Genomic DNA, 143,390 nt, shown 5'->3' with positions numbered 1-143,390 from the left:
CCTTAATTCCATCAGATGAGATCATATACCTTGCAAATCTTTGTTGTTGCTCAGTCATTTTGGTCTTGTCCGATCCTTGGTGGCCCCATTTGGGATTTTCTCACTGGAGTGATTTGCCATTTCCTTCTCCAGCTCATTTTACAGGTGAGGAAACTAAGGCAAACAGGGTGAAGTGACTTGCCCAGGGTCACACAGATAGTATCTGAAGCTGGATTTGAGCTCCTAAACTCCAGACTCAGTGCTCTGTGCACTATGGCACCACCTAGCTGCCCCAGTTGGGTATAGTGAAAACAGAGCTGGCCTCCAAGTCAAAATCAGCGTTCAAGTCTTGTCTCTGAGACATACTGGCTGTGTCACCCTGGACAAGTCATCTAAACTCTCAGGGCTCTAAGCAATGGTACTGACCTGTGCTGGGAGAGGGAGTCTCTTTACCCTGTTGTTTCTTATACCATTGACACAATAGGTCTGGTCCTTATCCCTGTTCTTCTCTTTCTTAGATCTGTCTATGATGTTGTCCATCTCCCTCCACCAGGGGAAGTCACAGCTGAGCCACATATTCCCATGTTGTGTGATTCCTGTCTATTTCTGTCTATGAACACTCCCCCAGAGGATAGAGCGCTGGACTTGGTGCCAGGTAACCCTGAGTTCAAATCCTGCCTTGTACACTTATTAGCTATGTGACCCTGGGCAAGTCACTGCCTTAGTTTCCTCATCTACAAAATGGGGATAAGTACAGCTCCTACTTCCCAGGATCAAATGAGTTAATATTTGTGATGCACTTTGGAAACCCTAGAGCACTATATAAATACTAGCAATTACACAATGTGCTAGAGGTCTTCCTCTGGGTTTTTAAAAATATTTTGCGGACACCAGTGCACCACCACAGAATTGGAGCTCTCCATCCATCTGTTGCCCCTCTCTCTTGCTACATAACTTGCCCATCTTCTTTTCTGACTGCACGCTTCCTTGATGATTCCCTTGTCGCTTCTTGTATGCAAGTCATTATTGGTACTATGGTGTTATCTTCTTGCTGCCCCCTCTATGCATCTCTCTATTTCCCTGTGGGTCACCCACAATGATTACTCCTCTGAAGTCGTGGTGGTCCATGATTCACAACTCTGCAGCATCACTAGAAGGATGCTATTTGAGAGATGGTTTGCACTTTTGAAAGACCTAAGGACTCTGATCGATGAAATGACCACCATTCAAAAGAACTGACGATGATATGTGTTCCCCACTGACTGACAAAAAGTGGGGGGACTCTGGCTGCAGACTGAGCTATATTTTGGACATGGTCAATATGTGGATTTTTTCTCCTGAATATACTTATTTCTTTCAAAAGATTTGTTTTAAAATTGGGGGTGGAATTTAGGAGGCAGAGAGGGACTACTGAATGTAGTGATGCCGAAGGAAAAGAAAGTCATTGTAGCATTTTTCTTAACGAACAGAAAATAAGAGAAGAAGGTTAGGGAGACACTGACAAACAGGATAACTTTGGTAATAACATATGGGATTTATTATATAATCTTGAAAAGAAATGCCAGTTGTATATAATGGAGGTGCTAGGTATTGTGGGTCTCTTTTTTCTGTTCTTTGTACATGGAAATAATGCTTATGTTTGTCAAGTCAAGAATAACCAAAAAAAGTAATAAAATAATTTTTAAAAAGATAAGTTCTTGTGTCAAAGAACTTGGGGTCATTGACAGTGATGTGAAAATTCCCCAAGGCAATATAGCCCAATCTCTTCCTATTCAATTCTAGGTTCAGCTCATCAGCCACCATCTGTGCCTTTTCAAGCTATATGTACCATATGTAACAGACTAAACCAATGTACTGACAGGCCAACAACAGGAAATAATCTGGGTAATGAGTATTCTTCATCCATTTGGTTTTTCCTGTATAGATTGTTGGAGCTCATTGAGGAGGCCCTTTAGTATTCTGGGGCACGGTACAATCGGAATAAGGTCACTTGTAAACCAGCAGGGATTTTTAATTTTCTTTGCATCCTGGATTCTCTGGCAGTCAGTCTGGTGAAGTCTATGGACTCCTTCTCAGAATCACATTTTTAAAATATGTAAAAGAAAATGCATGAGATTACAAAGCATAGTGGATAGAGTTTGGACACTTACTAGATGGGCAGAGAGGTGACTCAGTGGAGTCAGCACAGGGTCTGGAGTTGTGAAGACCTGAGTTCAAATCTAGCCCCAGATCTTACTAGCTGTGTGACCTTGGGAAAGTCACTTTACCTCTTTGTTACTCAGTTTCCTCGTCTATAAAACGAGGGTAGTAAATAGCACCTACCTCCCAAAATTGTTGTGAGGATCAAATGAGATAATATTTGTAAGTGCTTAGCACTACGTCTGTACATAGTTGGCACTTAATAAATGTTAGTTATTATTATAGCTGTATGACCCTGATAAAGTCATTTCACCCCTTTGTTCTTCAGTTTCCTCATTTGTAAAATGGGGATAATAATAGCTTCTTCCTCATAGGGTTATTATGAGTATGTAAGGTGCTTTGCCAACCTTAAAACGCTTTATAAATGCTAGCTATAATTTTTATTATTATGAAGGAAACCAATGATATTGAAACAGGCAGTTCACGGATCCCAGATTAAGAACTCCCGATCTAGAGGAATCATCCGTCAACTGTGAGATGCAACTTGCTGCAGAAAACTGTCTCTAAGAGTCTGCCTGTTCCCTTCTTATGTTTTCATCAAGGTTACCCTTGATATATGCGTAGACCCTTCTCCAAAAGATTTTTAAAAGTAAAAACATTGAGGTGGCAGGTGTTGCTGTCTCTTCAGTTACCTTCTTTTAAAAAATACACATAATAATACCATCCATGGTCTATTCTTTGGATGTGCCCATCTCTGGTGCTTCCTGAGAAATCAATCCCTTTAAACCTTTAAAAGTATGTCACCTCCAGCTCAGATTTCTTTTGTTCATTCATGTTCAGCAGCTCTTCCCCGCTTTATGGGAAGTACCATTTCTACTTCTTTCTATAAGTCACTGGGAATCGAGGTGTTAGAATCCAAACGGAGTGGTTGTACTGTCCCTGTGGATGAGATTGCCTTAGAAATGTTGGCAGGGGCAGCTAGGTGGCTCGGTGAGTAGAGCACTGGCCCTGGAGACAGGAGGACCTAGCTGTGTGACTTTGGGCAAGCCACTTAACCCCAATTGCCCTGCCTTCTCTCCTCCAAAAAAATCCAAACAAACAAACAAACAAAAAAGAAATGTTGGCAAACCCATTGTCATTTTGCCTCGTCCATTGTTCCCCTTCCAGTTCCACCAAAAAGTGTTTTTGGGATGACCATATGATGTGGCTGGGTCCCATGCCAGACTTTCTGAAGACGTTTTCCCCCTCCAGTGTTTTCATTATTTTGTGAAACAGTTTTATTAATTTTTAATTACTTAATTATTAATTAAGGAGGCAGTATGGTACAATGCGGAAAAAAACCCAAACAAAACAATACACCAGCTTTGGGGTGAGAAGATGTGGGTTTGAATTCCTCCTGGATCATGTGACCTTTAGCAAATCCCTTAAACCTCCCCAGGCCATTGTAAAATGAAGGGGTTGGACACCGTGGCCCCTGAAGTCCTCTCTGTCTTCTGCTCTGTGTTTCTCCACCATAAAGAATGAATAAATGGGTGGATGGATGCATGGATGGATGGATGAAGCATTTATTAAGCTCTTACTACATGCAAAGCACTGGCATCATAAATAGAAAAGTAAAGACAATCCCTGCTCTCAAGGAGCTCACGTTGTAATGGGAGAGACAACACATATGGAAAATTTCAGCTGGGAAATCAGAAGGAAAAGTCCCATGGTTGTTAGGTGCTGTGGCAAAGAAGATGTTCATGACTCATTTTTATAGGGTGGGGGAGGGGGAGGGAATTTTTTAAAAAGGGGAAAAAAGAAAGTTACATGATGACTTTATTATATATTTAAAAGGAACAGCAAGTTGTACACAATAGATTTGCAGTTTCGTGTGCAATCATTTCTAAAATTCTACCTTGTTATGGAAATGCTTGTTTTATTTCATAAATTAAAAATAAAATAAAAAGTTTTCTAAATAAATAAATTAAACCCTTTGTCACCCTTGGGTGTTTGGTGGCTGGGATGGTTTCTGGGGCTCTTTTGTCTCCTTTGTTGTGGCAGCTCTTTCAAACCAGCTAAACTCCAAGAAATCTTGATGCTCAGAGTCAATGTTTTGACATTTATCCATTACCCATTTTTCAGTCAACAGCTTATTTAAATAGGTCAGGTTGGACTCCTGTAATTGCATCTAGTCCCATCTTCTTGTCTTTATCCTTTCTTTTAATGTAGCATGGATTTCGACCTTTGGTCTAACAAGTCAGAGGTTTGACCGCAAAGAAGCAGCTGGTTCCATCAGTAACCAATAATTTTGTCTTTTAAAATATGGTCCATTTCATCTTTTTTGATGTTATTTAGGGCTCATCATGACCAGCACCTTTCGCGACCCTGTGTTCATGAAATGCTTATTTTATTTTTGATGTATTAAGTTTAGAATGAAGAAATGTTTAAAACCAAAAAGAAGTAAGTACTCATAACACCAGGATCTGGCTAAATTTACAAGCTGTGGCCTCTATTATTTCTTGATCTCAGCTCATTTTTCCCAATATAATTTTTCCCATCCTTCCTAGTGCCCACAGTCCTATCGAAGTTCCTGAACATCAAGGTATATGTGGATTTGGTTTGGAGAATCTCATCACTAATTCTGGAATCCGAGGGCCTGGATTCAAATCTTGCCTCTTATGCCTATTCGTTACCGGTGTGACTTTGAAGAAATCATCGAATCTTCTCAGGCCTTACTTTCCTCATTTATAGAATGAGGGGGATGAACTAGGCGGCCTCCGAGACCTTTCCGTCCTAGAGAGATGATTTTATGATTAAATCTTTGGGAAAATGTCTCTACTTATTCATTCTTTGCAGCAGGGGTTGGCATATAGGCTATAATTATTTTCACAGTGGGCACCTTGCCTTGACTCCTCACAATCACTGAAAATACGACCAAGAGTCCCACAAAATCATGTTTCTTGCTGCCTTTGGGTGCCCAATGAAACCAGTACCACTAATTTCTTTCTTCCCCTCTCCAAGGAGAACCTATGATCTGTCTTTCCATATAGCTCAGTGTCTTTATGTCTTCTAGTTTCATGGACAGGGGGAATGTCCATATAGCAGTAGGCTGAACTCTTTCAGCCCTATAGCGACATATTGATCAATGGACAAAGAGACTGAATTTAGAATATTAAAGGGCTATTGTGGTATGTTGGAGAGAATCTTGGACTTGGAGCCAGGAGAAATCTGGGTTTGAATCTTGGCCACAGTGCTTGTGAGCCTGTGTGAGCATGGGGCAGTGGAAATAGAGGGGTACCGGGTTCAAGGTCAAAGGACCCGAGTTCAAATCCCAAATCTGCAACTTACTCTCTGGGTGACTTTGGCCAAGGTACTTTCCCCCCTGAGGCCCAGATATTTTCCTCTGTAACATGGTGGCAGGGGGGGTGGGGCACGGTGCAGAATAAATGACTTCTGAGATCTTTTCCTGCTCTAAAGCTATGTTCCTGTGACCTTAGACAAATCACTGAAACTCTCCAAACTTTGTTTTCCTCTTCTGTAAAATAGGAGCCTACATTCTTGTGCTATTGAACATGCTTGTGAGGAGAATGCTTTAAAAAGTTTTATTTGGACCTAATCTGTTATTTTATTCATACAGCGAACTTTCAGTCAGAAAACTCCTTGGACCAGGGCAAGGGACGCTTACCCACTCTGCAATATAGAGTTTTAGGGAGCTGCTGGGACACAGGGAAGTTAAGTGACTTGCCCAGGGTCACACAACATTTGTCAGAGGCAGGACTTGAATCTAGGTCTTTCTGATTCCAGAGTCAGCTCTCTATCCACTAGGCCACATTGCCTCTTGAAAATCTTTAACATCTTTATGAGGGTGAGATGCTGCTGCTACTACTACTACTGACAAATTGACATTTACATGCTGTCTAAAATCAGTGTGATTCCTAATCGTAAGGGATCTTTCTTACTGTCAGAAATGGAAGGGCCCTTAGAACATGGAATGACAGAGCTGGGAGGGCCCTTAGGACACAGGATGTCAAAGCTGAGAGGGCCCTTAGAACACAGGATGTCAGGGCTGGGAGGGCCCTTAGGACACAGGATGTCAAAGCTGAGAGGGCCCTTAGAACACTGAATGTCAGAGCTGGGAGGGCCCTCAGAACACAGGATGTGAGAGCTGGGAGGGCCCTTAGGACACAGGATGTCAGGGCTGGGAGGGCCCTTAGGACACAGGATGTCAGGGCTGGGAGGGCCCTTAGAACATAGAACATAGAGTGTCAAAGCTCAAAGAGACCTTTGAAAATAGCATCTCAGAGCAGGAAGTGGCATCAGAACACAATATTTTAAGAACTATTATGGTTCTTGTCTCCATGGTCAATACTGAGTAGTATGCAGCAAACAGCATGCCCAGGGTGTGTAATTAGACAGAAAGTCAGGCCACTAGGGCAAGGTGGTTGACAGAAGACGGGTTGCCGCTCAGGCCTGGTAAGACGTGGACAGTGTCTGACATTTCTCTGACAGCTGTACATTGGAGGGAGCCTGTCTCCCTCCCCACCCCCAAATAAAATGCTTTTTCAGGATCTTATAAGAGAATAAATTTGTTAAGGGACTGTATTGATTGATGCCAGACACAGGGCTGGCATGGTCTCCTGCTGTACCAGCTGTAAGTTAGAAGTCGATAGGGCCTGCCTTCGAGTCCCAGCTCTACTGTTTCCCCAGTGGTTGACTTTGGGCCAGCCACTTTCCCTTGTGTGGGCCTCAGTTTCCCCATCTGTTAAATGAAGGTGTGGGAGTAGGTACTTCCTAAGGGCCCTTGCAGCTCTCAGAGGCCTAGAATTCAATTCTGTTCTCTCAGCTGTGTAATTGATGCAGTAGAGAAACCAGAGCAAGATATCAGCTTTGTTTGAGCTTCTCACTCTTAGCAAGACAGACACAAGGTGTTTAAGAACAGTGATAGAAAGGAGATGGAGGAGGGAAGGGAGGGGAGACTGAGCAGGGGAGAGAAGAGAGGAGAGAGAAGAGAGTCAGGAAGAGAGGGGGAGATGGGGAAATACGAATATTGGGGGGAGGAAAGATGGGGAGATGGGAGATGAAGGAGAGACAGGAAGAAAAGAGAGAGGGAGAAGAGATTCTGGAAGAGAAGAGAGATGGTGGAGATAGAGGATGGGGAGGGGAGAGAGGAGAGATAAAGAGAGGAGAGGAGAGATGTGAGGAGGAGAGAGGAAGAAAAAAGAGAGGGAGAAGAGATTCTGGAAGAGAAGGGAGGGAGATGGTGGAGATAGAGGATGGGGAGGGGAGAGAGGAGAGATAAAGAGAGGAGAGATGGAAAAGAGAAGAGACGTGAGGAGGAGAGATAGGAAGAAAAGAGAGGGAGAAGAGATTCTGGGAGAGAAAGGAGATGATAGAGACAGGATGGGGAAGGGAGAGAGGAGAGGTGGGAGATAGAGAGGAGAAGAGAGAAGGGAGGGAAGGGAGATGTGGATAGGAGAGAGAGAAGAAAGGTAGGTGAGGAAAAGAGGGAGAGAGAAAAGGGGGAAGAGAGAGGAGAGAGAAGGAAACAGAAGGGAAAGAGAAGAAAGGAGGCAGAGAGAGAAGCAAGAGAAAATAAAAGGAAGGAGGTGAGAGAGAAGAAAGAGAGGGAGTCAACAGACCTCGCTGGGAACTCTGATTGCTCTCTCTCTCTCTCTGGTTCTCTCTTTTTTTCGTCCTCAGATCAAACTGAAGGAGATCTTTGAAAGCTGCTCCGAGGTTGCTCTGATCCTGGAGCTGGGGACGGGACAAGAGCTGTGTGACAGGTAATTAGTGCATAAGCCAGACCTTCCCCGGGACGTTGGGAGTCCTTAACCTATGGAGGCCAGCCTCCCAGCTGCTGCCATCTACCACCAGGACACAGGGGACTCTGCCTCGGGGGACACGCTCCCATCTTTCTTCACCCTGGAGGCAGGTCCCCATCAATCCAGAAAGTCAGGCCGCTGGCTCCCCCTCCTCCCCACCCCCCACTGGAATATCAAGCCGCGTTTGATGCCTTCCCCCGTCCCTGTCAGAGTGGGTCCTGACCTTTCTCTGTCAGCTCCCTCCCCACCCCCCACACTCCCCCCATTTCCACAACAGCTCAACACAGTGGAACCATCGCCAGCCAGAGAATCTGGGTTTGAATCTCTGCTCTGCCTTCATTCTCCATGTGACCTTGGACAGGATGCTACTCTTCCCGTCAGCATCCTTGACTTCACCTGTAAAACCAGATGGCCTCAAAAGGCCCTTCCCTATCTTCTGAACCCTCCAAAAACCCATCTGCTGGTGGGTTGTCCTCGACCCTGGCCCCCAGCTAATGTGACTCCCGCCAGTTACCTCCTAAATCCCTTCTTGGAGAAACCTCAGGTCAAGTGAGCATCATAAATGAGGTGGGAGATGTCAGGTTTAAAACTCTGACCCTGCCACTGATTTGCTACATGATCTTGGACAATTTTCACCACCCTGGGTCTCAGTTTCATCCTCTGTAAAATGGGGAGAATAATCCTTGCGTGTGAGAAAGCACTTTAAAAAAAATCAAAGTTTGGTCTAAGTGGCATAATGGATAGACTGCTGGACATTGGGTCTGGAAAACCTGGATTCGAATCTTATCTCTGGTAGTCTTAAATCCTGGCAAGGCTATGCATGGACGTGACGTGGGGCTGTGGTCTCCATCTTCTCTGTCTCTGTCTTGCTTTCTCCCTCTCTGTCTCTCTGTGATGCCCTCAGCTCCCATTGGTTCCATTACCATCTCTAATCGGTTTACCCACAAATCTGCAAATCCAGCCCTCAGCTCACTCTTGTACTTGGGTCCCACATCACCCACGGCCTGCCATATATCTCTACCTAGACATTCCCCAGGCCTCACACACCCAACATGTCCAGAACAAAAATTCACCACCTTCATTAACGCTCCTATGAAAGCCAACTGTGTCCTCCCCAAACACCCCTGTTTCTTACTTCCCTGTCTCTGTACCTTGTACGTAGTAGGCACCTAATCAATCTTTGTCGAACTGAATCTTCAGCTCTCTCTTCTTCCCACTTTTTCCCTCTTTCCTCCCATATTGAATCAGTTACCAGCTTTTATTGATTCTTCCTCTATAATATCATACATGCACATACACACGCATGCACACATACACGCATGCACATACACACGCATGCACACATACACGCATGCACAATGCACACATATACATACACACATGCATAGACACACACACACACACACAGCTGTGATCTCCTTGGAGTCTCACAAGTCTTCCTGACTCCAAGCGCAGTCCTCTATCCACCGCCCCAAGCTGCATTAGGCTTCCCTCTTACCACCTGATCTAACGAGTCAGAGCTTGCTCTCCACGTAGACTCCACCGAGGTTGGGCTTGGGCGATGGCCTCTCTGTTGCCTCCTCCTGGCCACATGCCCTTCACTAATCCCCTTGCAGGCTCGTGAAGAAGTGTCTACAGGGAGCATGGCAGCCCTTCATCAGTCAAGCAGATACTAAAAGTCAGTAGGTCCACAGCTGACAGCAGCCCCTTCCGTTGGGGGATGGAACCAACTTTCTATCACAGAGGGAGAAGGGTGGGGTGGGGCTGAAAGGGGAAGAGGGAGCCTGGCCCACTTGGGGGCTTGTTAGGACCTCAGAAAGTGTTTTGGGAGTGAACCCAGACCAAAGTAATCACCCCTAGAAAGAATGAATTCCCACAGGCAGCAAAGAAGAAGACCCTTTCCATCCCCAGAGGAGTTGTTTGCTACTGTTATAGCAAAAATAATGGACATTTCTATAGTATTTTCTAGCTTGCAAAGCCCCATCAACACCCCCACCCCATGAAGCAGGGAGTACAATAGTATTATCCCCATTTTGGTTGTTGTGAAACTGAGGCTTAATAAGGGAAAGGGGCTTGTCCAAGGTAGCACAACTTTCTCTGTGGGGTAGCCTTTAAATCCACTTTGGCGCTCATGATAGGGAGGTGGCTGGCTGGGTGACCACTTAGCTAAAAGATTTAGACCCAAAAGGGGCCTTCGAACATAGTATGTAAGAACTGTGAGGTCCCTTAGGGCTGGGAGGGTCCTTAGAACACAGCTTCAGAGCTGAGAGGCACCTTAGAATACAGAATGTCAGAGCTAGGAGGGAACTTACAACACAGAGTATTGAAGATGGGAGGGACTTTAGAACACAGATTGGCAGGGCTTGGAGGAGGCTTAGAACACAGTGTCAGAGCTGGAGGAACTTAGAACATAGGATGTCAGATCTGGGAGGTCTTTTTAGAACACAGGAATGTTATGACTTGGAGGGGCCTTAGAACAAAATTTTGGAGCTGAAAATTTCAGTCTTGTGGGAGGGGTCCCATCTAGTGCATTCCTTCACTTTACAAGTGGGGAAACTGAGGCCCAGAAAGAAGTCATTTGCCCAAGAACAAACAGCTAGCAAATAACAAGACAGGATTTGAACCCAAGTCCTCTGACTCTGAGTCCAAAACTCTTTCTCTTTCCTAGGAAAGGTAGGGGAGTGCATTCATGATTCCAGTAAGGATTGGACTAGATGTTCTTTCCAGCCCTAAGACCCTAGGATTCTTGGGGGATTTCTGATCCTCCATTTCAGGAAGCTGGGGATCATCCTCTGACTGCACTTTCTCCAGACCTGTAGTCAGTGTCTGGAAGACATGGAATCCCAGAAGGTAGAATTCAAAAGTATCCTCAGTTGCTGTCCAATCCAGCCAAGACCTGAAGGATTAGTCTCTCCAACACTCCCAACAAGTGATTGATCCCTAGCCTTCTCTTGAGCACTTCCAATGAGGGGAGATGGGCCCTGGCTCTCTGAGGCTGCCCATTTCACTTCTAGCAAGCTCTGACAGATAGGAAGCTTTTCCTGACCTCCAACATAAATTCAGCTCCAATTCTGCCCTTTCGGAGCCAAATAAGCTCTAAGAGTTTGTCCTCCAGGGGGTAACCCTTCATATGCTTGGGCCTCTTCTCCCTGAGTCCAGGCTAAACACCCCCAGTTCCTTAGACTGGTCAAGGTGATTCACCATCCTGGTCAATGTTTTCTAGACATTTCGCAGCTTCCCAACGTCCTTCCTAAAACACAGCTCCCAGAACTGAGCACCATACTTTTATGGGGGTCAGACTAGGGCAGAATGCAATGGGACCAACCCCCCCCGGAAGCTGTGCCTCTCAACCCCCAGCCCTCAAGGTCCCTCAGGAGGAATGGTCCCTCTGCTCCTTCTTAATATCACCAAGGAAAACATTCTACCCAACCAAAGGCAGGGTATGTGAGAACAAGGAAAAGACAGCAGAAAAATCAAGATATATGGAGCCCCAACCTTGGAGTTAGGATCCTGGGAGTGGAATCCTGTCTCTAACATTTATGAGCTATGTGACCCTGGTCAAGTCACTTCCCTTTTCTGAACCTCAGTTTCCTCGTATGTAAATGGAACCAATTAATACTGTTTTGAGAACCTAAAAGCACCTAGAGTGGAAAGGGACCTCAGGCTCCATCTAGTTGAGATTCCTCATTTCACAGCAAAAGGATAACAAGGCTCAGTTTCCCAACCGATGACTTACCAAGGTCACACAAGTGAGTGAGTAGCAGAGTCAGTATTTGACCTCATATCTCTGTATCCCAATCCATAATTCCTTCCACGGTACCATACTGCCTCTAAGGAAGGAAGCTGTGGTAGTACAAGTGGGTGGTGATGAGAGCCTGTACTAAGCTGGTAATGGATAGATGGAGAGTCAGACAGACAAAAAGACAGATGAAGCATTTATTAAGTGCTTACTGTTTGCCAGGCACATAGTACAAATATAGGCAAGGAAGACAGTTCCTGCCCTCAGGGAGCTTACATTCTAGTGGGAGAAAATAACAAATAAAAGAGACCTGGAAATGATGGGGAAGGGGTTAGGGGTGTGGGTGGGGATGGAGATGGGGATTGGTATGGGGATGGGGATGGGGGTGAGGGTGGAGGGGATGGTGGGAAATTGCCTATCAGAACCCCAGATAGTTTTCCAGGGAAAAGTCCAAGTTTCAGGGGGAAGGAGGTAGGGATGAAGGCCAGAGTGGAAGTGACATGATATGAAGTTGGTAGCTGAGAAGTAGAATAAAGAGGAGGAAAAAGATGTTAGAGGTGTTGGGGGGAGGGGGTAGAACACAATCATTTACTAGCTCTGAAAGTTGAAGGCCAAGACTCGGTCAAGGATAACCTCCGGGCTGTACTTGTGAAGCTCATCAGAACAGCTGGGGTTGACTCTTCTGATTCACTCAGTGGCTCATTAACCAGACATCAGTGAAAGTCTGGGGCCTCCATCCCTCAGTCCAAGGGGGAGAACACGGGCAACTCAGGTAATAAATATGGTCTGTATCCTAGCCTTGAGGGTGAACTTCGGCCCTTTCTACCAACCCGGGGTGGAAACAACCATGAGAGAGACAGATTATCCAGCCAAAGTGGGGGCCAAGTGTGGTACTGAGTGAGGTCAGAATTCACAGTCTCTGAAAACCCATTCCTCGGACCCCTCCCTGGACCTCAGCCTGTCAAAAGGTCAACAAGTCTTTGTTCAGTAATGATCAGAATGAAACAAGCCTATGATGAACTGCGTCTGGGTTATTGTCTGAGGACCAGCCAGCCTGGGCAAGCTTGGGAAGTCTTCTCTGCAGGCCGGCTGCCAGAGAAGGGGTCCTTTATTGTGATATGTTGATGACCATGGAATCTCCTTGATGGGGTGCTCCCTCCAGTGATGCAGATAGCAGCCTATCCATGTCCTCTCATCCTCCAGGTTGACTCTTCCCCCTGTCTTCCTGTACACTTTCCATACAGGGCCTACTTTACCTTCTGGGGGCAGGGGGTCTCCCTCTAGTTCTTTTGACATTGTGTGGATCCCACTAGAGCACATGCACTGTCTCACCAACTATTCCTCAGTCCCCCCATTTGACTCTCTCACCTTCTTGTCTGGTCACATATCTCTCTGATACCAGCCATTATCTTGCTTCTCTTGTGCAATTCTTAATTTTTAAGGGCAATGGATCTGAGATGTCATGAGTATAGGAAATTCCTTGTGTAGAACTTTCTCCAAATAGGAATTCCTGGTGTGTGCCCAGGGTCACACAGCCAATATGTGTCATGGGTGGGTCTCCTACTAGTCCCTACTTTCTTCCTCTTGTTCATTCTTAGAAATGTGTTTCAGCCTATTCAGGGAGTTTTTATTTTTGTTTGGGTTGAAGATGGCCTTTGGGGGGTGGGGGTGGGGTGGAAGTAAACATTGAAGACCACTTATTAAGTTAGAAAGGGGTCACAATCTCTATCAGTAGAAGGAACCACCCACACCAACATAATTACAGATTTTTAAAGTAGCTTCCCTTTCTGTAATGATTTTGACAATGTTTTAAAATTTGCAAAACAGTTTCCTCCCCAAAGCCCAGTGGGGTAGGCCATGTAAGGGTTACCATCTGAATTTTACAGAACAGAAAACCAACATTTGGAGAGATCATGTGATTTGCCCTGGGATGTACATTAAAAGTGAGACAGCTAGGTGGCTCAGTGGACAGAGTTCTGGGCCCAGAATCTAGAAGACTCATGTTCATGAGTTCCAGTATCTTTGCCAAGAAAACCCCAAATGGCATCACAGGAGTTGGACAGGACTGAGCAACAAGAACATTTGTCTTATATTAACACAGGGACCTTTGCAAATGGAAAGTCAGAGGTGGGAGGGCCCTTAGAATATGAAGTTTATATGGGTGAATGTGAGTTCCTTGATGGTAGGGAATAGGTTTAGTTTTCTCTTGTATCTCCAGGACCGGCATATGGTTCGCAGCCTAATAAATGGCTATCGATTTATTTGCTTCTTACCTGATTTGATCCTCCTTACAACCATTATCCTGATCAGGAAATTGGTGCTCAGAGATAGTGTGACTTGCCCAAGGTCACACAGCTAGTAATTATCTGAGGCAGGCTTTAAACCAGGTCTTCCTAATTCCAAGTCCAGAGCTCCACCCCTGCTGAAGATGCTTTCAGCCCCCAAAGGTGATTCCAACACCTCTCCCCCTATAAGTACCGTGTAGTACTGGGGAAAAGCTATATTTAGGGCCAGGGGGTAAGTAGGAGCTTGGGGACTGTGCATATGGCTGGAGCAGGGGAGGGGCTGATGCCACTGTCCGACATGCCTGAGGAAGGATGGTGCAAAGTCAGCACTGAAAGACTAGAGCAGGGGTCCTTCACTTTGCATCCTGAACCCCTCTGGAAGTCAATCCGCTGAAGCCTATGAGCCCCTTCTCAGAAAATGTTTTCAAATGAACAAATAAAATACATGGGATTACAAAGGAAACCAAATATATCAAATCATTATCAGGTTAAGAATCCTCGGTCTAGAGAAATCCAGGAAGTCAGAGATCGCCGTGTTAATAATCGCTAACATTTCTAGAGTGCTTTAAGGTTTGCAAAACAAGGCACTCGGAATATATTATCTCATCTACTCCTCACAACGGCCCGGTAAAGTAGTTGCTATTATTATCCCAATTTTACGGATGAGGAAACTGAGGCCAAGAGGTTAAGTGAGAGTCGGATGTTAGAAGCCATCCACCTAGTCCTGCTCCCCCTGTTTCACAGATGAGGAGCCAAGGCCCAGAGATGGAAAATGACCGGCCTAAAGTCACACACCGCTGGTAATTCAGACTCCTGGGAGTCTGGATGCTGCCTCTCCACTCAAAGGCTTCCCATCTCCCCATCTTCCCCATTGTATCCTTGGCACTCCCTCTTCCCCCCCCCTCCCATTCAAATTGAAATTCAGCGCCAGTGCTGAGAACCTGCGGAGAAGCCCACAATGCATTGTTTAGACAGATGCCTTTAAAATCCCCCGAACAGTTCAGGGAAGAGAAGGGAGGGGAGGCCTTCAGGGGAGGAGGGAGGAGGGAGGAGGAGGAGGAGGCTCGGCAAAGGAAAATAGCAGGGGATTGTTGCCCGGGAAAGGTCACCCTTTCTCTGCGTAAAGTTCAGCCGGAGAGGGTTTCCATAGCAACGGCCAGCTTAAAGAGGACCGACAATTCCCCACCAAAGGCTCTTGCAAAGGGCCTCCCTCCATCCCTCCTTCCTTCCATCTCTCCCTCTCTTTCTCCCTCCCGACGTCCTAATGTCCTCAGCCTGGGTGTACCCGAGCGGGAGCTGTATACCTACAGGGGATGAAGAAAGGGAACGGTTTCTGGAGCACATGGAAGGGACCCCAGAGGCCCGTGGATCCAACCTCCTCTTTTTTCAGCAAATGGAGACCCTGAGATGTGAATCGACTCATCCAAGGTTCCACACAGGGAGCAAGAGACAAAGGCAGGATTTGAACCCAAGTCCTCTGACTGCTGACGCTATGCCCTTTCTACTTGTCACCTCTTCCCTCTCAGTAGCTTTCACCCACACCCATTAAGAGGAGAGAGGGTAAAGGACAGAGATGAAGAGTGCTGAAGAAGAACATTGTCCTCATTAGAACCTGAGGAGGTCAGAGCTGGGAGGGACCTTGGGACATTATGCATAGAATGTTAGAACCTGGGGGATGTCAGACAGCAGATTTCACACAGAATATGAGAATTTGGGGGAACCTTAACACATGCAAAGATAGGGTTGGGAGGCCCCTTAGAACACAGGATGTTGGGGCTGGAAAGGCCCTTACAACACAGAATATCAGACCTGGGAGAGCTCTTAGGATATATGATGTCAGGGCTGGGAGGGCCCTTAGAATACATAATGTCAGGGCCGGGGAGGCTTTTAGAACCCAGAATGTCAGGGCTTGGAGGGCCCTTACAACATGAAAAGTCAGGGCTAGGACCTCAGAACAAGAACTTAGCATGTTAGAACCAGTAAGGGCTCTTAGAATAAGAGTGCCAGAACTGGGAGGACCCTTGGAACACAGAATGTCAAAAACTATGAGAGACCTTAGGATAAGACCCTAGAATGGTAGAACCAAGAGGTTCCTTAGGACCTATAGAATGGTGCATTGTATTACCCACCATGGACTGCAAGATCCCTGAAGGTACAAATCCTTGTACCCTCTGAACACAGGGCTTTGTACAGAGAAGGAATTTGACAGATATTTCTTCCCTATTCCTCTGGAGGATGCGTCACCCAGGTTCATCACTCGAGAATCATTAACTCGTCAGTTTCCCTCATCTCATGCTTCCTGTCAGTTGCCGAGTATGATAACGCTCCCCTCCTCTATCCCTGCCTCTCTTCTCACATGCCCACACCCTGAGCTCAGACCCCCATCAGGTCCTGAACCACCGCCCTGTTGCTTCCTAATTGGTTTTCCTGCCTGGGTCTCCCTTCTCCAAGCCCTTGTCCACACGGCTGCAAAACTGATACTTCTAAAATATGGACCTCACTAATCTATTTAAGCTGCTCCAGTGGCCCCCCCCCTCCGCCGTTATTTCTGTTGGTGTCTGATTGACTCTTCTTGACCCCATTTGGGGTTTTCTTGGCAAAGATCCTGGAGCAGTTTGCCATGTCCTTCTCCAGTTCATTTTACAGATGAGAAAACTGAGGCAAACAGGGTTAAGTGACTTGCCCAGGGTCACACAGCTAGGAAGTGTCTGAGCCTAGAGTGGGCACCTAAGTTGCTCAGTGGACAGAGCTCTGGGCCTGGAGTCAGGAAAATGAGTCTTCTCAAGTTCAAATCCAGTCTCAGACACTTACTAACTCTGTGATCCTGGGCAAGTCAACTTAACCCTGGTAGCCTCCGTTTCCTCATCTGTAAAATGAACTGGAGAAGGAAACGGCACACCGCTCCAGGATCTTTGCTAAGAAAACCCCATGAACAGTTGGGGCATGACTGAACAGCAAGAACTTCCTGACTCCAGGCCCAGCGTTCTCTCTACTGTGCCACCTCGATGCCTCTTGTATTTCTAGGACCATTGAAAATCTTGTGTTTGTCATTTAAAGCCTTCTACAATCTGATTCTGCCATACTTTTTCAGACTGATTTCACATTTCTCCCCTTCACTAATTCTAGTCTAAAAAACTGTTCTACTTGTGGGGTCTCATCCATGAATCTCCATGTCCCATCTCCATACTTTTGCACAGGCTGTGCACCCCGCCTCCGATGCAATCCTGCCTCATCTCTATCTCTAGCATCCCTCAAATCCTAATCCTAACCTCATCTCCCTAGAGGTTCCTAGCCTCCATCCCTCCACTTCCCCCTTCTGAAGTGGCCTTGAATTTATTTTGCAGAAATCTTTTATCTCCTTGAGGGAACAGCTGGTTTCATCTTTGTCTTTGTATCTTCAGTACTTGGCATGTGGTAGGTGCTTAATAAGTGTACGCTGATTGATTAATTTGCCAAATTTAATAGTCCTGAAGAGGCAGGGGAACAGCACAACAGACCGTCTGCCGGGGCTTCCATTTATTGTCTGTTCTACTCAAATGACAACTAATACTAGTTGGAGATGGAGCCCTCTTACTTCTGGGTTTTAGGGTTTGCTAATTGAAATATTAACTGTCCCCTCTTCCCTGATCATCTTTACCACCTCTAGTGCTCCCCCCTCTCCTTCTCTGCTCCTTAGAGCATGTTAAAAGGCAGATTAACAGGTGTTAAAGACCCTTGGAGCCTAATGAGCTCCCTGATGGAATGAGAAGAATTGAAAAAGCCTTGAAAAAGGAAGAGCTTTGGAGAAAAAGTGGGCAGTTATCCCAGGCATTTACTGTTCAGAGCAAATACTTGAGGATTTGTTTTCCCAGAGTTCTTTAGGACCATTGGACTTTGGTGTCCTATAACTTTTCTGGGTATTCCTATTAACAGAGAAGGGGTGTGTGCTTTGTGGTCAAAAAATCTGAGAGCAGGACTGACAATGTGGGTGCATGAGGATATTCCTGGCTGGGAGGCATCCTCCCTCAGGCCCTCCAGCCCATAGTGGTCTCTGGTTCCAGGTCCACAGTAGCTCAGGTGGACTTGTTGCTGGATCTCTCTGCCCAGTGATTCCCAGCTCTGACATTCTGGGTTCTAAGGGCTCTCCCCCCAGCCCAGACATCCTGTGTTCTAAGGACCTTCCCAGGCCTGACATTCTATGTTCTAAGGGCCTTCCCAGCCCTGACATCTTGTATTCTAAAGGCCCTCCCATCTCTGACATCCTGTGTTCTAAGGACCTTCCCAGCTCTGACATTCCCTGTTCTGAGGCTCCTCCCAATTCTGACATTCTGTGTTCCCGAGTTCTTCTATAGGGATTCTTGGGAATCCATAAACTTGTTTGTTTTTTTTTTTAATTTTGATAACTCCTTTTCAACATAATTCATTTCCTTTATAATCCCAAGTATTTTATCTTACGCATTTAAAAACATGAGGGAGGTCTGTAGACTTCCCTAGACTGACTGCTGAGAGGGTCCAGGACACAAAAAATGGTTAAGACCCTCTATTCCCTCCCTAGCATTCTCTAATTCTGTGCAGCAGACAGCCTCAGCCTCTCTGAAATGGCTTAGCAAGGGGAAGGGGAAGGAGTCATGCATTCATCACCCTGGCCCCTTTCCCCTCCAAATTCCTCAGTCTTTTGTCACAGTAGGATGTTCTGTGGGATACAGAGTTCATGAAAGATAAACCTCCCTGGATTTTGGATCAGTGTCTGAAAATAAAGCAGAATTTTTTCTTTGCTTTGGGGCTCTGGTCTGTTTTTCAGTATTTACATGAAAATAGATTCATTTACTATGACCTGAAGCCTGAAAACCTCCCTAGGGGTGACCTGTCTCCTGATTCTCCTTTATGGGTCCATCAGCTAGTGGGGTATAGGCACAAGATAGATGGGTTACTGCTTCTGAAACTGCCTCTACACACACACATACACACACACCCCAAGGGTTCTTGTGGAGGATACCTGGGCAGGGAGGGTACCTGAGAGGCAGCTGGTGGGAGAGGAGCTAATGGCAACACTCAAAGGCTCTGTCCTGGGCTCACTTCTCTTCTCCCTCTAGACTCCCTCCTTTGGTGACTCATCAACTTCCACGGATTCAAAGATCATCTTCACGAAGGCGAATCCCAAATGTGTATATCCAGCCCTAAGCTCTCTCTTGAGTGGTAGTCACAGATCACCAATTACTATTATAATCTTTGTTACAAGGATCACCCATAAGCATCTCCAACTCAATCAACATGCCCCTAATGGAACTCATTATCTTTCCCCCGAATGAAGATTCCCTTCTTCTGAACTTCCCCTCTACAGCGGAGTCGGGTTCCACCATTCAGTCACACAGGCTCTTGTCGCTTTCACTCATCCCACATCTCCAATCTATTTCTAATTCATGTCATTTCTTCCTTTGCAACATCTCCCCTGTATCTCTCCTTGATATTGACATAGCTACCACCCTAGCCCAGGTCCTCATTACTTCCCACCTGAACTATTACAATAGCCTTCTAATTGGTCTCCTTGCCTTGAGCTCCTCCTCCCTCCAATCTGTCCTCCATTCACTTGCCAACGTGATTTTTCAAAAGCACAAGTTTACCCATTTTTCTCCCCTATTCAAGAAACCCCCGTGGCTCCCTATTATCTCCAGGATCAAAGTTAGCTGCCTGCTACGAGCCTCCTCCCACAGTGCTCCTTCCGTCTTCCATCACCATGTCTTTGTGTTGGCTGTGCCCCACGTCTGGCATGCTCTCCTACCTCCACTTTGCCTCAGTTTCCTTGGTTTCCTTCAAGCATCAGCTCAGGTCCTACCTTCTATCAAAGGCCCTTCTCCATCCGCCAGATGTTACTGCCTTCCTCTCTAAGATTCTCTTCCATCTCCTATCTCTACATATATCTTGTATTTGCCTAGTTACTGATATGTTATCTCCCCCATTAGAATGTGAGCTTCTCGGAGACTCAATTTCCTTGTCTGTAAAATTTGGGATGGTCATGGTAGCTAGCAACAGCTACTACACAGGGCTGATGTGAGGAAAACACTTTGAGCCTTAGTGTTGTAGAAATGTGAACTATTAGGGCAGCTAGGTGGTGAAGTGACTAGAACACTGGCCCTGGAGTCAGGAAGACCTGAGTTCAAATCCAGCCTCAGATACTTGACACTTACTAGCTGTGTGACCTTGGGCAAGTCACTTAACCCTAATTGCCTTTTCTTCCCCCCTCCAAAAAAAAAAAAAAGACATGGGAACTATTACAAAGCTCTTCTCCAGGAGGTGAATTTACTGTTACAAAGTGGGATAGCCAGAATCTTATAAAGAGATGAATAATCATAAGGTTTCATCATTGGGAAGCACTTTCACTTCCATTCTCTCATCTGGTCCACAGGATGACCCTGGGAGATAGAGAGTATTATAAGGATTATTTTTTCAGGAGGAGAAATTAAGGCTGAAAAAAGATTGGCTTGCCCAAGGTCCCACCCCCTAGCAAATCAAGTGGCAAAACTGAGTCAAACCTCTGTTTTAATCAGCAGCGCCTGTTCTAGGAATCTGATCTTGTAGGGAACTGGCTGGGATGGGGGAATCCCTGGCCCTTGTTCTGTTCCAAGTAAAATGTTTGTTGTGTTTAGTTTCCAGGAGATTTGGGGCTGTCCAAGATGTGGGATGAAGAGAACATGTGAAGACCTAACTGTGATACTCATAGATCTTGTGGTCCTCTAGACAATAGAAGGACCCCTAGAACATAGAATATAGAATACCAGAACTGGAAGGACCGTTAGAACATAACTTATTAGAGTTGGGAGGCCCTTAGAACATGGAATGTCAGAGTTAGGAAGGTCTTTAGAACAAAGAACAAAGTTCATCATAAGCTAAAAAAGGACCTTAGAACGGAGTCTGTCAGTACTGGGCAATGGAGTGGTGGGGGTGGGAAGGGAGGACTTTAGAACACAGGATGTTAGAGCTGGGAGGACCCTTAGAACACAGAATGTTAGAGCTGGAGAGACTTTAGAACACAGAATGTCAGAACTGGGAGGTGAGGGTCCTTAGGATCATCTGATCCAACCCATTTTAAAAATGAGGAAAGTAAAACTCATCGAGGGGACATGATTTGCCCAAGATTACATAGAACGTTAATAGTTAAACAGGGACTAGAACCCTCCTGACTCCCAGCCCAGGGCTCTTTCTATTATATCATGCTTCTGAACTGGGTCCTTTCCTTCTCAATCCAATTGAATTCAGCACACACTTAGTAAGCATCTACTGTATACACGTAATATAGCACTGAGTTAGATGGGCATTGAGAAAGATACAAAATTTAGATCAGACACTATTCCTTGCTTCAGGAATCTAGCAGCCGCCTGGAGGGAGGAGGAGGGGACCCAAATAAAGATAACTATTGTATACAATGATACATGCCAAGTTCATTAAGAAGCAGCAAAGTGCCAGGTAAGGTCATTCCATGCAGGTAGGATCATGGAAGGTGTCTGTGGGGGAGATGACATTTGAGTGGGTGGGGTGGGATGGGGGTGGTAAATGATAGAAAAGGAATCCAGTCAGTAAGGGGGAAAGAAGGTAAGCTTGAAGGTAGGAATGGTGTCTTTGTCTTTGTACCACAATACTTACCAGGATGCCTTGAACACCAGGGGCATAATAAATATTTGCTAAATTGAATTTGTTCATCAAAGGACAGGCATTTGAGGCATTGAGATCTAGGTGAGCAAAGGTACAAAGGTGGGGAAGAACAGAGAGCATGTACTTGGGGGCAGGAGGAGCAGGAGGGGCAGGAGAGAGACGCTCTTCCAGTTTGATGGGAGCTTCTGATGAATGGAGAAAAATGTTCTGAGACAAGGCCTGGAGAAATATGGTGGTGCCAGGGGGTTGTAGGCCTTGAAAGCCAAGCCAGCATCCTCATCCCCAGAATACTCTCATCCTTTCAGAGTAAAGTATTAATCAGCCAGTGAGTCAATAAATATTTATTAGCACCTACTATGTGCCAGGCTTTGTACTGTCCTCTGGAAATACCACAAGGAAAATAGAAAAGAAGACTATCCTTGCTTGCAAGAAGCTTCCAATCTAATGAGGGGGAAAGTTAGTTTTTATAGAGCACTTTAAGGTTTGCAAAGGACTTGTAAATAACAATTGCTTCTGTTTTGGCAGGAAACACTGAGGATCTTCCCCTCCCAAATTGTTTTTTTTTTTTTGAGTAGATAAAAAGGACCATTCTCTGACTCATTTCTTACCTAGCCTTAATCACTGAAAGGGCATTGCCCTCAGTTAAACTGAGACCTGGGAAAGACCTTCCCTTAAAAAGGCCAATCCTGGGCCACTGCATCCAGGGTCATCTCTAGTCGCCCTGACCTATATCTCACCACTGGACCCTGATGGCTCCAGAGGAGAAAGGGAGGCTGGTGACCTTGCACAGCCCTCCCTCACTTAAATCCAATTCACTTGCATGTCATGGAATCATCTTCCTGATGTCATGATCTTCTTTGAGAAGGAAGGACAAACAACAACCACCTCTGTGAATACTGGAACTGGCCAGCTGGGCAGCACAGCTATTCTTTCTTCCTTCCTTCCTTCCTTCCTTCCTTCCTTCCTTCCTTCCTTCCTTCCTTCCTTCCTCCCTCCTGTAACCAGAATGGCCTTTGTTTTCTTTGAATGACTCAGCTTACCTCATTGAGCCTCTGGACACTGTGGCTTGCTCTTCCGGGGCAGGAAGCCCAAAGAGCATTCCAGGAAGCAGACAACTTCCTGTGTGATGAGTCATGGGGCTGGCTGAGGGGAGGTGTTAACGGCTATCCTAGAGGGAGGGGCCAAGTCAAGAACCAATCGGCCCTGGTCGTTCAGGCAGTGCTTGATGATGTCAAAAAACTCTATAAGAGGGGAGAGGACAGCTTGAAGATCCTCTTTTCCTTTTCCGGTTGGAGCCAGAGACAGTTACAGCGACAGTTACAGCGACAGTTACAGCGACAGTTACAGTTACAGCCACAGACACAGCTGAAGCAGGAGCTGCCAGTAGCAGAGCTAACCTACGGGAGAAAGCTGAACAAAGACTTCAGGCCATTACAGCGACAGTTACAGCGACAGTTGGAGCCAGAGGCAGTTACAGAGGCAGTTACGACAGTTACGTCAGTTACAGCCACAGCCACAGACACAGCTGAAGCAGGAGCTGCCAGTAGCAGAGCTGACCTACGGGAGGAAGCTGAACAAAGACTTCAGGCCAGTGGGTAATCTTATTACCATAGAGGGGGAAACATGATTTTGCTTTACGCAATCATGCTTCTCTGTAGCCTCCTGGTTACTCTTTCAAGGCGTACTTATTGGGCCTGGAAGCTTTTGATCAATATATCAAAATGGGGTTGCTGGTTCATGGGTTGGTTACTGTGGAGCCTAAATAAATGTTTTGATTCTTCTGCCTTCTACTTTGAGAGTTTCTTATATCCGGCGATTCCGAACGTTTCAGACATGTTTATGATCCTATTTGAGATTATAAACTCTGCCCTCCTAATACACCTCCCTCCCTCCTTCTCTATCTCTCTCTCCCCCCCTCCATCCCTCCCTTCCTCTCTGTCTCTGTCTCTGTCTCTGCCTCTCTCTCTCTCTCTCTCTCTCTGTCTCTCTCTTTCTTCTTCCCCCTTTCTTTCCCTTCCCTCTATCCACATAGGGTATCATACCTATACCTGTGGGTGCTCTGCCTAAAGGAATGTAAATTTTGATCATTGAAACTTCAAGAGGTATCATAAGATTTACAGGCTAGATTTCTTTCTTAAGGACCTCCCCTTAAATCACTCTACCTCTCACTGATTGGTCAACAATAGGTCCCAGGCCAAGCCCCACTTAGTGGTCACTGTTTGGACCCTGATTGACTCAGAGTGAATGTAAGCAGCAATTGTTTCTGTTTGGGCCTGAAACCCTGAGGGTCTTCCCCTCCTAGATTGATTTTATTTTTTGATTAGGTAAAAAAGGCCGTTCTCTGCCTCATTTCTTACCTAGCCTTAATCACTGAAAGGGTATTGCCTTATTCATTAAAAAGGCCAATCCAGAGCCTCTGCATCCGGGGCCATCTCCAGCCATCCTGATCTATAGTAGCTGGCCACTGGACCAAGAGAGCTCCTGAGGAGAATGCGAGGCGGTGACCTTGCACTTGAATGTCATGGCATCACCTCCCTGATGTCAAGGTCCACATCTGGTGCTCTCAACAACCCTCTGAGGCAGGTGCTAAGTTCACAGACATGGATACACGCTCCGTGCAGGGATCATAGGGTCACAGAACTACATATGGAAGGGACCTCAGAGCCATCTAGTCAGACCTCATTTCACAGATGAAGAAACTGAGATTCCCGGAGACATTAAGTAATAGGTCATTCAAGTACTAAGCAAAAGAGGTGGAATTTGAACCCGGCTCTCTTGAATGTTCTTTCCATATACTGGGAACCAGAGATCTAGGTTTGAGGCCTCACTCTGCCCCTGACTCCATGTGTTGGTAGGCAAAATGGGCTCCTTAGCACTTAGTTCAACAAGTGCCCTTGAAGAGTTTGGCTTTTGTTTGCTGTGAGTAATTCAGTGTATTTCATTGAGTCTTACTAAGTGCTAAGGCCCAGGGCCCAAACCCCTGTTAGGTGTAAAACCTATGTGGGTGTGGATTGGCAACTAAGGTGGGACCCAAGGTGAGGCTAACTCCAGGGAGGGCCTAGTTTACATGTCCGGGAGAGCAGAGGCTCTTAGAGCACGTGGGTGTAAGTCCGCCTCTTTGTGCCGATTCTAGGTCATGTGGGTGAGTCGCATGTGTGACTCACCCCTGACGCTGAAAAAGATATAAAAACCAGGGGTTGGCTGTCTGTTCTTTGGAGCTCATTCCCGCAGCAGTGGTGGCGAGTGTGACTCTGGGCCAGCCCTCGTTCTGAGCTCCCGGGCTGAACCTAGATGTTGGTAACTATGAATCTGTATTGGGTCTGTCTGTTGATGTTTGTATTTTGTTTGTAATTTGCTCTGAAGTTCAGGGTGCTGGCTTTTTTTCCCTGAACTAGGTGAATGATATTTGTGTGCTGAATTAAAGTAAGCTTGCAAACCCCTTCACCTTGCTTTCCTTAGTTAAGCAGATCAAAAGAACCTGTGCTGTTGGCAGCTTTCTGGGTGCCGGCTGTGGGTGGATCTTACACCCCCACAGAAGCTGCTAGCCGGATTGTGGAAACACTCCACTGAGGCCACTCAACTCAATTCAGTCGTGAACCAGTATGGTTCAATGGATAGAATTCCAGACTCAGAGTTAGGGAGACCTGGGTTCAAAACCCCCTTCAGATGCTTACTTGCTGTGTAGCTGTGGGCAAGTCATTTAACCAGTCTTAGCCTGAATCTCGTCATCTGAAAAACGAAGGGGTGGGACTAAGGCACCTTCCAGCCCCGAAAGCATGATCCCATTATCCTATGATGAAGTACCTCTATTAGGGACCTCCTGTGCGCTAAGTGCAGAGGGAGGTGCAAAGTTTAGACAAGATGTGGCCCTCCTGTCCTCATGGAGCCTTCGGTCTAGGAAGTCTAGTAGAGGGAAAAGACAAACACACACACGTACATGCATGCATACATCCACACATGATTATACTCATTCTCGGTCTTATGTCCCTGGATTTGTCGCTGGGGGTTCTCTTGGATTGACCTGATGCTGAGCCTCTACATATTTCTCTGGACTGTTCCTTGGATAGCAGACACATAGTTCATCATTGGGCACAAGCCTTTCCAGCTTGGTGGGACCCACAAGAGCTCACACTCTGATGGCGAGGGCTCTGAGAGGCTACGGTCAGCAGCACACCTTGAGGAGGCAGTGAGGAAGAGTGAATTGTATAACCAAGGTTCCTAGATTATTAATAGTATGCCAAGCAAAAGTTTGAGGCCCAATGGTTGTCGGGGTGATAGGGGAGCAGCATTCTCTCCATGCCCTATTTGCTTTCTCAGCCCCTAGGAAACTGTCCTTGGACCTCAGGCAGATTTCAGGTCCCTCTTTCTTACTTGGTTTTTCAACCACATTTATATTTCCTCAGCCCTGGAGCTTTTCCATGGTGGCCTCTATGGATCAGGAGTGGGATAACGATAACATACATTCCGTGAGTAATAATAATTCAGTACCGTGGCATAGTCATGTGTCTCCTTATCCTTACTGTCAGGGGCACGGGAAAGGGGACTAGGTGAGCGTCTGATTGGCATCATGGAATGTTAGAATGTTTGTGGTATAGGGAAAGGTGTGTGAGGGCTCCAAGTTGATTTAAAGTCAGAAGACCAGGGTTCAGATTTTGGTTCTTCCGCTTGGAAACCCTGTGACCTTGAATTTCAGTTCTCTGATCCTTGATTTCCTCACCTATAAGATGTGTTGGACTGAATGACCTTTAAGATCTCATCTGCCTCCAAACTTTATTGATCTTGTGGCCTTCAACATGGCATGTCTGATCCAAGGAGTTTAGAATATGGTAAGAACTGGGAGGGAGCTTGGAATGCAGGCTGTCCAAGCTGGGTTTGAATTTGGAGACCTGGAGGGGATTGTTACACGTAGAATATTAGAGCTGGAAGGGGTCCTATAGAATCAGAGAATTTCAGAGTTGGATGGGATTCAGCAGCCGTCTGGTCCAACTTATACCAGAAAATGTCCAAGCTGAGGGGAACTATAGAACATGGAATGTCAGAGCTAGAAGAGACCTTAGGACATAGAATATAGACTTTAAGAACTAGGGGAAGCCTGAGAACATAGAATGCCAGAGATGAAAGGGATCTTAACACACAGAATGTCAGAGCTGGGAGAGCCCTTAGAACAGGTAATATCACAGCTGGGAAGACCTTTAGAACATGGAATGTCAGAGGTGGAAGGGATCTTAAAACACAGAATATCAGAGCTAGGAAGAACCTTAGAACATAAAAGAGCTGCAAGAGACCATAGGTCATAGAACATAGCCTCTAAGAGAGAGCTAGGAGGAGCCTGAGAACATGAAATACCAGCACTAGGAGAGAACTTAGGACATAGAACATGGATTGTAAAAGCTGGGAGGGCCCTTAGAACACAGAATGTCAGAGTTGGGAGGAACCTTAGAACACAATGTTAGAGCTAGAAGGAACCTTAGAACTCAGGGTGTCAGAGCTGGGAGGGATCTTAAAGCACAGAATAATCAGAGCTAGAAAGAACTTTAGAACATGGAAGAACTGGAAGAGGCCTTAGAATGTAGAACATAGAATGTGGAATGTCAGAGCTCAGAGAGAACTGAAAACATGGACCGTAAGAGCTGGGGGAGGACCTTAGAACATAGAATGTCAGATTTGGGAGGAACCTTAGGATATAGAATGTCAAAGCTAGGAGAAACCTTAAATTACAGAATGTGAAACTTGGAAAGGCCATTAAAGATCATTTGTCCAAATATTTCATTGTACAAACAGGGAAAGAGAGGATTAACAATGCGACTGAGGTTATACAGCATGTGTCAGACCTACAGCTTGGACTTCAGGGTTCTAGGTTCATTGTCCCACACTGTCCGCAGAATTCTTAGGCTATAGATTAAAATCTATAAGGGACATTAGATGCCATCTAGTCCATTTTACAGATGGGGAAACGGAGGCCCATGAAAGTTAAAGGACTTGCCCTAAGCCACACATAGGTCATAAGAATTGCCTCCACCTCTCCAGGCAACCCCCTTTAGCTCGGGGTAAGCTAAATACTGTGACGCCTTGTACTTATGTGGTCTGTTCTACTCCTCTTTTGACAAACACCACCTCATTTCATCCTGATAGCTCTCTTCTAAGGCAGATAATATGGTGCTGCCCCTCAGTTTGCAGATAAGGAAACAGACTCAGAGAGGGAAATCCACCTTCCTGAAGTCCCCCAGAGGGCTAGTGGCAGAATCAGGCCTAGAACTCAGGTCTCTAGCTGCCTAAGCCGGGCCTAGCTCCAGCCCAGCTCACTCGGAGGCCCCACATGCAATTGGCTCTTCTTGGAGTTTTTATTTGCCATCTTAAAAAATAAATGAAGATGTTTTAGCGCCAGCCCGCAGAGGGCACAGCAATTTCTGCCTCCGTGACAGGTGATGGGAGACCTGCGTCCTCATTAGTTTGCAGCAAGGGCTATCCGTCTCCAAGCTCTGACTTCGCTTTCTGAACCCCGAGAGTTAAAGTCTCCCTTTATCAAATAGATCTCGCCAAAGTCGCTTTGTGGTAGAAGTCTGTCGGTGCCTTCCCCATTTAGAGCCCGCTTCCGCAGCATCTCATTTAAGCGGGCCCTTCAGCCAATCAGCTGCCCATCTCTTCTTCCCCTCAAGTCAATTACTCGCCAGTGCTGAATTAATGGGACCCGCTGGCCTTTTCGGAACGCCGTTGTCAGGAGCAGATTTATTCTGACTGACTGAGTTTCCTGGCACAAATAGTAACTGCCAACAGATAAAAGCCCTGCTAGTGTTGCGGGTGAAACAAAGCCCAGGCAGGCATGGCTTTGTCACATGCTGTGATTTGATTACAAGGGTTAGAAAGAAATTACCTTACAGGCCTCCAAAAGCTGCTGTGAGCTGGAGGCAGCTGAAGGCTGAGAGGGGGATGTGTCAATTGTCTGCAACATCAGAACCCCAGAATCTCAGACGCTTAGAACCTTTTGTACACTCTGGAACATGGAACCTTGGAATCGGAGAACCTCCCAGTTCACACCGCAGAATCTCCAGAAAATGGTAGAATCCAGAACACCAAATCCTACAAGTCCTGAATTTTATTTTCCTCATTTTGTTTTTACCGCTACCGTTTTTTTTAAAATGTCATACTCACTTCTGAATAAATCCCACATCCTTCTCCTACCCAGTGAGCCATCCCTTGTAACAAAAAAATTAAAAGTAGGTAACTACACCCACCGTAACTGAGAGAATATGCAATATTCCACACCCATAGCTCCCCACTTCTGCAAAGAAGGGAGGGAGACACATTCTCTCAACTCTTCTTCTGGAACAAGCGTGACCATTATAATTACAGAGCATCCTCTATAGGGTTTTTCCATCTTTCCTTTTATATCCTTGTAGTTGTGTTTATTGGTTTTCTGGTTCTGCATTTCCCCCCCTCCTGTTAAACAATTCACATAAATCTTCCCATTTTTCTCTGAAGACTTCACATTCACTCTTTCTTATTATGTGAGTAGCATTCTATTAGAGAATTATGTAATGTTGTAATTATAGAATCTTAGGATTAGGGACATGAAGTATTCAAAATATGGATATGACAACATTGAATCTTAGAGTTATTAAATCTTAGAATCAGGAACAGAATCTAAAAACCAAGATTCTTAGAATTATCATATCTTGACTAAAATCTGAAACACGAATCTTTTAAAAAATGTCATTGATATATTTTGTTTTTATAGCACCTTCATTTCCGTATATATCCCTCCTTTCTTGCCTACCCAATGAGCCATTTCTTGTAACAGAAAGAAAGAAAGAAAGAAAGAAAGAAAGAAAGGAAAGAGAGAGAGAGGGAGGGAGGGAGGAAGGAAGGGAGGAGGGAAGGAAGGAAGGAAAGAAGGAAGGAAGAAGGAAAGGAAGAAAGAGAAAGAAAAGGGAAGGAAGAAAGAAAAAGAAAGAAAAAAGGAAAGGAGGGAAGGAAGGAAGAAAGAGAAAGAAAAAAGAAGGAAAGCAAAGAAGAAAGAAAGAAAGAGAGAGAGAGAAGGGGGGAGGAAAAAGGGCAGTTGATCAAAACTACATGTTTGATGCGGTTACATAGTTGGTTTTGTTAAACTGCTTTCCCCATCTCCCCTCCTTATTTTTAAATCTTTGTTACAGACTAACAGAGTCTGAGTGTACGTGCAATGAGAAGTATCGATTCTTAGAATTAAAGAAGGCTTCTTAGAATTCTATGATCCCCTTAGGATCATAGGATCTTGGGATGCGAAACATAAAATTTTGGAATCATAGTCTTGGAATTTTGAAATGCATAATTTTTAATTAATTTTTTCACCTGTCAAACTTTCCATTTTTTCTTCTCCTATCTCCCTCTGCATGAAAAAACAAAAACAAAAAACAAACCCCTTTGTAACAAATATGCATAATCAAGCAAAACAAATCCCTACATTGGTCATGTCCAAAAATGTGTGTCCTGCATCTTAAGTCTATCACCTCCCTGACTTGGGAAGTGCCTAACCAGCTTCATCATCGTTTTCTGGAATCACGGTTGCTCACTGCATCAATGAGAGGTCTTTAAATCTCTCAAAATTGTAATTGTTTTTGTATAAATTATTATCTTGATTCTCCCCTTTCTTCTCTCTGTACCAGTTCATATGAATATTCCCATAGGAAGCACAGAATCTTAAAACCTGGACCAGAATATTAGAATCCCAGGATCTGAAACCTACAGTCAGACTCTTCCGAGCTAGAAGAGAGAGGGGAGTCTCTCAAATACAGACCAGTATTACTCTCAGTATTATTCTCAAATACAGATCAGTATGAAGAACTCCTCTCCACCATTCTTGATAGACAGGAGAAGAAAAATAAAATTCTTGCCATGGGACATCCAAAACATGGTGGTCCCTTAGTGCTAGCTTAACTGATTACCGCAGCCAGTTGGCACGTAACTGGAGTCAGCAAGATTGTGTCTGAGGGCACAGAGTTTTGAGATCCTTTAGAAATATACAAAGGCAACTAGCTGCACAGGTGTTATGTCCCCTTTAATTACAGGCAGACCTCACTTGACACAATGGACAAGTCCCCAAAAAGCTAAAAAATAAATTGAATTTTTTCCCCCTGAAATTAAATCCTACTTTAAATGCATGAAAGGAGCACTCTGTTTACAGGGGATCCTCTGGGAAATCTTTTTTGTAATGTGCACAATTGCTCCCTGTTGTATTTTTTATATATATATAAAGCTGGATTTTTGTATATTGATGCCACATTATTGATGCCAAGGATCAAGGACCCCTGATTTCAAAAGGAAGAACTCCCTCCCCTTCCACTTAGATCACAGAGCTGTTCTTAAGAGATAGTGTGACTAATATAAATAAACAGATGGACAAACAGATAGGTAGATAGATGGATAAAATAAATAAATAAATGAACAAATAAATAAATAAATAGATGAATGGATAAATAAATGAATATATAAATAAACAAATGTGATAAATAAATAAATGGAAGCCCTTACCCTGCTGCACTCCAGAATTGAGCATTTCCACACTATTCTAGGCTGGTCCTAGGATCATAGATCTAGCCCTAGAAAGGACCTCAGAGGCGACCTACTGCAATCCCCTTGTTTTACAGATGAGAAAATTGAGGCACAGCGAGGTTTGGTGATTTGCCCACAGTTACATATGGCAGAGATGGGATTTGAAGATCAGTCCTGTGACTCCAATGGTAGATAAGTAGGTAACAAGCATTTATTAAGTGTTTATTATGTACCAGGAACTGAGATGGGGGAAAGTGAGAAGACTTGCCCATGGTTACATAGGTAGTAAGAGGTTACAAATTTAAGTAAACAAAAGAACAACAATCCCTTCCCTCAAGAAGCTTACATTCTAATGAGGAAAAACACACAAAAGGGGAGCTGAAAAGCATCAAGGTGACCTCTGGGGATACAATGTTGAAGACTGGAAAGTCAGAAGCACAGCTGGGAAGGGGATCCAGATTGGCCAGCCTGGACCCTTCTCCAAAATGGAGGCCCCAAGGGGAACTCACCAGTGGAGGAGGGGCTGGCCCAGTGGTGGGATATTCCAGGATGAGGAAGAGCCAGGTGCTGAGCAAAGTTCCAGGGTAAGACTGCAGCAGAAGCGTGGTATTGATGTCCAGAATGTTAGAAGCATATCTGGGACCCAGCCTTGCTTCTGCCTCTATAAAGCAGACAATATGTCTATCACTCACAGGGTAGGTGGGCCCAAGTGGCTGGAGAGGAGAAGACACTTGGCTGTAAGTGGTTGATGCCACAAGAGGAGAAAGGACACTGAAGATGATCCATCTAAACAAAGCAGTTTTGCCCAAAGACAATCTTGCTTACACTGAGGCACAATAAGGAAGGATAAGGTCGAAAAATAGCCAGAATCTAAAATAAGATTCTCAATTCTGAGCACACTACTTGGGACAATAGTAGGTGTTTAATAAATGCTTGTTGGCTTGCCTTGCCTATAATTCTAAGATTTAACGTTTCTGATTTTTTTATTCTATAATTCTAAGACTCCCATTCTGTTCCAATTTCTAAAGTTCCTAATATCTTTGAATCTAAGATTTCGTGCTTCTAAAATTATAGAGACCTGAGTTCAATAATACCTCAGACATCCACTCTCTGTGTGATTCTGTCAGCCTTAGTTTCCTCATTTGTAAAATAAAGATAATGATAGCCCCTACTTCCCAGGGCTGTTGTGAGGATCAGACAATGTAATATAAGTACAGTGCTTTGCCAAGCTTAAAGCGCTGTATAATTGCTAGCTGTTATTTGACACTAAGATTTTAGGATTCTAAGATTCAGTGTTCCAGATTCTGCAATTCTAAAATTCTCTCATTTCAAGGTTGCCTAAAGGTCCCTTCCAGTTCAAAATCTTGATCCTATGATTGTGTCTGAGGTTCTAAGAAGACATGATTCTGATTCAACAAGTCTTAAGATTTGATATTTTATGGATCAGTGAAATAGATTAAGTACAAATTACATTATAGTAAATGACCACAGTAATCTAGCATATGATAAACCCAAAGATCCAAGCTTTTGGAACAAAGACTCATTATTTGACAAAAACTGCTGGGAAAACTGGAAAACAACAGTATGGCAGAAACTAGATATAGAGCAACATCTCATGTCATATACCAATATAAGGTCAAGATGGGCACATCATTTATACATAAAGGGTGATACCACAAGCAAATTAAGAAAGCATGGAATAGTTCATCTGTCAGATTTATGGATAAGGGAAGAATTTAGGACCAAAGAAGACATAGATAGCATTACAAAATATGAAATAGATAATTTTGATTATATAACATTAAAAAGGTTTTGCACCAACAAAACCAATGCAACCAAAGTTATAAGGAAAGCAGAAAATTGGAGGGAAATTTTTGCAACAAGTATCTCTGATAAAAGCCTCATTTCTCAAATATATAGAGAACCGAGTCAAATTTATAAAAATACAAGTCATTCCCCAACTGATAAAAGAATAGAAACAAGAGTTCTCAGACAAAGAAATCAAAGCTATCTATAGTCATATGAAAGAATGCTTTAAGTCATTATTCATTAGAGAAATGCAAATTAAAACAACTCTGAGGTATCACCTCACACCTATCAGATTGGCTAATATGACAAAAAAGGAAAATGTTGGATGTTTGAGGGAATGTGGGAAAACTGCCACACTAATGTACTATTAGTGGAGTTGTGAACTGATCCAACCATTCTGGAGAGCAATTTGGAACTATGCCCAAAGGGCTATAAAACTATTCATAACCTTTGATCCGGCAATACCACTGCTAGGTCTATATCCCAAAGACATCCCCCACCACAGAAGGGAAAAGGACCTATTTGTGCAAAAATATTTATAGTAGCTCTTTTTGTGATAGCTAAGAACTGGAAATCAAAAGGATGCCCATCAATTGGGGGATGGCTAAACAAACTACGGTGTATGATTGTAATGGAATATTATTGTGCTATAAGAAATGACCAAGCAGGCTGATTTCAGAAAAACCTGCAAAGATATAAAATCTGATGCATAGTGAAGTGAATAGAAGCAGGAGAATGTTGTATACAGTAACAGCAATACTGTTCAGTGAAGAACTGTGAATGACTTAGCTTTTCTCAGCAATGTAGTGATCCAAGACAATCCCAAAGGACTAACAATGAAGCATACTGCCCATCTCCAGAGAAAGAACTGACATTGATCGAATATAGACTGAAGCGTGCTATTTTTTACTTTCTTTCACTCTTTCATTTTTTTCTTCTATTTGAGTCTTCTTGTACAAAAATAATAATATGGAAATGTTTTACTTAATTGCACATGTATAACATGTATCTGATTGCTTACCATTCTCAGGGTTGGAGGGAGGAACAGAATTTGGGACTTAAAATTTAAAAAATGGGAAAAAACCCAAACTATATGAATTTTTAAAAGCAGAGACAGAAAGGGGTAAATAGAGTCGGGGAGAGAAGTTGGGAATTCACTGTTGAGTACTTACGCCATTTGTGCCTGGCCCCAGAGGATGCGTAATATTTAAACTTCATATTTCTTTTGTAGAGAAATAGCAATAAAATTTAAGTGAAAGATGTGTTATTTCAAAGAGATGTAGCTCTTAAAGCCAACTTCCATGACTAAAATTCTAGGAAGCGCCGACTTCAGTCTTTCAAGGGGCATTTGATTTCAGCGTGTAATGTTGTGGGAGGCTGAAGAACTTTTTCCAACTATACTTCTCCCTGTTGTTCCACCACCATGCCTCACACTATGCTTTATCCAAGAAATGCTTTCAAAAGATGGTACTTTTGAAACTAGTAATAAAGATGGCTTGTTTCAAAAAAACGAAGATTTGGTATTCTAAAATCTGTGATTCTAAGATTCTGTCACTGATTTGTGTGATTTCTCTGACTGATTTCTTTGGGCCATGAGTCTATGTGCATGAGCCTGCCCCCATCCATGTGGCTGCATCAACACAGGGTTTGGTTCTTGAAGGCGGGTGCAGATTCTGACAGGCTAGAGATCAGGCACCATTGCTTGACTCTAGACTGTGTCTATGTGGTTTTGTGAGCAGCTGGAAGGATATTACCTTTGTGCTGGGGGTCCCCCAAACCTCAGCCATCTTACAGGGGTACCAGCTGCTCTGAGAACAGGTGCGGAACTGTGACCTGGGCCCCTAGGTTTTCACTTCTTAATCTTCTGGAATGTCAGTAAGGTCCCAATTAAAGGCTCCTGACCTTTGCCTGTCCCTAAGTCTGATTAGCTAGGCAGGTCTGAGAAATGTGAGTCCCTGAAATTCCTAATTACTTTCCCCCTTTCTATTGCCACTGATTCGGTGACAACACATCCAAGGCTGGCCTCTGTTTGATCTCTCCCCTGCCCCTTTCCTTCACAGAGGGGCAGCATGTTACCATAGGACACTGATTTACGTCATAGGACCCAGGTTTGAATTCTGTCTCTGCCATCTTATTAATAGCTGACATTTATAGAGTGCTTTTAAGCTGATGATACAAAGTGAATGACATACTTTTTCTCATTTCATCCTCATAACGAACTGATGAGGGGAGGTACTCCTGTTATCTGCATTCTACAGATGAGGAAACTGAGTCACAGAAAGGTTAAATGACTTATCTAGGATCACAAAGCTAGTAAGTATATGGGATGGGGTTCAAACTCAGATCTTCCTGACTCTATGTCTAGGATTCTAACCACTATACCTTCTTGGGACTTGGTGTTCTCATCTGTAAAATGAGAGGGATAGACAATCTATCTGAGCCTCCAAGGTTCTTTCTAGCCTCAAATCTAGGGTCCTATGAGATCCCAACTTCCGCATACTCCAGACCAATGGTGATGACCACAAATAGATTTGGGGCCCACTAATCTGCATTTTGACTTAGTTTTAAAATGTATTGTTATCTATGTTTAATTGTATTTTCTTTATTTTGTTAGATAATTCCTAACTGCATTTTAATGCACTCTGGAGTATTGTGGGCCAATTGTGGCCCTATGTTTGCCACCTCTGCCCCAGACCACATCAGTGAGTGTAAGACAAAGTCCCTCTCCAGGCCCCCTCTGATGCTTCATCATGTCACAGAGGTGATTCTGGGCTCTCGAAGGCTCTACCAGCAGAGCCTTCCACCAGATATGGTAAGCTCTACTAAACCAGAAAGTCTTCAGGCATGAGCCCATGGTGTCTGGAATCTGAGGACCAATTGGAAGAGGTCAGAGTAATGACCTATTTAGCCCAGCAGCTCTCAGAGGACACCTGCTACATTATAGAGATGTTCCTATCTATATGTCAGTCAGTCAGTCAGTCAACAAGCATCTATTAAGTACCTACTATGAGCCGGTACTATGTTAAGTGCTGGGGGTAGAACTAAGGTACGTTCAACCCTCCTCATTTTGCAGATAAGGAAACAGGCCCAAAGAAGTCACTTTAATCCAGTGACATTGGTCTTGTTCCTTGAACAAGAGAGTCTATCTCGCCACTCCAGTCACTAGCTGTGTCCCATGTCTGGAATATTCTCCTTCATTATCTCCGCCTGGCTTCCTTCAAGTCCCAGACAATATCTCACCTTCTACAAGAAGCCCTTCACAGCACCCCTTAATTCTAGTGCCTTTCTTCTATTAATTATTCCTCTTTCTCCTGTATTTAACTTGTTTGTAGTCATTTGTTTGCTTGTCTCCCCCATTAGAGTGAGTTCCTGGAGAACAGGGATGGCCTTTTGCCTTTCTTTTGCATTCCTAGTATTTAGTACAGTGTTCTTGCAATTCAATTCAGTAAACATTTTATTAAGCACCTACTAAGTGTCAGGCAGTGTGCTAAGCGCCAGGGGTTACAAAAAGAGGCAAAATACAGTCCCTGCCCTCAGGGAGCTCACAGTCCAATAGTAAGTGCTCAATAAATGCTTGTGAATTTGACTTAATGACTTGCCCAAGATCACACAGGTAGTAATTAACAGGGAAGGGTGCTGTCTGTAATGTGCCTTTCACAACGAGTTTTTTTAATCTTTGGCCTTTCCCATCACCAGTGTGGAGGAACTGAAGATGGAGGCCATGCCGCTTTTCTCCGATGCCTCTAGAGGCTGCCACTGGAATTCAACTGCCTTCTGGCTCAAGAGACAGATGAAAAATGGCCACTCAATCGACAAGTGTTTCTTAAGCACCTACTATGTCTCAGGCTCTAGAGATATACCAAGACCAAAAAAAAAAAAAAGAAACGATAGGGAAATTACAAAATCTACACCAATAAATAATGCAGTAATATGGGACGGGGGGGATAAAACTAAACTGAACAATAAATCTTTGTGAAAAAAATCTTGGAGTCTAAGTGAGCTGCTAACTCAGTAAGAGTAAACAGTACAAGGCAAAAAAAAAAAATACCCAGCATGATGCTAGGCTACATTACAGAATAATAGAATCCCAATTTATCTTGTAAAGAAACCCATCCTCTGCTTAAAGATCGCCAACGAGGGAAACCTACCACCTTTGGAAGAGGCAGCTCAGTAGCAAAGTGGATAAGAGTGCTGGGCCTCGATTCAGGAAGACTCATCTTCCTGAGTTCCAACCTCAGTAATTTATTAGCTATGTGACCCTAGGCAAGTCACTTAATCTCTTTCTGCCCAAGTTTCCTCAACTATAAAATGGAATCACAATAGTACTAGAATTGTTCAGATCAAATGAGATTATATTTGTAATCATCTGACTCTTTATAACTCCATTTGGGGTTTTGTTGGCAAAGATATTAGAGTGATTTGGCATTTCTTTCTCCAGCCCCTTTTACAGATGAGGAAACTGAGGCAAAAAGAGTTAAGTGACTTGCCCAGGGTCTGAGATGGGATTTGAACTCATATGTTCCTGGCCCCAGGCCCAGCTCTCTGTCCACAGCACCGCCTAGCTGCCCTATATTTGTCACTCAGTATATAAATACTAGCTGTGGTAGCTCTTAAGCAACCCAATTCCATTTTGGATGGCTCTAGCTAGTAGGAAGTTTTCATGAGGACATAGCAGTCACTAGGTTCAGACTGAAGGAGAAGCCCATCCCTCAGTCCCCTGCCCTGGTCAGAACCCATCAGGGATGCTGGATTCAGCTGTAAGTGTGACCTTTTGGGAAGGGTATAGAAGCTGCCGAGGGCTCAAAGGAGAACCACCACTTTGGTGACAGGATTAGAGACCACATCCCAAGAACATCAATGGAGGAATGGGGCTATCTAGCCCAGAGACAAGAAGACTGAGAGGAGTGGGAGGAGACTGGAGGAGATAATCCGCATCTTCAATTATTCAAAGGCCTGGCCAGAGAGATCTGCCTTCTATTTGGCCCCAGAGAGCAGGACAAGGAACACTGAATAGAAGTTGCAGAAAGGGAGATTGAACCTTTTGAAACAACGAGACCTTCCTAACATTTATTACTACCCAGAAATGCAACGGGCTACCCCGGGAGGTAATGAGTTCCCCGTCAAAAGGAGTCTTCAAAGTAAGGTTGGATGACCTCTGCTCATCAGGGGTGTTAAAGATGATTCCTTTACAGGTTTGCAGTGGATGTGACAATCCCTGAGATCCTCCTTACTAGCCCTGAGATTCTGGAATACAAAAGAGAACGTGATAGGGATAGAAGAGAGATATAAACAAAGTTCTCTAAACAATTCTCCAGCTAGATTGCTTTCTGCTGTGGGTGAAGGGTGGCAGGGATATCAGGGGATTCTCCATAGAGGAGGGGCCCCCCCAAAAGTAAGGAGAGAGTGTGTTCTTGGCATGGGAGATAGCCTGCATGAATACACAAAGGTAGAAGAGAGAAGAGAAGACTGGGGAGCTGCCAATAGCCCTTTGGGGTTCAGAAGAAGTGTGGAACAGGGCAGAAAGAGCAGTAGGCTATGACCCGGGCTGGGGAGGGCCTTGAATGCCAGGCAGAAACGTTGTGAGAATCAGCACCCCCAGCATTTCACCTCAAAGTACAATATGAAGAAGTGTTTGGGTTATTAGCCACCCTGGCCAAACACTTCTTTTTACTTCGCTGTTTTAGTCTTTAAAAAAAACCCCAGCCAACCAGCATTTCTTTAGCCCCCCACAGGCTCCTGTTCTGATGGCTTTCACAGGTCTTAAGTGTTAACCTGCCAAGGGCCCTGGACCAACTGTTGCCGATTATTAATGTGCCCTCCATCGTCTGCATTTGCAGGCATTTTTCAGCCCATGCAGTGAACAGGACGTGGACAGCGGGGTTCAGAGCTGAAAATCTGAATTCATTTCCCCATGGTGGGATGAGGTCTCTCTCACTTGATGCCAAGGACTCGGTAAGCAATTCAGTGCCTCTGCGTGGGAATTAACGGAGCTGAAGGAAGTCGCTACAGGAGATGGGCTTGGATAGCAGAGGGCCCCTCTCAGCAACATGATGAAGCCGGCCCACTGGGTGGTCCAGGCAGGAGGGGGACTTGGAAATACACTGCCTGGAGGAATCCCCAGGGCATCAGATGGAGCTACGGCTGCAGAGCGGAAAAATTATGTAAAATGCACCGATCGGCCAACTTGGAAATGCTTCAGAAAAGCAATGAGGGAAGAAACTTTGATTACTGTGGCGCTAGAAGTGAAAAGCCCCACACGATCATCGGCAACTTGGCCACAGCTGTGAGTTTTTAAGAATAACTTGAAGTGTGATCACTATGACCTGTTAGCTGATTTTCCCTAGCACCCTAAGCAGCATGGACTGGTGGACTTAGACCCTGAGGTGACCTTAGACATTATCCATTCCAGCCCCCTCATTTTACAGGAGAGAAAACTGAGGGAAGTGGATTGCCTGGGATTTCTCACCTAATAAGCGTCTGAGGCAGGATTCAAACCCAAGCCCTTCCTCATTTCAAGTCCAATGCTCTATCATTCTCTTCGGCTGCCACTTTGTAGCTGGGTAGCCCTAGGAAAATCCAGTACCCACATCTGTAAAATGACCATAAGGGTATTTCACATTGATGGAATATGTATCCAGCTAACATTTATACAGCTCACAAAGCATTTTCCATGCATTATCTGGTTTGATCCTCAGGACAACCCTGTTAGTTAGGTAAGGGGTATTGTTATTCTTTTTTTTTTTTTGAGGGGAGAAAGCAAGGCAATTGAGGTTAAGTGACTTGCCCAAGGTCACACAGCTACTAAGTGTGTCAAGCTTCTGAGACCAGATTTGAACTCAGGTCCTCCTGACTCCAGGGCCGGTGCTCTGCTCTCTGTGCCACCTAGCTGCCCCAAACTTTTAGAATTCATTTTTTTTTGGAGGGGGGTAAGGGATGAATGTGGAGCAACAGGGTGTCTTTTAAAAAGTGCTGGGGCTAAAACTTTGGAATATGGCAGATTGAAAGGACTTCAGAGATGATTTCTGTCTAAGCCCCTCATTCCTAAAGTCCAGCTCTGACCTTGGTATCCCACCACCCCTGCTCAAGAAACTTCAATGATTCCCTATTATTTTTAGGAGAAAACACAAACTCCTCTCATTGGCCTTGAAAACCCTTCACAAAAGGAGGCCAGGTGTGGTGAGAAGAGCATGGGATTTAATCAGAGAATCAGCTCTGCCACTTTCTAACCAGGATCACTTGGGTCAAGTAACATAACCTACCTTGGTCTCAGGTTCCTGATCTGTAAAATGAGGGGGACAGAAAAGATGAACTCTAAAGTCCCTTCTGGCTCTAAATCTACACTCCTATGGTGATCTGACTCCACCTTATCTTTCCAGGTTAATTATGCATCCTTGTTCCCCCTCTGCTCCCCTTATGTTCCAGCCAAATTGTCCCCAGTATGTGACATTCCATCACTTACCATGCGTAGAATGCACCTTGTCATGTCTGACTCTTTGTGACCCCATTTGGAGTTTTCTTGGAAAAGATACTAGAGTGGTTTGCCTTTTCTTTCTCCAGCTCATTTTACAGGTAAGGAAACTGAGGCAAACAAGGTTAAGTGATTTCCCCAGGGTCGCACAGCTAGTGAGTATCTGAGTCTGGATTTGAACTCAGGTGTTCCTGACTCCAGGCCCAGCTCTCTAGCCCCTGCACCACCTAGCTGCCCTTCTGTGTTGGTAAGCAAAAATGGACTCCTTAGCACTTAGTTCAACAAGTGCCCTTGAATGGTTTGGCTTTTGTTCCCTTTGAGTAATTCATTGAGCCTTACTAGATACTAAGCCCCAGGCCCAAACCCCTATTAGGTGTAAAACCTATGTGGGTGTGGATTGGCAACTAAGGTGGGGCCCAAGGTAGGGCTAACTCCAGGAAGGGCCTAGTTTACATGTCTGGGAGAGCAGAGGCTTTTAGACCACGTGGGTTTAAGTCTGCCCCCGCTTTGTGCGATTCTAGGTCAGGTAGGTGAGTCGCATGTGTGACTCACCCCTGACGCTGAAAAAGATATAAAAACCAGGGGTTGGCTGTCTGTTCTTTGGAGCTCATTCCTGCAGCAGTGGTGGAGAGTGTGACTCTGGGCCAGCCCTTGTTCTGAGCTCCCGGGCTGAACCTAGATGTTGGTAACTGTGAATCTGTATTGGGTCTGTCTGTTGATGTTTGTAATTTTTTTGTATTTTGTTCTGAAGTTCAGGGTGCTGGCTTTTTCCCCTGAACTAAGTGAATGCTGTCTGTATGCTGGGTTAAAGTAAACTTGTCAACCCCTTCACCTTGCTTTCCTTAGTTAAGCAGATCAAAAGAACCTGTGCTGTTGGCAGCTTTCTGGGTGCTAGCTGTGGGTGGATCTTACCCCCCCACAGAAACTGCTAGCCGGATTGTGGAAACACCATCTTATCTCTTCCTCTTAGAATCCTTAGCACCTTTCAATGCTCAGCCCAAGAGCTACATTCTACATGAGGCTTTTCTTGTTTCCCCCAGTTGTTAGTATCTTCACCAACCCCCAGTGGAATTCTTTGTGTATAGTTTGTGAATCTTTTTGTGTTTATATGTTGTTTTCCTCAGCAGAATGTTGGCTGCTTGAGGCCTTTGTATCTCTAGAGCCTAGCGTATAGTTCTTGGCATATAGTAGGTGCTTAATAACTGCTTATTGAATTGAATTCTACAGAAGGACAGACTGAGGCTCAGAAAGGAGAAGAAACTTGCCTTTGGTCCCATAGTAATTATCAGGGTCAGATTTGAACCCAGGTCTTTTGAGTCCAGGTTCAATGCCCTTGCCCCTGGAGCAGAAGACCTTAGTTTAAGCCCTTATTATCTGTGCAGCTTCGGGCAGACCACCTTTCCAGCCTCAGCTTCAGCCTCCTTTTCCTCCAATGGAAAAGTTCATGTTTGCCCTACCAAACCTTGAAAGCACTATAGAATGATAGTTGTGTCATCTCCCTCAGACCCAGTCTGTAAGGAAAGCTCTTTGCGTTTCTGTTTAAAGTTGTACAGGATATAAAGGGTGCTGTGTGACTCTGCCCAGCTCATATTACACCTCTGACTAACCTCATTTATCTCATTTGTAAAATGGCGGCATGACCGCCTCATCCAGTTATTTTGAGGAACTCAATGTATAAACCATAAAAAGTACCAGAAAAAATGGGCACTGTTAGTGGTTTGTGCTTGAAAGACATCACCAAGAACCAGTGTGACTCGAAAAGGAGGCAGCCCTGAGTAAAGTGAGACCTGTCCCGCGTTTGGTGCATTGTAGGCTGGGTGCTTGCGTGGGAGCCAATGGTCCTTTCCACTCTTTGTGGGGAAGTAAACTTTGCTGCTCCCAAGGAAATTCTAGGTGGGGGCACTAACCAAAAGAGTGATGTGTCAGAAGCCCCTAACATTGAAACCAGTCTGTGTAGCTTTCAGTTCCGGGCCATGGGTCACATTTGCCAACTAAAGTCTGAATTTCCTTGTGCAAAACTAATTGCCAGCTGCAGGTGGCCTGAATTTGCTTATATTAAAGAGCCCTGTTTTTTTTTTGCTAAGGGCATGCACTTCTGCTCCCCTCTAAATCGCCTTCAAAACCCTTTCATGACCCTTCAAATTGGCTGGTGTCTCACCCGCTGTCTCTCCTGAAACCCTCTAATGGCTTCGAGTAACCCCACAGCCCATTAATAAAACACGGGCGCTTGTGCTTGCCTTACCCCCCTCACCCAATGGAGGCAACGGAAGTGCAGCCTGCCGATGATGGATGAGGATGGCTCTGGACGAGATGCCTGGTTTTCCCCCAGCCGTGATCAATGATTCATGGCCAAATGGAGTAATTGCCTCTCAAGCTAGTCTTTCCTTGGATGCATCTGACAGTGGGAAAGGGGAAGGGGCGGGGGAGGAAGGAAGGAGAGAGAAGGGGAATCAGTCCCAGAAGGAGATTTGGGATCCTCTGCCCAGTATTACATTGATGGACAGAGAAGTCTCTCCCCACCCCCATCAGTGATCCCCATCGGTGATCCATCATTTTATCCCACCCAGGACACCATCTTTGCACGAAAAAGAACTAGATGCATAGAATGGGTGTGGAATCGATTTGTTGGCCAGAAGGTGGTGAAAGAGAAAATGGTTAGTTGTAATGGACCCACATGTTCACACAAAATTCCCAGTAGGATTTACTGATGGAGAAGCTGGAGTATGGCCAGAACCTCATATTTCCCTCCTTGATTAGAGGAGAGGGGGCACAGGTTCTGATATGTGCAAACACATCTATCAGATGTCCTTTCCTGCTCCCCAGCCCAAATCTTAATAATAAGGATATCTCAAATTTCTTTACAATTTATGAAGGATTTTCCCCCACAACAGTTCTATGAGGTTGGCAGTGTCAATATGATTATCCCCATTTTACAGAAATAAGAAAAATAAGAAAGATATAAGAATACTAAGGCTTAGGAAAAACAGCAGTGACTTATCCAAGATCACACTGTCAATTAAGTGACAAAGCCAAGACTTGCCCCACTGGTCACTAGCACTGTCTCGCTCTTCAAAATACTTGTATGTAATGTTGTACTGCCTCATGAGAATAGAGATCACAGAATAGATAGGTCATAGATTTAGAGGAAGAAGGTCCTTAAGAGACCAAACCCCTCATTTGACTGAGAAAGTCACCGAAAAGTGAAACGAATTATCCAGGGTCACACAGCTCCTAAGTGTCTAAGCAGACTTTGAACCCAGGCCTTTCAGACTCCAGGCCTGGCCTCTCTCCTCTCTATTATGCTGACTCTTCGTGTAAGCAGATTGAGGGCAGGAAATTGTTTCATTTCGGTCCGTGGCCCCCAGCTCCTAACACAGTGCCTTTTGAATTGAAGTGAACTGAACTGAATTAAGTGAACCTTAGAACAGAGAAAATATCAGGTCAGAATAGGCAAGGACCTGGGATCCTTCAAGATCTATCCAGCTTAAAATGCTCTGTCCACCAATCCTCCTTTGATTCCTCAAGTGGAATCATTTACTCTTCTCATCCGATCTCAGCATACGCCACCCTCTTCTTGGGCCCTTCAGGTCAATTCCACAAACACTTATTAAACAGTGACAGTGTGCAGAACATTGGGCTAGGAACAAGAAGGGATGTCTGTGTGTGTGTTGGAGGGAGATACGCAGTTTAGGCATGTCATGATCATTGTCCTCATGGAGTTTATAGTCTCATGGGGAGGATACATACATAGACAACTATAAAAGACAAGAAGACACATCTGTTGTTTAGTGGTTTTTTAGTCAGGGCTGATTCTTCATGACCCCTTTTGAGTTTTTCTTGGTAAAGATACTGGAGTGGTTTGCCATTTCCTTCTCCAGTCCATTTTGTAAATGAGGAAACTGAGGCAAACAGAGTAAAGTGACTTGCCCAGGGTCACACAGCACTCAGACACACAAGAAGAGTCTTCTTGACTCCGGGCCCAGAGCTCTATCCACTGCACCACCCACCTGCCCAGGTTATTTAAAGAATATATATTAAAGATATAAAAAAGGTACAAAGCATGTTCATTACCAGATTCTCATTTGTATTTGTTATATCTGTGTCCGTGTCATCTCCCCTATTGTGCTGTAAGCCCCTTGAGAGCAGGAGTCATGTCTTATCCATCTTTTTGTATCCTTCCCCACCCCCAGCCTCCAGTACAATACATTCAATTCAACTTTTTAAAAATTAGCAGCAAGAACACTGGCTCTGGAGTCAGGTGACCTCGGTTTGAAGCTTTCCTCTTGATAATTTACTCCTTATATGACTTTGGACAAGATGAGGAAACAGAGACCGGGAGAGGTTGAGCCACTCGTCCAGGGTCACACAGCTAATAAATGTTTGAGGCAGGATTTGAACTGAGGTCTTCCTGACTCTGAGTCTAGTCCCCTAGACATCTCACTGCCTAAGTAGAAACAAGATAAATCCAAGGAAATTTGGCAGAGAGGGCACTAGCAAGCAGCTGGGGAGGAGTGGTAATCAGGAAGGGCTTCATGGAGGAGGTGGCACATAAGGAAGCGAGGAATTCTAAAAGGTGGGAATGAGGAAGGAGAGCATGGCAGGTAGCCTGGGCAAAGGTGCAAAGAGAGAAGATGACATCTTAACCAGAGAGCAAGGAGGAGCAGGAGGGCAGTCAGGCTGGACTGAAGAGCGCATGAAGAGGGTGATGTATCACAAGGCTTAGGAGCTACGTTGGAGCCAGTTTAGAAAGTCTGTTAAATCCCCAACAAAGGCATTTGTGTTTGATCCTTAAGATTATGGGAAAACACTATTTTTTATGAAGCAGTGAAGGGATATGGGCCAGTATGTGCTTTGGGAATATCACTTTGATATCTTTGTGCAGGATGGATTAGAAAAGGGAGATACTTGGGACAGAGAGCAGCCAGCACTTGTCCAGGTAGAGGTGATGAATGTCTGAACTGGGGGGGGGGGGGGGGGTTTGTAGCGTGAGGGGGAAGAAAGTGTGTAAGAAATGGAATCAGTGAGCTGACTGATTACGGGAGTTAAGTGAGAATTAAGAGTTAAAGATGGTTCCCTGCTTATTATAACTGGGGTGATTTGTGGTGCCCTCAATAGAAATACAGAAGTTCTGAAGAGGAGTGGGCTTTGGGAAAACGGAAATGAATTCTGTTTTGGAAATGTTATGTTTGAGATGCCTATGGGACATGGGTGCAAAATGCCCACTAGTGTGATGGGGAGGTGGGACTGATGGGAATAGGATCTGAACCCTTAAAAGGAAAATACCACATCTTTGAAAGCAACCCAGTCCCTGAATTTTTCCAGTAGCCCAGATCACTGGTGCTTCTACCCAAGGCATCTGACCCACTCCAGCCCACCTTGATTACTTAATTAGCTTATTTGACACTCCTTAATCCCATCTAGACCACTTTCCTCTGTTGCCTCCGGACCACCCCAGGCTACTTGCCACTCCTACCTCCCATCCAGATCTTCCCACAGTCTTTCTGTATAAAAGTATCAATCTTATCCTCATCAAATGCACAGATTCTTTGAATCCCACCTGCTTCTGTTGGTGACACAGTAAATCTTGTCTCCGACTCAAAGAAGGCTTGAGTGGTCCCATTCTTTCAAGGCAGACCCCCGCCCTGTACCCTTGCTTTTTGGGGTTCGTAGAACTCAAGGACTGGATGTATAGATGAAAGACATCTGCATAAAGGTGATAGTCTAACTTACGGGAACCAATGAGATCCCCAAGAGACAACGTAAGAGAGAAGGCATGGGATAGGACCTTCAGATACACCTACAGGTGGGGGTGGGGGAGGATAGGCACCATGAGCCAGCAAAGGAGAATGAGGACAGGTAGGAAGAAAAAAGCAAGAGAACAGTGTCAAGAAAGCCCAGAAAAGAGAGTGTCCAGAAGGATGAGACAGTCACCAGCATGGGATGTAGCGACAAGGTCAAGAAGGATGAGGACTGAGAAAAGGTCATCGGGTTTGGCAACTGAGAGATCGGCAGTGACTTTGGAGAAAGCAGTTTGGGCAACTAGATGATATAATGGAGTCAGGAAGTCCTAAGTTCAAGTCCAGGCTTAGACATTTTATTGACCGTGGGACCTTGGGCAAGTCACTTAACCTCTGTCTGCCTCTGTTTTCTTATCTGCATAATGGTGATAATGATAGCCCCAATCCCCCAGGATTGTTGTGAGAAGCAAGTAAGATAACATTTGAAAGGCACTTTGTAAGTGCCTTATAAATGATAGCTATTGTTGTTAATAATAATAATAATAATAATAATAATGTTGTAATGGTTAGATTACAACTTCACTTGTGAAGTGAAAAGAGGAGGTATAGTCAATGAGTGTAAAGTTTCTTCTAGGTTGGTTGGGTGGTCTGTGATAGGGAATGATAGCTTGAGGGGATTGTAGGGTCCAGTGAGTTTTGTTTGGTTTTTTAAGAAACCAGGGAGACCTGTACTTATTTGTAGACAACAGGGAAGGAGTCAATAGATATGGAGAGGTGGAAGATTAGAGAAAGGAGAGGATGTTTTCGGGGGCAATCTACTGGAAAAGATATGAAAGAATTGGCCTTGTGGAGAAGGGCCATTTCTTCATCAGAGATTGGAGTAAAGAAGGACAGAATGGGGGTGATACCAAGAGGTTTTGTAAGTAGAGGAAAAGAGGACCCTTGGAGTGAGTGATGATTCTCAGGAGAGTATGAGGTGAGTTCTGCTGAGAGAGTGCGGAGGAAGGGGAGGGTTAAGGTGCTTAAGAAAAGAAGAGAATTTGGGAGACTGCCATAAGGAATACTTTAGAGAATGAAGGAGGAGTAAAATGAAGGAGGATTGCCTTGCTTCAGTGAGTGCCCAGTGGAGATTAGATGACAAAATTTGTAGTGAATCCAATCATCATAGTGGCATGCATAACTTTCTCTACTTCCTCTAATGGTGAATCACTGATCAGTGGCACAGGAATAGGAATGGAAGAGGGTGGAAGCATGCCAGGGTGGGGCAGGAGATGGACAAAACAAAGGGGTGGAGGATTAGAGAGCCGGGAACCAAACAATATCAAGCTTGGTTAACTCTAGGATTGCCACAGGGAAGGGAGGAAAGTGTCCCCAGAGCAGGGTTGGTGATGGCCTGAACCAGTAGTGAGGTATGGAGGGACTGGAAGTCAAGCCAAGGATGAAGAATAGCTTTAGGAGGAAGGAAGTCTGGGGAGAGATGGGATGCTAAGAATTTCAGAATTCTTGATCGCAGAAGGGGAACTTTTGTGGGTGACATTCAAGGACATGACTATCCTAGTGTGTGGCTAAGGTGGGAAAGGAGGAATAGATCATGGGGGTTGAGGAGATGGGGGAATTAGAAAGCCAGGGTGTTTGAGTGCATGTCAGTGTGAAAAATATATGGGCAATGATTGGTGTGAGGAGGAAGACTATAGCCAAATATTGAACTCCTTGAGAGAAAAGGAGAATGACCTAAGGGTCACCAGGATCTGGACTGATATATCTGAATAGAGTAAACCTCAAAAACAAAGTGGTGGCTGGGTGATGGCCACAAATGGAGAATCTGGAAAACCTAGGTTTAAATCCTTCCTCTGATACTTACTAACTGTGGGATTGTGGTCAAGGTACTATTCTCTGGGTTTCAACTTTCTCTTCTGTAAAATGGGGATAACAATACCCATGGAATCCACATCACAGGGCTACCAGGAGGCTCAGATGAGATAATATACATCAGGTGCCTTGCAAACTTAAAGGTGCTATTATAAATATCAGTTGTTACCATAAGAAGAGAAGAACAAGATTAAGCTGGACTGGTCAATTGGCTCCAAATTGTGGAAAGCTTTGAGTCTCAGCATCAGAAACTAAATTTTGATTTCAGTTGGCAATGAGGAGTACAGAAGGTTTTTAAGTGTAGAGGGCTAGCCCTGGAGTCAAGGAGACCTGAGTTCAAATCCTACTTTTGATATATACTATCTATCTGACCCTGGGCAAGTCATTTATTGCCTCAGTGCCCAGACACAAGGCTTACTTCTGAAACTCCTAGCTGTGTGACCATGGGAAATCATCTAACCTCTCTGAGCCTCAGTTTCTCCATCTATAAAATATAGATTATAATACCTGTACAGCCTACCTCAGAGTTATTGTGAAGTTCAAATGAGCTTCCTGTAAGGTACACATGTAAGACATTTGAAAATTTGAAACTGCTCTATAAATGAGTTATTATTATGATGTGATGCCCTGGAGAAAAAGTTTGCATATTGCGTCTAAACCATTGAGATCATCTAGTACAAAGTCCTCATTTAACAGACAGGGAACATGAGATACACCCTCAAATCAATTCTTTGAGACAAATTGAATGGGAGGCCCATAGGAGACCTCATGGAAGGTAGATCAGAGACCTCAAGGCTTTGTCTCCTGGGGTGCAGAGACCTTGAGATATTGAGAAGACACTGCTGGGGAGAGGGGGTAGTGTTGGAGCAGGCAATCTGGTAGCTTCCCAGTTGAACTATTCTTGCCAATAAGTGCTATCCCTAGTTGTTGCTGAAGGGGTGGGCATAAGTGCTATTATTAACATCCTCTAAATTTTAGTTCCCCAAGACAAAGCCTTGGTCATCCTACCTTCATTATGGCTTGGCCCAGAGAGCACAAGCAGTAAGTGGAAGAATCAGGATGTAAATTCAGGTCTTCTGATTCCTAATCCCCTGCACTTTTCATTATGCCACATTGCCTGCTGGGTACAAGGTGGTGATGATGACAGGGACAAGTGGCTGCATAACCAGTCAAATATCCATAGACAGAAATGGCAAGGGGAAGGGGGAAGCGTGGTACAGAATAAATTGAGTTCATATTCTGTAACACAGTAAGGATTTGATGCTATTCATAATCATGGGGACCTTGAACTTGGATCTCTTAACCTGCATCTTTGCTCATCTCTGGTCATGGGTCAAAAGTCTGATCGCCCCTGATCCCCAGAAGACATTGACCACAGAGCAGGCTCTAGGGCGCCCCTGGGTCACAGGCAAAGCTGCTAACTTGGCTTGCATGGAAGGCACAAAAAAGAAACTCCAGGAGTTCAGTACCTGCCGGAAATTGAAAGTAAGGCCAAGGGACCATGCTGTTCTCAGTGCTAACATTTTTCCATTTTAATCTCCCTGAAAGTGTTGGCCTCCTGTGTGCACCCCTCGATGCAGTTACTATTAGGCTGTTATGCTATCTGAAATCAAAAGAAAGACAGGCTCGTGAATAGTTCAGGTTTCTCGGGGACTAGATTGGGCTGCGGATTGGTAATTGGATGCTGGGGATGGAGACTTTAACCTCTAGGGGGCTGGTTAATGCCTAGGTTACCCGGAGCCCAGAGTTACTGTACTTTTCCTTATTTGGGGTTTGTATTGCACTATAAGTTCCCTAAAAGATGTCCAGTTGTACTAGGACAGGGAATTTCCTAATCCAAGATTTCCCTCTACCAATGAGATCCCAGATCCAGTCCTATCCCTGTTCCTATCCTCCAACCACTGTTTATACTGTATTATTATATTGTATTATATAGTATATATACTTTGTTACATTACATGTATACGTACACACACATATGTGTATATTGTATACACATGTACGATATACATTGTTATATGCATGTTATATATGTTTATGTGTACATATGTTGTATGTATATTATATATGTTACATACACACATATTATATGTATACTATATATTATATAGAATGTGCATATATTACATATTACATATGTAGTGCATCTGTATAGCATACATACATACATGTATAATATATACAGTTATATGTATGTATAATAATATATTACATTATATTGCTATATTGTATATCATGTTAATATTCTTCATATTGATCCAGTGAGAAGTACCAATGTGTTTTTAGGCCCCTGGTCCTCAAGGAACCATCCAGTAAGTTATACATAGGACCATGAATCATAGAATTACCAAATCGGAATTAGAAAGGCCTTCCAAGGCATCTAGTCCAAGCTGGGTGAATCCCCTCTACAGGGAACCCTCATTGCTATGTGATAGGATTTAGAGCTGTAAGGGGCCGTGGGCATCATAGAGCACGGAGGAGGAAACTGAATCTCAGGGAAGGGAGAGGACTTGGCCAAGGTCATCTAGGTGGTAAGTACCAGAATAGAAAGGGGTGGGGATCAAGGTCCAACGACCTCACGTTCTTTTCTGCACCATGTAACTAAGTGGTTCCCCGGCCTCGGACTGAAGATGTCAACTCCCTACCATCCAATGCAGCCCAATTCTACTTTGGGGCAGTTCTCTTTGCTGGAAAGTCTTTCTCTCGATGGAGCTTAAAGTTGGCTTTCTGCACCTCCCTGCACCCATCAGCCCATTTTCTCACCAGACTCACCCAGCAAGAATGGATGCCTCCCCTGAGATGAAAATGTCTGTATCTTTAAGATAATTTAGACCGGGCTTGGCAGCCAGCCACAGCACTTTGGCACCAGGCTAACTTTCAGGGGCACTTGGGCAAGTGATAACTCCATAAATCCCTTGGCATCACTTGTCTCAGAGAAAGCTGGCACGGTAGTAATGTTTTCCTCCATCGTCCTCCCCCACCCTCCCATGAGAGTCAGTGGAGATCGTGTGATTCTGGGCAAATCTCTTAAGCTTCTGAACCTCGGCTTTATCACCTGTGAAATGAGAAAAATAATGCTTGCTTTCCCTACGTACATAGAATCTCAGAATTGGATGGACCCTCTAAGGACATAGAATTATAGATTTAAATATAGAAGGGACTTAGAGATCATAAAGTCTATCCCTCCCCCCCCTTTTTTTTTACAGATGAGGAAAGGTAGACGAGATAACTTGCCTCCAAGTCACACATGTGGTAGGTGGTGGAGCAAGTCATCTAATCTAATGCCTACTCAGATAGGATTCCCCTCTGTAGAACCCAAACAAGGAAAAGTTCTATAAAAATCAGAACAATTCAAGAAGAGGCCTTAACATGTGTTTTGCCATTGTGCCATCCAACTTTCATCGGAAATCTTCCATATGCGTGGTCTCTCCTCTTACTAAAATGTGAACTCCTAGCCAGCAGGGCCTGTATTCCTTTTCTAGTTGGAATTCCAGCGCTTTGCATATAGGAAGTGCTTAATAAAGTCTTCATTTTTTGGTTGTTTTTGTTTTTAAGTAGGCGGCAACAAAAATGGTGGTTGTTTCCACTTTGCCAGGGGAACCAGACAGCTCTCAGAAGGAGTGGAAGTGAGGGTTCCAAAGATCAGATGCAGCATCACTAGAAAAGACCCTGAGTCCTGCCTTCTGGAGGGTTCCGGGAGCCCTTCCCACTCAGCCCACCTTCTAGGAGGCAGAAGCCAGAGGGTTTAGTTAAGTCCAAGAGTTCAGGAGCCCACAGGTGATTTTGACCACGCCAGCAGCAGGCATAAATATTCCAAAGGGATCCAGGCTTGTGGTAATAGGTTTATAGGTCTAAAATAGAAGCCACTGCCTCCTCCACCAAACCTGCCTCTCTTCCAGTCTTCTCTCTATTGCTGCTAGAGGCACCACCATCCTCTCGGTCACCCAGACTCCCAACTTCTGAGGTATTCTTGACCCCTCTCACCTCCTGTCCTCCCCCAATCTAATCAGCTGCCAAATTTTGATAATTCTAACTCCTTGACATTTTTCTAATCGGGGGCACTACAAACATCTCATAGTGGGAACCAATTGTTAAATTTTCAAGGTGAGCATTTATACCTCAGAAATTGGCAGATGCTACAAATCAGGGTTTAATGAATCATTTTTTGATTGTCTCTAGACTTAAGAAAGTGATGGCGAGAATATGAATAATGCAAATTAAACTTAACAATGTGTCATATATCTATTTTCCTCCCTGAAAACTGGCTGTTAAATATTTACATGAATATACCTTCTACATACCATCTATCTCTTTTATTACACTCGTACCACAACCACCATAGTTTGGGCCCTCATCACCTCTGTCCTGATCTATTGGAATGGCCTCCTAATGGGTCTCTCTGCCCTAGTCTCTCCATCTATCCTCCACACAAGATGCCAAAATCATCTTCTTAAAGTCCAGGTCTGGCTGTATAACGCCCTTACACTGGAAAGATCAATAGCTCCCCATTGCCTCCAGGAAGAAAATTCTTAGCTCAGCATTTTATGCTCCTGAGAGTTTGGCACTTAGCCTACCTTTCCAAGTTTATTTCACCTCACTCTCTTTTCTGCACTCAATATTCTAATATCAAGTATTATTGAGTAATATTGAGGGATATGCTAGTCCCTTAACTCATGTTGAAACAGAAAGACCCCAGGATCCTTTTCTGTACTCAACTGGCATTAAAGGTCAAGGATATAAGGAATAAGGACCAACCCACAGGCCCTGGGAAGTCCAACTACTTACCAAGCTCTTTTACAACATATCCTTTGCCTGTTTCACACAAGGTTGAAATTTGGTTAAAATTGTATCTTGAAAACTGCATACCCTGTTCTGATCTTTTATAGAATATTGACTGCATCCACCACTTGTAATCTAATCGGCTGTCATCAAAATGCCTCTTGGTTTTGTTCTATAAATGTCAGATGCACAGTGCTAGGAGTGAGGGCAGGAGGCTGGTACAGAGCCACTTGGGTATTGTCACGGTCAATGGGTTCCTTCTTCAGTGCCTTGTATGAACAATCAAGTGATTCTGCCAGACTTTCTTCCTTCTGGCCAATTGCAGAATAAAAATTGTTTTCATGTTTGCTTATTTATAAATCTCTTCTACCTAGGGGTGTTGTGAGGCTCAAATGAAATAATGGATGTAAAGTACTTTGCCAACTTTAAAGCACTGTATAAATACTTATCATCACCATCACTACCATCTTCACCATCATTGTTATTAGCCTCCAGTAACCAGGCCTCCAGTCTGGGGATGACTTCACTGCCTGAGCCTTCTTCTGCCCTCCTTCGAGCTCAAGCAAAGTTTATAGAGCAATACAGGGCATGCTGGTAAATGTTTAACAACCTGGCTCTCCAAAAAGTAGAACACATACACTTTTAAGTTTAATCTGCATTATTAATGCTTTCTTAAATCTAGTCAATCAGCCCCAGTCCATAGGGATTGCCAATTTCTAAGGTATAAATGCTAGCAATGAAAATTTAACAATCAGCTTAGATTAGAACTGGTTCCAGCACACCCCTGCTTGCATTCCCTGGAAGAATGGGAACTTCTTGAAGGGAGGGACCACTTTCATCGATTTTTTTCCTGTGTATCCCTAGCACCCAGAATAGTGCCTGTATTTAATAAAAAGCTTATGAAATTGAATCAAATTGAGTTCATGTGTCATCAGCTTCTGAACCACTCCTTGAAAAAGCAATGTCCCTGCTGTGTCATTATACTGACCATTTTTGACCCTTGGAGGAGAGATGAGGAATGCCTCTTTTGTTGGGGGAGGAAAGGAATGAGTGGGCGGTGCCCCATCGACCTGACAAGATCGACTTACTGGTTGGTTTTGCATAACTAATTTTCTTTGTTAGAAAGGAAGAAGGCTCATTGTGTAAGGAGAGATAGAAATATTTCAAAATGACTGTGATACAAAAAAAAAAAAAAGCCCCCAATAATACGTTAAACCACCAGAACAACAAAATAACAAGTAATGTTTCCTTTAGTGTTGGGATGAATGGAACCTCAGACACTGGGCAGAAAAGTCAGTAGTCAGTAGGGGAGCATCCCAAAGATGTACATGAAAATTTGAATGCATACTGCCACGGGGCTTTGGCTAGCACCATTAGTTGAGGACTCTTCTTACTCATTGTCTCTGGTTATCCACCATATTAGGAAATTAACAAACACAAACACCAACATTTCCAGAGTCAAGAGTTTCTGTTGTAGATGGTATACAATCCACTCAGAGCCTAAGTGACTTGCTTAGAGTCAATATATTTCAGAGGCAGGACCTGAACCCAGATCCACCTGTCCATGAGGCTTAGCTATCTACCATACCACTTTTATTTTTTTTCCTAAGATTTTTTAAAAAGGGTTCATAAGTTCATAGAGTGACTGAGATTTGTGGGATTTCAAGAAGTTATTCCCTCACAGGGGCAACTAGGTGGCATAGCGGATAAAGCCCTGAACCTGGAGTTAGGAGGACCTGAGTTTAAATCTGACCTCAGATACTTACTAGCTGCATAACCCTCAACATGCCACTTAACCCTGATTGGACGAAGAAAAAGGAGGAGGAAGAGCAGAAGACATCCCTCTACTTCCAGCAATCACAACCCCAGGATTCTGTGATAATTATTGTAGACTTCTAGGCTGGTATGGAATATTGGAACTGGAAGGTTTCTTAGAGATCAAGTCCAAGGGTTTTTACTCTTTTAATCTGAGTCCCATGAATATTTAAATATCTGTACTTCAATAAAATGTTTCCTTTGTGATCTGATTGATTTTATTTATACATTTGAAAACATTAGGGAGTCCATAGACTTCACCAGATTGCCAAAGGGGTCCATGACACAAAGAAGGTTAAGAATCCCAGATATACACTATTGATTAGAGAAATACAAATTAAAACAACTCTGAGGTATATCCTCACACTTATCAGATTGACTAATAGAAAAGGAAAAAAACAAATGCTAGAGGGGATGTGGAAAAATTGGGACTTTACATGCACTGTTGGTGAAGTTGTGAACTGATTCAACAATTCTGAAGAACAATTTGAAACTGTGCTCAAAGAGCTATAAAACTGCATATCCTTTGACCTAGCAGTGCCATTACTAGGTCTATATCCCAAAGAGATAAAAAATAAAAAGAGAAAGGACCTTGTAACAATAACATTGCTTGAAGCTGCTGTTGGGGGTATAAGACCAACAACACCAGCACACAGGAGGGCTGCTAGCACAGGTTATTTGATCTGCTTTTCTGAAGGAAAGGGGTTTACGATCTCACTTTAACTAAACATACATATATCATTCACTTAGCTAGGGGAAGAAGTCAGCACCCTGAACTTCAGAGAAAACACAAAGAGAAATTACAAGCAGAAATTATATAAACAAGGCAAATAACACAAATCAGCAGACAGGGATTCTAACTGTCTGTCCATTGCAAAACATACATAGTTACCTGAGAGAAAAGCACCAACAACTGGGTTTTCAAAGCCGGGGTGGGGGGGCTCCTTAACAGCTACTCAGAGTCTCGTCTGGCCAAATCACACAAACAGTCTTCCAATGAGTGAGCCCCAAAGCAAAATGCTAACCTCTGAGCACTTTTTCAGGGTCAGTCCACAGAGGGCGTCACAACCATGTCACTGAAACTCATGTGACTTAGGCTTTCTTGTGACTTAAGCAGGTCATCAAAGACTCTTGATTCAAAGAAAGGCAAGACTCAATCAAAGGCACTTGATTGCCTTAGTGCTGAGAAGCACTCCAAAACAAAAAAAACAGCAAAAAGTTCCACTTTGCTTGCCATTACAGACCTATATGTACAAAGATATTAATAGCAGCTCTTTCTGTGGTGGCAAAGAATTGGAAAACAAGGGAATGCTCATCAACTGGGGAATGCCTAAACAAGTTGTGGTATAGGATTGTGATGAAATACTATTGTGCTGGAAGAAATGACAAGCAGGATGGTTTCAGAAAAACCTGGAAAGACTTACATGAATTGATGCAAAATGAAGTGGGCAGAACCAGGAAAACAGTATACATAGTAACGGCAATACTGTATGGATGATCCTTTTTTATTTTGTATTTCTATAATAATTTTTACGGTTTTCAAAGCACTTTCACAGGCATCATCCATAGAGCTTGTAGACTTTCCAAATATTCCAACTGGAGGAGATGTTGGGTCTTACGTAGGTGAACCTCCTTTTTCTGTAGAGGAAGAAACTAAAGCCCAGAGAAGGGAAGGGACTTACCTAGAACCACAGTGGCAGAGCTAAACCTTGAACTTGAATCTCTAATTCCTTTTTTTTTCTTTTTGGCCAAACTTTGGAGCCATGAGATCTGGGTTTGAATCCTGGCTCTGTTAGTAGCTGAGTGAACCCGGCTAAAGGAAACAACTTCCCTTTTTCAACATGAACATTTGGTCAACGGCCTTTTCGTGGCCTTAGAGGTCCAGGCTCTGGTCTTGGATCTGTCCCTTACCCAAATAATGCTAGCCCTGAACCAGGAAGCCCACCCTAGAAGGTCTGAATACCTTCTCAAGGCACTGGTTAATTGCAATAAAGCAAGTAGTAACTAACAGGAGAAAGGGAGAGAGAGAGAAGAGCTAAGGTAGCTCCCATATCATTTAAGATCTAGTGATCAAGTGCTTTGCACATAGTAAATGCTTAATAATGACTCTTAAAGAATGAATGACTCTAATGGTGGAACATTATTTTGTTTCCTCTTCAGGATCTTAGGGAGTGCAGGGGCAGTTCCAGGTACAGGACCAAACATTCAATTTCACATCAGACACCCTGGATTCAAATCCCACCTTTGTCATTCACTAAAGAGTGACCTTGAACAAGTTTCTTCACCTCTCTGGGTCTCAATCTTCCCATCTATAAAATGAGAGAGTCTGGACTTGATCTCTAGCCCCTTTAGCTCTGAATCCTGTGATAGTCCATAGCACATGGGAGCTCTGGAACTACTTCCCAGACCACCATTTTTACTGTGAGATTGTTAGATTCCCAGAGTATGGTTACTACTTCCCTTCAGTGATGCAATGGTATTCCTGAGTAGTTGTGAATTTTCTTTCTCATTCTGTAGCTCACAAGCCCCCGTTAGTATGTTTCTTGATATGATTATCAATTAATATAAATTAAGTCACCCAGAAAGTAGTATTTCCCAAGGTGGTATAGTAAGGACAGCTGGTATAAAACATTTCTCCCCAAAGATCTGTGGCACACTCCCACAAATACATACACAGTCCAGGGGAAAGTGGGCTCAAGCTCAGGACACGTATGGTAAAGGGGCAAATCATTGGCTCTTAGAAATCCTTTTGTTGGAGTCTTCAAGAGACATCCTCTTAGGGATGACTGACTTGTTTTCTGCTGAGCTCTTTGTAGACCCCTGAATGTATATCGAATCTTTCTGTGGCTGTGGCTACAGAAGCCACCAGCCACTGCCATCCCAGTGATGCTCCTGGATGCCCAGTGAGAAGTCCAATCCTCTGACCTTCCAACTCTTTGTCAGTTCATAGCTCAATCAAAATTCCTGATTCCATCTAACTACATGGTTTGATGCAGTACCCAACCAGTGTGGCCTAGTCCCTTAGCCAATCAGAACAGCTTCCTATGTCCAGGACTCATTCACTTCTAGTGAGCAATGAGGTGTGTTCTTACTTGAAAAATGTGGGAGGGGGACGGACAATTTCCCCTTCCCCTACTCTTAAAAAGTCTCTGATCTACAAATGAATCATAACAATAATTCCCATTTACACAACATTTCAAGTTCTACAAAGTACTTTCCTTATAACAACTTTGGGATTTAGTCGAGAGTTGCTATCTCCATTTTAAACCAAGAAAGCCAAGGCTTACAGAGATAACCCTTGAATTCAGGGGTGGAACAGAGTCAGGGACTCCTTCAACTCCTGTTGATCACATCAATAAAACAAACTTATGAGGTCAAATATGTTAAGTTATTTTATGTATATATACATATATATATATGTATATATACATACACATATATAAATATATTTTGCAAATCAAGTTAACCAAAATCATATATTACATCAATGTTTGAACACAGGAATATTAAAAGGATCCGTTATTTAACAGACATAAGGAAGGAATTTTCCTCCACCAAAGATCACAACTATTCTCTGACAATAATAAATTCTAGGGATTTGCCTGGGTCACAGAGAGGTTGACTGCATTGCTGAAGATCACATAGGTACTCAGTGATGAAGGCAGGCCTTGAACCCAGACCTTCCCTGCCCCCTGTACCACCCACTTGTTGGCCATCTCTCTAACCAGTGTACCACCTTACCTTCTATGCTTAAATGTGTAAGCAATGCCAGATAAATAACAAGAGTTTTAAGTCCTTAGCAAAGTGCTAAAAAACCCTTCTGTAGCTCTCAATCTTAAGCAGCCTCTCTCTATGACTTCCTGAGGCTGAGCCAGTCACTCAAAGACCACCCAGAAGCACTTTACAGATTGAAAAGTCCTAGAGAACCAATGCAGAGTTTAGCTAAAGACCCATTGGATATAACTGCAGTTCTTTATTTTTACTGTCTTTTGCCTCTTTTTGTATCCCTGGTACTTAGCACAGGGCCAGACACATAGTAAGTGCTTAATGAATGTTGACTGATTAGTGTGAAATGATGCTGGCTTTAGAACTGAAAGACCTGTGTGGTCCATGGCAAAGTCCTCAGACCCTCAGTGTCCTCAGCTGTAAAATACCACCTACTTGTCTGGACTTTAGGAGCAGAAGAACTCTGTAAACCTTAAAAGCCTAAGAGCAACCGTTATATCCACAAGCACCAATTAAACAACGTGTTATAATAATAGTCCCTATTTTTGTAGCATTTTGAAGTATGCAAAGCCTTTCACCCAAGTGATCTCACTAGATCCTCACAACAATCCTGTAAGGTAGGTGGCTACTGTAATCCCCATTTTTACAGATGGGGAAATTGAGGATTGGGGAGATCTGCCTTGCATAGAGTCCCAATAGCTTATGAGGCAGGACTTGAACTCGTGTATTTCCTACCCCTGTATCTCCAGCGCCTAGAGAAATACCTAACACACAGAGGTACCTAGGTGGTGCAGGGGATAGAGTGCCAGCCCTGGAGTCAGGAGGACCGGAGTTCAAATGCGATTTCAGACGTTTACTAGCTGTGTGACCCTGGGCAAGTCACCCTGTTTGCCTCTGTTCCTCGTCAGTTCCTAAAATGAGCCAGAGAAGGAAATGGCAAATGGATCTAATATCTCTGCCCACCACTTAGATACGACTGAAACGAGTCAACAACACCACCCTTTCTGACTCCAGGTCCAGTGCTCTGTCTACTGTGCCACCTAGCTGCCTCTGTGTATCAGGCATTTTGCTAGGTGCCGGACATACAGGAACAAAGAAGGAGACAATCGATCCCTGCTGGCAAGAAGCTTACATTCTAATGGGGAAAACCACAATTACACACAAAAATATACACAGCAAAAATAAAGTGAATCGATATTAGTAACTACAAAGTTGTTAAGTACGACTTAGTCAGGAAGAAGGAGGATGCTAGCCATTTGGGGCATCAGCAAAGGCTTCACGCAGAAGATGGTGCTTAAGCTGTTTGCTCTGCAAAGAGATTCTGCAACATGGCTACCCTAGGGAAGGGCTGGGAATTGGGAGGAAGCCAATCACACCCCCAAATTAAATGGTGATCAAATTAAAGAGAGGGAGAGGTCAGGAAGCAAAGGGTTCATATTTCTCCATCTTTTGAGCTAGACAAGACTTCACAGATCATCTAGTCCTGTCCTCTTCATTTTTCCTAGAAGGAAACTCACACCATAAGAGGTTATGTGACTTGCCCAAGGTCCAACAGAAAGTAAATGGAGAAAGATGGGATTCCAACACAGGTTCTCTCACTCCAGATCTGATGCTTTTTCCCCCACTCCCCACTTGAATGTCGTTATTAATCCTCTATTCTCATTGACTCTCCAAATTGAATAGTGCATCTCTTTCACATAATTTCCTGCGTTTTCTTTCTTTAGACACCACTTTTTTTTCCTTCTGGGATACGGCTCTCTTCCATTCTTCCTTAAAGAAATCTTTCCAGACTGACACATTATTTTCCGTAAGAGCCTGATCAGTTTTGAGAAGGGGTGAAGGATTCCCTAACTGATCTTATACCTGATATTCTTGTGAATACATCCCAGTATCATATTAGTTCTTTAAATAACAGCATATCATAGTTGCACCCTTTCCAGCTTGTATCTTTAGTTCACCTTCAGGTCCTTTATGGATTTTCTTTTTGCCCAACCACTCAGACCCAGCCTATCGTAGCATGAGGACATCAGAGCGTGTCAGAGCTGGGAGGAACCTTAGAACATATATCGCCGTAACTGAAGACCTTAGAACATAGAATGCCGGAGCTAGGAAGGACTTCATTTATTTAGAACACAGAACATCAGATTTGAAAAGGGACTTCAACTCAGAAGCCCTGTATTAAGCCCCTACTACTACTACTACTACTACTACTATCTGGTTGTTGTCCTTTGTTCTCTAAGAGGACCAAAATGACATCGCTACGTTAGAGTGAAGTTTTAAGGTATCCAACTGAGGCTGATCAGACCAATACCAGCTCGGAACGCTCTACCACAGGTCAGGCACAAATACTCCGTATGAAATTTGGGGTGAATTCTCTAAATTTGCACATCTTGTCCTTCTTTTGAGCTGCCTCAATTCTGCTTTGCTCATAGAGCGCAGCACCTTCTCTGATAAAGGCACGCCATGCTGAGCGGTCCTGTGCCAGTGTCTCCCACTATTAACAGCATTTAGATAGCACCTTTGTTGTTGTCATTTCCCTTGTGTCAGACTTTGTGACCCCATTTGGGGTTTTCTTGGCAGAGATACTGGAGTGGTTTGCCGTTTCCTGCTCCAGCTCATTTTACAAATTAGGAAACTGAGGCAAACATGGTTAAGTGACTCGCCCAGGGTCACACAGCTAGTAAGTGTCTGAGGCCAGATTTGAACTCAGGAAGATGAATCTTCCTGACTCCAGACCTAGCACTCTATGTACTATAGCAACACCTAGCTGCCCTTATATGCCTTTATACTATGTACCAAACACTTTACAAATATTACTTTATTTGATCCTTACAACAACAGTGAAAAAGTAAGCACTCTTATTATCCCCATTTTGTAGTTTGAGGAAACTGAGGTTAAGGGATTTGCCCAAGGTCATATAGCTACTAAGTGTCTGAGGCTGGATTTGAACTCAGGTCTTCCTGATTCTGGGGCAGCTAGGAAGATGAGTCTTCTTGAGTTCAAATCAGGCCTCAGACCCTTACTAGTTTTGTGACCTGGGGCAAGTCACTAAAACTTGTTTGCTTCAGTTTCCTCCTCTGTAAAATGAGCTGGAGAGGAAAATGCAAACTACTCCAGTATCTGCTCAGAAAAACCTTAAATGGGATTATGACACGACTGAAAAATGATTTAACAACCACAAAACTTCCTGACTCCAGGTACTGAGCGCTATCTACTACCTAGCTGCCTCTATTATGTGCAAGACGCTAAGCCTTTGCCTGGAAATGCAAGGACAAAAATGAAATTCTTTGCCTTTAAGGAGCTTACCTTGTAGGGGGAAAAGTCTACAAGGTCAGGAAGACAAGTGTGTGTGTGCATACACACATATCATACGTACATATTGCCTATATATGTGTATATATGTATATATATAGATAGATAGATAGATAATATACTATGTATAGATAATACATATGTGTATGCTTATGGAAAGAAAGAAAGAAAGAAAGAAAGAAAGAAAGAAAGAAAGAAAGAAAGAAAGAAAGAAAGAAAGGAAGAAAGAAAGGAAGGAAGAAAGAAAGAAAGAAAGGAAGGAAGGAAGGAAGGAAGGAAGGAAGAAAGAAAGGAAGGAAGAAAAGATTCTAGCCAGTAAGCCCCAAGTTAACTGGGTAGCTTTTGGCCTTCAAAATTTACCTTCGTTTGGAGAGGAGAAGGAGAGGGAGAGAGAGGGAGGATGAGTTGAGTTACCCAACTGGCTGGGTCCCCATTTAGGCAGCTCTGACTATTCACTTGTTATGTTTGTCCTTCGTTTTCAAAGAGGACCATAACATCGGGCCAGGTTCTCCCATTGCATCCTGGGCCATCTCCAGTCATCCTGATGAATATCTGGCCACTGGACCCAGATGGCTCTGGAGGAGAAAGTGAGGCTGGTGACTTTGCACTGCCCTCCCTCAATCAAATCAAAGTCAACTGCAAGTCATGTCATTTCCCTGATGTCATGGTCGTTTTCAAAAATGAAGGACAAACACAGCAATATGCTTATGTGTGTGTTTATATGTGTGTGTGTGTGTGTGTGTATGATAATTCATGCCATCTTGCATTGGTAGAGAGGAGTTTCTTCACCTGGAATTCCCTATACCAGTGAAATCACAGATCTGCTCCTAAACCACAATTTTCTGAGAAGGGAGAAGACATTAACCATTGGGAACAGAATAATAATAACTAACATGCATACAGGGCTTTAAGGTTTGCAAAGCATATTACAAATATTATCTCATCTTATTCTCACAACTTTGGGAGATATATGCAATTATTTTCCTCATTTTACAGTTGAGGAAACTGAGGCACACCTAGGTTAAGGGACTTCCCCGAGATCACCCAGCCAGTTAAGTGCCTGAGGTTGGATTTGAACTCAAAGACTTCTTGATGCTAGAGCTTCACCTCAAAGAGCTCAAAAGCACTCAGAGGAGCCTGGGAGTGCATTGTAGCTATGGGACATTGGGACAGCTCGTACAAAATCACTGGGCTGGAGAGTGGAAAGCCAGGCTGATATGTATTTAAAACATAAAAACCCTAGAACATTGAAAGTCAGAAAAAGAATCAGCCTTCCAACAGACTGGCAGAGCCAGAAACAGCTTTAGAGATCAATTAGCCCAGGGTTTCTTAATCTTGTCTGTGAACTTGTTTTGTTGTTTGTTTGTTTGTTTTAATACAATTGATAATGCTATTCCATCATACTTGGTTTCCTTTGTGATCCTATATATTTTATTTTGTGCATTTAAAAATGTGATCTGAGAAGGGGCCCATAGATTTCACCAGACTTCCAAAGAGGAAAAAAAGGTTAAAAATGCCTCATCTGGGAAGAAATGTGATTTGCCTCAGGTCACCCAGCTAGTAACCAGAGCTGGGACTCAAACCCAGGTCTTCCGGCTCCCCCCTCCCCCCCAAGCAGGGCCCCTTCCTCACTCATCGGCTGCCTCCCTAGCAGTTGGCTTTTTTCTTCCTCTAACCGCCCCACAGCTGCACCTTCCTCCCATTGAACTTCATCCTATTTATTACGGGGCACCTCTTTAACTTGTCAAGGTCATTTCGAATTCTAATCCTATCCTCCAGGGTCCATCTTTATGTCAAGACCATTTGCTTCAGATGCCCCGAAAATAAGGCAGAGAGAGCAGTTGAAAGCTTCCTTTTCTCTCCCCACCTCCCATCCAGGAAATAGTCACTGTACTTAAGAGAGAAAAAGGACACAGGGGTTCCGAAAGGGCACCCCCTGACCAAAGGCAGCCTTTGGTACCTCGACAAACAACCTAACGTTTCATCTCCGCCAAAGGGGCCCCTAACACGGTCTTCATGAGCGTTTTGCCATGGTTTTAAATGTAAGTTGTCCTGAAAGGCATATTTAAGGAAGGAAGAAGTGAGGTCTCTGTCTCCAGTCTAATTCTTTGAAAATGCAGTGCTTTTGGTCGGGCCAGAGACTGTTTGAATCTGACCTCAGTCATTTCATCTCATCCACAGAAATATGTTTTAAATCATTGACTCCCTGTGGATCATAGCTGTTGGCCTTCCTCTCCATGGGGACCCTGCTGATTGTAGCCTTGTCTGCACTTTTCAGAAGCTGTCGAGTTCCAGTTGCTTCAAGACCCTCCAATTGCCCGGCAGAATAATAACACCATCCTTCATTATAACAAAGAACACTGAGCCATCGCAGCCGCTGGTGATCCCAGCCTTCAGACTGGTTTGCAAAATCCCAATATGCGGTATGATTTTAATGGGGGAAAAGATTTTTAAATACGTCAGCAGTTCACCTTCAAAAGACTTCTGCCACCGAAGAGCTGGGGACCTGTTTTTAAATAACACTGCAGTCTAAATCCTTCCCACGAGTTAGCATCTGACAATCTGCATAAGGCTTTCAAATGAATATCTGGGCGCTGGGAAACAGACTTGCTGTCATGACACTGGAAAGTCGGTGGAGGCATATGTAATGGAATGATAAGAGTGGAAAGGACCTTCTGAGGTCTAGTCCATACTCCCCTGTCTCAGGCAGAAGTATTCCTTCAAGCATGGGAGACAGATGGGAATCAATCCTACTTGGAAAAGGAGGGACACAAATGCAGTGTAGGAACATTTCAGCTCCACAAATGAGACAGACCTGTCAGTCATTCTCATTACATGCCACTGCTGTGGTATGTTGTGGGTGGGATGAAATGCCTTCTAAACGTGCTCTATAATATATATGGCAGACAGACAGGAGAGAAAGATGGCTGATTTCCATCTTGACTTTGAACAGCTCCTAAAACCATCTTCTTCTGACAGGGTAGGGGGTTTGGGGTTGTTGTCATTTTTTTCTTTTTACATAAAGACTAAGAAATTACTTGACTGGCACTTAGAGTGAGTGACTCTATGTGAGCTTAGGACAACCCTGTTCTTTGAAGGGTACCATGCAGAGAAAAAGATTTGTTTATTTTCATTTATTTCACCTCTCCCACCCCTGAACATAGATAACATGCTGTTCACTTGGACCCAATTGTCTGACTTTAAATTGTTCATAAAACTGAGAAACTAAGAAAGGGGACATTTAAAGACAAATTTTCAGCCCCATAACCAAAGGGAGATGAGGAAAGGATTGAAACATTACATTTTTTTAAATGAGCCTTAATAATAGTATTAGAACATGTACATTACTGCATCAATGCACTAAAAGTATTTTTATATATTATCTCGCTTAATCTCTTACAAGGACCTAGTGAAGTCTGTGCTATTATTAACCCTAATTATAGATGGTAGAACAGAGGCTGAAAAAGGTTAAGTTACTGACTCTCCAAGGGTCACACAGCTAGTAAGTGTCTGAACCAGGATTTGAACTCATGTCTTCCTAACTCCAAGTCCAGTACTCAACAGACTAGATCACCAAGCTTCCTTGTGAACTAAAGAGTCAAGAGAGAATTACAATGTTCCTTTATTTTATTTGAGTGTACTATTGGCCTGGAAGTCCAGAGGGAGCTGGGTTCAAATGCTAACTTTCATTCTTAATAGACAATAGGAAAATTATTTAACTCCTCTGAGTTTCTTTTTCCTTCTCCACAAAATAGAGGCCATAATCCTTGCCCTCTCTACCTCTTAGGAATGTTGTAAAGAAAGGGTTTTGTGAACCTACAGTAATTTGAGGACCAAGAGCCCCCAGTGATTACACATATTCAATACCAGACCAGAAGGTCAATATTAGTCAGAAACACGAATGTGTTACTAGATGTTTGTTGAGGTAGGAGTCCATACAAACAGACACACAAATGCAGAGAATTTAATAATGAATAGCTTCTGGGGTAGTGGAAGGAACACTGGACTGGATTCAGAATCAGATGAGAGAGGCACTGTGGTGTAATGGATACAGCAAAGTACTTGATTCCTAAAGAAATGGATTTCAGTCAGTCAATCAAGATGCATTATTTATTAGGCACCTACTATGTACCAGGTATGACCATGAGCAAGCCATGTAACTTCTTGTACCTCAATTTCCTCATCTGTAAAACGAATGGGTTGGATTCAATGACCACTAAGCTTCTTCCCCAGCTCTAAACCTGTGATTCTATGGCCCAAGTCTGGCTCTTCCTTCTCCTTACTGGCTATGTGATCTAAGCCTAGTCTCTTCTCTCTGAACTGGTTTCCTTACCAGTCAAATGGAAGGGTTAGACTAGACATGGCATTCTTAATCTTTTTGTGTGTGTGTCCTGGATCCCCTTGGCAACCGGTCTGTTGAAACCTGTGGACCCTTTTTTAGAGTAATATTTTTAAGTGCATAAAAGAAAATGCATAGGATTACAAAGGAAACCAATATATCAATATATATATTTTTAATTTCACAGACTCCTTAAAATTTCTTCATAGACATATTGAACCCCTTCTTACTAAGAGCTCTTAGGTTAGAAGATTTCCAAGCTTTCTTCCTGCTCTTTTTTCCTGTTCTGGTCTTATACTCAATTTATAAAAAACACACCCATACATCCAGGTATATACATATGTACATATATACACATATGTGTATACACACACATATAGCCGTGTAATTTCAATCAGTGAGGATGAACTCCTGATGTAAAAACCCCTGCTCCTGATAAAGATCTCAGGCAATGATCTGTAATTCATATAATTATTCTCCCTGCCTCCAAATTCTCCCTTTTCCAATCCATCCTCCCCACAGCTGCCAAAATAGTGTTCCTACAGCACAGTCCTGAGCAGTCAATCGACCCTCTGCTCATGAAACTCAGGTGGATCCCTATTGCCTCAAGGATCAAATTCTAATTTTAAAGCCCTTTACCATCTGGTTGCAGTTGACTGTTCCAGGCTTATCCACATGCCTCCTCTTCATTCTCTCCCCTTCATATACTCTGTGGTCCAGCCAAATTGACCTTGCTATCCCTCCTCTTCCTTCATCTCCCACTTCTGTGCCTTTCCAGAAGCTATCCCTAATGCCTGTTCCCTTTACATTTGCCTCTTGAAATTCCTAGCCTCCTTCCAAGATCAAATGCTACCTCCTACAGAAGATCTTTGATGATTGCCATCCCCCCTACCCCCCACCCAGGGCTCTCCTGCACGAAATTACCTTATATCTACTTAAGCCAGGTAGACAGATACAGTATAAGTTTCTTGAGAGTAGAGATTCTTTTGTTTATATTTCTGCCAAACAGCTTGGTGCCTGGCACATAGTTGGGGCTTAATAAAGGTTTGGTGATTTTTCATGATAATTTTAGAGAGTTGCCTGGGACACTGAGAAGTTAAATGATTCATTCAAGTTCATATAGTCAGTATTGTCAGAGATGGGATTTGAACCCAGACTGTTCTGATTCTGAGTGCCAGTCCCCCATCCCTCTCTCTCCTAAAGTATCTACACCTTGCTATTTAGCATGAATTATGACTAAAATTTATATAAAATATTTTGATGGGAATCATGATTTTTAACAACTCCAGCCACTGAAGAATATAATGGAAACTAAAAATATGCTTTAGATTTTAATTCCTTTAATGAGGTTACTGACTAGCAAAGGAAAGAGTGCTGGGTTTGGAGTCAAAGGACTTGGGTTTGAATCCTGGCTCTGTCATGCACAGTCTGTGTGACCTTGGGTAAGTTAATTAACCTCTCTGAGTCTTATCTATAAAAATATATGGTTTAATCAAGCTATCAATAGTCACATGAAAAATGCTCTAAATCACTAATAATTAGAGAAATGCAAATCGAAACAACTCTGAGGTACCACCTCACACCCATTAGATTGCCCATTAGATTGGCAAAGATGACAAAAAAGGACAATGACAAATGCTAGAGGAGATATGAGAAAATGACTAATGACTAAAATATACTAATACACTATTGGTGGAGTTGTGAACTAGTCCAACCATTCTAGAAAGCAATTTGCAACTATGTCCAAAAAGCTATTAAACTGTGTATGTCCCTTTGGCCCAGCAATACAGCTACTAGGTCTATATCTCAGAGATTAAAGAAGAAATGGGCCCATACGTACAAAAATATTTATGGCAGCTCTTTTTGTGGTAAGATTGCAAATGGAGGGGATGCCTATCAATTGGGGAATGGATGAACAAGTTATGATATAAGACTGCAATGGAATATTACTGTGTTATAAGAAATGACAAAGGGGATGGTTTCAGAGAAAACTGACAAGACATATGAATTGATGCAAAGTGAAGTGAGTAGAACCCGAAGAATATTGTACATAATAACAGCCCTTTTGTAAAGATAATCAACTATGAAACACTTAGTAAAAACAAGGCAAACAAACAAACAAAAAAACTATCCACCTCCAGAAAGACAACTGATGGACTAAGAGGGAAGATTGAAGCATATTTTCTTTTTTTCTTTTTCTTTTCTCTTCCAGGGTCCCCGCCCCCTTCACCCTGCCCCCTCCCCTTACCCCCCAGCTAACTCAGGAATTTGCTTTGCATGACAAAACATATTTTAATGGGTTTTATTTTTCTTGCCTTCTCAGTAGGTGAAGGGAGAGGGAAATAATTTAGACCTTAAAATAAAGTAAAATTGAATTAAAAGATAAAAATTAACAAATATGAGGATTTAGAAATAATTAAATGAAGTAAATTAGCAAATGGATAACATGCAGGGGTTTGGACTAGAGTTCTAAGATTTCTTTTAATTCTAAACTTATGATCCAATATTCTGTCGGAAAGACAGGCCTCTAGAGAAAAAATGTAAATGCAAAAGTTGCCATTGCAAGAGAACCAAATATATTATCAGATCATAGATTTATAGTTAGAAGGGACCTTAGGGGTCATTGAATCCAGCCCCCTCAATTTATAGATGAGGAAATTGAGGCACAGATTTAAAGTGACTTTCCCAGTGTCACACAGCAAGCAACAGAAGCAGGTCTTGAATTCAGGTCTTTCTGACTCTAGCTCCAGTGTTTTATCCATTTTGACACTTAGCTGAGCTGCTATGGGTGGAAAATTTTTCACTATGAATTTTCTCACAATTATGTATCTCAAGCAACCCATATGTTTTACCTGAATACTGGCCCCATACAGGAGGAAAGGGCACACCTCTTTGCATCTATTTGCTGTCCCCCTCCCAGCTTGTAAAGCTCCTAATCTTTCTTCCAATTAGAAATCAGATGACCTAATTTTGTTATTTCTCATTAAATGTTTTCTTTTAATGCGTAAAAATCTGTCTCCCCCTGTATTTGGGAACTAGTACCAAGCCAAGGAGACCTAGTCCTGATTTGTTATGCAATTGGCATTGCTTATGAAATTGGCAATTATGCAATGTTAGCGCATTGCTTAATAAATTGATATGCTTGGAAGCCTGAACCTTATTTTCCTGAGTTATTCAGATTTTGCCCATCATACTCTCTGGTTAATTATGCTGGTCCTCAAATGACAAACATCAATCACCAAGGCTGATCTCAAGGCAATTCCAGATTGATAGGACCTGCTCTTAGCCTGTTCCACTCTATAGTCCACTGCATAGCCTTGAAGAACCCAGCATTGCCCTATACCTCAATGAGCTGAAGAACTTGAGAGGAATATATCTTAGAAAAGGATTTGCAGTGGAATTAGGATTTTGCTGGACTCTAATTGATGGCCCTATAGATAAAAATCTATCTAGGATCATTGAATCTCAGAGGCATTAGAGAACTTCTGAAGTCTCCTGTCCACTCTCTACAATATATACAACAAATAGTCATCCAACCTTTGAATGATGCTTGAACACCTGCAGTAAAGGGGAACCTACTACATTGTAAGGCATACCATTCCATTTTGGGATAGATCTAATTATTAGAAAATTTTCCTCTACATAAACTAAAATTCATCTCTCAACAACTTCTACTCATTTTCCTATATCTGCTTTTACTGGTTAGACAGAACCCAATGGATCCTCTCTTCTCTTCAAATATGTAAATACAACTATAATGTTCCTCTTCTGTTCTTTTAAAAATATTTTTTTCCATTGCCTAAATTTCCCCTTGTACTCTTCCCCTTTGTCTCCCAGAAAGTCAGCCTATATAACAAATAATTTATTTTAATTAATTTAATTTATTTTAAAAAGAAAAAAAATTAAATGAAGAAGAGGAAAAAAATCAGCAAAACCCACCAAGACATTGAAAAAAATCTGAAAATATATGCAGTGCTCTATACCCATGAACCTTCCATCTTGGAAAAGGACTGAAGAGAAGTATTTTCTTATATCTTTTCTTTGAGGCCAAGTTTCTTCTTTGTAATTCTGGAACATTTTCAATTGAATTTTTTATTTGTTTTCTCCTCCATTTAAATTGTAGTCATTGTGTATATTGTTTTCTTGACTCTGCTTATTTCACTCTGCATCAGTTCATTTAAGTCTTTCCATGCTTTTCTATATTCATGTTATTTCTTATAGCACAGTAATAATCTATTACATTCATGTACCATAATTTGTTTAGCTATTCCCCAGTCAATGGGCATCTACCTTGTTTCCAGTCCTTTACTACCATAAAACATATGTTGGCACATAGGGAGCCTCTTTATTTTTATTTTTTTTAATCAATGATCACCTTAAAGTTTGTTCCTAGCACTGAAATCTCTCGGTCAAAGGATATGGACGTTTTAGCCTCTTTCTTTGCATTATTCCAAACGGCTTTCCCAAATGGTTACACAGAGTTCACAGCTACACCAACAATGCATTATTAGTGTGACTATCTTTCTACAACACCTCCACCATTCACTACTTCCATCTTCTGTTGCCTCTGTCCATTTTTAGGGGCTGAGGTCGAGCCTCACAATTGATTTGATTGGCATTTCTCTTATTAGTGATTGGAAGTATTCTTTCATATGGTCCTAAGTCTACTCTCATCCAGTCTAAACACCCCAAGTTCCTCTAACCAGTCTTCATATAGCATGAACTTGAGGCCCTTAATAATGATACCTGCCCCTCTCTGGAAGCTTTTTAACCTATCAATATCCTTTCCATAAAATGGAGATGAAGTTAACATAAGAAACAAGTTAATCACAAAAAAGGCGGCACAGGGTGGGGACATATACTAAATTAGCTTAGGGGTTTTTTCCCCCTATAATCCGGAAAAAAAAACAACAAACCTGTTTGTGATCTCTGAGTCCCCACACACCATTAATTTATATTACCTTTGTATGTATGTTTATTTATCTTGCACATATCATTTCCTCCTATTATAACAGAAAGTCTTGGAAGGTAGAGACTCTTTTGTCTTCATATCACCAGACTTCCTTGATTCACACAAGCGTATACAGTAATGGTATACAGTAATTCTGTGGATATTTTCAGGACGTTATTGGCTATGAGTTGAGCCCAAGGCATCTTGGGACTTAAAAAAGCCAAAATCCATATTTGAACTTGCTGTGTCTTATGTCAAACAGAAACACGGTTAGGAATGATCCCAAGAGGCTGGGTAGTGAACATTGCTAGGTAGAGAAATCACTTCAACATTTCAGGGGAACTCAACTATGAAAAGGTGAGTGTATAGAAGTTTTGAGGAAACATCTCTGAGAGGACTAGTCTTAGGGAAAGTGAAAAGTTATTGTTGGGAACAATGCAAGAAACTCTGATATAGGACCTTGAAGAAAACTAACAAAACACAGTTGTAGATCACCTACATCTGGGAGAAGAACAAGGAACTCAGGGACGAGAGCAAAACAAATCCTTCCAGCGATTCTTTTTGAAATGCAGATAACAGTAGGCATTCTGCCCTGAAATGCCTAATAGTTAAAATGAAAGGCTTAAAAAAAAAATCAAAGACAAAACAGGATGGAAACACTGTGGGGCCTAATCCTTTCCTCTTTGTGAAGGCAAAACTCTAGCTGATTCCAACTGGAGTTTGGCTGGTCTAAAGGACAGGGGGCTAGGTCCCCGTGGAGTGAAAGAGGATACCAAGCAGCCCACAACAATGGACAGATTCAAAGGGGGGAAACAAGCAAAAAAAAAAAAATAGCATTGCTAGCTAGCTTGTCTTGTCAAAAACATTATTCTATAAACTTGTGATCTTGGTAGAGAACATCAATCCCCTGAAACGTACTGGGTGTGTACGGCCATGATTTCAATGGCGTGTTTTTGAAATGTGCTCTCATCACTATTTATGAATGCAACCTAGTGTTAACATTTTCAATGTTATGGATATTTATACGGCTAGACTTTTAGAAAAATAAAATCAAAATAGAGATCATTATGTTGCCTGACTATTTTTCTTGATATTCAGCTGACAAACAATGTCACTTTTTGGCTGCAGCTAGACTAATGAGTGTTTGTCATACACCTTGCTTATTTTAACAAGTCCAAAGCATCTTAACAAACAAAGGTTTTATTGGAGGTACATCCTAACAGCTCCAAACAGTTTGTTACAGCTCAGAATGGCAGCTTCATCAAGCAACCATTTCCAAAAGAGGAATGCCTATTTTAATGCTTGTGGTGAAACAAACATTGTCGCATTGCTATTTTTTTCCTGAGGTTTAACAGACATATTTCCCCCACAGTTTCTGCAGGTTAGCAAACAATCATAGAGGCTCCAGAAATCTTTCTTGTTGATCAGAAACTTTCTTTGCAAGGTGTCACCGGCTGCTCTTTCATTCATTTCCCTCTGTATTGTTCTGGTGAGCCATAGCTGGACACACTGTACCTTGACCCCAACATAGCGATATCATTTTGGTCCTCTTCAAAGAACAAAGGACAATGACCAACCAACCAAAAATGTACGCTCTTTGGAAGTAACAATTATTTCCATTCGTTGTATCTGTGTCCGTGGTACCTAACACATTGTCTGGCCCGAAGCTTGTTGATTGACTCCATTTATTCATACGCTTAGGCCTAAAAGAAGCCTTAGATCTAGTACAACAGGCTTGTTTTTCAGATAAGGAAATGGAAGTCAGCTAAGAAATGCCTTTCCCCCTAAAATGCACGCCAAAAGCGGGTGAAACTAAAACACAAAATCTAAAAAATAAATCCTATTGTCACTTTTTGGGTTTGTTTTTTTTTCATCACAGTCATTTCCAGATATTGTCCCACTTCCCCATGGAAATCTCTCTTGCATAAAAGAAAAAGTTAAGCAAAACTAACTGACACAGAGACAGAGTCTGACCATATGGGTAACATCTTGCATTGGTATTCCCCCACCTCAGTCCTGGAAGGAGAGAGGAGGGTACATTTCATTATCTGTTCTCCAGAACAGAAATTGGTCATGTTGAAGAATCGACCCAGTACTTGCTTAAAGGCACATCTTTATTTCTTTCAGTTAAAAGGGGAAGAGACATTCGAACACAGACACAAAGTAGCAGTGATGTGAATGAGAAGCTCTTCCCCAACCAAGTTAGAGCGTGGTGGAAGTTTTTATAATCTTTGGAGAAGACAAAAATCAATGGAGGATAGTCCAAAGTTAAGAGATTAATGAAGGTATACAAGATGGAGAGATTTTTAAGGGGAAAAAAAATTGTATTGATATCTTTTGTTTTCACATCACCTGCATTTTCATACATATCCCTTCCCCCATCCCTTCCTCCATCCTTCCCCACAGAGCTATCCTCAGAAACAAAGAACATGAGAGGGGAGGAAAAAAAAAGCAGTTCGGCAAAACTAACCAATACATCAAACTGGACTGACAGTAAACACAATATTCTGCACCCATATTCCCCTGCCTCTGCAAAGAAGGACGAGAGGTGCCTTTTCTTATTTCTTCTCTGGGACCAAGGTTGATCCAATTATGCAGTGTTTAGTTGTTTCTGTTGATTTTCCCCCCTTTGCATTGTTGTAGAAAGTGTGTATGTTGTTTTCCTGGTTCTGCTTACTATATTTTTATATTTTCACATGAGTCTTCCCATGCTTCTCTGTAAGTCTATGGGGTGTGAGGTAGAATCTCAGGGTTGTTTAGATTTTTATTCCAGTTATTATTAGTTATTGGAACAATCTTTCATATGATTGTTAATAGTTCTTTTAAGAATTGGGCACTGGGATACCAAGTGAAACTCTACCCTTAAGGAATTTATGCTATAAAGGGAAAGAAAATGGACATATTTAATTTTCTTTGTATATAACTGTATGTGTTAACTTTTTATATATATCTATATATATATATATATATATAAATGTGTATGTGTATATATCTATATATATCTATATATCTATATCTATATCTATCTATCTATCTATCTATCTATCTATCTATATATATATATATATATATATATATTCAAGGCAACTTGGATAGCATGTTGGGCCTGAAGTCAGGAAGGCCTGAGTTCAAATTCTGCCTTAGGCACTTACTAACAAGACATTTAAATCTTTGTCTGCCTCAGTTTCCTCATCTGTAAAAATAATAGCACCTACCTCCCAGGGTTGTTGTGAGAAATAAATGAAATAATAGTTATAAGAGGCTTAGCACAGTGCCTTGCACATAATAAAGAGTTCTATAAATGTTAGCTACCATTATTATGGTTATTATTATTATTAGAACATGACCTGGCACATCACACAGTAGGTGATTAATAAATGCTTATTCCCTCACAACTAAAATGGAAACTCCTTTCAAGTAAGGATTGTTTCTTTGTAAAATATTCGTTGATTGATTGATACATAGGAATATGCAAAGCTGATACAAGGTAACCTTGGAGGGTACATCATTAACAGCTGAGGGGATCAGAAAAGCCTCAGAAGATGGCGCTAGAGGTGAGGGTTCTGGCCATGAGGATCGATGAAGGGACACAAAACTCAGAAATTAACGAAAGGATACAGTTGAAGCAGTGAGGTTCAGTAGATCAGTTGTGGAAGGAATGTTTGGATTATTCTGAGAAAAGCGTAAACTATTTCAAAATAATCAAATCACAACGAATTAAACAGGCCTTTCTCTATTGCTCTTCCTGAAGAAGTCAGTAACATCTAATCTACCCATCGCCGACTACAATAATGTCAAGCCCTCTAAAAACACAACAAAATAAGAAAGCCTAAAACTCTCATTTGACTGTAATTAAAATTACTCAGACTTGACACTACAATTCATTTCTGTTTCTCCAAAAACCTGGTGACACAGTGGAACATGTTTTTTCAAAAACACTTACTGTCATTGAAGTTTTCCCTACATAGTACCTCTTTAGAGGAAAAACTCAAAGCCAAATTAGTAAGTGACTCCCTCTCATCTAAAATGCTGTTAATGAAAGAGCTATAGTAAAAAGGAATTTAGATAATTAACTATCATTGGGGGCTGAAATGAGGGCATGTAAACCAAAAATTTTTTTGCTCTTTTCTAGCGATTCCACTTAGGAATTGCTCTATGTATGTCAAGGTGCCGTCTGTGGTTGGTACATGATAAGCTAGAAAAGGAACAAAGATGTATCTTGTTCTAGGCACATGGAAAAGTAAGTGACCCAGGGAGACAGCGGGTTAGTGAAGTGTGCGGGAGAATGTCTGAAAATGAGGTCTGAAATAGAAAGGGTTTTTACATTATTTATTTTTTCCCTTCCTTTTATTTTACTTTGTTGCACCATGAACCAAACTGAAGGCTTATTTTGTTTTGCAAAAGGTCCTTAAAGAAACTGTTAGATGGAGAACTGAAACTGTCTCTTCCAAAATGATTGAAATTGGAACATCAAAATATTCTCCAAATGGAACCTGGACCAGTATTTCATTGCACTGGAGTCCCTAATTAGGCCACAAGAGGATGCAACCTGAAACCTTGACCTCACCTTGGCCTTGTTAGCAACATGTTCTAACCCACTGATTTAACAGGTTCAGACAGCCAGTAATGTACTAGGTGCTGTACAAATGTAAAATTAAGATACAACCCTGCCTGGTGGTTTTAGCATCTATGTTCACCAGACAAAATTCAAAAGCACGGGAAAAGGTGATAACTCAACTATCCGCGTTCAGGGAAAAATGGGGATGGCATAATAGAAGAATGTCAAAAATAGTCCTCAGTGATAACACTAAGTCTCCCCCAAACAGAAAAGGGTTAAGTAGCAGGCAAGCCTTTTCCCCTTTCTGGGCCTTAGTTTCTTCATCTGCAAAAGAGAATCACAGAATTTGAGAGTGGAAAGGGTCCTCAGCGACCACCTTGTTCAAGCTATTCAGAAAAGCAGTCCCCACTGCAACATACCCCACAAGTGGTCGGTCATCCATCCTCTGCTTGCAGACCTCCAAGGAGGGAGAACCCATCACCTCTTAAAGCGGCCCATTCCACTTTTGGACAGCTCCAACTGGCAGAAAGTTTTTTTTCCTGATCTCAAGCCTAAATTGACCTCTTTACTGCTTTCACAGACTGCGCTGGATTCTGACCTCTGGGGCCAAACAGAACAAACCTAATCCCTTCTCCACATGACAGCCTTTCAAATATTTGAAGACAGATATGGAGTCCTCTCTTCTCGGTGCTAAACATCCCCAGTTCTTTAAACAAATCCTCATTGGATAGGAAGTCAAGGCCTTTCCCCACATCCTTCTTGTCCTTCTGGACTCTCCAGTTTATCTATCCTTTTTTAAACTGTGGTGCCCAGAACTGAACACAATACTTCACTTGAAGTCTGACTGAGGGTAGAGTACCGTGGGTACTATACAGAACATAATAAAAAGATTGGATTGGATAATTTCTCGGGCACCACCTCCAAATGGTATGTTGCTAAAGCTGAATGTTAATCTAGCTGCAACAATCATTTAGGAATAGTGGAAAGGACTTGGAATCAAAAGACCTGGGTTCAAATTCACACTTTACTTACTGTGTGATCTTGGGTCAGAACAGAGGAACGGAGATCTCCTTCCCCAGCCTAGTTCTTTAGCCTTTAGTGAATTATGCATTCAGCAGGAGCTGAGCAGCTGAATTAGCAAAGTGAGTCTTGGACACAGCAGCCTATGATCACAGGATTTTAAAGGAGAAGGCATCTTAGAGGCCATCTAATTTAACTCCCTCATTCATCGATGAGGAAATTGAGGTGCCTGAGGTTAAATAATTTAGACTGCAAGTTAGAATACCAGGATTCTAAGCTTGGCTGTTACCTTTTTGACTTCCCTTCTCAAAATGTCTACTTTTTCATCTGTAAAATGAGGGGGTTGGACTAGATGTTCTCTCAAGTCCAGGTTCAACATTAAATGCTTCAGATTTGAATTTGAAGATCTTTGATCGAGTTTTGCAGTTATAATGGAAGGAGCTCTGGATTTGGAGTTAGGAGACTTTGGTTTGAATCCCCATTCTGACGACTGGCTGGGTCCCTCCATCTCTGACAATTTCCGATCTGCAAAATTAGGGCAATAGACTGATGGGCTTTTCAAAGTCCCTTCTCAATCCTACGATGATCTTTCAGAGGAGGAGATGAGTAAAGTCATTATAGAACATCTGCTGGGCTTTTGTTATTGACAATTTTTTTTTCAGTGCAACATGATCACTTTTATATTCTAAAGAATGCCTAGATAGGTCCCAAATCTCAATACCTCTTCCCTTGACTACCCAGGATATTTAACTTGAGGACTGGTGGAGAGGAGAGTATGGAGGAGGACTTGTTGAGAGGACTGAACTGGCAGAGACTGAGATGATAAATGTTTCTCTTATAAATCCAGCAAGGAATTCAAGTTGCAAAAGGCCCTGGAGTTCCTTCAGGTGCAAGTAGGTGAGTTACTCAGTCTCATTTAGACTCTAACTCAGGTGTGCTGGAGGGCCAGAGAGATTCCCACTGCCCATCCTCCCTTTTCTCTGGCCTGGGGAGTCAGAGCACTTGGGGTCAGTTCTCAGCTCTCTCCCTGATTTGTGGTCAGACAACCTGGGTTTGAATCCTGGCTCTGCACATCTGTAAAATCTCAAGGTTGGACTAGATGGCCTCGGGGGTCCCTTCATCGAAATCAACTAGGGGTGGTAGGGGTGGTGGGGGTGGGGAAGGGTGTATGGGGCGGAGGGGGAGGGGAGAGAATGAAGGACTCCAGGGATATGGGAAAAAAGGAGAGCAGGGCGGGCAGCTAGCCCAGGTTAACATTTTCTAACAGAGAAAGGGAAGAGACAGACAGAGACAAGAGACAATGACAGAGGCAGAGCCAGACGGGAAGGAAAGATGGGGGGAGGGAGGTGAGAAGGGGGGCTCCCCCAAAACTAAGCAGGAGGGCAGAGTTGATCACGTGCCTCCCCCGCTCCCCACAGTTGCTCTCGAGCTAAGAAGGGGGGAGGGGAGAGGTCTCATGCAGCTACTCCGACATAACCCAGGTTCCCGCCCCCTCCCCACTATGGGAAGGAAGGAAGAGGAGATGGGGGGAGGGGGAAGGAAAGGTGAAAGTGGGGAGAAGAGAAAGGGAAAGGGAGGCAGAAGAGGGGAGGTTGGGAGGAGGAGCAGGTAGGAAGAGGTGAGAAAGGATAGAGAAGGGGAGAGAAAAACGGGAGAGGGAGGAAGGAAAGTGGCGAAAAGAAGAAAGGGAGAAAGAGACTGGCAGGCAAAAGCAGGGAGGGAGGGAGGGAAAGCAGGGATGGGGGAGGGGTGATGGCGGCCTCCAGCTCGTTTCGGGTCTGGCGGGAAACCTAGAGGGCGGGGCGGGCGGGATCAGTTCGACCCCGTTCCCCCGCGCTCAGTGGCAGAAAACGGCGGGTGAGCTCGTGCGCGTGCCCGGGTGAGCGGGAGCGCGCAGATTCCTGAGCCCCTCAACCTTTCTCAGGGTGGGTGTCATGGCGTCTAATTGTGAACCCCGGTGACTCCCCTAACTCCCGGCACCGTCTGTGACGCTCCCATAAGGACAGAGAGACGCCTTTTCCTCACAATTGCTAGGGAAGTGGCAGGATCGGGGAGTTCGAGGTGGGGGGTTCGACCAGAGTTTGCGGGAGAGGGCGAGGGGTGAGGGGTGGGGGATGGGGAGGAGCGCGACCGCGAACTTCGCTCTCCCTCAGCCCCGCCCCCTCCCCTCTCTGGCCCTGCCCCTCCCAGGCCTAGCTCCTTGTCTGCCCCGCCCCTACGCTTTTCCGCGCACATGCGCCCTGGGGCTCTCGCGTTTGTGGGAGGCTCGGGAATGGGAAGAATCCCACGCTGCAGCTCGGCCTGTCCCCTCAGCCCGGTGCCCGGGGGGGCGGCCCACCGCGGTAAGAGGCTCGAGGAATCAGGGCTGGCCCACTTGGACCCCCCGCACTGGGCTGAAGGAGAGGCCAAGGGCGGCCCCTTCCCCTCTGGGCATCTCGTGCAATCCCTTTCTACAGATGGGGAAACTGAGGCCCAGCGGGACGGGGTGGGGGGTCTATCGGCGGGAACATCCAGAGGATCCGGCCCGCTCATTTTGCAGATGAGAAAACCGAGGCCCAGAGAGGGGACGAAGACCGGAAGTTGCTTTGTGTTAAATAGTTGAAGGAAGCAAGAGAAATTGTCAAAGTGGGAGACCCCAGCTTCCCTTTGCTAGGAGCATGGGGTTCGGAATAACTGATCTTAAAAGTTCTTGTGGTAGGAATTGGGTGGGGGGAGGGGCGGAAAATACTTAAGTCCGTTCAAGCACCCGAAAAGCAGCTTGGTGTAAACATTTCCCTCCCAGACTTTTGAGCTGGAAGCCGTAAACATGTGTGTTTCCTACCCCCCCCCCCTTTTTTTTTTTAAAGAAAAAGGGTCCTTTTCATTTCCAGGCTAACCACAACTAGAATTTCATGCTGAGACAATGAACAGACTGCAGTTGTGAAACTCTTGGTGAGATCCCAGTTAACATGCCTTTTTTATATTTGCTGTTTGTTACCTGTTAGCCCCAAATCGTGGAAGACTAAAACCTTCGTGGATTTATTGGGCGGTTTTGCAGTACTGACCCTGAAACTGTGGAGGTATTTCATTCAGAAGCCAGATCTCACTTTCTTTATTTTTTTTAATTAAGACAAAACCTACCTAGGTATCAAAAGCTAGTTTGCTTTTCTAGTCTTATGTTTTGCATAGAGTATCTCGGTATAATTATCACAGAATTGACTATGCAATTGAACCAACCTTTGCCCTTGGCTAGAATGTCATCATTAAACCAGTGGCAAAAAGACTTTACAGCTTTCCTGTCACTTTTGTTGCAGGTTGCATCCTCAGACCTTGAAGTAGTTCATCCCTACTTTTCACATGCATTTTCATCATGATGGATACTCAGTATGTCCTCTGTAGATGGAAAGATCGTTTATGGCCAGCAAAGGTGACAAGCTGTTACTGTTTTCATAATTTCAAGAGTTAAAAATGACTTTTTGGTGACACTTAATGTCTCCATCAGGTGTTAAAAAAGGGTACTTAAGATTCAGTTTAGCAAAATGATTGAGCTGTACAGTTTGTCTTCATGAAAACATTGGCATAAAGTTCTTATTGGTAAACTTGTGCCAAACAGCTTCAGGGCACCATTCCAAAATTTTGCGTTTTGCATACATTTCTAAGTGAACTGAGACAGCTGTGTGAAGGCTCAGAGAGTTAGGATTATAATTCATGAGGAAATAGCCTTAAACAGTATCTCAGGAACAGGCGGATTTTTTTTTTTCCCTTGGTGCTGTGTTTTTTGTTTCACGTGACCTTATCATAATCTCTGTTTTGGGGGAACTGTTTATCTTCTCAGAAACAGACTGATAACAGTTGCCTTTTTTAAAAAACTTAGGTTTTGCCCCAAACTGGAATCTCCAGAAGACGACATATTCAGAAAAAGAAAGCAGCCTTTGTAGAAGTTGAAATACTGACTCTAGATGAAAAGTTAAGTATTGCTTCTTTTCCTACAGGTGTGGCCTTTTAAAATCTGATACGCAAAAAAACCAAAAGAACTTGATATCTCTTTTGCTAAGAATCACTAGAGAATTTTCTCTAGGTATGTTCTGTATAGAAGGCCCTTTGTGTTATCCAGTGGAACAACACTGAAGAAATCAAATAAAAATTACTCATAGATAAAGCTTACCTAAAATAAATGGTCTCGTCAGTTTTGAAAGAAGTGTGTTTATTTTCAGAAGTCTGTTTTGTTTGTCTATTCCTTTGAAAAGTTTGAATCTGTTACAAAATGAGAAAATGCAATTTAGTATTTGCAAGAAATGTTAGCTCACAGGGCAGCTTTAAATCATCTGCTGTTTTTGAATATCTGTTAATGGAAAGATGTAATAATGACTAACATATAGTGCTTTAAAATTTATAAAGCACTTCACATCTATTCTCATTTAAGAAATGAAAATATCCATATTGTATTGCAATGTGGAATGCATTTTATGTTTATGTTCAGACAAGGTTCTAGGCTGATCTAATTGTTCACAAGACTTTAAAGAACAAAAATGAAGCCTCATTTTGTCTACAACATGAGAGCAGTGGAGCGCTGTTACTGCATCCTGGGGATAAACAGTGTTGCTTCTTATGCTATTTCTTATGTATCAGGCTAAGCTGGGCTGTCTTTCCTACTCTCTAAGCTCCCTAGCTTTCGAGCTCAAATTTTCACCGAGGAGAGAGGGAGATAATTGAATACTGTTAAATTTTATACAACAGTTGTTTCACAGATGCATTCTGATACATTCTGTATTGGGAGGAGTGCTGAATTTGGAGTCAGAGAGCCTGGGTTCACATCCCAGTTCTGTCTCTTGCTACCTGAGAGACTTTGGGCGTGATTATTAACCTCTTGGGGACTTTATATCCTCCCTCATCTGTAAATGAACTATCTGTGAGTGTTCATGATCTTAGCTGTAAAGTGGCAGGCCCCTGATGAGCTTCAGCCAATTTCCCATATATAACTTTATTCTTATGGAACGCTTAATTGCTTCCTTCCCTCATGTCTAACGCATTAATAACATTGATTGGGGTATGCCTATATTTCATTTTAAAGGAGGGAGCACCAATCCTTTCTTGGAGCTCTTGCTGGGCTATAAACGGATGGTTTCTTTGTTAGCATCCTCTTCAGAAAAGGCAATAGTATCAAAAACATTCTCTATGAGGAAGTTACAAAAGATTTCCCTAAGATAAATCAATTAGAATTTATTTGGCTCTGAAGTCAAGATACCTTTTCCTTTGTTAAAAGGTAGTCCAGGAGTAAAGGTCTTTATAGCTCATTAATGCCAACTTCTGGCATTTAATTTAAATCTAAACAAGTATATGTGTGTGTGAATTTTGATTATAAGAACTTAAGTTTTCATTTTCTCTCATCTTCCCCCTCCCCACACATGCACCAGTTATTATTTGAAAATGTTCTCGTGGTTATAGTGGGTAACATGACTTTTTTGTCTCGGCAGAATTAAGGTGAAGAAGACAGAAACCAAGATTCTACAGGAGTCTCATATAGAAGACATTGCTGAAGAACTTAGTAAGAGGCTATGTTGCTATACATGTGTAATTTTAATGAAATAAGAGATTCCTGATTGGAGGAATTGTAAAAATTTGGTGATCAAAACAAGTTAGTTACAGTCTTGAATTTCCTGAGCTCAAAGGAGAAGAGCCAGGGTCCCTGCTCCAGCCCTTCCTTCCTCCCATGCTTTATCCTGGAGCCCAGCTTCAACCTTCCTCGATGGAAGGAGATTGTTAGTGTACCCAGTGGTCAACCTCTGGGATCTCTAGGGGTGTACATGGTTATTTCGTTATATGTGTAGTCTTCCTCCTTTTCTCTGCTCAGACTACAGAGATCTAGGGCAGCTGTGTGGGTTGAATCTCTCCTGGTCACTGCTCTTCAGGCCAGAGAATCTACCAGTGTTTTTTAAGTATTTTCAAAAAAATTCTTAGGTGAAAGAAACAGCAGTGTTAAAATAATATTCATAGTGAAAGCATATAGATGTTAACAGCATAATTTCTGAATTTATTAAGGAAAAACTTCCTCATTTACAAAAATCAATAGTACTGGGGAATTTCAGCACCTCACTGAATTGTACATCAGACAAAAGAAAGAAGTTAGACTCCAGGTTCTTAGTGTTGAGACTGGATTTTACACATTTAGAATGATGAGCTGGACATAAAAGGAAGGAAATACATGTTTTTCAAAATACCCATAGGACATTTGTAAAAATTGACCATGTGATTCCTGGTCACAAATCTTGTAGGTTAATTTGGGCAAAAATTTTAAGTTCTTTTTATGGATCATAGTGCAATAAAAAAATGGGTCAAAATCTGTGGCAAGGAGAATAATTTGCTTAGTCACCAACATTATTTATCAGATATTTGCAGAACATAGTATTAGGCACTGGGGGTAGTTAAAGAGAAAACAAAGTGTTCCCCTCCCCCACCCCCATGAGGATTTAACAGTCTCGTGGGGTAGAAAGGTCAGATACACTGCATGAGAACATACACAGTTGCAACATGCTTACAGAGATGTATCCTGCTTTAAGCAAACCTAGGTATGAAATCAGAATTTGCACACAGACAAATAAGGGATGATTATTCATTTTACAAAGGATGCTTTGCCTTGCCAGATTATTTAAGCATTGGGCTTCTTTAAAAAGGAAACTGCCTAGAAAATGGAGTTGTCTACTAAGATTCTGTTTACACATTTTCTATGGCGTAGATATACCTGTATATAACAGATAGTTATGTCTGTCATTACCCCCAGAGTATCATCTCTGAAGGGCTGTGCTGCCCAGCATATTATTGGTAACTTATATTTCTGGACAATTAAATATTAAAATGAGGGGGAAATGTTTTGATTGATGTTTGAATCATCTTGTTAGCATAAATGGCACTGTCCGGGCTTTCAAAAAAAAACACAATCTTGTGGGACCACTTCCAAGATTATTATTCTGTTTTTTAATGTCTTTAAAAATAGTCTTGGAAAGGATAAAATATAACCTGTCCACCAAAATATTTTTATCAGTTTGCACAAATATTGAGAATAGATTAGCAGCATCCTTTTCTATTCAGTAAGCATTAAATATTTGAACACATTGTGGTTATGGGTTGTAGTTTGAAGGAAAGTATATTTTTATCCAAGTCAGGTCAGTAATTTGTTTATTTAAAAATAAAGTTTAGGTATGTCAGCTTTCTAAACACTTGTACTTGAATTTTTTTTAAATTGCATTCAGCCTGTAATTTAAATTACCAGTTTTCCTAAGCTTGTAAACCATCACTATGTGATGGGCATCATAGGAATGTTTGTGTTTTCGGTAAAAATTACAGTATTGATTATTTTACATATTTTTAGCTACCCAAGTTAAAATAAACACCACACCTACCGAAGAACTGATTTATAGACGATCACTTAGAACGGCGCTGGATATTTTGACTCAGAATGCAGATGCTAGTCAAGTAAACTCTTTGGGCAAAAGTCTGACTACTCCCATACTTCACAAAGTGAAACAAACAAGACCTGTACATGCTGTCTCTGAATCTGACGCGTCACCTTTTGTCTGTGAAGAAGTAGTAGGAGGGTCTGGGCCCTTTAAGAAAGAAAATGTACTACAGAGGCTGTCCAGTTCCCCCATTGAAGAAAATAAATGCAAAAAGGGTTTAAAGAGGTTTAATAGAATTTATGGTAATGAAACAGAACCCTTGGCTTCTCAAACTAGAAATATTTTTGGCACTCAAAAGCCGCAGCATCAGAATTATGAGATTTCTAAGTCACGGTCCAGAACTTGGAAAAACCGGAAACAAAAGAAAGATGATTCATCACAAAACTCACAACTGAACCTGAAGAAGAAACTTGAAGTAAAGGATAGTAGTAAAAAAGGCAGAAAGAGGTCAAGGACCTCAAACAGGAATTCATCACCTTTTAAAGCCGGAGGAGATAATGGTACATATACTGAACTTGGAGAACTCAGTCCAGTTTTGTCATCTGATAGTTCTGTCCAGTTGGTGGCTTTGGAAGAAAAGGCAAGTAGCTCTGTCCAAAAAGCATTGGACTTCTCTACCAGCCATTCCTTTGTGGAATCAGAATGTAAAAATGAACATGGCAAAATGCCTCCACAGAAGTGCTGCAAAGTTTTAGGTGGTATTAAACAGTCATCGGTTTCTGAATGCCATTGTGTGGAGCCAGAAGGAACAGGGCTGTGCACCAGTAGATCTGACCCAAGCTGTTTTGCACCTGAAATGAGAATTCTTAAGCTTCCAGATTTTGAGGAAGATGAAGAAGGTAAAAGTTTATCACTGGGAAAGTTTGACTTATATGTGATTTCAAATAGTTTGTAATTTCTTTTAGGGAGATTTGTACCTGTGGGGCAAGGTGGGTGGGTACCAGAAACTCTTAAATCCAATCCCCATTCTTAATTGCTAATAGCCATTCATTTGAGAAATTGGCACCATTCGTTTTTGGCCACTAAAATTGTCCCAGTGTCCATCAGATTGGTGGTAAAAGTGGGTTAGAGTCAAGATTCTTAATTCTTTATTATGTTCTTAGTTCGGTGGGGTATGTTGCTTCTACTTTGTATACAGTATTTTTCCAATACTGTTTTTTTTGGAGGGGAGAGGGGAATAGAGGAATGGTATATTGATATAATTTAAAAGGGGAGAGAGGAAAGATAACAGGTTTATTGATTATATGCTTTGTGATTAGATGTTATAGTGAATAGTCATTATATTGCATTATCTTATTTAGAATTGTTCCTTTCCCTTGCCATTGGTGAATGTGACTTTTTTTTCCTGTCAACTAAGCATAACAGGGACCTGAGGAATGATTTACCCCCTTCTTAAAAGGTGATTATTTTTGAATAGTAGAGTCAAAAAGCTTGTTCAGGTACGGGTTGGATTCTGTGATGCTGTGGCTGCTTGGTTTGTTAGTCATCCTAGTCTTGAAGCTAGTGATAATATCTGACTATATAGTTAAGTGCTTCAGGAGGAAAAAAAATAATCACATTTAATAGTTTATATCTTTGTTGAACTATTTATAGATACACTAAAATGGGCCTTGTTTTTCTCATCTGTAAAGTGTAGGAGTTAGACTAGGTGATTTCTAATTATGCTCCTTTCCTGCTCTTATCTTTTGAACCACAGTTTCCCAACCCAGATTGTACTGTAGATCTTTAAAGATATCTAAATCTTCTACTGTGGGCTGCTCTCTAACATAATGAGGCTGCACAGTCTCAGAGGGGCAGAGAGGAGAATTGGGAGTCATTGGATCTGAGTTTAAACCTTGGCTCTCCCAGTCTATCTGGGTGACTTTGGGCAATTCCTCTTCTTTTTGTCCTTTTGGGCAAAAGCCCTCTGGGCTTCGATTTCTCCTCTTTAAAAGTAAGGGGGTGGGCCTAGGAGATCAAGGTCCCTTCCAGCTCTAAATCCAGTGATCAGGGAAGAGAGGACTGTAAGGAGGCCAGTAGTGTAGAGATTTTAAGAAGTAGAGATTTTTCATAGAAACTTGTGGACTGGGAAACATTGTTCTGATACTGGCATTTGAGAGATGTTGATCTAGGTCATTGGTGTCAAGTTCAAATAGAAATGGGGACCGTAAATCCCTCCATAAGGATTCCTGCAAACTGCGTACTGACTTTTTTTTATGTAATGTTATCTGTGTTTTATTGTATTTTTATTTATTTTGTTAGCTATTTCCCAGTTAAATTTTACCTGGTTAGGGCAGCACTCAGGGCCTTGTGTTTGACATCTCCGACTTAGGTAATTCACTTCCAAATTGGAGGGATTCCGTTATCATTCATTGCAGCATTTTCTGGAGAACAGAGCCACTATACCATGGCCCTACAGTTGAGTATTGCTTTGTAGGTAAACCCTTTAGAGCTTGATATACCACACCTATGAGATGATAGATTTAGAGGTAGGAGGGGCCTTATAGGTCCTCTAGCCCATTTCTCATGTTATACAGGAGGAAAAATGAAGCCCAGGGCAGTTGTAACTTACCCAAGGTCACACAGGTTGAAAGTATCAAAGGTGGAATTTGAACCCAAGTCCTCTGACTTCAGAGTCACATCCTTTTTACTACAGCAAAGAATGCCAGTGATAGTACATAGATAAAGCACACCTAGACCAAAGTCATTTTCTAACATAAATAACTACAGGCATATCCTTCCTAAAGGTCATGCATTGGTTCCTGGAAAAAATAGGATTTTAAGCTAAACAAACTCAGGGGGCAGTTAGTTTTAAGCGTAGTGATACTTTCATGGGTGGCCAAAATTTGGACTAGACACCCGAGACTGATTGGGCCATGTGGGGTAGGTATACTTGGATACAATAAATAGACCTGAGGAGAGGAGACCTGATACATGAAGTTATCAGAGGCCCCCAGGAGATTTATGGCTAGCAGCCAACAAAATTCAGTGGGGGTGACTGACTCTAAGATAAGAAACAATAACTGGCACCATCTTGAAAAGGGACATGTCTCTTCCTCCCCAGAAATTTCCTCGCCTCTGTTTTACAATTAGCTAGGATAAAAATTGTCAGATGAGTTTCGACATTGTTTTGGTCAGTCCCTCTCCTCAGAAAAGCTGTTTCCCACATCTGGAGAAGGTTTCTCAGGCTCCCCGGAGGAGAGAACAATGGGAAAAGGGGTGTAGTGCAGTCAAATGGAAAGAGTGCTGACTCTGGAGCCAGGGGGCTTGGGTACAGATACTGCCTCTGACACCTGTCACCTCCTGGGGCCTCCGTTTCTTCGTTGGTAAAATGAAGTCCTTGGACTTGATGTTCTTTGAGGTCTCGTCCATATCGATATCTGTGGTCCTTTGAAAAGTGCTGAGTCCTTGGGGTCTTGTGTTAAAGGGGGTGGGTAATTGATTAGAGCTTTCACCTTACTTTGAGACTTGGATTGGCCAGTGACTGCATTTGTGGGTGTGGGACTACTAGAGTTTTTAAAACCTCGAGGTTTTTTTTTTTCTTTTTCACCTAGAAGAACTAAGCGAAACAGCTTATCTGATACCCTTTTTGTTGTGAATGGGGCTGCTACTGATAAAAACCACGGCTAAGTGGCTGAAATACTGAACAGATACCTCCCTGTTATGCTTAGCAATCCAGGTGAAGAACAAAGACTCAAATTGAGTCCTCAGACTGAGTTAGATTTGCCTCTAGGAATCAGCTGCCAAAGGCACTCAGGAAGAGCACTGGGGCTGGATATATCTGGAAGTAGGAGTCATATGCATAGTGTTAGGGTTCATGGTGTGGATTGAGCTTGCGGGTAGGGTAGGCCTTGGTTAGAATGTACACCTGTGAAATAATACTGGCAAAGGCCTTTGTGTAAGGGGTGCCTCTCTAGACTCTTACTGACTATTGATTTACATTCTGCTGCTTTATCATGAATACAGTATGCTGGTGGTAGGGAGTTCAAATTCCACCTCAGACGCTAGGTGCATGATGGTTACCTTGTTTAAACACTCCAGGCCTCAGTTGCCTTTCAGACGTCTTAACTGGTTGTCTTGTAGACGACTCATGTCCAAAAGGGAACTCGGTATCTTTTCCCCCAAATCCGCCCCACTCGCGAGCCTCTGTATCGCCAGTCAGGGCATCAGCATCCTTCAAGTGATGGGTTCACAACCTCAGTATCCTCAGCTTCTTCCTGTCACTCACCTCACAGAACCAGTGAGTTACTGAATCTTGTCCTTTCTTCACGACGCCTCATACACGTGCCCTTGTTTCCAGTCATGTGACCACTACCCTAATTAAAGCCCTCCTCGCCTCTTTCCTGGACTATTAAATAGCCTGCTTTCGATTTCACAGGTATAGGGAACTCCTAGGTGAGAAAACTCCCTCTGTTGAGGCAGGGTCAGCACCTTCTCTGTGACTTAGAGGATTAGAGCACCAAAAAGTCAAGTGATTTGCTCAGGGTCACAGCCAGGATGTGCCAGAGGAGGAATAGGAACCCAGGTTTTCCTCGTCCTGGGGTCAAATATATACTCTAGTATTTAAGCATTGCCCATAGTTGGTGCTTAATAGATGCTTGTCGATGCATAACCTGGTCCTTTCTTACCCTTCCGGGCTGCCCAGCCCGTTATTTCTCTGCTTATACTGTTTGGCCTCCTTGGTGCTTCACCTCCTGTCTGTGCTGTGTACCGGCAGTCTCCTCTGCCTAATTCCATCCTTCCTCACTTCCACCTCTTGCCTTGGTTTCCTTCAGAACTTAGCCCAAATGCTACCTCCATCAAAACTCCTTTAGTTCCCCCAGCTGCTAGTGGGCTCCCCTCCTAGGCTGCCTTCTGTTGGATTTGTATGTATCTGGTGTGTGTGTAGACACACACATGATATAGATGTGTCTATGTGTACCTGTTGTCTCCCCCTTTAGAAAGTAAGCTCGTGGACAAGCAGAGACTGTTTCTCTGCTGTCTTTGTCTTCAGTTCTTAGCACAGTTCCTGGCACATAGTGGCTGCTTACTAAATGTTTATTCATTAAGTGAGTGAGGTAACTGTCCACTGCGAGAGATTTTCCTTAATGGAAGTCTCCCCCATAATCACTAAGCAAATGTCTACTGTGTGTTGGACACTAGGGACCCAGAGAAAGCCAGTCCCTGCCTGAAGGAGAGGTGGTGTGCTTTTAATGGTTCTCTACAAATCAAGTACAAGATAGTGCTCGGCAGGACCAGGGAAGGCCTCGTGTAGAAGTGGGAGCTTGAGTATTAAAGTCAAATGTGGGGTTCTGAGAGACGGAGGGAAAGAAGGAGGGGTCGGTTTTAGGCAGGGAGGTGGGATGAGAGGGAGTAAGTGTTTATTAAGCACCAACTTTGTGCTCGGCTCTGTGCTTTTACCAATATTATCTCATTGGATCCTCACTACAACCCTGGGAAGTAGGTGCTGTTATTATCCCCATTTTACAGATGAGGAAACTGAGTCAGGCAAAAGTTAAATGACTTTCCCAGGGTCACACAACTAAGGTCCAGGTCCAGTGCTCTATCTGCTTCACTACCTAGCTGCCTTTAGATGAGAGATGGAGTGTCCTATATGCAAGGAACGGCAAAAAGAGCAGTTTGGCTACACAGTGGGACGTATGGAGTGGGGCAGTGATGTGTAATAAGGCCTGAAAAGTCGGATGGGGCCAAGTTATAAGGAGCTTAAAATGTCCTGGGGTTTACATATAGGAAAGCACTGAGTTTGAATATGTGTTCATGGCTGAGGCGGGGGTAGGGAAGGTGGAAAGGTGGTCAGACCTGTGCTTTAGAAAAATCACTTGGCCGGCTTTCAGGAGGGTGGACTGAATTGAGAATAAGCTTTAGGCAGGGAGGTGACTTGGGTGATTGAAAGGATGGTGGTGCCCTTGTTAACAATAAGAAAGTTTGGGAGAGAAAGGTGGGTTTGGGGAAAATACAGCTTCTATTTTGGATGTGTTGAGTTTAAGATGCCTAGGAGATACTTAGTTCTAAATATCCACCAGGGAGTTGGTGATGTGGGACTGGCTAGATCTAGAATGGAGAGTCACATGCATAGTTAGCATGCATAGTATAGATCCAGCAATACCAATGAAATTACAGCTGTCAGCACAGAAATACATACCTCCCAGGGCTTTTGGGAGGCTCAATATCATGTCTGGGAAATGCTTTGCAATTACAAATTTCATTCATGATTGTTAATATTTTATTTTGGTTTTTTTGTTTGTTTTCGGCAGGGCAGTTGGGTTTAAGTGATTTGCCCAAGGTCACACAGCTAGTACATGTGTCAAGTGTCTGAGGCCGGATGATTGTTAGTATTTTAATACCTAAAACTACCTTTCGATATGGACAGGAGTAAGCCATAGTATGTTGATTTTTTTTTTTCACTATTGTTCACCTTGTTTGAACCTGAGAGTAAAAGTTCACAACATATGTAAGTAATTTAAGGTTCAGAAAACACTTTCCCTCCAAGTGCATGAAATAAATAATGGAAGTATGATTTTCCTGTCTTAGAGATGAAGAAAATGGAGCTCAGAGGAAGTATTTTGCAATGGTCACTTGACTAGTAAAGTTTGAGCCTTCTGACTCTATTCAGCACATTCCCACAATGTCATGCTGCTGATACTACTTTCCTTTTTCAGAGACAAACATGGGTTATTTTCTTAGATGGCACAGTGGATAGAATGTCAAACCTAGAAACAGGAAGACTTATCTTCTTGAGTTCATATCTGGCCTCAGACTCTGGCTGTGTGACCCTGGGCAAGTCACTTCACCCTGTGTGCTTTAGTTTCCTTGTCTGTAAAATGATCTAGAAGGAAATGGCAAACTACTTTAGTGTATCTATGCCAAGAAAACCCCACACGGGGTCATGAAGAGTTGGACATGATTGAAATGATTGAACAACAACTGATCTTCAAAATATATCTTTTAGGATGACAAAATGAAATGGTTATCTAACTTTATTTGTAGAACTTCAGTCTTCTGAGCAGTCATTGGAGTTTAGTACTGTTAATACCACTGTGGTAGACGAAGAGGAGGAAGATGAAGAACTTCCAAGTATACTTTCACACCCTGGTAAGAAATAATGAGCTCAGTTGAAAGTGAGGGCATTAAAGAACATTAAAGTGGGCTGGGTAATGGCATAAAACTATTTCTAATGCCTTGAACTAAAGGTGGGTGCCTATTCTTGTTAATTTGTTCCCTTAGTAGCATCCTGGAACTGTAAAAGTCGTCTAGTTGTTCACTAAATCTCATATAGATGTGCACTTAAGTTTTCATCTAATAACTGCTAATTTTATTTCTAAGAATCTCTGAGGAAGAAATTCCACAGTTACCACAGGTGGTCTGTTCAGCCCTTACACTTATGATTTTGTTCTTTTATATAACTTAAGTCCGTTATGCTCCAGCTTACTCCCAGGAAAAAATCTATCTTCAGTGGGAGAGAAAACAGCTAAAAGAAGCCAGACACCCAGAGGGATGAGCCTATCAATCCAAGAGGGTATTGGGCAGTTGAGGGTATATAATCCAGGTCACCAAGCACAAGAAGCAAGCAGAACCAAGATCTCTGAACCATTCATTTTTAGTTATACTTGATTTTTTCATTTAAAATTTTTATTGGTATCATTTGTCTTTATAGCACCTTTATTTCTGAATATATTCCTCTCCTTTTCCATCCAGTGAACCATTCCTTCTAATGAAGAATTTTAAAAGAGAGGGAGAAAAGAGCAGTTCAGCAAAGCTAGCTAGCCTGTCACCTGCGTTGGAACCCTCCATAGGGTTCTTCCTGCTGCCTCTGTAAAAGGAGGAAGGGGCATTTCTTTATCCCTTCCCTGGGGAAGGCTTAGTCATTTTCCTTGTACAGTGTTCAGTTTAATTTTTTTGTTCTTGCCTTTTACGTTGTAGTTTTACCTACTACATTTTAAATGACCTGGAGGAATACTATGTGACATTGACCACTTTAGTTTATTTTTTTATCATCCTCTTGTCCATTTGCACTTGTCTGATGCGTTTAGACCAATATCTGACAATTTTTCTTATGTTTCTTTATGCTTCAGAGCCATGTTCCATTGAAGCTGGAATGTTAGTCTGGTGTAAATATCAAAAATATCCATATTGGCCAGCAGTGGTAAGAATAGCCATGTCTATCTTTTGAATGTAAAGGATAATAAAACTTCATTAATTTGGGCTCCATTCTTCTGAACATTATGTTAACCCGATCTGGCTTGTGTAAAGTTTGCTTTCCTAGGATCTCTATTGATGATTTTGTAAGCAAATTGTACGTAGGATTACAGGGAGTCATTTAACTGGCGGAATCTAATCCCAGATTCTTTGTTTATATCGATTAAAGCAAGCCTAGCAGAATCTTGCTTGCCTTGGAAAAACTTTAACAAAACTGAACCTTATTTAATAGTGCATAATTTCAACTGGGTTTTCTCCCAGTTGGTCCCAGTTAGCTTTTATATGACATGAGTTGAGTTAATGTGCTCGTCAGTTAATTCATCATCGATCCTAGTTGAATTAAGTGTAGAATTAATATCTTTTGCTGTATATTTGAACTTCTGTCATTTATCCCCTTTTTTCCTCCTCAGTTGTTTTGGGGCTCATAGTGATTTCCACTGTCTTCAAATGGTTTTAAAATTTTGGAGAGTTGGTTTCCAATTTTTCTTTCTCCTCTGATCTTTAATCATTCTTTGGAATAATTAAAGGAACTCTGTAGTAAAAATAACTGTGGAATCAGGATTTTAGATCTGCCATTTTGTTCTACTCCTGGATTTCAGCATTACTGCAAAGGGCCATGGATAGGTGAAATATTTCAACTCTGAGGAAGGCTTCTTGCCCTACTAGGCAGAGCAATGTAAAGCACCCACCATGATCCATTTTCCTGTTAAAATGTTATTCTTTTCCGAGTGTACCAGACCACATCTTGGTCAGTGAACCCTAGCTACTCAACTTTGCATACCTTCATTTATTTACATGCACACCCCTTTTCCCCCTCTTTCCACGTATCTCCTCTATTTGTATCACCCTCCCTTGATTTTTTTGTCTTCTCAAAGAGATTTAGTTTAGCCTTGTTCAGTTTAAGGAGAAGCTTCTTCATAGCATAAGATACTGTCTCTACTGAAGACTGATTACTACCTCATTGCTTTAAAAATACAGCGGTGCCTTGATTAAGCAGGAACTCACAGAGTACCAGGTTAATTCTTCAAAATAATAAAAATTTACCCCCTAGGAAATTTAGCTCTGTTAGGTCCCAAGGAAAAAATAATTCCCTTGAGAATTTTTGTTCCTTGTGGCCAAAAGGACTAAGGGAAAATAGACAGAGAAGGAAGAAACCTAAAATAGCTATTAAGATAGATTATTAAGATTATAACTTATTAATATGGCATGAAATCAGGAAGATTTCAGGTTATCAAGGCAACTGTGAAGTAAGTGAAGTTTGTTTTTGGCACCTTGCTCTCTCTTCTCTTCCAGCACCCTCCCTTCACCAGGCAGCTTACTTTGATCCTTTTTCCAATTTACCTCGTATTTATCTTGTTTGTACTTAGTTGTTTTTGTTCTACCCCCATTAGACTGTGAGCGCTGTGAGAGTAGGGACTACCTTTTGCTTTTCTTTCTATCATTAGTGCTTAGCACAATAGCTAGCACAGAGTAAGTGCTTAATGTTTATTGACTATTGACTTTGACAGAGTTTGACCTAGTTTGATGTGAGCCCTTTCTCCACTGAACTGAATTCATTCAAATTTCATCCTGTGCGATTTTTGTCCAAAAATCCTACATGGTGGAGATTCTGGAGGCCTTCCTCTGGCTTTTATTATGTGGGGATGTTGATGCAAAACTCAGACTGTCCATCTGTGATCCCTTGCTCTTGCTACAGACTAGACCTTTTGTTGGTCTTAGAAGTTGCTAAGAATACCAGGCACCTAGTCCTGGCTTATGATACCCAAGGTCCCCTACTGTGAAGGACAGAGAAGCCTTTTCTTCTGAGCAGGTTTCAGGCCTTTTAAAGCCTCCTCTTCTCACCAGAACTTAACTATATTCCATTTCATTCCCACAAAGTCCTGCTTAAGGACTGGCTATCTGATCTAACTCGAATGCTTGTGGGTGTTACCCTTAACATTTACATTTATCACCCTTCAGTACTTTAGCCTGAGGGAATGAGTAGTATGGGAACTTCAGAAAACATGGGAGTCTAGTTGAGGAAGATATTACAGAGGGTTAGGAAGCTATGTGTACTGATACATGAGGTCAGCCTTAGGCGTTATACTAGGTATATATCTCTTTTTAACTAGGGAAAAAACATGTAAAATTCCCTTATATTTCAAATGTATTTTTTGCTAAATATGTGGGCGAGATTATTCTTAATGTAGACAGTGCGTCTTGGCATATTTTCTTTATATCACATGGTCTTCCATGAAGTTCAATAGGATAATACAGAAAATGGTTATATAATTTTCTAAAAATAAAAGCATCTTTTTTTCTTGCATTTGTCTACAGGTAAAAAGTATAAAGTGGAAGGATAAAAAAGCAAGTGTATTATATATTGAAGAAAATATGAATCCAGAAAAAAGAGGGTAAAAATAATAATGCCTTTTGGAAACTATCACCTGAAGGGACATCATTTGAAAAATCTTGGGATCTTAAATGCTTTCTGTGTGCATGTTGCTGCAGGGATTATACTACTGACTAGTAAGAATGGGGTTTGGCCTACATGTAAAAATCTGGTCATTTGAAGGTAAAACTGCAAATGACCCAGTTTTTCTAATTTTACAATGGCCAAATGCTCCCCACCTAGGTGTGAAAAACCATTTTGAGCTACCCAGAACCAAGCAGAGTGCCAACACATTTTGAACGGTATGTGTAATGCAGTGGAGCTGAGCATTGAGTCTGGAGGCAGAAGCTCTAGGTTGTGCTTGAGTGCTGTCGTCTGACCTCTGGGAGCCCTTTGTTCTCATTTGTATGATGGGGCTACTGATCCTTATGCTGCTAATCATGATTCACATTTAAGGTTGGTGAGACCCTTTTCTCACAAGAGCTGGTTGTCTATCCAGACTGGACTTCAGGCTGGGTTCTATGCTCTTTCCATCACATTAACTTGCTTCTTTCATAAGGTGGCTAGAGTAAAAACTTTGTAAAACTTGACATCTGTATAAATGTGAGTCCTTGTTGAAAATGAGATAATAGATGTATAGTGCTTTGCCAACTTGGCTCTCTCAGTGTTACTTTGGATTATTATTACTCTTAAGAATGTGGTTATTTTAACCAGACAACTAAGAAAATAAAAGCTGTTATAAGTAATTCGTGGGCCATCGGGGCTTTTAAAGCTTTGCTTTGATGACTTTATAAGACAGAAAACCTAGGTTTATTCTACTGAGCCACTCAGCTGTCCCACAGTATAGCTTACCTACTCCGAAGGGAATGGTCTTGCTCCGACTTCAGTAGTACCAGTTTAGTAGATACCAGGGTAGTTCAGTAAATACTAAAGCCAGAAGTGCTTTCTACTGGAAGAGATAAAGCAAAAAGGTAAATATGTTTTTTAAAAGACACAATATAAATGATGTGGAATTTTTATGATCCATTATTGACTGGTAATTATGTTGGCTACATTTGAGAGAACTTGGGGTTGGGGACCTGGATCTGGTTGGCGCTGCCATTAGAGGTTCCCTGCCTCTTAATAGTGACTTGTGCTGATACTTTGAAAACAGGGTTCTTATTTCAAAGGCAATCTCAAAAATTAAGACCACCAGGTTGGGGTGGGGGGGTGGGGACTTAGGGGCGGAGAAAGAAAATAACTTTTGTGAAATAAACTGAATGTTATTAAAAAGGACCTCAGACTGTCTTGTTAATAGAAGGAGAAAAATACCATTCTGCTTACCTAGTTTGCCCAACAATTCATTCCTGTGACCCTCTTGTGCCTTTGTTTCCTCAAGGTTTACAGTGTGTCTTAGAAGATTAAAACACTTTGATTGTGAAGAAAAGCGGGAGCTTATGGTAGGTAGGATAAAGCTTTTACTGTTGGTTCCTTAAAATCTTATTCTTTATAAACATACTGCCTTAAAAATGCAAGTCTAGAAATCAGTCTTTGCGTAGATGGGCTATCACAGTTTCTAAAGTAGATGTGAAACCCCAAGGCTTGCTTTGATGAATTGGGAAGGCTGGCAAGATCTTTCTCCTGGGGTAGCAAGGTGAGTCTTTATTCTTTTAGATCTAGTCAAAACAAACCTGGGCCCCCCTCATCTATAGATAAGGAAACAGGCTCAGAGAGAATAGATAAACCCAGGGTCCCACACCTGAGCAGGACCGAGAACCTAGGTGTTTAGACTCTAATGATTTTTCCATTGTACCACTCAGTTTTTCCTTAGCTAGGCTAAAGACATTAATTTCCCTTACAACTAGCCTTCAGCCCATAGTGGTCCACAGTCTCTGTTAATTGATGTCATTTTTGTCATTTTCATCCTGGACCTCTTTCAAATTTGGTAACCTCATTCATGGCCTCCTCTTCTGATACTGCAATCTTAACTGCCAGATCTCTTTTAAAGGGGCCTGTACCCATTTACACATACTTGTCATATAACTGCATGTGCCAAATACAAATTCAGTTATCAAATACTAGTGATTCTTGATTTAAGAATTTATTAATTTCTTGCTTTGAGCTCTATTCATGGTTGACCCTTCACCCCACCCCCCATCTTTATTTCTCAGCAAACATACTTGAAGATAGACAGTTGTGTAGAATGGTCTTCAGTGACTCTCCAGGCGTGGGAGTAGGGAGGTAATTAATCTCTTCAGATCTGGACTTTTAATAGGTATATAGAAGAGACCATTCATTTTTATAACATAAAAGTGACTTCTGAGATAAAGGAACAGTTCTTTGTACTCCAGTGTTTCATTGTGGGACTGAAGTGACTCTGGGCTATGGTGGGTCCTACCAATCCAGAAAGCCTTTTTCCACTTTTGTATCTTTAATAGGACTAGCCCAGCTAAGTGCAGAGAAGCTTGGTTTAACCACCTAGGGTTCACCAAATGTGTTTGACCAGAGCAACTTGAGAAACTATTTCTTTCTGGAGAGAGTACCCACACTAGTAAAAATCTCAACTCTTGAATATAAAAATATTGACTTTATTACTTAAAAATACATCTGTGGACCCATGGGTATAACAGTTTTTCTTTGTTTTTCTTCCTGTCCATTTATCCTCCCCTTGATCACCCTTTAAGGGAGCACAGTTCTTTTTTTTTTCTTTTTTTTCTTTTTAGTTTACAACAGGCGGTTCTACATAATTTTGAGTTCCAGATTTTTCTCCCTTCCCTTCCCCCTCCCTCCCCAAGACGGCATGGAATCTCATATAACTACCACGTATAACTTCATGTTGAATTAATTTATACACTAGTCAAGTTGCGGAGAAGAATTATGACCAATGGAATGAATCGTGAGAAAGAAGAAACAGAACCAAAAAAAAAACCCCAAAAACAAAAGAGAAGAGAAAAAGGCGAACATGAAGTGTGCCTCAATCTGAAACTTCATAGTTCTTTCTCTGGATGTAGATAGCATTCTCCATCGTAAGTCCTTTGGAGTTGTCCTTGCACCTTGTGTTGCTGAGAAGAGCGAAGTCTGTCAGGGTTGGTCCTCACGGAATCCATATATCTGTGGTTGTGTACAATGTTCTCCTGGCTCTGCAGGGAGCACAGTTCTAATTGTGGAATAAAGATTTTAGGCCTGTCTTATTTTGTTGTACTTCTAGAGAACTTGAGCTTACTGTAAGCAGCTATGGGTCGACTGGAGTTTGCTATCCTAAAGGACTATGGGAAAAGGTTTCTCATGAAGAACCTTTGCCATGTCTAAGTAGAATGATGGAAAGCACTTGCTTAATTTGCTATAATCAATTATCCATTAACATGTAACCTTTTCTTCAGAATATTCCATTCCACCTCCACTTGGCTGTTCATCCTCACTAGTTCTCTCTTGCATACCTTCATTAATCTAACTTTTTTCCTCTCTTATTTGATTTTTTTTTTGTCTTCTCAAAATATGACCCTTGTTCCAACTCAAACAAGAGGTTCTGGACGGCACTGCACACTGACATTCTGCGTCTGTACTTGAATGCTTCTCCCCTTAAAAGCTCTCAGAATAAAGCGGTATCTTAACCCAGCGACAAAATGTAAAGCACACTGAGACAATTCTTCCACATAATCAACTATGATATTAAATGGGGGCAAATATTTAGCTCTCTGGGTATGCTTAGTAACAACATTAAACAGTTTGAAAGTGATGGTGTAAAGGATACAGTTGTTTCACAGCATCCTTATGTTAGAGTATTTCTTTGTTAAATCAGTAGAAAGTAAACACTATTACTGAAAATGTTGCTCTTAATCAGTTGCCACTGTTGTACCCTGAGTGTTTAAGATACGTAACGTGGAGACATTCTTCCAAGTTCCATCCATTTATTTTTCTGGGTCGTCGTGTCTCTGCAATGTACAGTACAATATTCTTCTTCCACACTAAATTCGGAAGGTATTGAGCTTCCGTAGGAACAGACTGTGGCAAATGCTTCTAGAAATCTATACTGTAACGGGTCTCTTTTCTTCAGCCCTCGTGAATTGTCTGCAGCCCCGCTCTTCTCTCTGTGGCTCTGGTGTCTGCTACTTAACGTGCCAAAGCTTAAATGATTAACCCCTTTTTCTTGAGGCTGCAAGCTCTGCTTTTATCTAGCAACAGCTGCTTGGAAAGATGAGCTTTAATTGCATATAACCTTAAAAGAAAGCTGTCTGAAGTTAGGTGAATCGTGAAAGGAAGGCTGTTGATGGAAACGGAAGCTTGCAGAGCAGCTGGGTCAGGCTGGTAATTGATCTCAGTGCACTGGGGCCCTTTACCAAGTTGGGCTAAGCAGGGCTGCTGGAGGAGTGTGGGAGGGGGTTACTGTGCCCTTGCAGACGACTTCTTTCCTCAAAGACTTGAAAAAGCTATCGTTTACTGAAGCGGCCTTTACCAGGCATAAGGCTGTGTTTCTCTGTTGGAAGATGATATTGGAAAGGAACTCCCCACTTGCTGAATAAGCTTTTCCAGTTTTTCTTCCACTTTTCCCTTCATGCCAAGTGTGTATTGTGTTTTATTCAGACTCTTAACCACTTGTGGACTTTATTAATACTTAACTGATGGATTTTGATTACAGGATAAAGCCAAGGAGGATTACAGTCAGGCTGTTGACTGGTGTATCACGCTGATTTCTGACTACAGAATTCGAATCGGTAAGCAAAGGAACCCAGTGCTATTAGTAAAATTAAAAGAGTATCAAAGCCTTTAAAATTTGTTAATATTAATCCATAAAAAATAGGACAGAAGGAAATGAGCTCTGAGGTATATGTAAATTCATTTAGTTTGGAGAATTGAGGGTTATCTAGGAAGGGGGAGATTGTAGAGTTTCTTTTCTTAAAAATGATTAAGAACAAAATAGGCCTTCCTCTCCTCTTGGCTGAAGCTGCCTGAAGGCAGGGAATTAAACTTTATGATCCTTCCAGGTTCTGTTTTTCTTATCTGAGCAGTTCATTTTCCAAAGTCTTAGAAGAGTTAGGGGGCCCACTCATTGTATCTCCAGGGCAACTGGAATTTTATTATGTGGTGTATTCATGGGCCCCGTGACTTGAGGTAAATGGACAGGGATGCACAGTAGTAGCATTAAACTCCCATCTGAAATAAAGGAGTGGTTTAAACAAAAGGCTAGTTTCTCCTTGAAGTCTCCACAAGGAGGACGTTTGAATCCAAGCTTTGCCCTATTTGTTCACCTCTAGGGAGGTTTACACTTGGAAAAAATACTAAATATTGTTTTGACTAGCCCAGACCCCAAATAATAAGCATTTTCCATTACAGCCTTCTCGCTTAAGGCTGGACAAAGGCTGTCTGGGTCAGTCTTAGAATAGCAAATACCCAAATACCAGGTATTTTGATCTAGAAAAATGCTTCCTAAGTAGCTAGCTATTTGTGTAAACATTCCCTTTTTACATTTCTTTTTTACAGGTTGTGGTTCTTTTGCAGGATCTTTCCTGGAATATTACTCTGCTGATATTAGTAAGTACAACTATGCTTTCTTTTCTAATTCTGTCTTCCTTTATCCTTCAAAAACACAGAAGTATTTAATGCCATCCAGTGTTCTCTGTTAGAGAGGAAGAAATCAGCACAGCAGGGGTTCTTGCTGGCTCTCCTGTAGTCTACTCAAGGTAAACTGGCCTCTGGGACCGAGTTTGAATTTGGTACCCTCAGGGCAGTTTCAGATTCAGCTCAGGTTGGGAGCTTAGAGCAGGGAAGGCTTACCCTTGATTCCCACAGAAGGCAAGCACACTCCCCCAGTCTGCAGCTGCCCAGGGCCAGCCGCACCATGACTATGTCTGTGTCCCTTGCTCATGGGCCTGAGGTAGGAAGGAAGCACCCAGTGCACACCAGTGGTCAGTGCCAACACTGTTTAGAGAACAATCTCTGCTGATAACAAAGTTAATGAAATGTTTCACAGTTACATGGATTTAGACTGGGGGCTATAAAAAGCATAATTGCATAAATTTTGTCACTCTAACATACTGATTTGTTGGCATCCATTCTTCTTGCCACGAATGGAGTTAAGATTAATTTTCTTGTCTGGAAAGTTGGGGTCTTTCTCCTACTGCCCTGAAGTTAATTTGGCATTGTGAAAAGTGGATGGATCCTTCTCATGAAGGATCAGGAATTCTGTCAAAAGAAGAGTTCTTCATTAGCTGCAGTGCTTTGCTCTGTTAATTGCCTCATTGAAGTTAGCCAGACTCTCTGGGGGCATGACTCCCCTACTGCTGAGAGAATAATTGTTGGACCAGGGCCAGCTGGCTCTAGTTCCCCTAAGTGCCCAGCCCCATCTCTGGAGCAAACCACAGGCTGGGGCAAGCTGATTTTGGACTGTTCATGGGCAGAGGGAAATCAGTCTCTCTGGGAACTATTCACCTAGAGCTGAGTTCACCAAAAAACCCAAACCCAAAACATTGAACATCCTTGGGCAGGAAGAGAGTGGGGGGACAGGAATGTGGAAAAAGCTATAGATTATATTAAGCAGAGCTTGTAGGAGGCGAGCACCTTGGCTGATTAGCCAAGAAACCAAGTTCTTGCTGGTGTGCAGAGATCTGTACTCAAGTTCAACAGCTTTATATACTGAGTCTTCCTCATCCCCTGGCAGTGATCCAGCATTTATTAGCTCTATGATCATGGGCAAGTCACTTCATCTGCAAGCCTCAGTTTCATCTAAATAATGAGATACTACTTGTACTCCTTAGCTTACAAAATAGTTGTAAGGAAAGTCTTGCTTAATCTGAAACAGGAATAGGAGTGTGAGTGGTATCTAGTATGGAGGGACCACCCAACCGCCACTCCCCTGCATGTAGGAAAAGCAGAATTGGATGTTTGGGGGATCCAGTCCATTCTGAGAGTACGAAGAGTAAAAGCTTGTTGAAATAATCTGCATATCTTACATGAAGGCTTCTCCTTCTCTGAAAATTTAGAATTTTAGTACATTTACAAAATCTTGCTTATCCCCAGGGGAAAAAACTAGGGTTTATCTATTGAATGTTTCTTTGTTTTCTGTTGTTTGTTTAAATAGTAAACTATTTTACTTTTAAAGCTGCTATATTTTTAGGTTGTCCTGTGAGGAAAGTAATCCAGTCACCTGCCGTCCAAACTGTGTTTCCCATCCTGAACAAGGAAGACCCTGAAGATGGTCTGCCTGATACCTCCTTCAGCAAGAAGCAGCTCATCAAGAAAGTCCTTCCTGACCGAAGGAAGGCTGCCAGAAATAAAGCCAATGAGAAGTTAGTGGAATATATAGTGAATGAAAAGGGAGCAGAGAACCATCTCTTGGCTATTTTAAAAAGCAGAAAAAAATCCAAGTGGCTGAAAAATTTTTTGAATTCAAGTCAATACGTGAGGTGTGTTGAAACATACCTTGAGGATGATGAGCAGTTGGACCTTGTGGTGAAATATTTACAAGGAGTCTATCAAGAAATAGACCGCAAAATGCTGACACTAATAAATGGCGATGGAATAAAATTTATTCTGGATGTTCTTTTGCCTGAAGTAAGTTGCTGACTTTATCAGATTCTGATTTTTGGCTTGGGGTTCTCCTGCCCGTTGGCCCAGCAAGATCCCCACTCCAAGGATTAAGTGATGATTGAGCTGAAGAGTTTAAGTGCTGTACCATTTTGCTCAGCACAGCAGTCTGAAGGTTCTTTATGTAGAAACTGAAATATGTTTGAAAATACATTTTAATTAAGTAGGCACTGCTGAGCTGTCCCTGCAGTCTTACTCAAAAAGCTTCTACATGTAACTTAGAATGCTGGCAGCATGGAACATCTATTTTGGAGATTGTAAATCAGTTTTCTAATGATTAGAACCTGTTTTCTCTCTGGTGCTATCAGAAGTCTTCACTGTGTAAGCTGGTATTATATCAAATATCTTGGCCATTTTGCAGCTAGATAAAGTGAGCCAGGTGTATCTCATATGCATTCTTGCTGCCGTTTGGATGGGGTAACATAAGAGTCATATTGTCCCACATGAGGGAGATGATATTCCATCTGTCATCATGCCTAGTGGGACCTCCTCTACAATATTATAACCAGTTCTGGAGGGAACTGGGAACCATGTCATATAAAAATTGGTTGAACCAAGAAATTTGACCTGGAGAGGAGAATACTGTGGGGAAATACCTGCCTTCAAGTAGTTTTGGGGTTTTGTTTTGTTTTGTTTTGTTTTCTTGGAGGGAGGAAGGCAGGGCACCTGGGGTTAAGTGACTTGCCCAAGGTCAAACCGCTAGTGTGTCAGGCATCTGAGGCCAGATTTGAACTGAGGTCTTCCTGACTCCAGGGCCATTGCTCTATTGACTGCGCCACCTAGCTGCCCCCACCTTCAAGTATTTTTAAGCCATTATAAAAAAAAAAATTAGACTTATTCTGCTTGGCTTCATATGGCAGAACTAGGAGCAGTATGAGGGAATCACAGAGAAGCAGACTTCAGTTCAATATGAGGGAAAGCTTACTAAAAATTAGAGTGGTCTAAATAGGAATCCCCTGCCTTGGTGTAGTTCCTTGTCAATGGTATTGTTCAGGCAAAGGCCAAGTGAGCATCTATCAGAAATGTACTTGAAGGGATTCCTGCTCAGTAATAGGTTGGACTAGATGACCTCTTAGATCCCCCTCAACCCCGAGAATCTGGGAATGATCAGAATAATATTATCAGGTACTTCTTAATGTGAATTCCTTATTTAAAGAGAAATTAAAAATATCCACAGAAACACTCATATGTTCAGTAAACTAATTACCAAACTTCATCAAAATAACATTGGGGGTAATTCAGGCTGTGGTGTTTCCCCTTTACCATTAAGTGTGATGAAGTATTATGGCATTATCTTTTGCAGGCAGTCATTTATGCAATATCTGCAATTGATGAAATAGACTACCAGACAGCCGAAGAGAAGTATATAAAAGGACCATCTGTGAGCAGAAGGTATGACTGGCAATACTTGCACACCATTTAAAGATTGATTTCCAAATTCTTTGTTTCCATCAGTTATTATAATTTTGTTTTAAATGACCTCTATTTTTCTACTCTCTGAAAGGTATAAGCATGCCCCAACAAATATTAAGATCCTTAATCTATTGTAACAACCATTTGCTGGGTCACCCAACATGAAAATCAGATAGTTGTTATCTGAGCTAGTGCTTGCAATGTGGCAGCCTTTAACTTCCCTAATTGTTGGTTTGCTTTCTGTATAGTTTGTTATATTGTTGCAAATTATTCCTTCCTCTGATATTTTGAGTCAATTTATTTTGTGAATTTCACAAATTAAGAAGAGCACAGCATAGAGTAGTAAAGAGAAAGCCGGCCTTGGGAATAAGGAAGACCTGATTTCAGGTTAACATTAGGCAGTGATGTTGCTGTAGTCCAAATGTCTGATTCATAGAACCACCATTCTTTGTGACTTTGGAAACAAGAATTAGTTCAGGTTAAGGATAAAAGAAAACAAGTCAGGACTAGTAAATACTTAGATCTCCTACCTCTTTGGTTTCCAGTGGGGTTCATTTTTCTCAGGGAATCACACGGTTGAGATAGGAATGGTCCCATTGAGGGTATGCTGGAGCCAGCTCAAACCAGCTCCTGAGAGTCTCTTGTCCAGTGTGAGCATTTATACTTCGGAAATCAGCAAACTCTAAAATCAGGGTTTGGTTTGTTGTTTTGTTAGTTGTCTAGGCTTACTATTATTGATGAGAGAATGTTAATGCAGATTAAACTTTAAAATGTTGTGCATATGTTCCCCTACCCTGGCCCCCCTTCTCCTCAGAGAGCCAGTTGTTAAGCATTTACCAGTCTACTTTTGGCCCCATTGTATATTGACTTATAACAGGCAAATCTTTTGGAACTGGTTCAGAAAATGCTCTTGTTTAGTTCCTAATGGTCCAGATCAGCCAGGCAGAATGTTTATTCAAAACATTATGGAAAATTGGGGTGTTTAGTCTTGAATTTAATGTCCAGCTAGTTAATTAGGAGCTAATGGACACAATCCCTAATCGAGTCTTTGGGCTCCTCTCCAATGCCTGTCAGGTGGCCTATAAATACAAGCCAAGTGACAGACTGAAGACAGAAACCTAATTTGGTCAGTCTTAAGTAGAAGTTTTTTTTTTTTTAACATGTCGAATAGGGAGGTCAGAATCATAGATAATTAGGTTATTGGTTATTTCACTGAACAGATGGCTAGGAAAGAAATGAGTTTGAAATTCTTAAATCATATAGTCATAGCCTTATTGTGTAATTTCTGAAAATGGTTGCCTACTTACCCATTATGGATGGTTAATCAGCTAAGAGGTCTCACTGCCAAAAATATTTAGCCATTGCAGAGCTTTTAGGCCAAGTAGAATTTGGGCAGGCTGAATAACTCTGGGAAACTCTTTTCTTTAAGTTAAGAAGAGCTGGATGTCAAAGTGCCCCATGGACCTAAATTTGACTTCTTTATGAGACGATTGTTAATCTTAGTGAAGAATAACAAAAAATTGGAAAGGAATCTTATCTAAACCTCTCATATTACAGATGAGATTGAGTAACAGACTTCTCCATTTGCTTCAAGACCTAAGATCCTAGATCTCAATATGGAAGGGACCTCAGAGGCAATCTAGTCTTTACTCCTACACATTTGATACATGATAGAACTGAGGCCTAGGGAGGTTAAGAAACTGGGCCCAGGTCACACTGGTAGTAAGCATCAAGATGACAGTTGCAAAGCCAAGACTTAACCTACGTTTCCCCCCTTCTCTTGAAGACAGCGCCATGGGCTTGTGGGAAAAGCACTGAAGTTGAAGCTGTTCTCCTTCTCTTCCAGCTCTAGGTCTGTGCAGTCTGGGTAACCTCGGGCTCCAGCCCCTCACTTCTTGAGCCTTCGTTTTCCACATCTATAGAATGAGAAGGTTGGGCTGAGAACCTCCAAGGTCTATTGCACTGCTAAAATCCCAAGGCCCTCTGAACGCATTCTGCTGCCAGCCTCAGCATTACGTTGGCCTATTCGTTCCCTTCTTTCTCTTGGAATGTGTCCCTGAACTGCTTCATCCAGACAATTTGAAAATTTTTCAGAGATTGTTTCCTCACTTGGCAGGACCTAAACATTCTCAGGAGTTAGGGAGGCAGCTTAACATAGTGGATAAAGCAGCAGGACTTGAAGTCAGCAGATGTTCATGTGAGCCCTACTCTGCTACTTCATAGCTTTGGGACTCTGGGTAAGTGGTAGATTCCAGGCTCCTTGCAGACAATAAATTGTTCAGTTTTAGCTTGAGAGCATCTGTCCACCATCACCAAGCACAGCACTGTGTATGTACTTAATAAGTGGTTATTAGCTTGAAAGCCTATACCCCTTTGCTGCCTCTGTTTCCTCCTTTAGAAAATGGGGATAATAATATTTGTGGTCCTTATGTGAACCTTTAAAAGTGCCATGGAAATGGTAGTGATTCTTTATAGGCAACACCTATTTTTAAGTTAAACTTTATGTTTTGAAGTAACTATAATGAACAGCTAAAGTAAAGAAATAGGCAAGAGAATTAATTATGTTTGATACTTGGGTGATGGTTTTATGCCATACATTTGCGCTATGTATTAGTCTAAGGATGCCATGGAATGAATATACAATAAATTGGTTGTGTCATATGTAGTATCATATTATAGATCGATAACCAAATTTGGTCGTTGATCCTGCAATCTAAAATGCACATAGAGCTTTATCCTTCCAAAGTACTTTTCATACTTTAAACCCATCCTTGCTACCACCTTGTGAAGTAGCTTGCTTTTTATTTTGCAAACAAGAAAGTGATTTTGTGAAAGTCACACAGCTGGGAAGTGGCAGAGGGAGAGCTCAGGTCCCTGTTTTCTGATCCAAGCCCTATTGATTTCCTTTGGGGAACGTACTTCATAAACTAGGAGAAAAACATTTATGTAATCATAAACATTATTTCAAGGAGGTTATGATTCTTAATGAATCATGAGCAAATATTTTAGTGGTTTATGATTCTTTTATTGAAGAGTTGGATTATTTTAAAGATGACACAATTCATAGAAGAGTTTTAAAATGAAATATCCTTTGATGTAAAAGAATCTTGACTCAGTATTTGTTTCTTTCAGGGAAAGAGAAATGTTTGATAAAGAACTTTTAGAGAAAAAACAAAGAACTTACATTGATGAAGACTGAACCAGCTTTTCCGGCAGTATCTCCAGATGTGTCAAAACCATAACAGGAAACCTTTGTGTTCTAAGTTGACTCATAGGTATAGTTAGTAAGAGATTTTTCTGTATAAAATTCTCCTTATATTATAAATATATTTTGTGGAAATGGGAGCTTTCAAAGTGTTTTTAGTTCTTACTGATTTTGGATATGTCTGTTGTTGGTTTGGGAGTATATATCCCTTGGATGTGTTCTGTGGCACTGCTTATGAATTTTCAGGGATTCTTTCCTCAGAAAGGCCATTTACAAAAGTAGTCTGTAGTGTGCATTTCTATTTTTATAACATACTGCAGGCCAGTTTCCTACTCCTATCCCTTTTTGAAATTTGTAATTGCTGGGTAATTAATGTCTGAAGAGACGGACATATTTTGTAGCATTTCTGGTTACTATTGTGCTGTCCTATTTAGTGTAAGTTACACATTGATTTTTTGATATTGAAAGAAATCACTGGTATCAGTCTTTAAAAAGCGTTGTTGTTTTAATCCAGGTTTTGGATATGTAATTCCATAAACATCAATCTTTTTAAAATATTGCTTCATTGATATTCAATATGTTGGGCTTCCTCTTAAATATTCTCCCTGCCCCTACTCTCTTTATATTCATTTTGGAAAGAAATTACCTCCAAGAGGTGAAACCTGAGTCAGAGATGTTTTCTTATTACTAACAGAATAACCACAATTGTGTGTGCAAGAAAGTCTAAGTTGCAGTATTATCATAACTATTTTAAATGGAGCTTTTCCAAGTAATCCATAGTGAGAATGGATCTATGAATGCTTACAAATCATGCATTTTTCAAGAATGTGTGACTGAATGAAATTACACTGTATTGTCAACCATTTTGATAGCCCCAGGCCAGATTCTCTCACTACTTATCTCACCTTCCCATGTGCATCTCCATTTTTTGGCTATGACAGAATCTTAACCTGGCAAACCTTGGTTTCAGGCATTGTGACAGCTAGATTTCATTGTATCAGCAGACTGGTTCATTTGACCGGATCATCTTAGTTTGATCCCCACAGGCTTTCTGGGTAATGCATTATAGGAAAGTCAAACACTCTTCTTTAAGGCTTATCTAGATCATTTGTTGGGGGATAAGTTAGTATTAGAAACAATTGCATTCTTCATTCTGCATTCTCACTGAGAACAGCCATTGATATCTAGACCCTGGAAATAAGCAGTCCAATCTTCAGATTCTAATAGGTTTGGGCCATTCAAATTTAGGAAGGACCATCTTGCTGGTAACAAAAAACTCAAACTAATGAGTTATTCAGGCCCAGTTAGAGATAGAGTTTGATTTCTGTGGACTTGAAATGTACAGAAGTTAAATATATTTTTCAGATTGTTCGTGTGAATATGAATGCTAAAATGTGGTATAAATACTCGGTATAATTTTATATCCTAGTATGGATGAATTGCACATAGACTTGCTATATATGTACATGTACACATGTTTATGCGTATATATAAACAAATGTATTTGTTAGAGAGTATATGTATATATATGAAATTTCTATACATATCTTTTTTTTCCCTTAACAGTGATTAGGGAATCTTAAAAATTGTATTTTTGGATTTGGGAGTGGGGTAGGGGGCAGAGAGAAGACATCTATTTTCTTAGTCTCAATATACTTTAGTCTTGTGTTAATAAGCATATGTGAATATAATTCTAATTGGGCAACTGCACTAAAAATTTGTCACTGTTACTGTTTCTTTTTTGAGAGAGGACATAATTTGCACATGCCTGAGTCACACCAAGATCATTATAAGCCAATGATAACTTATAATGGGCTGTAACCATTTTCAAAGTGCATTTTTAAGTATACAAAGTAGAAAGAGAAATGTGAGTTAATTTCAATGCTGTTCTTTTTGTACAACCTAGGGAATATGTGTGCTTGTAAATAGCCTCCTTCCTTAATACGCTTGAGTAAAATCAAGTCTAAAAAGAAATCGCATTTTTAAGGTTTTTTCTTTTATAATTTCACCTTCCTTTGCCATTTAATTCAAATGAATTGCTTTAAGTATTTTCAGTGTTTATGGTCCTACTAAATAAATTCCTCTATTCAAAGGTCTGAGAGTCAGCAGCCACTGTCCTTCATCTGTTTGACTTTCCTCCATATCCTCTCATCAGTCTCTTCTTCAAGCATAGAGAAATACATTTTCTCCTCAGTCTCCATCTTAATATTCCAAGGGAATGTGAATTAGTAACTAGTCTGGATACACAGCTGCAGAGCCATTTACAGATCAGAAAAGATCTTGCCGTGCAGCTCTCACCAGTGTTTGAAATTGTGTACCACAGTTCATCCATGGACAAATAAAAAAAGAGCCCTCTTCATCCCAAAGCCAAACACAGGAAAAAATAGGACAAGGGGAGATAGAGATTTCTTATGTCAGGAGAATAAGCTTCCCACATTTCCCACAGTGGTTTTGCAGCAGGGGCACTTGTCTTTATAGCAAAGCTTTCGTCTCTTCTTATGGAAGAAGCCTAGACAAATTAACTAATCATTTCCAGTTGAAATTGGTTAGTTCAAAAGCATTCACCTTGTACTGATAAAAACGACACTGACTTTGGAGGTGGTGCCATAACCATTTTTAATGCTGTGCTAAAATCATACTGCTTTAGATAACAAGGTCATGTGTGTGTGCGCTCGAGTGATCTCGCCTGCATGCATGTGTGTAAGGAATCTGTCAGAATGCAAAAAATTCTGGTCATTCCAAAGTATTTTGATGTGTGACATTTTAAAAGTGCAAAGTAATTGTCTCTACTGTCCCCATGCAAAATTAAAAGATAATTGATACAGTTTGTGGTCTTTTTTTGTTGGGGTGAGGGGGACCAACTGTTGGAATTTTTAATGGGAAGAATATCAAAGATCATTGGTAATAGTTGGCATTTATACGGCAATATTTGAACCTCATGTTACTTAAGATCAATATTCTCTGTGTATGTGTGTGTATATATATAGTATGCATATACATATGTATATATTCTGTATTCCCGTTTTATAGTTGAGAAGCTAGTAGATGAGTAATTGAGTAAGAAATACGTGTTTTCAAGGAAGCTTAATTTTAAGCACACCTGGGTGTGTTTAGTGTTTTATAGATCGTTCGTAGGTATAATTTGTAAGCTGGAAGGGATCTCACAGGCCCTCTAGTCCAAACTCTGGTTTTAGAGATGAAGAAATAACGTAGGTAGCAGAGAAGCAAGTGATTTGGCCACGGTTACATAGGTGGTAGGGGCAGAACTGGCATTCAAGCCCAAACCCGCCCATTCCCAATCCTGGGCCTTGCCGACAGAACAGACACGTAGGAAAGCCCCCTGCTAAGACACAAATGACACCGTCGCTGGCATCGAGGAGCCTGTATTTTAGGGAGAGATGTACATGGAGTAATTGGGGTGAGGCGACTGCCGGCTTGGGGGTCAGCGCCTGCTTCGTGTATGAGGTGACGCGTGAGTTCCGTCTAGAAGGAGGAGAGGCGAGGTCGGGCACTTTGGGCAAGGCACCAGGCACAGGGACCACGAACTGCTCAGGTTGGGTAGATGTCAGAGTCACGGGGCCGAGGGTCAAGCCCAGAAGGTTCATCTGGCCAGAGCCGGATTAGGAAGGACTGGACATGCCGCAGAGGCTCGAGGGAGCTCACAGGGGCAGTTTGCAATGGCCCAGAAACCCGGGGCTCTGACTCCAGATTGAGGGCTGGACCCAGGAAAAACACCAGAGAATCACACTCAGCTGTACGTGCAGCCGCAGCAGCTGGAGCGCAGAACTGGAGGTAGTCAGGGAAGGCTTCTTAGAGGAGGGATTTTTAAATGCTAATGTTGCCATCCATACACAGCCTGCTCCAGAAAGTAAAGCCATTCCTCTTAGCAACCCTGAAGGGCAGACCGGGCAAACATTCTTATTCCCACTGCACAGGGGCCAGAAACAGCCTGGGAGGGCAGAGTTCACCTGCCCACGGTGGTCATGTTGCCAAGACAGGGACTAGGATCTTCCCGATGGTCTCTTAAAGGTGGATGCTGCTTCTGCTTGGTCTTTCCACTCGCTTCATAAATGTTTATTGGATTCGTTGGATCGCGGCCCTTCCTGGGACCATGACTATCTCTCCTGGAGATCCGAGGTCACATTCCAATCTGCGACCCTAGCTGGACTGCAGGAAGCCGAGGTCCGGACTGCGGAGCGCTCGGAGGGAGTGAAGGGAGGTTTGGAAGAGGGGCGGCCGCGATTTCCCTTTGAGAAGACAGGAGTGATGAATAAAGCGAGACATTCCACACCTGGCGGTAACGGCGTAAACAAATCTTCCTTTACAAGTAAAAGGAGGTCAGTCTAAACGGGACAGGCACGGAGAAGTCACCCACCAAAATTTCTGCCGAAACCCGGGATCGAACCAGGGACCTTTAGATCTTCAGTCTAACGCTCTCCCAACTGAGCTATTTCGGCTGCGTAAAACGATGCTTTCACTATCCTCATTCAGTGAAAGATGACACTTCTGGGCCCCTCTTTCCTTCAATCCTGTTTCTGTTAAGTGCACTGTCAGGAGCTCCCAAAGGATTTTTTTCCCCATTAAGTTGAAAGTACTATAGAAACTCAGGGTAAAACCAGATGATTGGAAGAGATCATCTAAAAGGTCCGGTTCCTTCCCACTTGGGATATCCCTTCTCATCTCTGACCATCAATGTTCTAAGGTCCCTTCCAGCTCTGACATCCCACGTCCCAAGGGCCCTCCCAGCTCGGACATCCCATGTTCTCAGAGCCATTCCAATTTTGATATCCTACTTTCCAAGATTCTCTTCTAGCTGACTTTATGAGTTCTAAGGGCCCTGCCATCCCTGCCATTCTGGGTTCTAGGAGCCCTCCCTGGTCTGGCATTCTCTGTTCTAAGGTGCCCTCTGAGATTCCATGCTCCAGCCCCGAAAGTTCCCCTCTGAGCTCCTACGGCTGCAGCCTTGGGTGCTCAGGCTTCCAGCGCAGGCACAGTTACAGCATACATGACTAGGGGCTGCCGGAGTTGCTTTCCCAGCTCTGTCTCTGTGGCGCAATCGGTTAGCGCGTTCGGCTGTTAACCGAAAGGTTGGTGGTTCGAGCCCACCCAGGGACGCGGCGGAACTTTTTTCTCACAGGTAAGATTTCCCAGAACCTTGGGCTGCGAACCGAGGACCCCGGGACCGGCTCCTTTGGGGGACAGGGCGAGAATTTAAAGGCTGATGGAGGGAGGGAGCAAGGGCCCGGCCGAGGATGCGGGAGGGAGGGTTAGAGGTAGTAACGTCTGCCCCATTCTCTCAGATCGGTTGCGCGAGCCGCATCAGCAGAGCACCCAGGAGCCTCCCCGAGGCCAATCCTAGCGCCCCGGGGTGGGGGTGGGGTTCGCCAGGGGCCCGCGGGGAAGAGGGGCCAGGAGGCGGTGGAACTCGGAATCGCGAGGCTCGGGTGGCCGCTTTGAGGCGCCGGGCCTCTTTGGGAGGCGCACTCCCCATCTCCTTCCCCTCCCCCGTCTGCCTGTCACACTCACGGAACACACAGCCAGACACTTCCGCCGCCCATCCCCTCCGACCCGGAACGGTTAGAGCGGAGGACCCGGGAGGTCGTCTGAAGGCTGTGTACAAGATGGCGGCGGCGCTAGCGGGTGAGCGGAGCGAGAACCCGGGCTGGGGCATGGGCGAGGGGCGGCGAGGACCCCCTCCTGATAGCGTTCGCCGAGGCCGGGCGGGCAGCCGTAGAGAGCCGCCTACCCCACCCCCAGCCTGGAGGAGTTGTCCGATCTCGGCCCTCAGGGCTCCCGGGGGAGGGGAGCGAGCGGCGCATGCGCGCTGCCGAGCCGCGACCCCTGCTGCCCGTGGGCACCGGCCGACGGGGGGGGGATGGGGGGGGGGTGTCCTTCACACTGTGGTGCCAGTCCGTGTTTATTGCATCCTTAAGTGTAGGTAGCATTGAATTGTTATTTAAAATTATGGTTGAAGCCGGGAACTCCTGTGCACGGACCTCTGACCTCCACGCCGGTGACCCCGGCCCTTAATCTCTGCACAGCCACTCACCTGGGCCAGGTGCTCTCCCTCCTGGCCGAAAGCGCAGGGGCGGCCGTGACCGTGCTACCCGGCCTTGCGAGCTCGCCTTAAAGGGAGAGCCCCGGATTTGAGTCCCGCTTCTCCTTCCCAGGGACCTTTGAAGGGCGGTCATTACCGTCCGCAGCAGCCCGGGGCCGGGAGTAACCACCGCATGCAGCCCTATGTAACCTTTGAAGGGCGGTCATTAGGGTTCGCAGCAGCCGGACGACCTGAGTACATATTCGACCTCAGACATAGATCCTAGCCGTACGACCCTAGGAAAGTCACTGAACCGCTCTCTGCCTCAGTTTCCCCCTCGGTAAAATGGGGAGAATAATAGCGCTTACCTCCCAGGGTGGTTGAGAGGATAAAATAATACTTGTAAAACGTTTTCCAAACTTTAAAGAGCCGTGTCGTGCCGGCCGAAACGAAATTATTTGTCCACACTCAAACAGCTAGGCGGTGTCTCCTTCCATCCCTCTGCCTCCTCCCGAAAGACCCAGCGCCCTTATCCAAACCCCCCCCCCGCCCCCCAGTTTGCTGTTCTCGTGGTCCATACATTTGTGCCATTGAAATCCTACCCGGACCATCCCCTATCTCATTTCTCTTCACTCCTCGCCCCCCTTCCAGAAGAGTGAGTCTGAACGTGGCGTTGCTTTTGCAGACTTTGGCTTGGGAAACCAAAGTTTAACCCTATGTCCCTTGGTTCTACTTTAAACCAACAATCTTTTTTTACGAGGCTTTATATTAAATAAATGCTTTACTGGGTTCTAGATATGAAGAAGCAGACAGCCTCTGCCTCCGTGGAGCTTTTATCCTAAGAGAGAAGATGGTGTGTATAGATCAGAACATACAGGATAAACAGGGAAGGAAGGGGGTACCATTATTAGGGCATCAGGAAAGGCTTCCCCTAGGAGGTAACGCATGGGCTGAGCCTGGAAGGAAGTCCCTCGGCGATTCTGGCCCTGTCCTTGTCTTCCCATAACCCTCCCATAGATCACCTACCTGTGTACTGAGGGCCTTTCTCTCTGGATCTTGTAACAATTTGGGCGTGATGATAATTATGCCATTGTAATTAGTTTTTGCAGTAATTAAATTGCATGCTATTAAAGTTCTTTTTGCCTGTGATTTCTCCCTTCAGTTCCTCGCCTGGCCCGGTATGGATTGTTTAGTTTTCGGTGAGTACCGTGATTTCTGATGTTTTACCAACCAGAACATTACAGTATTTTTATGGGAGCAGAGAAAGAATCAGAATTTTAGATATCAGAGAGAATTTGGCAGTCTTGTAGTCCAGCCTCTTCATTTTACAGATGAAGTACAGATTAAGGTCCTGGGGGAAATTACTCACTTGCCCAGTATTACATCGAAACTTAGTGGGAGTTCATTCTGGCACCAGAGGAGATACAGGGGCAGGAGTGCCCAAGGCACGTTGAGGGGGTAGGCAAGAAGTACCTTTTGACTGAAAGTAATGGTGGCTATAGGGGGAAAATAGGAAATAAGGCCAGAAAGATAAGTCAGAACCATAGGTATAAAACTCAGAATTTGTTTTCTGGGCCCTGGGAAGCCATTGAAGGTTTTTGAGCAGGGCAGTGAACATTATCAGAGATGGTCTTTAGGAAGATGTGAACTCAGCCCAATCGACAATCCTGTGACAATCTGTGACAACTGAAAATTGAATCAGACATCTAGATAGCTTGGACCATATATGTAGGGAGATGAGCTGAGAGGACAGTGAACTCAGTGATTCCTATGTTCCTTGGTGGGATCTGATGTGGAATTCTCTCCTGCTTCTTGACTGTTCCTTTGAACAGGCCCAGCACAGCCCTTCAGGTTCAACTGCTCCATCAGAGTTCGGTGACAGAAGCAAGCAGGTAAAAGGTAGCTTCTTAGGAGAGGCCTGTCCATTCTTTCTCCTGTTCCAAGCATCTCCCATGAGCATCACAGGCACTCTTTCTCGTGTAGTACCCCAGGACTGTTGGGGAAGGATTGGGTGGGGGAGGGGAATGAAATAGATTTGCACTGAACCAGTCCTCTCTCCTAGTTCGCCCTGTAACCAGAATTATTCATTCACGGTCAGCTGCCTGTAGTCTGTTCTCTGTCTGAGGTCCATGTTGGGGTGCTTCCTCAAGGGTTGGAGGGCTCTCAGAGTAGAGCCAGAGTTGGGCCTTAAATTGGGCCAGAGGCTTAGTAGGCCGAGGATGAAACAAGTGACCTTGGTCTTCCCACCATCCTCTGATCCCCTGCTTGGTAGTCCAGTTAGGTCAGCAGTATACACCAGCTTCACGTGCTCCACTTTTCGGCGGTGTCCTGATTGAGGATTTTTCCTCTTGGTGTTGTACATCTCAGTTTGTGTTTGTGTCCCCCTTTCTCAGCCCTGTCCCAGAGGGAAAGAAGAGTGGGGCAGTAGTCCCCAAATCCTCCTCACTCCCGAGCAGCAGGGGGGAGTATGTGATCACCAAGCTAGATGACCTGATCAACTGGGCCCGACGGGTAAGTCCCCACCAGACCGGTCTTTCTTCCCCAAAGGCCCGCCGGGAGAATCTGCACCTAGACCCCCCTGCCACAGGGAGCCAGCTTCCCTTGCCTGAGCGAGGTGGGTGGGCAGTGGAGTGGATAGAGCGAAGGACTTATGTCAGGAAGAGCCGAGTTCCAATCCTGCCTCAGATGTTTACCAGCCGTATGCCTATGGCAGGTCACTTATTTATAACTTCTCTTTGCTTCAATTCCTTACCTGTAAAATGGGTGCAGTGATAACAGGATTTTTTGTACAGATAAGATTATATACACGTAAAGTACCGTGCAAGCCAGTGTGAATGTAGCTGTTATTATACGTCAAATGGAATGTGTGCCCATATTCAGCATGGAGTCCCTACGTCTTCCATGGGGGCAAGTGTGAGAAGCAAGCCATCACTGTCCTTATCGAATTCATTGAAGAAAACGTAGTTCCCTAGGGCCGTCCACAGGAGACCTCCTGCCATCAAACCATTAGTTTGCCTTTGGGGCTCCCACCATTCAGACCCTTTCAATCTAACTGTAATGGAGTCCACATCTCTCCACTTTGTCCATAAGAAGAGCAGAGGAGACTTTGTCCGATGTTGGCTGCTGGATTCCTGTGACCTGCCAGACTAGTAACCCCTTCATCTGTTCTTGCTGAAGCCATGATGACTCTTGTGATCACTGCTTACTTTTCTAAATGTTCACTGGCCTTCCCTTCAACAACATACACTAGAGTTTTTCCAGGAATTGCAGTCAAGCTTATTGTCCTGTAGTTTGCAGCATCTACTCTCTTCCCTTTTTGGAAAAGCAGGATATTGCTTCCCTCTAGGCCTAGGCTATTTCTCTTGCAGTGTCACAGATGTTGACCTGGAAGGAGCCTCACGTCTGTCTAGTTCAACCCCCTCCTTTCGCCAATGAAGAAACCAACTCTAAGATGTTAAGTGACTTGCCTAAGGTCATATAGGCAGTAAGCTTCAGAGGTGAAATTTGAACCTAGCTGCTCTGCCTCCAGAGCCAACGTTCCTCCATGGTACTCTGTTCTCCCCTGCCTGTCAGATTTGGCAGTGGCTTAGCAGTTCCCACTTCCATTCCTTTGTGTGGGCCAGGTGTCTGGAACTCATCCCAGCTAGCTAGGTCCTTTCTCAATCTCTCCTGGCTTCTTTTGGGTATCCTCTCCCCTGGCAGTCATCCCTGTTCTGTCCTTTTCAGTCCAGGAATCAGTCTCCTCTACAGAGGAAACAGAAGCAGGGCAGTAGGTGGTTGATTCTCCTGTGCTCGTGCTCTGGTGCTCGCGCTCTCTGTCTCTCTGTGTGTCTCTCTCTCTCTCTCTCTCTCTCTCTCTCTCTCTCTCTCTCTCTCTCTGTTTCTCAGGCCATCAGTCCTCAGACCTCCCAGGCCTAGAAGCCTTTTCTGCCTTCCTGACACTCCCAGACGTCAGTGCTATCCCTCCCTCCCAGGCTTCCGTCGATTGAATCACTTCGATCTACTTACATTTGGCACTGTAGGTGTACTTGGCTCCCCCTTCCCATTTGAGTAGAGATTGTATCATTCTGTGGGCCTGGCACTAGCAGGGCTTAGTAAATGCTTTTGATTTGAGCCATCCAAGCAGCGGCCCTATCCTTTCTTTGTTCCCCTTTTCCCCAATACAGTTTTAAAAAGTAAAATTATCTTTTGGTTCTTAGCTTTCCTCGACAGTATCAGCTTGTCTCCAAACATTATTCTTTTTTCCTCCCGATGCTGTTTTTCCAGGACTGTGCCATGACTTTGTGTTCATCCTCTGCTCCCTACCTTTGTTTCTATTTTCTGTATGTGACTTTCAAAAATCCAAGTTGATTAATAGAGTTCCTTGGGCCTTCACATTGATCTCTTTAGACAACTACTCCTTTCCTACCTTATCCAAATGTTTTCTTTGTGTTTTCCAGATGTTATTTTTCAGACCTTCTCATCCCCCCTCAGCTGACTGCCTGTAGCATTGTAATCTATGCAGTCCTCCCTTATCATTTCTCTGAGTCCTTTGAAGTCTGTCCCCCCAACCTAGGGTACATGTCACACAATGCCCCAGTTTCCTCCTTTACCCCACATTCTCCAATGGAGCAGTCACCTCCCTGCAGTGTTCCCAGCATTTCCCCCTAGCACCAATCCTCTACCATGTTGGAGAGAGCCTGATGCAGGATAGACGTTCTCTGCTTTGGTGCTTCCTCCTTTTGAAGGATGAAGTCAGGCAAGTCAGGAAGATTGTTAGGTGCTCTGAGCTCCAGCAGAGGTTGGGACCACTGAAAGCCCCATCCCTCCCCAGTGATCTTCTGGGGTCCTGCCTGTGATTCCATCTCCTGAATTCATCTGTTTCTTCTCTTTGTAGAATGTTCCCAGCAGGCTTCTGTTTCTGTCTCAGTTTACCGCCACCCACATGTTTTCATCAAGCTCCCCTGCTCTGGTTCCTAAATTTCTTTGCATGAGTACATCCTACTGTTAATAATAATGGTAGCGAGCTTTCTACTGCACTTCAGAGTTTGCAGAGCTCTCAGTAAGTGTTAGGTCTGTTGATCCTCCTCACCCAGGGAGGTCGAAGCTTTTATTATCCTCCTTCTACAAGTGAGGAAACCAAAGGGAGCGTAAGTGACAAAGGAGGGCAAGGGACACACTTGCAGGATTTGAATTCCATTCTTCAAACACTTGCCTTCATCCCATAAAATTCAGGGTCTTTATCCAAACCTCTGAAGGTCAAATTCACTTTCTAGAGTTTCGATCTTTGTGTGCCTTGCTTGTTCCCTGTACATTTCTGCCACTGAAATCCTGCCCAAGCTGTCCTGTGGGTCCCTGTTTCTCTTTCTCCATTGCCCCCTACCTCCTGCAGAGGAGAGAGGCCAAACATAAGCTTCCCTTTACATACTTTTGCTTGGGGAACCAAGGTTTAACCTTATGGCATTTGCTTGTACTTTAAAGCACCGGTTACTTTTTTATGGTTGCTTTATAATAGTTGTCTTGTTCTTTTATCTTTACAGTTGTAGATCTCCAGGTATAGTAAACTCCAGTTTACCTGGCATCTAAGCAACTAGACAATGTCAGTGAGAGAACATTTTTCTGGGCTTGTCTTTTATGAAAGAAAGCTAAATCACGGAGTTATATTCAGAAACAATCCCCTGGAAGCTGGCATAGACTGAAGCCCTTACCCACAGCTACACCTACAGGGTCAGGTGGTAGAAGCCCTGAGCTGAGAGCCAGGAGACCTGGCTTCTGATCCCAGATCTTCCCCTGGTTTGTTGTGTGACCTGGAGGAAGTCCCCCTCTTGGAGCTTTGGGTTCTTCATCCGGAAAATGAGGAAGTTCTTTCTGAGGTCCCATCTAGCTCTGCTGATCTGTGATTCAATGACTTGATAGTCTTTTCAAATGAAAATGAATGTTCAAAGCATGGTTGAAAAGAAGAGATATCTGAGGACACACTACTCCATCCCTTTGCCGAGGTGGAAGTCCAGAAGGGGTGTATTTTCAGAATTCTTTGATATATTGATCAATAATGTTGATTATTTTTTTGTCTTCAGAAATACCATTTGAGATGGCTCTCAGAGAGAGGGAGGGTGGGAGGGATGGGGGACTGTAGTGATGCTGAAAAAAAAGAAAAGGCAAAAGACATGACCCTGAGGACTTTCAGGAGACTTGGTGAGCAAAGGCAGGTTTAATTGCACTTGCCGGGCTTTGTGGTTTAGTGAAAACAGCGGGGAGCTTGGAGTCAGTGGGCCTGATTTCACCTTCTGGCCCTGCTGCCTCTTGGCCACATAGGCTTAGCCGGGTCACTGCTCGGGGCCTTTGTTTCATCATTTGATAAATAAAGATGTTGGACCCTGATGTCCTTTCTAGCCTTATTGAAAGGAGTACAATATTTTAGATGGATTTTTCTTGCAAGAAAAATGTTTTTTTTGCTTAACCCTGAATTAAACTTGAGAATCCAGTTAATCAGACTATCCTCATGCAGTTTGGTTGATCAAGATTTTAGTTTGCAAAAAATTACTAGTATCTCTTGTAGGTAGAGGTTCTTTCAGAAAGGGGAAAGCCTGCTTTCTTCATCTCTTTTTTATGTTCTAGAGTTATACCAGCCTAGAATGGGAAGGCGCTCCAAGGTCTTAACCCAGCTCCCTGCCTAATGCAGGAATTCTCCCTGCAAGGAACCTGTGAAGTCACCGCCTTTTTTTTTCATTAGTCAGTTAGTTGTATCCAACATGACCCCTTTGGGGATTTTTGTGACAGAGGTATCAGAGTGAGTTGCCATTTCCTTCTCCAGATTATTGGACAGATGAGGAAACTGAGGCAAATGGTTAAATGACTTTTCCAGTGTCACACTCAGGTCCTCCTGATTCCAGGACTGGCACTGTGGCTGCTTTGCTACCTTCTTTCAGATAGCTCTTAATTCTTAGGAATTTCTTACACTGAGACAAAAATCTGTATCCCTGAAACACTCATAGTATGACTGCTTCCCCCACCCCAAGTGATCCTAGACCCAGAATGTCCTTCATTCCCCACCTCATCAGCATGTGTTACCTGGATTGCCCTACAAGGCACTTCCTGCCTCAGTTAAGGCTGTCATGTAAAACTTAGTGAGCTTTTTCTCTCTTTAGAGTTCCATGTGGCCCATGACCTTTGGGTTGGCATGCTGTGCTGTGGAGATGATGCACATGGCAGCTCCCCGATACGACATGGACCGCTTTGGGGTGGTGTTCCGGGCCAGCCCACGTCAGTCAGATGTGATGATTGTAGCCGGCACTCTCACCAACAAAATGGCCCCAGCTCTCCGAAAGGTAACACCGCCCCTTCCCCCCCCCCCCATTCTCACCCCCGATGTTGAGAAAGCCAAAAATGCCTGTCACACCCTGAGAGAGCCCAGGTCCAGCCTTAATGGGGGCAGAGGAAATTTTTGTTCAGCAAGGAATAAGTAGATTTTACCAAAAGCATCAGAGAGCTGTCTGACGAAGGGCTCAATGATTGCCAGCTGGATGTGTCTTAACTCTCTGTGATCTGTGTTGGGAGAAAATGGGACCCCTGAGAATCAAAAGGTTCCCTTGAGATTGCTGCAGGATTCCAAGGCATTCAGATTGAGGCTGAGTAATTAATGGTATGGATTGGGCTCCAGGATGGAGTGTTGGGATCAGGTTGTAGGTCTGTCAGAGGTAGTAGAATGTCGCAGACCCCCATAGGCTGAGTGGCCCTCTACCGGGTATCACCCTCTGATCCTTAAGGGGGCAATATGCTACGCTCTGGGAGCAGCTGAAGTTAATTATGCAGGGAGAGGACAGTAAAATGGCCGGCTTTGTCTGTGTTCCAGGTATACGACCAGATGCCCGAGCCCCGTTACGTAGTCTCCATGGGAAGGTAAGTGCAGGATGGATACCAGTTTTTGCCTTTCTCTGTGACTAGGGTCTGAATCACAAAGAAAGCAGTGTTACTATACCAGTAGCAGTGAGGGAATGCAAAAGCTACCCATGAGCCCCTGGTCTCTCCTGAGAAGTTCCTTTCTCATTGGGGAGTCCAAGAAACACCTGCAGAATGGTATCAAAGTGTGAAATATGTGACACAGGCTATCACGATAGTGGGAGCCTATGCCAGAAGCCAGGGCATCATCAGCTCCACACTGGGATTTTCTCCAAAATGATCACCCCAAGAAAGACAAATGAGAAATGGTGCCCAGGGCTGGAGGTGGGAGAGCATGAGGATGTGAATTTAAAGAGAGATTCCAGGAAAGTAAGAAGAGAGGCATTGTGGTGTGGTGGATAGGGCTCTAGATGGTATGTGAAGGATAGGGCTGGGGTCAAGAGAGGCTGAGGTTCAAATCCTGCCTTGGACACTTACTAGCTGTAGGAATGGTAAGTCATTTAAATCTCATGAATCCTCATTTTTTGATCTGGAGAACAAGAAAAAGAATATATGTATTACCTCCCTGGTGAGGCTGTTGTGAGGGAAATACCTTGCAAACCATCATAAGCCCCCATAGATGTGAGACTAGTTGTAAAAGTCACTGCTAGGAAGCGATCCAGGGCAGTAGCAGACACAGATGATGCTTGCCATCAGCTGCGCAGCAGACAGAGAGAAGCTTCAGTCTGGAGTCACTTCTTTTTCCATCAAAGAAGAGCCTTGTCAGGAAGATTCTCCACAATGATAATAGTCATGGAAAGAGCCTCAGACAGTGTTTGAAATGAAATAAGACTCCCCTTAGGGAAGGAGACGCTTCTGAGGGTCATGAGGGTAGAAAATGTGCCAACCACAGCATTCACCTTATCAGATATCACAAAATTCATGCTGGAAAGAAAGCCCACAAATGGAATAGATATGTGCTATAAAAACCTCCCAACTATGGAGTGAGGGAGCATGGGGTCTAGAAGGAGCTCAGGGCATGGGATCAGAAACCCAGTTCAAGTCCTAACTCTAACAATTAGCTGTATGCATAATATTGAGCAAATCACTCTTCCCTCTAGGTCTCAGAAAATGATAGGGTGGTATTGGTGGTCTCTGAGATTCCTTCTCTAACAGGCTGAGATTCTGTAAGTGCTGAAGGAATTCAGGTCTTCCCATCGACTTGGGTAGAAAAGGCTTTCTAAAGGAACCTAGTGTTGAGGTTGGAACAGGGGAACTTGCGAGTGGAGACACCACCCAAGATAGGCAGATGGAATCAAAACACAGGAGACTGACAAGACCATAGCATTTGATTTAAGCCCTTATGAGCTGCAGCTCCCCTTTGGAGACATTGAGCACTTTTGTGCTCATCAGAAGAGAAAAGCCAGGGGGACAAAAATCCCATTTGCATCATTTTAAATCTGTCCCTGTTTCCTGCTCCCTCCTTCCCTGGTGCCTTCTTGTTGTCCTGCTAACTATCTTCTCTGCTCAAGAAGAATTAATCTTTTCCCTCTGACCTTGGATATCAAGGGACAGTGAGTCCAGGGGTCAGCTTGTACTAGTTCCAGCCAGCTTCCAAAAAAACTGAGAGTTCTTTATCTAGGTGGGAATTGGACAGCCTGTCCCAGGGCTAGTGAGAATAACAATCAAATGTCGTAGCTGTTCTAGAGAAACTCAAACCCCACGAAGAGCCATTGGGAGCAGCTCAGAGAAAATGTTGGGGGGGAAGTGTCCACAGGGGCAGAACTCTGCATCCCTCATCATTTGTGGTCACTGTATGGCTTATTTTTGCTTAACAGCTTTTCTTCATTACAAGGGAGGGTTCAGGTGGGATGGGGGAGGAGGTGGATAGTGGTGTGTGTGTGTGTATTTTATACACACATGCATGTGCGCACACATGCATGGGGGCTGGCAAGAAGAAATGAGCACAACAGACTAAGTGATGTCAAGGAGACCAGTTTGGCAAAGGGTTCATGACCAGGAAATATGATGAGAACGGTCCAGTGGGGCCAGTGCGTGGCGTGAGGACTCTCTTGGCATCTGTTACTAGGAAATCCCAGGACTGTCTGAGTCCTTCCAAACTATCAAGGAGCATTTGGAAAGCTAGCCCCTCTCTGGTCCAGTTTGTGCATGTGTGCCCCCAGCATGTAGCCCAGAGTTAGCCAGCCCAGAGTAGGTGCTGAATAATACTCAGTGAATCCCCTGAGTAGCTGCCACTCCTGGGCTATGGCCCAGCAAAGTTAGGGTTCCTTTGAGCAGTTTTCCTCTAGTCACCCATGAAGGCTTCCACGCCCGGGAGTGAAATTGCCTCCTGGGCGAGTTTAGTTTGTTGGACATGCTCTGTGTGGGTTGCTGGGCTCTGATGTGAGGCCAGCAGGCCCCAAGCGTGCATACTGGGGAGACACCTGGGCTCACAGTCAGGAGGGCCTGTTGGAATCATGTTCCAACTCATGTGACCGTGGTTGTCACATAATCACTCTGCCCTTTAGTTTTTTCACCTGGAAGATGGGTGTGTGAGTCACAATTACAGTCATCCTTATTGTTGTTAGTAGCATCTGTGTGATACATCAAACTTTGCAAAACACTTCGTAGGGCTGTCTCATTTGATCTTCACAAAGCAGCCCCAAGAGCTATGTGCTTTCATTTTCTCCAATTTACAGAAAGGGGAAACTGAGGGAGACCCAGGGTCACATAGCTAGTAAGTGTCTGAGACAGAATTTGAACTTGGGTCTTCCTGACTCTGGCCTGGATCCACTGGGCCACATAGCCCATTATACTGGCTCTATCTCACAATCATAATGAACAGTTTCTGTGTACACCTGAAGTGCTCTGGAATTGGGAGATAATTCTTACGATTCCCTCTTTTTTTCTTAACAGTTGTGCTAATGGTGGAGGATATTATCACTACTCATACTCTGTAGTGAGAGGATGTGACCGCATCGTGCCCGTGGACATCTATGTCCCAGGTAGAGGAGCTCGCCCTTAGCCGCCATACCCCAGAGCCCAGCTCAGCTGTGCCCTGTCTTGTAACACTAGAAGAGACTCGTAGTTGACCCTGGCTCCTTCCTGTCACCAACATTTTACAGAGGGGGAAACTGAGGACCACAGAAGGGAAGTGACTCCCCCAAGGTCATTCAGAAAGCCAGGGGTAAACGAGTGAAGTCTAATTATGTGAGAATATGGGTACTAAGCTTAATTATACAGCAAACTTGAGGTACTTGTTGCAGGCCTTTGGCACATTAAAACCTTCATAATTTCTTAACAGAAGCCTTTTATAACCTGTTTACATGCAGATATAGCAGTGCCTTACTGGCTTGTTACTGACTTGTCACCAAGAGATAGTGGAAGGAGTGGGGAACTTGTAGTTAGGACCTAGGTTCAAATGCTGCCTTTGCTTTTACTGGCTGTGGGGATTTGGACAGGTCCAGCCCACACTGGCCCTCTGTGTCTTCATCTGTAAAATGATGGCCGGAGAGCTTCTCTGTGCCTCCCTTTTCCCATCTAAATGAGAAGTTTAGTCTGGAAGATTCCGAGTTCCTTTCTAGCTCTCGTATCGGGTGACCAGTACCTGGTCACTGAAGAGCCAAAATCATTATCTGCTCTCGAGTCAAAATTCAGAAAAGAAGCACAAAAGGTTCTTGGAGCTCCCCAAGTGGATGTCAGAGACTCCTGGTGCTGAGACGAGGTCAAAGGCCTTCATAGAGGCTGCTGCCTCTTACTCTTCACATAGTTCTGGCTACGTGCCCTTGGGTCACAGCAGCAGAAGGAGGAGGCAAGGGGCTTGGGGACCTTGGAGCAGCAGGAAGTGAACACTGCCCTCAAAGAGAGAGACAGGAAGGCTATAGAAAAAAAGCACACGTGATCTCAGATGGCCCTTCCGTGCAGGAGAGAAATCTGAGGCCCTTTTACAGGCCAGTTCAGTTGATAGCTACTCATGATGATGACCTGGAACTTTCAGGAAAATGTTCAACCAAACTTACTGAGCCATAGATCCTCAGAGTGGGAGAGGCCTCACCAGGATCCTGGCCAGTCCATACCTGAGTAGAAATCTCACCAATAACATCCAGACCTGGGAGGGTGCCACTCCAAGACCTCTTGGGAGGTGGTTTCATTCAGACCCCCAACATGAGTCAGTTTCAGCTCTGAAATTCTCCCACTAGGGGATAACAGTCAGCCTGTGGGCATTCTGGTATTCCTGTCCTTTCCCAGGAATACCTGGCATGAAATGCCACCAGCTGCTTGTTTCCTTCCACCAGTGCTTTTGAAGTATAAGTGGCCATTCATCGTAAGCCAGTGTATTTGTAGCATTGGTGGGGTGGAAAGAGCCCTGCTGGACCAGGCTGGCGTCTAAAGACTGGCCTGTGCCCTGGTCTAGAAGACAGAATAATCCTCCCCCATTATTTCCGAGGCCTGTTGGGAAAATAAGAACATGTCAAGGTACTTTAGTTCTGTGGACATGTGAGGACTGAGGCCTATGGTCCTAGAGGACAAGTAGTATTGAGGCAGCATTTAGGCACAGAGTCCTGCTCTAGTGTCTCATGTCCTGGATACCTCTTCTGTCCAGCTCGCTCAAGGTCCTGATTCCCTTTGCTAGACTGGAGATTCCTTAGGAATCTCCCTTGACTCAGTTGGGGCTGAGCTCTCTTCCCCAATCCCAGAAACACAGTGCCAGAAAAGACTTTGGAGGGTAGCTGACCCAACTTGTATGTGAGCAGGAACTCCTTCCAGCTGGCCAGCCAGCCTTCACCTAAAGACCTCCAGGCAGAAGGGAAATTCCAGCCTTTGGGGGAGTCATCAGGGTTTCCTATAAAGAGCAAATTTCAAGTCAGAGGATCTGAATTTGGATCCTGGCTCCACTCCTAATGTCTGTGACCTTGGGCAAGTCGCAACTTCCACCCCAACCCCTGCCCCAGCTCCTTGAGGTCCTGAGGTCCCTTCCAGCTTAGATCCTATGGTCTCTTAGCTCCTTATCCCCTCACTTCCCACCTTCCTCCAGTTGGGACTCTTAAAGTCTTCTTGGATCTTGTGGTGTGACCTCTGTGATCCATAGCCATTGTAAGCTCTGTCTGTATCCAGAAAGCAGCCAGTTTTACCTAAATTAATCATATGCACAGTTAGCCACAGGGCCAAGTGTCCCAAAAGTCTAAGGGTGAGTGAGTACCATGACACTAGAATAGCTTTAATAAAGTACCCAATGCTTGGGAGGGTCCAATGTCTTTGTGCCTCATCATCCCTTGCCTGGAGACCGATAATGTAACTGCATGTGGTGTGTGTCCCTTCAGGCTGCCCGCCCACAGCCGAAGCGCTGCTCTACGGGATCCTACAGCTCCAGAAGAAAATCAAACGGGAGAAGAGACTCAAGGTGTGGTACCGGCGGTGACGATGGCCCCTGTGGGCAGGAAGCAGTGAGGGGCTCCTGACCAGAAGGGGACCGGGCCCCTGTTTGTTTGTGATACCATGTAAATGTCAATAAAATACGTAGATGATAGATACTGTTGTCTCTGCTTGGTAGTGACAGAGATACCCAGGACACCCTGGTGTGGTGGATAGAGAGAACCACAAATTGGCACTCAGGGCCTGTGCTCAGATCCCTTCACTTAATTCCACAGGGCTTCAGTTTTCCCATCTGTGAGTGTTGGACTAGATAACGTCTAAGGCCTCTCGTGGCTCTTTGTCCCATAGTAGGGTGTGCTGAGTCCTAGGTGGGTTGTAACCTGGATGGGACTGAGGGCAAGGCCATGAGGTCCATCTCTTGTGACTAACTCAATAGCCGAGTTGTTTCTGGGAAGCCATTGTGCAAATGCCAGCCATTGGGAACCAGGTGAGGTGGAGGGTTCCACACAAGGCATCCTCACTGCTGGGGGGTCAGTGGTGTCATCAACATTCACACACAGTCCCCGTTGCCTAAGCACATGAAAGCATGTGCCCTCCCTGTGGAAAACCCGTGCCCTTGTGGTGCCATACAGAGGAGGCAAGTGACTAGGAGCCTGCTGGTCACAGGTGGACCTCACTTTATATGATGCGTTTGTCAATTAGGCCAGGTCAATGTACTTACTCTAGGGCAGCTCACTTTTAAGAAATATTGGTGAGTCCATCCTCTGTGATTGATACAGTAGGTACTCAATAAATGCTTATTGGTGATAATGATGGAGAGTTGACTCTGTTTCATCATTGACCTGGACTGGGAGTTGGAATACTATGGTCTTTGCTGTAAGACAAGAGTGGGCCGGATGATCTCTAAGGTTTCGTGCAGCTTGGCTGTGTTCGGCTCTGTCTGTCCCCAACAGGCCCCTCCAGCTCTCATGGTCTGTGCTTCTCTCTGGTCTTCAGCCCTCTCATCACAAACCAAGGCTTCTGAGGCTGTGCTAGCTCCCTGGTCATTAGATTTTTTTTGTTTTACACTTGGTGGAAGTGTTTGCAGAATATTTGAACGTACATGTTGTCTTAAAGCATGGAGGGAGGGGGCTCTTTTTGCAGACATGCCCTTCCATAAACCTTTTGTAGAGAGGGAAGATTATTCTTTTCAGAACAGGAAAAGATCCCTCAAGAATGATGAAAAACAGTTGCAAGTTTTCCTTAAGCACTAGAGTATGTGTTCTGAGATCTGATTTCCCCAGGGGTGCCAGGCTGAGAAAGCCTCATGGAAGTAACTGAGAGGATTGGGGAGTCACAAGAGCTGGGTTTGAATCCTTGATCAAGTCCTTCCTCTGAGTGCTTCAAATGGATCCATGATCTCATGGGTGTGGGGGACTCCAGTCACCCACAATCCTTCCATTTATCCTACCTGGCTTTTGTCCATTTCTTCCCATAAATCCTCCCGAGATCTTTCCTCTGGTTCTTTTAATAGTTGGAGACACCAGTGATGACACTTAGGCTGGCCCGCTTTACTCTGGTCAGAAATATCCTTGAAGTAATTTATGCTGCCCCTCCCACACATGCCATTATCAGTCAAATACAGCAGCCTGCCTGCGTATGTATACGCTGCCCACATCTCTCCACTGCCTTTTGGCATCACGTGTAACTGATTCTTTCAAGATCATGCTACGTCTCATAATTTGTGACCATGTAGCAGAAACCTATTAGTGATAAAATGAGGTTTTCCTGAGAAATAAGTCATGCAATTTTGGGAAGAAACCATCCAATTTGATCTCAATTCCAGGCCTAGCTTATAAATATACCGATGGACCAACTCCATGGTCTATCTAACCCACTGCTCCTTTATAATCCATGCCCTGCCTTTCATTGTTAATGTCTGCTGCACAGGGTTATTTTGAAGGAAACACATAGATAGAAAAATGAAGACCATGGTATCATTATTTAACCTCAGCCAGAGTAAGAGAAGGTCAGCTTTTGAAACAGCCAGCCCACAGGAAGCTCCTAAAGTGACCTCATTGACTACCAACACCACTAAGAGACCTCACCAACAATGTGGCATTCAAAGGTGAGCGATGCCAAGGGAGAAACCTGAGAAGAAAACCTAGAGCTCTGTTAAAGAAGGCCAGAGATGAGAAGCAGGATCTATGACGTGGCTTGGGTAGTGAGGAATCAGGAGTCCAGGCTATTTTTGTGGTGCTCCTAGCACAAAGCACTCTGGGGAGCCTGGGCATGGCAGCCCTGGAGGACCATGGGAAAGGCCTTATCTTTAGGCCAACCAGTGAAAGTTTTGTGCCACTTGTTTGTCTAATTTTTATCACATCATCTGTTCATGTTTTTACCTTTCTCAGACTACTTTGCAGGCTCCCACAGTTTGTAAGCACTCCATAGCTCCCCTTTGAATATGTCCATTTTGCAGTGGTTCTATCCACTCCAAAGGGCATCCTCCACCTTTTGATACTGGTTTCCCAGGATTATAAAAAGCTGTGCTTTGAACAATAACAGCAACAAGAAAATGGAAAGTGAAGCAAACATGGTCCTAAAGAGGACCATGCCCTTTGTGGGTGTGGAAAATCACTTATCTTTGTGGGATTTTTTAAGTATTTTGATGAGTTTAGCTGATTTTTTTTCTCTTCTGCACTTTTTTTTTTTAAATTTCTTTTTCATATGAGATAACTAAAGAAGAATTTTGTTGTCATTCAGCCGTTTAGTCACGTCCAACTCTTCATGACCCCATGGACCATACCACGCCCGGCCCTTTCATCCTCCAGTAACTCCCAGTCTGCCCAAACTCATGTTCATTGCTTCCATGACACTCCATCTCCTCCTCTGCCTTCCCCTTTCCCTTTTGCCTTCAGTCTTTCCCAACATCCAGGAATAAAGGGGGAAATTGAGCGGATGTGAAAGCCAAAGCTATCAATTAAAATATTAAGGTGTGCTTTGCTCAACCATCTCGAGTCTCACTATCCAGTCACCTTTTGCAAGGAGTCTCTCTCACATGGCTGGATCTATCAGATGGCAAAGAGTCTTCAGCGGGACGATTAAGCGATGGGATGGGTTTGAGTAGAGATGGAAGGGACCCAAGCTCAGGGTAGGAAGCACCTTCCATCCTTTGGATCCGTTTCCTGTTTGAACTACCCCCAAAGGCCCATTTGCTTCCTCGTATCCCCACCCCGTTCATTTCTCTTTCCCCTTTCTCCTCCCTTCCTTTTCTCATCCATCACCCCTTCTCTCTCCATTCTTTTTCCCTAACCTCTCCTCTCCCCATGTTTCTTTTTTTGTTGTTGTTGTTTTTTATCATTTTTATTTTAGTTTTCAACATTGATTTCCATCAGATTTTGAGTTACAAATTTTCTCCCCGTTTCTACCCTCCCCCCATTCCAAGATGGCATATATTATGATTGCCTCGTTCCCCAGTCAAACCCCTTCCTGGCACCCCACTATCCCCACATTTCCTCATTCTTACACACACACACACACACACACACACACACACACACACACATCCCTTGCATCAACAGTTCAGGAGCCAAGAAGGAAATCTGGACTCCAGCTGAGGTCAGAATTCCTTTATTATTTGAGCAGCAGACTTTCTGCTACAACTGAGAAGATGCAGGGCCTTCCCTTCCCCCGCAGGACCTCTGGCGCCCCAGCAGAGCCCCGGGTTTGAAGAGCACCAGAATCTGAACAAAGGACAGAGGGGGCCTCGAAGTGTATTAGTAAAAGTTAAGGCTTCCAAACGGACTTAAGCAGGGAAACAGACTAAAAGGGAACAAACAGGGTGTAGTGGAACATGCCTGGGGCCTAGAGTCCCTCAGCCTCTGGACCTCAGTTTGATAGAGCTCTAGGCATCAAGAGACCTGAATTCAGATCCCAGCTCCATCTTTAGTGGCTGTGGACAAGTCACTTCTCAGATTCTTTATCTATAAAGGGATAGGGACTGAACCTCTGATTTTATCAATTAAAGGGAACTCTCCAATGAGGAAACTTCCTCTACCAATGTAGGACTGCAGCTTAGTCTGAAGGAGATGCCTAGAATGACGAGGTTTCGTGACTTGGCCAGAGTCACCGGCAAGTATGTGTCAGAGGCCAGAGGCGAGACTTGAACCCGGGTCTTCCTGGCTCCAAGGCCAGCTCTGGCTACTGTCCAGGTGATACAATGCCTCTCTGTGATCTATAAAATGGGGTTACTCTTTACCCGTCTCAAAGGAAAGGCCTTAATCAGTCAACAAACTTATTAAGCATAGCGTCAGACCTGAGAATTCAAAGAAAGATAAAAACATTTTCCCTGCTCTCGGTAGAGGCTGTGGGGACCTCAGAGACCATCCAGTCTAGCTCGGCTATAACCTGAACAAGAATCCCATCCCCAACAAGTTTGAAGCCGCCCAATGAGGGGAAACCCCGTGACATGAACATTTGGCCCCTGGACTCACCCTTGGATTATCAATATAAAAGATGGGATACAAGCCCCTAGAGGGCAGGGGGCCAAGCTCTAGACTTCTCGGTACTTCTCCAGCACCAAGGAGCACATTATGGGCACTTGATAAACCAAGGAAGGGGCATTTCCTTAAAACAATTCCTTGCAGTGGCTTCTGGATAAGAAATTCCCATTTAGATAGACTATTACTTCTGAGAGTAGTCAATTCCTGTCAAGCAGGTACATACACCCTTTCTACAGATGAGACAAATAAAGGCCCTGAGCAGCTTAAAAGGACTGAGATGGTAGACAAATCAAAAGGCAGAAAAACCCTGAGCCTTAACTTCTAGCACTGGACTCTAACCAGAGCTTAATATGTGTTTGTTGTATTGAAATAGAAGCCACTTTGCCACCCTGGAGGCTTTGAGTCAAGAGACAGGACTAGAGAGTCCCTCAATCCCCCTGCTTGTCTCTGCCTCTCTTGTGTCAAGTTCCCCTGTCAGTCCTGTTAGGAAGTTGGCTGGGATCTACTGAGCAATCCTCGGCTCTAGCGCCGGCAGGCTGGAGAGTCCCTGGTGCCCCCATTCCAGGGTCAGCCTGACAGAAAGAGGAAGCTGGGCACCCTCAGTGTTTGAGGACTGTTGGGGTGATCATCTTGGGGAAGGAGTAGTAGCGGCATTCCTCGGGGGGCACCAGGTCCATCACAGTGGTGCTGATATTCTCCTTCTTGAAACCTGCCTCTACCAGGACTGCAATCTGGGTCTCCTAAGGGACAACAGAAGGAAAGGTTGGGTCATCCTCTGGGAGGTACACTGGGAAAAACGCATCTGGTGGACCTGAGGCAGGGAGACCCAGGTTGAGACTCCTAGCTCTTACCATTTATTCCCCTTGGGAATACAAGTCATTTCTCTATTTCCAGCTTCTGGTTCCCTTTTCTAGATGGCCTTGAAGTGTTTTATTTTTTCCCCTAGTTGAACTAAATTGGCGATCCTCTATGTTAGTTAAAGTATCTGGGCTAAAATGTGGGGTCTGCCACTGATGATCTCTAGGCTCTTGGATGAGTTCAGCTTGTCTGGAGGACTTCTAAGGTCCCCTCCAGCCCTACGCCTATGACCCTCTGAGCTTTTATAGGCCCCTAAGAGGAATGAGATCAGGAGAAAGTCCCAGAGGAAAGACTAGTCATGAGTCTTTGCTAAAGAAAAGAGGTGTTTGGAGAGGGAGTCCTATACAGCTTTGACATGGACATTACAGAGAGTCTACACGAAGTCATTCTTTGGGGATCAAAACCAGAAAATAAAAGTTTGGTTATCTGTTCATGTTTAAGATTTGAAGAATTGATGAATTTTTTGGCGCTGGTATCTGTGACAGAGATCCCAACCCCTCCATATCTTAAAGGAATTAAAGTAACTCAAAACAAATCAAAAAAAAAAAACAATTATCCTTTGGGGGTCAGCCTTCCCACTTCTTAGCTAGGCGGGTCCCTGAATAACACAACATGGAGTGGTGGAAGGGGCGCTGGATTGGAGAACCTGGGTTCAAATACTGGTTCTACCACTTACTACCTTGTCAAACCTACCTTAGGGCCTCGGTTTCCTCCACTATCAAAATGAGGGGGGAAAGGATGGATTGAAGAACCTAGAGGTTCTAGCATCTATGACGCTACGTGAATCTAAGGACCTGACTCTGACACTTGTGATCAGTGTGACCTTGGATCATTCATTTAACTGCTCTGGGCATGTTTCCTTATCTGTATAATGAGGGCATTGGACTTAACTTCTAAGATCCTGTCCTACTTGACATCTATGATACCATGACCCCCTTGAGCCTCAGTTTCTTCCTCTGAGTGCCTCTTCAGCTCCACTTTCTGTAATCGTCCAAGAGAATGATTGGGAAAGTCTGGGAAAGCCAGAAAAGCGGTAGAGAAATACAAGGTGTTCTGTTGTTCTCATTAGGGATGGATGAAGGCAAACATCTGTAGCATGCTCACATCTCTGGAAGCTGCCCCTGAAGTCTCTTTGCTTCCTGTGCCCTTCTAAGGGCCCTTAGAACACTGAATGTCAGAGCTGGGAGGGCCCTTAGAACAGAGGTCAGAGCTGGGAGGGTCAATAGAAACCAGAATGTCAGAGCTGGAAGGGCAAAATTGAGATGGTGGGAAGGAGCTTAGAACACAGAATAATAAGAATTATAAGGATTGGGGGCAGCTAGGTGGCGCAGTGAGTAGAGCACCAGCCCTGGAGGCAGGAGGACCTAAGTTCAAATGTGGCCTCAGACACTTGACACACTTACTAGCTGTGTGGCCTTGGGCAAGTCACTTAACCCCAATTGCCCTGCCTTCCCCCCTGCAAAAAAAAAAAGAATTATAAGGATCACAGATCTAAAGCTGGAAAGGATCTCAGAAGCCATCTGATTCAACCCATTTGGCTTATAATTAAGAAACTAAGATCCAGGGAAAGCAAGTTGCCTAAGGTTACACAATATCAGAGGCGAGATTTCCACTCCCAGCTCCAGTGCTGTTTCTACTGTACCATACAGTTGAGAGGGACCTTGTTGTCACTCTTCATGCCCCAGTGGGGTTTTCTTGGCAGAGATACTGGAGTGGTTTGTCATTTCCTTCTCCAGCTCATTTTGCAGATGAGGAAACTGAGGCAAACAGGGTGAAGTGACTTGCCCAGGGTCACACAGCTAGGAAGTATCTAAGGCTGGATTTGAACTCAGTAAGAGGAGTCTTTCTGACTCCAGGTCAGGCATTCTTTCCACTGCACCACCAAGCTGCCAACTGAACATACCAACTTAGGGCACAAAATGTCAGATCTTAGAAATCATCTTGTCCAACCCCTCCTTTTATGGAGGAGAAACCAAGGCCCCAAAAGAAGTAATTGTGCTAATGTTAATCACAGGGTGACTTACACCACCAGGACTAGAATCCATGCCTCTGACTCCCAGGCCAGGGCTCTTTCTTACACGCCCTGTGAACCTTCCTATACAAACATGGAGAAGGGGCAAGGAAATGATAACATGGAGGGTGGATAACTGGAGGGCGTTGGGGCCCAGGTTCACAGCTCACCTCGAACATCTTTGTGATATCTGTGTACTTGGTCTTCAGCAGTTCTCCCCAGGATGTCAGGTTGCAGTAAGTGAGAACACCGCCAGGCTTCAGCAGGCGGAAAGCATGAGCCTGGCAGGATGAAAGGGCAGGGTCTTAATGAGCCCCCATTCCCATTCCCCTCTTCATGCCTGTCTCACCAGTGCTCTAAAGGACATGGATGTCTCTGCAAACTTATCCTGCTCTTGGAGACAGCCCCAGACTGCAGCCTGCTGACGGCGTTAAGGAGCGTCATGTTCACAGGTAAAGGCCAATGACACCACCTTACCTTGATGAAGTTGAACTGGTGGGTATGCCAGGTCTCCTCAGAGAGGGGGTAGGTGTCATACAGAATTCCTGTTCCAGAGAAACAACGCTTTTAACTTGGTTTATTCTTTAAAAATGTCATATGGGATTGCCTTTGGTTTTCGCATTTCTGAGTATGTGTGACAGCCCCTCACCCCTTTTTCACCCAGTACTAAACTGTTTCTTGCAACAAAGAAAAAACAATTTTGCAAAAACAAATGATGTAGTGACCACATCTGACAATGTGGTTGTATCCTACTACTTTGCTGAAGCTCTTCATTTTCTTGTTTATTTTCTTTGCTGACTCTCTGGGGTTTTCCAAGTAAAACACCACGTTACTGACAAATGGGGATACTTTTGTCTCTGCTTTATCCATTCTTGTGCTTTTAATTTCTTTTTCTTATTACTGTCTCAAGCATTTGTAGAACTGCAGCAAATAACAGTGGGGAGAGGGGACGTCCTCGCTTTGCTCCTGTATATTTCTTGGGAAAGCTTGTTGGGTTTCCTTGTTAAAAAGAACACTAGCTCTAGGTTTTATACACATACACACACACACACATGTGCATGTATGCATGTATATGTACATATACACACATGTGTATGTGTATATATGTATATATATTTCTTATCATATTTTCCAAAAGATCCTTCTATGCCTATGCTTTGTCGGACTTTTTTTATTTTTTCAGGATAAACGACTGTTGCATTTTGTCAAGGGCTTTTTCTGCTTCTATTCTCATCTGATAACCTTTGTGACAAGAGGAAAGGAATACTTTTCTGTATGTATCCATTTGGACCAAAAGTGCTCCTTACAATTAAGACAAAAAACAAAAACCTAAGAAGCTTTCTTAAAATCTGCCCCTGAAATGAAGTTCCAGGAATTTACAAGATCCGGCCAATGATAAGGCCTTTGTTCCTTAATGTGGCCCCCATCTAATAGGTAACTATGTTAACTTGGGGAGATAGAGAGTGGGTAGGAGAAAGCCTGCTGTAAACAGGGCCAAGGTCATAAGCTCCCAATAGCAACAAAGCTGGGGAAGGAGGCAGCATTTAGACATTAACTCTTTCCCAAGGGCCTTGGAGCACGAGTCAGCGCCTTAACCCAAAGGGATAATACTATCATGACAGAATTTCAAGCAACAACAGCAGTTGTCCAGTGGGACTAAGGAGACCTTCCAATCATTTCATTGGTGAAAGGAATTCCCAGACCTACCTACCCACAGACTCCTGGAGAGCTAATTGTCCAGTTGTCATAGAGGATGGTGTTGGACCTGGAGTCAGGAAGACTCAAGTTCAAATGTGACTTCAGACACTTACTAGCTTCATGACCTCAGAGCAAGTCACTTAACCACAGTCTGCCTCAGTTTACTCATCTGTAAAAAGGGGATAGTAACAGCATCTACTTCCCAGGGTTGTTGTGAGGCTAAAATGAGATCATATGGAAAGCGTTTTGAAAGGCGATATGTAAATTATTATTGCTGTGGGGGCTGTTACTGTTACCCCCCCTGGGGCCGCTTTGTGCTTTCTCACCATCAAAATGTCCATCGGGCAGGTTGGGTGCCACCTCTTCCCACAAGCCTTTCAAGGGGACGACCTTAGGAACAAGAGAGAGAAAAGAGAGATCAGATCCAGTCTCAGACACTTACCAGCCGTGTGACCCGGGCAAGTCACTTAACCCTGTTTGCCTGGAAAATGAGGGTGTTAACACCACCTACCCACCAGGGTTGTTGTAAGGATCAAACGAGATAGTATTTGTAAAGCCCTTGGCACAGGGCCTGGCACATAGTAGGTGCTTCATATTTCTTTTCCATCCCTCCCCTCCTTCCGCAGCCCCTTAGAGTCAGTCCCAAGGGCTAGTGAGTGGGCCCACCCAGGACAAGCTGTCCCTCCCAGCAGAGCCCCCGCCCCTACCTTGTGGGGCTGATGCTGGGCCCATTCCTGCAGCCGCTGGAAGACGCCATCATTGCACTCAATGATCCAGTGCTCCTGGATGTTGGCTTCCTGCACCTTGCTGGCGGCAATAGCCATCCCGAAGCCGACCTCCAGGACCCTTCCCCCTGGGATAGGAGCCAGAGGGAAAAGTGACCCAGGGTTCACCAAGGCCCCCACGGAGCCACCAGGCATCTCCTACAGGAGATGAGTTTAAAGTCCACCCCCAATCTTGTGGGAATCGAGCCTGGATTTCAACGAAAATTCTGCATTCTCACCGGGTACAGCTTGTTCCTGTCCCTTCTTCGTGCCCTACCCCCCACAGTGGAGAGGCAGAAATAACAGAAGTGGTGGGGAGGGGCAGTTCCAATTTTCAGTTGGGTTGTGGCTTTGAGCCCCCATCTCTGCCATGACTGCCTCCCCAGAGCCACCAGTACCTTCTGGGAGGAAGCCCTGGGGCCTCTGCCTGGCTATTTCCAGGGGCTTCTCCAGGACTAGTTTACTCTCCAGCCTGAGGCCAGGGCAGCCCCCCACCCCCACTCCCACCTGTCTCCTGGATTGACAAGGGAACACAAGTGGGAGGCCCTGGGTCCCGAGGGCTCCGTTTACACAGAAGCTATTCTGGGGAACAGAGTGGGGCTGGGACTACAGACAGATCCCACTTTTTACTTGGAAAGAATTGGCCCAGGAGGAAGGAGGGTAAAGGAGTAGTTTGCAGTTTCTGAAGTACAGCCAGAATTCATTCCAGCCTCAGCATTGTCCATTGTATGAATCCCTGCCCCCCCCCCATGCCCTCCCATGCAAATCACTATCAGCCCGCTCTCCTCCCACCTCCAAGAATCTCTCCTAAGAATGTCAGAACTGGGGAGCTCTCAGAACCCAGAATGTCAGAGCTGAAGCGGGGGCTTTAGAACCCAGAATGTAAGAGCTGGGGCCCTTAGAACACAGGATGTCAGAGCTAGGGGTGCCTTTAGAACCCAGAATATCAGAGCTGGGGCCCTTAGAACCCAGAATGTCAGAGCTGGGGCCTTTAGAACCCAGAATGTTGGAGCTGGGGCCTTAGAACCCAGAATGTCAGAGCTGGGGCCTTTAGAACACAGGATGTCAGAGCTGGAAGGGCCCTTAGAACACCGGATGTCCAAGCTGGGGCCCTTAGAACATAGGATGTCAGAGCCTGAAGGGCCCTTAGAACACAGCATGTCAGAGCTGGGAGGGGCCTTTAAGAACCCAGAAGTTCAGAGCTTGGGGGGGGGGGGCTGCTTTAGAGCACAAGATGTCAAAACGGGCGGGGCTTTAGAACCCAGAATGTCAGAGCTGGGAGGGCTCTTGGGACACAGAATGTTAGAGCTGGGGGCACCCTCAGGATGAGGGGCTGTGTTCCCTGGCCTCACAACAACCCTAGGAAGTAGGGTTTCCTCATCTCTAAAATGGGGCACAGAAAGGTTAAGTGACTTGCCCCAGGTCACACAGCTAGAAGCGTCTGAGGCTGAATTTGAACTCAGATCTTCCTGACACCCGGTCAAACGCTCTATCCTCTAGCTTCCAACAAATATCCTCCACAAGATCCCTGTAGTGTCACAAGATTAAAGATTCAGAGCTGAAAAGGACCCGGGAGGGCGTCTAGTCCAACCCGATTGTTTTTCAGTGACATGCCCAGAGTAGGGACTCAAATCTAAGTTGTCATGATGGGGTACAGTCTCTGGGAACCCCCTTGAATCTTCCCACTTGATTGTCTCCATGTGGCCTTCAGCTGTTTCCCACCCTGGAGTCTTGACCTCATCTCAGTCCCATCAAGCTCCTCCTTTAGACTCCTCCTCAAGTCCTTCCCTAAACCCCTCCTCTAGTCACCCCAGACCACCCCTGAATCCCTCCCACAATCTTTGTGTATATAATCTCCATCTTGCCTCCATGAAGGTGCTCAGATTCAATCTAATTCAGTAGGTTGAATCTGGCCCACTTATGGAAACAGGCTTCACAAAGGGTGGGATTTCTTAAGACAACGCATTATGGTGAATCCCTAATAAACTTTATCTTTTCCCTTGGCTGAGAAGGTTTGAGTCGAATTCTTTCGGCAGGACCCGGCATGTCGGTATTTTGGGGTCTTGAGCACCCCTAGAAACCTAGGGTTCCCTAACATATTCATTTTGATTAAACCTCTTCAAAATGACTTGCCCAAGGGGGCAGCTAGGTGGTGCAGTGAGTAGAGCACCGGCCCTGGAGTCAGGAGGACCTAAGTTCAAATTCCACCTCAGACACTTGACACATTTACTAGCTGTGTGACCTTGGGCAAGTCCCTTAACCCCATTTGCCCTGCAAAAATTAAAAAAAAATATTTAAAAAAAATGACTTGCCCAGGGTCACAAAGCTAGCAAATACCTGAGGCAGGATCTTCAGGAGTCTACATTCTATGTATCCTCGCTGCAAGAGGAACCACCCAGCCTCCCTGCTCTGGTCCCTTCCCGAGTGATGGCCGCTCTTGGAAAGATGTGGGTCTGAGTATCCCAGGGGCTGGATCTCAGCAGCTGGGGGTCTCCCTCCCCTTTGGGGACCACATCCCTGGGGCCCCATATATAAAATTAAGAGTTCTGAACTAGATGGGCTGGGGGAATCAGGGAAGACTTCCTGGAGGAGGTGGGACTATGAGTTTGATTTTGAAGAGAGAAAAAAAAAAGGCAAAGAGAAAGGAGAGATGAAGTCAAAGGGCATGGCCCAAGCAAGGAATGGTTTGTTAGAAACAGAGAGTAGAGGAGCAGTTAGTATAGATGGCGGGAGAGGTAAACTGAGGCCAAATTATGACGGCTGTGCTTAGGAGTTTCCCTGATTGGTCCTAATTGTTCTCCACCTCTCTCTCTAATCCATCCCCTGCACAGCAGCCAAGCACAGAGCTGACCACTTCACTTCCCTGCACAAAAGCCTCCAGTGGCTCCCTAATGTCTAGGACCAAAAGCAAGCTCCTCTGTGCAGCATTGCAAGCCCTTCATAGCTGGGCTCTAGACCACTTTTTCAGGCTCATCATTCACATTCATGCACCCGATAATCTAGACCGGGGGGGGGGGGGGGGGGGGCGGGGAACCTGTGCTTGAGGCCACATGTGGCCTTCTAGGTCCTTAAGTGCGGCCTTTTGATTGAATCCAAATTTTACAGAACTTTAAATTTTGGATTGAGTCAAAAGGCTGCACTTAAGGACCTACACATATGGCCTTAAGGCCAAAGGTTCCCCACCCCTGGGCTAGCTAAATGGACCCATTTGCTGATCCTCAATCAATCAATAAATAAGCACTGATTAAATACCTACTGTGTGCCAGGCATTTCATTAAGCCCTGGAGAGGCTTTTAAAAAAATGAACTGCTCTTACTTGAAAGGAGCTTATGTCCTCGCATACAATATTTCATCACCTGTGTCTTGTACAAACAGGCTCTCCTCCCAGGCCTGGAATGTTCTCCTTCCTCACTGCTGCTTTCTTGAATCCGTTCAAAACCTTCTTCAAAGCTCAGCTGAAACGCTCCATCTTTCATGAGGCCTTTCTGGACCCGCAGCATCCCCCAATTCCTCATACTTATTTTGACTCTCTGTTGTATTCTCATTTGTACAACTCTAGGAGGTAGGTGCCATTTACTATCTCCATTTTACAGAAGAAGAAACAGGGCAGACAGAGGTTAAGTGACTTGACCAGGGTCACACAGCTAGTAAGTGTCTGAGGCCAGATTTAAACTGGGGGTCTTCCTGCCACCGGGCCCAGAGCCTCTGAATGTCTTTTCTTTCTGTTACAGGGCAGTGGGGAAAGTAGAGGACAGAGAGCGGGAGTTATGTGTCTGCCTCCTCAACCCTCTTTCTGGTGCCACTCAGTGTGGGAATTGGGTGCAGGAAAATTGGTGCATGTGGTGTTTCCAGGAGTGAATGTTTGGTCCTCTTTCCCTCTCTTCTTTTACCAGTTCTCTTTAATATTCTGGATGGTTTTTCTTTTTCATTCCTCTTATTTCTCTCTCTTTCTCCTTCCATGCTATCCCCAAATGACATGTGTTCCAGGTTGGGATTTAATGACTCAAATTAGCCAACCTCCAACCCTTCATTTCCCTTTCCTTCTTTTTTTTTTTTGGAGGCAATGGGGTTAAGTGACTTGCCCAGGGTCATACAGCTAGCAAGTGTCTCCAGGGCAGGTGCTCTATCCACTGGGTCACCTCACTGCCCCTCCCTTTCCTTATTTCCAAAGCAGCTTGATCACATAGTGGATAAAATGGTGGACTTGGAGTCAGAAAGACCAGAATGCAAATCCTGCCTCAGACACTCATTGTGTACACTTGGAAAAGTCACTTAACCTCACTCTGCCACAGTTTCCTCATCCGTAAAATTGACGTAATAATGGTATTGTATTGGGAGATTCAAATGAGAGAATTATATTTAAAGTACTTTACAAACCTTAAGGAGTTAGATAAAAGGCTAAGGATGGACCTCTGATTTCATTGATACTGGTAACTGCTGGATATAATGTTTGTAAAGCACTTGGCACAGTGCCTGACACTGCTTGTCGCCTTCCCTTTCCTTCTCCCCTTCCCTTTGGGTGAGAAATCCAAATATTGATTCCTGTGACCTGAGATAGCAGACAGGAAGACTTTTCAAGTTATAACAACAGTATTTTTCCACCTATAAATGGAAATTCTGGGACCTTGCACCTGATGCTGACTCACTAACTTCATCAAAATTACCCCCCAGATCATTAAACACTCACCAAGCACATCACAGTGCTGTGGGAATGGGAAAGATTTTGCTTACTAAGGAAGGGGAAGCCCAGACAGATGTTGAGTCGGCCGCAGTGAATAAAGCCCAAGGGATCCTCAGGAGAACCATAGAGTTGGATCATGGCACTCCAGCCTCTCGTAGTTTCTAGGTTTCTGGGACTTCACCTTAAAACTCAAATCCCTCTGGCTTTCATAGAATGGCCAATGACAGTCCCAGCTCAAGTGGCTCAGTGTTTAGGTTTTGATGACTTAGAATGAGTGTGAAAGGCAATGGTTTTCTGTTCTGGCCAGAAAGTCGGAGGTTCTTCCCCTCCCAGATAGATATATTTGTGATCGTAACTTGAGGCATTATTGGTCTCAATTTCTACCCAGCCCTTAGTCAATGACAACCAGATCCCTAGGAAAGACCTTAATTTAGAGAGGCCAAGGTCACCCACTGCAAGTCCTGGCTCTGGCTACTGGACTTTGGTGACTGGAGGAATGAGGCTGAAGACTCGGGCTAGCTCATACCCAATTCATGCCCAAGTGAAAATATCTCCCTTGTGATGTCATTTGGTCCTCTCCAAAAACCGAAGGAGGAACAATATGTATTATTTGTGTACACGCTGATTTCCCAGATAGAACAGAAACTTCTTAAGAGCGGGGAATGCTTTGTTTTTGTATCCCTAGCACCTAGTCATACAGTGCCTGGCACACAGTAGGGGTTTAATAAATGCTCATCACTGATTGATGTCTCCTATAGACAATGGGAGCCATGGAAGGTGTTTGAGATGTTGAGATTAATCTTCACAAAGTCTCCAATAAAGAACCAGACTCCAGGAAGACAGAGAAGAATATGGCCTTGTACTATAATCCCCAGGCCAGCTGTGGGCACCCCTGGATGCTCTCTACCATTTGTTCCTAGGTTTTCCTTCTCCAGGCTCTGCCTCTTACATAGAGGATGTTCTAAAACAAGTCCCCTCCCTACTCTGGGCCTCACTCAGTATCTCCCTCATTTTGCAGATGGGATTGGATTCTCTAATCTCCTCACTTGCCAGCTCTGATGTTCTAAATACCAAGGTCAAGAAAGCAAGCAATAGACATTTATTAAGTGCCTCCCATGAGCCAGACATTGTGCTAGGTTAGACAATATGTGCATGTATGCGTATACAGAAAATAAAAACGAAAAGTTTAGATAAGTTCCAATCTCCTCTGCCTCGGAGCTAGGAGAAGACCCAGAGCCAGACTGTTAAAATTGATGGGATCATTGAGGCTGGTGAGTGGGGCGGTGGCTGGACCTCTCCACCTGAGTTCACCTAGGATCTCTGACGCTTACTAGCTGTGTGACACTTAAACTCAGTCTGCCTCAATTTCCGCATCTAAAAAGTGAGAGTACTAGCACCTGCCTCACAGGGTGGTTGAGATAACCATATTTGGGTGCTTATTAGAATATAGATGCCTTAAGGTCCAACCTCCGCATTTACAGATAAAGAAGGAAGCTTGACCATTTACCTAATGTCACAGAGCTCGGGAGTTCAAGGCTGGCTCTCCAATCCACTACACACCAGGTGGCCTTTTAATATCACATGACATCAGTGCATTAGGTGGTGTTAGTTGATGGAGGTGGGGGAGGGGGAGGGGAGGGCTTCCTGGAGGAGGTGGTGGCGCTCTAGCCGGGCTTTAAAGACAAAAGGGACTCAAGGCTATTCCAAGCACAGCCAAGATTGAGGGGCTTCAGAAGCAGTGTAGGGCTTCTTTGGGGGGCAGTCTGACTGCTGTAGAGCCCCTCCCACCGGACTGGAGATGGCCCTGAATGCTGGGTAGAAAGGACTTGGAATCTGACTCCAAAGCCAGTAAGCAGCTGCTGAAGTTTTTTCACAAGAATGGACTAAGCAAGCCTGTGGCTCAAGGCCCCTACTAGCCGTGACTTCCTGTGGTCCTCAAACTGCTGGATTTGGGGTTGGAAGGGATCATAGTCCAACCCCTTCTTTCTACAGATAAGGAACGGGGATGGGGGAGGCTACTGGGCTTGAGTAACTATTATAGACTCAAAGTTTGTGATCACAGGACTTGGGCGGAATTAAGGATCCTAGAGACAGTCCAAACTCCAAAGGAAGGTCACACAGCCAGAAAGAGGGGGCAGGGTCCGGATTTCAACCCAGGTCATCGCATTCCCTATCATTCTGTCCCCCACGCCCCGCTCTGCGCATTCTCTCCCCTCTTCTCCCCTTCTTCCCATCTCTGGGGTTCTCTACGGGCTTCCCTGGGAGCTGACCGCTCAGATTCGCTCTGAGGGCGGCCTAGGGGAGGAGGGCCCGGGGGGTACCTCGGGAGGAGGCTACGGCGGCCAGCGAGTGCATGTAGGGGGTCTCCCAGCGCTCCATCACCGGCTTGCCCAGTATCTGCAGGTGCGTGTCGGGCCCATCGTAGCCGGCCGCCGCTTTTTGCCAAGCGGGCCGGCAGTCCTCTCCGGCCTGGAAGATGGGCGCAGGGGCAGCCTCTGCGTTCATGGTCGGGTCGTGGCAGTCAGTCCCCACTCTGGAGGCAAGAAGCATGCGAAGCTGACTTTATACCAGGGGGCGGGGAGCCCAGCACAGGCACGGAGCCAGAGCGCTGGGGGTAGGGGGAAGAAGGGAGCCCTGGCCCAGCTGGACCCGGCCCGCCCCTAGCCCCTCCTCCAACCCCAGCCCAGCCTCTGGAAAGAAGAAGGGGACACCTGGCTGTCACTTTAGGGAAGTGCAGCACCCCTCCCACCCCACCCTCCACCCCCACTGGGGCACCGGAATGGAAATGATTTCATCCCTTCCTAGGGCCCTTTACAACGGAGCGCAAGGATGATTAACTCATTTTTACAGGTGGAGAAACTGAGGCCCGATTCCGTTGAATTCAAGAAGTATTTATCAAGCGTCCTCTTTGTGTCCAGTACTAAGACAAAAACAATACATTCCCTGCCCTCAAGTTGTTGTTCAGTCTCGTCCAACTCTACCTGGTTTTCTT

At 43.8% G+C, this 143,390-nt stretch overlaps 3 protein-coding genes and 2 non-coding genes across 12 annotated transcripts; 3 read left to right on the top strand and 2 right to left on the bottom strand.

The window, feature by feature from the left end:
• Positions 1–77,321: 77,321 nt before the first annotated feature.
• On the top strand, positions 77,322–109,462 carry PWWP3A (PWWP domain containing 3A, DNA repair factor). Of its 8 annotated transcripts, XR_005010182.1 has the most exons (16): positions 78,735–78,823; positions 79,466–79,540; positions 79,775–79,887; positions 80,335–80,426; positions 81,935–82,005; positions 83,827–84,753; positions 90,881–90,985; positions 91,966–92,036; positions 94,406–94,482; positions 95,839–95,899; positions 99,076–99,151; positions 99,918–99,968; positions 101,536–101,987; positions 103,324–103,412; positions 105,280–105,670; positions 106,566–106,647. XR_005010182.1 is itself a non-coding variant. In XM_036754561.1 (15 exons), the coding sequence occupies exons 3-15, from the start codon at positions 79,831–79,833 to the stop codon at positions 106,630–106,632; spliced, it is 2,181 nt and encodes a 726-aa protein (XP_036610456.1). In that variant the 5' UTR covers positions 78,559–78,823; positions 79,466–79,540; positions 79,775–79,830; the 3' UTR covers positions 106,633–109,462. The 8 variants fall into 8 exon arrangements, 7 of the variants coding, with proteins under 7 accessions (XP_036610447.1, XP_036610456.1, XP_036610473.1 ...); XM_036754561.1 differs by lacking the exon at positions 105,280–105,670 and having other exon boundaries at positions 78,559–78,823; positions 101,551–101,987; positions 106,566–109,462; XM_036754578.1 differs by lacking the exon at positions 105,280–105,670 and having other exon boundaries at positions 99,936–99,968; positions 101,551–101,987; positions 106,566–109,462.
• A 1,560-nt stretch (positions 109,463–111,022) lies between these two features.
• On the bottom strand, positions 111,023–111,095 carry TRNAF-GAA. The gene has a single exon. It is a non-coding gene; the product is annotated as a tRNA-Phe (tRNA).
• A 584-nt stretch (positions 111,096–111,679) lies between these two features.
• On the top strand, positions 111,680–111,753 carry TRNAN-GUU. Its single transcript has one exon. It is a non-coding gene; the product is annotated as a tRNA-Asn (tRNA).
• A 435-nt stretch (positions 111,754–112,188) lies between these two features.
• Positions 112,189–126,718, top strand: NDUFS7 (NADH:ubiquinone oxidoreductase core subunit S7). Its single transcript, XM_036741263.1, has 8 exons — positions 112,189–112,278; positions 113,838–113,874; positions 114,508–114,567; positions 115,069–115,186; positions 119,803–119,982; positions 120,507–120,553; positions 123,449–123,537; positions 125,854–126,718. Exons 1-8 carry the CDS (start codon positions 112,260–112,262, stop codon positions 125,949–125,951), a joined length of 648 nt encoding a protein of 215 aa, XP_036597158.1. The 5' UTR covers positions 112,189–112,259; the 3' UTR covers positions 125,952–126,718.
• A 2,780-nt stretch (positions 126,719–129,498) lies between these two features.
• On the bottom strand, positions 129,499–143,072 carry GAMT (guanidinoacetate N-methyltransferase). The gene is made up of 6 exons (XM_036741675.1): positions 142,720–143,072; positions 135,661–135,806; positions 135,280–135,343; positions 133,733–133,800; positions 133,426–133,536; positions 129,499–131,126 (listed from the first exon to the last, which is right to left on the bottom strand). Exons 1-6 carry the CDS (start codon positions 142,946–142,948, stop codon positions 130,986–130,988), a joined length of 759 nt encoding a protein of 252 aa, XP_036597570.1. The 5' UTR covers positions 142,949–143,072; the 3' UTR covers positions 129,499–130,985.
• Positions 143,073–143,390: the final 318 nt, after the last annotated feature.

This window comes from Trichosurus vulpecula, chromosome 1, assembly GCF_011100635.1.
Source record: "Trichosurus vulpecula isolate mTriVul1 chromosome 1, mTriVul1.pri, whole genome shotgun sequence".
NCBI classification, from domain to species: domain Eukaryota; kingdom Metazoa; phylum Chordata; class Mammalia; order Diprotodontia; family Phalangeridae; genus Trichosurus; species Trichosurus vulpecula.
Note: the sequence above shows the minus strand (reverse complement) of the source record. Positions and strands in the feature narration are given on the sequence as shown.

Coding starts and splice junctions, on each gene's coding strand:
- GAMT (XM_036741675.1), bottom strand. CDS start 142,948: ATGCTTCTTGCCTCCAGAGTGGGGACTGACTGCCACGACCCGACCATG. Junction 135,807..142,719: donor CGCCGTAGCCTCCTCCCGAG/GTACCCCCCGGG, acceptor CTCCTATCCCAG/GGGGAAGGGTCCTGGAGGTC. Junction 131,127..133,425: donor ATATCACAAAGATGTTCGAG/GTGAGCTGTGAA, acceptor GTTGTCCCTTAG/GAGACCCAGATTGCAGTCCT.
- NDUFS7 (XM_036741263.1), top strand. Junction 114,568..115,068: donor TCGGTGACAGAAGCAAGCAG/GTAAAAGGTAGC, acceptor CCCCTTTCTCAG/CCCTGTCCCAGAGGGAAAGA. Junction 119,983..120,506: donor TGGCCCCAGCTCTCCGAAAG/GTAACACCGCCC, acceptor TCTGTGTTCCAG/GTATACGACCAGATGCCCGA.
- PWWP3A (XM_036754552.1), top strand. CDS start 79,831: ATGATGGATACTCAGTATGTCCTCTGTAGATGGAAAGATCGTTTATGG. Junction 95,900..99,075: donor AAGAAAAGCGGGAGCTTATG/GTAGGTAGGATA, acceptor TTTTGATTACAG/GATAAAGCCAAGGAGGATTA. Junction 101,988..103,323: donor TGGATGTTCTTTTGCCTGAA/GTAAGTTGCTGA, acceptor TATCTTTTGCAG/GCAGTCATTTATGCAATATC.